Source organism: Daphnia carinata, unplaced genomic scaffold, assembly GCF_022539665.2.
Source record: "Daphnia carinata strain CSIRO-1 unplaced genomic scaffold, CSIRO_AGI_Dcar_HiC_V3 NW_026453148.1, whole genome shotgun sequence".
Classification (NCBI taxonomy): Eukaryota; Metazoa; Arthropoda; class Branchiopoda; order Diplostraca; family Daphniidae; genus Daphnia; species Daphnia carinata.
In genome coordinates, this window is record NW_026712553.1 from 1 (window position 1) to 107987 (window position 107987).

A 107987-nucleotide genomic window follows, 5' to 3' on the forward strand; every position below is an offset into this window, starting at 1 on the left:
CAGGGACATCCCGCGGTACGCAAGAAAGAACAGTGATCGATCAAAATATTACGTAGGTCGTCGGACGCGGTGCACAGAGGGTGTCAAAGACCCGGAAATGTCACCACCAGATCGGCTGTGCATGTTTAAACACGTGAGGTTTGTTATCGGCTACACGATTGATGTCCACTGGGCATCAGGTCGATCCAATTGGCCAACGTTTCGAAGAGAGGACTCGTTGTACGAAGCAAAAAGAACCACAAAAAATGAAACGATTTGTTACCTTCAACAAAAAACAATAGGATTCAAAAATGTGATGTACCTGTTGGCTGTGGGACCAATCGGCGATACATAAAAAGGGCAAAGAGCGACCGATGTGAGTAACAGAAAGTACGAAAGCGTCTGAGAAGGCAGGTTGCTATCTATCACTCATTTTCAGTTTTGAAGTACATTTTGCAGGTGATTATCGTTTAGTTGATCACGACGTTGGTGGTCGATGGACAGCGGACGCCCACCTACACCGAGTCGAGAACAATCAGCACGACAATTGATTTCACAAGTAACGTAAGTTTTTTGCAAAAAAAAAACGAATTGACGAAACAATCATCCGTTGATTGATCATTTTTGTTCATATCCATTCAAGTTGATCTGCGTAAAACTGGTGAACGTAACAGGAAGATGTCGCCAACGGTGAAGATTCGCCATTTAGCAGCACGTCCTCCTGATGATGAATGGGCCACTCTATCCGCTGACAAACGAGTTCTACCATCCGCTTACACAATTCATGCCAACACAAACATTACGGTATAAATGAATTCCAAAACAATTCAGTTGCAATATCAAAATCAACCGACATCGTTGTGTACAGCGTCGAAGCAACGCCTTTGTTTACATCACCTGATTGGCCGAACGATCGTTCATTCCACTTACCCACGCACGACGAGTCATGGATGCCGAGAACATCATCCATCAGGAGGAAACAGCCGGGCTATTTCTCCAAAATAGGCAATGCATTTTTCAATCCAGCGACTTCCGTCAACGTCACCATCACACGTAAACACGTTAATTAACTTCATTTTAATTTCATTCATATTTTTGATTGCGTAACAGACGTTGTGTCTAGGACGGCAGTGACAAGGACGGCCAGTTTCTTCTTAATGGGCTGTACTCGTCAAAAAGTAACGTAGTCCGTTTCCCTACGTGATGTCCACCATCAACGGACGAACGCAAATTGTTCCATTTTCCAGTTCGATGGCACAATAAAAAGAAGAAGAAAGATCCGATCGTGGCCACCGTAACGAGGACATCCATCTCCCCAGTTTTAACGCCGTCACCGTTTCCTTTCGCTGTTTGCGCCCGCTCTAGACGATGATCGTCAAAATTGGGTATACAAATTTAAATTTTATTTATATCGTTTCGCGGCGAACGTTTTTTTTTTTAAATAAAAGAGTATTAATTTAGCCTGAGCCTATCATTGCGCGTTCTCTATAAGAATCATAGCGGAATGTTTATAGAAAATCGGAACAGGCTGTATTTAAATTGAATGTTTTTAGGGGATCAGCTACGTTTGCGTATATGCTGATATGTGAGGGGGGGGGGTGGATCGTCTATTTCGATTGCGCAACAACTACTGTTGGGAGCGGTCAACAGACGAAGAAAAAGACGGGCAAATAATTCTGGCGTTTTTCACTTAACAGAAAGAAACAACATTCGGCATAATATGCGCTAACTGTATACTTAGCGTTTGGGTCAGAATGCGCATATTCAAATGCGACCACCTGGGGTAACGTCGCCTTCTTGTTTAAAAAAAAAAAGAAAACACGCTGGCAAATGTTTGAACGCGTGTCTTTTCTTTAGTTGCTCAGACGCCACGGTAGTTTACAATTGGTTCCAGTTAATAGCGCGTGATTGTCTTCGCATTTGCATATAAGCAAAACGCGCAAAAATGATTGTCATTTGCCACGACGGACAGCGCAACTTTCACAATTAATAACACTTTAGTCGCTCAGTGTAATAGCTGGGAGTGGCGTATGTTGTTGTGTAGTACTCTGGCGCTTTTGTGGTGTAGTATTTGGAGGATTCAGTTTGGTAGTAGGTTGGAGCTGAGTAATACTTCTGTGCCCCGGTGTAGTAGTTAGGACTGGCATAGGTTGTTGTGTAGTATACTGGAGCTTCAGTGTAATAATTTTGTGCAGCACACGTTGTTTTGTAGTACTCGGGAGCCTTCGTAGTGTAGTATTCTGTGGCCTCAGTTTTTTAATACGTGGGGGCCTTAGCGTAGTAAGCTGGAGCTGCGTAAGTGGTAGTGTAATAAGACGGGGCAGCATAAGTTGTGGTGTAGTTAGTAGGTTCCACGCAGTAACTTTGGGCAGCGTAAGACTTCGGGTTTCAGTGTAGTAGGTCGTCTCATCGTAATAATATGGGGAAGCTGTGGCGTAGTATGTTGGAGCTACGTAGTACTTGGGCGCCTCTGTAGTGGTAGTAAGACACAGTTGTTGCGTAACTTGGAGCTGAGTAACATTTTGAGGTCTCAGTGTAGTAAGCCGGGGAAGCATAAGCTGTCGCGTCAGAGGCCAGGTCAGGCATTTGTGGTATAGTGGGTGGGAGTTACGGTGTAGTAACTTGGAGTGGCATATGTTGTTGCGTAATACACTGGCGCTTCTGTGTAATAGCTCGGTGCGGAGTAGTATTTCGAGGCCTCCGTACAGTAAGTTGGAGAAGCATATGTGGTGGTGTAGTATTCAAGTTCCTTGGTGCTGTAATGTTTGGGCGCATCGCTGTAGTAAGTAGGGGCCACATATGTTGTGGTGTAGTACTCGGCCGCCTTTGTAACGTAGTACGGCGCAGCAGTGGTTGTCTGGCATGAATAACTACCGTATCCATAAGATGAAGCCATTGGCACACCTAAGGTCGATCCAGTCATCAGGAAGACGACAGCTGGTAGCAGCATACTGCCATAGTAACCTGACGAAAAACAAAAACATTAATTTTCATAATTCCATTATGACATTGAAGTTCTTAAAACAAAAATAAAGAAGCACTTCGCCTCGTTCAAACATCAATTTTATCAACAATTGCATCATCACATTAACTAAAATCATTAAACAAGTTGAAGTGTGTACATTACTCATGATTGCAGGTCGGAACTGTAACACACTAACTCTGGTATTGGTATTTGAAAGACTGCTAGTAGTACACAGTGTCAGAGCTGCTCACTCGGCTAACCTCTACCGTCGATTTGACCTCGTTTTATACGGTTTCCTATCATCCTGATTCTTCTTTTGAGCCCAAACAATCCATCTGTTCATCCTGACATAACAACCACTATTCCTACCCTACCTGTCACCGCACCTATCGTATGTATTTTCAAATATCGAACAAAAATATAATTATCTTCCCCATCCCAATGAACTATTGTTATTCCATTGAATGAAGCACCAAGCAAAAACTAATGTGGATCCAGATGTCGTACTGGCAATTATGAAATTATTTCATACCTGATCACGATTTTTTCTCCAGATCTTAGAACCAACTGAAAAGAAGGCACCTGTTGTTTAAAAATTTTCAAACGTTTCAACAGTAGAGTCAATATTTCTATTTTATTTCTTACAAAATGAACTTTGTTACGTCCAGCATTGTTGCAAAGGTGTGTATATGTATTTACTAGTACTATTTACTGCTACTTTCAGCTGATGTCACGATGGGGATCATATGGTACAGCAATATGATCCGGGCCAAGATCGTGACAGTTCTGGAGGATACTAGCATGTCAGTCAAGTGCTTTGCGCAACCATTTTTACTATTTTCCTAATAACTAAAATCAAAACTGGCAAACCGAAACTTCTATCTCTGCCGAATATTTGAGCATTACCTTAACATAGGCATTTTCAGATTGAAACTAGGAAATAGCCATTAGCGTTGTAAATGCAAACTGAAAAAAAAATCACATTTCATTCTGCTATATTGAACTACCAACGGAAAGATAAATGGATTTTAACCACATCAACTACACAATGCCGTAGGGCTAACATAACGAATCAATGCGACTCAACTGAATATATAAATTGCGAGCATATCTATAAATACCAATTGTATACTGTGTTCAGCAATTACAATGTTGTACAAACACATACTAAAAACGCCTTCATCCGCTTTATGTAATAAAGACTAAAAACAAATAGATTCGGCAACGACATTATAGCTGTATTCAACATTTTATTTATAAATCACATTCGTTTAGACTAGTTAATGCATAAATACACGGCAGGGAAATATTCATCTTGGAACGAGGACTGCAAATAAAACAAAATCTAATTCTCCTATCATCGAACATGATGGACGACGTTGGAGCTGAATAGTACTCCTGTGCCTCGGTGTAGTAGCTAGGACTGGCATAGGTTGTTGTGTAGTATGCTGGAGCTTCAGTGTAATAAATTGGTGCGGCATACGTTATGGTCTAGTTCTCGGACGCCTTTGTAGTGTAGTATTGAGGGGCCCCAGTCTTGTAATACATGGGGGCCTCAGTGTAGTAAGCTGGAGCTGCGTAAGTGGTTGTACAATACTCAGTTTTCTTCGTGTAATACTCTGGAGCAGCAGTAGTCTAGTATTCAGCGGTCTTTGTGCTGTAGTAGTGTGGAGCTTCGGTGTAGTAAACCGGAGCAGCATAAGTAGTAGAATAGTTCTTGGTGGGCTCGGTATAGTAATTTGGCGAAGCATACGTTGTTCTGTACTCGGTAGCCTTTGTAGCGTAGTACTGCGAAGCCTCAGTGTAATAAGAAGGAGCGGCGTAGGTGGTAGTGTAGTACTTCGGGGCTTCTGCATAGTAGCTTGGTGCAGCATACAATAATAATCTAGGATAATAGTAATACACACATAATCTAGGATTTGAGGAAAATGGAAAAGCGAGAAGGCCTTCTCACTTTTGCAATTTTGGCAAAATTTTAGATTTCGCTTTAAATACGTGGTTTCGATGCAGAATTGAACGGGCATCACGAATATGAGGGTTGTTTTCTCGTGGAACTCATAGTGTTTTAATAAAACGTAAAAAACGGGGAAGTTGGGTTTAAAAAAATAAGCCCGACTTTATCTTTAAATTACGATTATTTCAAAAACGGCTTACTTGAAAATAAAACAAATGGTTTTTTCTGAATCCGCGTTAAAATAGGGTTATACTGTGGGATTTTCATCGCATTCCGAGAGATTTCGATTTTTTCCGATTTTGACAAAAGTGAGAAGGCCTTCTCTCTTAGCAATTTTGACAAAATGTTAGATTTCGCTTTAAATACATGGTTTCGATGCAGAATTGAACGGGGATCACGATTGTGAGGATTGTGTTCTCGTGGGACTCAAAGTTTTTTAATAAAACGTAAAAAACGGTAAAGTTGGGTTAAAAAATAAGCCCGCGCTTATATTGTCGGGCTTAAAATATTTTCCTATTAAAAAATAATAGCATTGAATCTAGATAACTATAGATGATTCTGATTAAAAATTACTCAAGGAACATGAAAATGGAATTTGTCTTTACGTAGAGTTTATACTTTTGGAGTAATCTAAAATATGAAATAAATGTGTGTGCGAAACGAAACCATTACTAGCGCGCCAGTACGCTACAGCGCTAGCGTGAAACATCAAACTTCTTTGATTATTCAACGTTTGCATATGTATTTTATGTATATACTTGCATGCATATGCATATGTATTATACCTGAACATGTAGACTCAATCTTTAACGCATAACCCAAAAGGTAACTAACGTTCAAAAAATCCTTTGTGGAATATTCATGGTGACAACTGAATGGATTGTAATTACGAACAACCATTATCAACTAGACTTGATAAGTCCTGGGAATGTGGCATAAGGTCATTATTTTCCAAAGCGGAAATTTAGAAACCGTGATTGTTAAAGTATTATGGCCCAACAGACGCGATGAGCTGCATGCAGGGCTACTTATACGTTTGGATATGAATGCAAAAAATAAATAATGACAAACCTACATTAGCTTTAACTTACTTTCCCTTCACAACTAGAATAGCACCAAGCCAATGCATGAATGCACTAGTGCCAAAATCGGCCGCAAGGTGATATGGAGTATTCTTGCATGTCATTAACGGTGCGGGATGCCACGCCCTAATTCGTGAGTGCTACATAATAATTGAAAATTTTAAACATTTACTCAAGTGTTTTGTTTATAATTACCTTGGATGTTGTTTATCACTATTTTCTGAATACAGTTCATTTATTACATTGTGCAATAGTTTCACTGAATTTAAATGAGAATTAGTTTAAGACGGAAAATGCCCGCTAGCGTTATCAACATGGTTTGGGGTCGTCATTCACGGTATATAATAGTTGCGTGAACATCTTTAACGTAGCGGCACTTGAACAATGACTGGGTATGGTACCCTCCCAATGTTGGGAACTAGTACCAAGAGTCTGTAAGCAATTACAACTCGAAACGTCAAGCGTTGGTATGATGATGATGGCACCCACAATGATTGGTCCACCAATCATTGGCCCCCCATTCCAATGCAGAACTGAATAGAGATGTAAGAGCTATCAGCTGATGCGAGATGGGGATCATATAGTACAGCAATATGATCTCCATCGGGGCAGGTCTGGAGGATACTAGTATGTCAGTCAAGTGCTTAGCGCAACCTTTTTGGCTATTTTTTCAATAATTAAAATAAAAACTGTCAAACCGAAACTCCTATCTCTGCCGAATATTTAAGCATTTCCTTAACATATAAAAATCTAAGGGCGAAATGAGGAAATAGCCATTATCTGGGCTGCTGCATTGCCTATCTGGTTGTACTTGGCGATCTCGGTCCAGAAATATTAATCAAAATAGGTGTAAATTACTCCTTGCAGTCAGCACGAATACTTATTCTTATGGCAGGTAAGCTCTCTACTGGATGCCAGTGATATTATTTCCATAAGGTTCTAAAATATATAACTTAATCATACAGGAAATGGCATGTTCATCATATAACTCTGTGCCTCTTGAGAGATATTGAAACATTGGATGTAGTGTCAACAGTTTCTGTGGCTATGTAGTACATGTTATTGGTTTTGAAAGCATGTACATGATTCCCTGCCCTTAATTATGTTTTATGCATCCTTCTACATGAAGTATGCTACCAAAATAACAGTGCAGTTATGACAGATTTTTTTTTCTTTTTCAGTCCTTCTTTGAGGCTGGTGTCCAGGGCCTAACCGAAGGAATGTCTTCAAATATTGAAGTATGGAAAATGGGGGGTGTACTCCAATGCGTACCGATATTTTCCATGGCTTTATGGTGCCAAACGTGAGTGGAAATATTTAAATTGACAAGGAGAATGCCAGATTTAATGATCAGCTTTTTAAATGCATAGGCAGGTGTTCGAAGTATACCAGAACCTTCCCTAAAAGCAATGGATCGAGTAATATCGACAGCCATTGATTTGTGCACTTTTATGTACATGGGGGTAGGAATAGCTGGCTACCTAGCCTTTGCGGATACGCATTTTACTGGCAAGTCAACATATTGTAAACTTTTTGCCTAGGAAAATCTGACGAATTTCATTGGGTCATATTTTGTCTCGACTAGGCAATATCCTCATAAGTTTTGAGCCGTCTTTTGTAACTGACCTTATGAAAGTGGGATTCCTGCTATCGATTATCTTGAGCTTTCCGTCGTGTGTTACAGTAGTACGACAGCGAAAGAAGGTGTGTTACGGTCAAGGGTCGTAGTCTTTTAACCATCCAGGGCGTTTTGTCCTTCTCCCTACTCTTGTTATGGTTATGGGCGTAGCTGGCTGGGGCTCTTCTTCCGATTCGGACGTGGAAGGGTTGCTCGAGGAAGACGATGATGACGATTCATCGGCTTCTACGCTGACTGACTCATCCCACTCAGCATCAGTCCTACCGTGAAAGCGGCGCAATTGGCAGCAATGCGCGTTGAAGCTTCTGTAAGTTAGCCTCTTCCTGTTTGCTGGCAGGTCTTCGACGAGATAGGTTGTCTCTGACACTTTGCGGACAACTTGGAAGGGACCAACGAACTTGGGGAGGAATGTCTTCGTTGCATTCTTCTTCCTGGGTTTCCGACGTACGAGGACGAGGTCGCCGCGGCGAAGTTCAGGTTCTGGCCTTCGAGTACGGTCCACTCGTTCTTTCACCTTGCGCTGCTTCTTTAAAATGCGCAGCCTTACCGACGTTCTCAAATCTGAGACACGCGAGCTAAAAACATCGTGTGACTCTTGTTGCTCCACTGGCCACGGAAAAAGGTTTTCAATGGCTAATACAGGGGCGCGATCATTGACCAACTCGAACGGAGTGGTTTCGGTCGTGGCTTGGCGTGCGGTGTTGATGGCATAAGTTGCCGCAGATAGGTGTGAATCCCAGCCGGTATGGTCCTCGTTGACAAAGGCGCAAAAAGCTAGCGTCAGGGTGCGATTTACTCGCTCAACCAACCCATTTGTTTCCGGGTGTTCCGCTGTCGCAAGGATGTGCTTCACGTTCCACCGGGCAACCCATTCAGCAAACATCTGCGACGTGAAGGCCGTCCCTTGGTCACTGATGATGCGACGCGGTGTTCCATGTCGAAAAACGACGTTAGTTTCAAGGAACGAAGTGACAAATTGCGTCGACGTATCGGGAACGGCGGCGACTTCGGCCCACTTGGATAAATAGTCGATCGCGACTATAATGTGACGATGTCCTGAAGCAGTAGGCTTAAACGGACCTAAGTGGTCGATTCCAATCAGCTCGAATGGCGCAGAGGGTGGTTCGATGGGTTGTAGTTTGCCAACCACCTGACCGATCGCATGTTTATGTGTCTGACAGAAAGAACAAGACATAACGAATATTTTAACACTACTTGCCAGCCGTGGCCACCAAAACCTACTCTTAATTTTTGCTAAGGTTCTTTCAATACCCTGGTGCCCAGATGAGGGGAGATCATGACACGCTTCTAAAATCTTTCTATGGAGAATGGAGGGAACAACAAGGAGGAATTTCTTGCCAGAGCGTCTATTTTCCTTAAATAAAACTTTACCGCGAATAACGAATTCTTGCGAAATTTTACAGGGAGTAGGGGTGTCTAAGGCTACAAAAATTTTTCTCAGCTGGCCGTCTTGCTGCTGCAAGAGGGCGAGCTCTCGTGAGGCAAAACCCATTTCGGGCTCTCTAACGGTCGCACAGATTGTCTCGGAATCCTGGGCTGTTGTCAGGACTTCAACCGGATTTCTAGACAGTGTGTCTGCGACGATATTGTCGGTCCCTTTCAGGTGTTCAATCGTGAAATTGAACTCCTGCAGTTCGAGAACCCATCTCACAAACTTCCCCTTCAAATCTTTCTTCCCCATCATCCACTTTACGGCGGAGCTATCCGTCTTGACAAAAAAGTGTCTACCATAGCCATAGGTGCGCAACTTTTTCAGCGCCCACATCACCGCCAAGCACTCCAACTCATTGGCGTGATAGCGCGTTTCAGTATCCGACAGCCCCCTGCTGATGAAAGTCACAGGTCGGTGTCCTTCACCAGCATCTTGTGTCAATACTGCTCCAAGTCCAGTCTGGCTTGCGTCGGTCTGAATGGTGACTTCCAGAGCATCATCGAAATGGGCCAGAACAGGAGCAGTCGTGAGATGCTCAATGATACTGTTCTTTGCGCCTTCATGACGCTCCGTCCACCTCCACTCAGAATTCTTTTTGAGGAGTGCGTGCAAAGGGTGAGCCAATGCCGCAAAATCTGAGACAAAACGCCGATAGTACGACGCGAGTCCCAGAAATCCTCGTAGCGACTTCAAATTCATCACAAGCATACACGTTAAGGCGCGCACCTTCTATCCTTCCGGGCGGATTCCTTCCGCATCGATAATATGTCCTAAATGGGACACCTTGGCGGCTCCGAAAACGCATTTTCCGATGTTGAGGGTCAAATTTGCTCTCTCTAGGGCGGTTAATACCAGCTCTAGGCGTGCCAAGTGCTCCTCGAACGTTCGCCCAAACACTAATATGTCGTCTAGATAAACTAGACACATGTGCCACTTCAACCCGGCCAAAACACGATCCATCAAGCGCTGGAATGTCGCAGGAGCGTTGCACAACCCAAATGGCAAGCGCGTGAACTGGTAGAGACCATCGGGAGTGACAAACGCGGTCTTCTCCCGGTCCTCTAAGGCTACGGGCACCTGCCAATACCCACTCGCGAGGTCCAAACATGAGAAAAATTGAGCGCCGGCGAGTCTGTCCAAGACATCGTCAATCCGAGGCATTGGATAGACGTCGCGCTTAGTCACTGCGTTAAGGCGCCGAAAATCGATACAGAACCGATAATCCCCCGACTTTGCCTTGCGGACTAGGACAACGGGGGAACTCCAAGGGCTAAAAGATCCCTCCACCACCCCGTCTTCTAACATTTCTTCTACTTTGTCGGCAATAACCTGACGCTTAAACGCCGACACTCTATATGGCGCCGATTTAATGGGACGCTCATCTCCCGTGTCAATGTGGTGGACAACCTCTGTGGTGTGACCAATATGCCTTTTAGACGGCGGGAAGCAGGCTCGCTTACGCTCGAGCATTATCAGTAACGCTTTCCGTTGGGAAGGATCTAATCCTTCCCCGACTTTCACTTGCGAATTGAGTTCGACCTCTTGCTCTTCCGGGTGCACGGTGGGACACACCTCCGAGAACCTGTCTGTAATTGTGCACAGTACAGCGTCTTCATCCATCTCAACGGCACAAAAGAAATGCCGTCTTTTCAGGCGTAATTCCACGGGGGAAAAATTAACAAGGGGAATTTCCGTTAGCCCATTATGGACAGAGACAACGCTCGCGGGTATCACCCATTCCTTCCCCGGCTTCGCACAGCAGTTAAATTTGACATATGCTGTCCCCGATATGTCCGACGACAACCTCCCCCTTACGAAAACGAGCGAGTTGGGTGGAACTAGCTGGAGTCCATCCGCTTTTACAGGCATCCAGCCCCGTCGTTTTGATGGCGATTCTTCCGCGAAAGACTCTATGAGCCCATCGCTAACGTCAAGATATTCCTCATTCCTTCGTTCTTCCTCCAAAAAATTTTCCTCCCTCCCCATCTCCTCGTTAATTATATACACTTCTTCCGACCATCGCACCTTCTTTTTCTCCTTCGTCAAAACTTCCTCTCTCTTACTTCCTTCGCCCTCTTCGACTTCCCTGCACCCATGACTTAAATCTCCCTCAATTAATGCTATATCCTCCCTTTTTACATCCTTTTCTTCTACGTTACTTTTCTCCCTTACTAAATCTAAATCCCTATTTTCCTGTGCCACTACCCCCTTATTTTCCTTCACAACTAACCCTTCCCTGACTAATTCAATTCTCTTTCCCCTTACTACAATGTTAGTTTTACTATTTACAATCCAGTCGACACCCAAGATTAGTGCGAAGGGAGCGGTCCTTAGAACGGTTACGGACGGTAGGGTTACACAGCTGTCCTTCCATTTGATGGATAAGGGTAAGGACACCTCTACTCGCACAACCTTGTTGTCGACTCCCCTTAACTTAGTTTTTGTGACTTTACGCAGCGGATCTAAAAACTTACGGACGACGCTTAGCCGCACGGCACTGACGCTAGCACCCGAGTCGACAAGTGCTACTACTTCTCCTACACTTTTTATCCACACCTTGATAAGAGGCAAGGCTGGGCGACTTTCAGTCACAAAAAATCCCTTCAAGGGCGCCATTGCCCTCGACGCACTACCCCGTCGTTTTTTGTCGGACAATCTCTGGCGATATGACCATGCCGATTGCAGGCATAACACAACCTCGGTGGTGGGCCTCTTGGGACAAATCCTCCACCTCCCCCTCGCGGAACGTTAGGGTTCGAATTAACCGTAAGCCGTGATAACGATGTAGAAATTTGGCTCACCAACCTGTCTCCCAAGTTTTGAAAGAGGGCGGTCAAATCTGGCGTCGATGGAGCAACATTCGTCGGAGGCGCTGTTAGAACAGGTTCCGTTGTTAACATTGGGGTGGGTACACTTGGTATTGCGGGAGTTAAACCAAGTTGCTCAAGGTCGCGAAGTCGTGCTAGGAAAGCCGTGAAATCTACTGGTACCGGTGACGTTAGAGCTGCGACGTAGATGGGGTTTGCGAGACCTCGTAACAACAATTTGATGACATCCGCCTCAGGTAGTGCAACGGGACAACGAAGGCAAAGCCGACGCTTGTCCAACGCGTACTCAAGACACGACTCCCCCGACTTTTGCGTTCGCGCTTCCACAAGCGAGCTCCACTCTAAAAACGATAGTGTACGCGCGAAATTGACAACCAACGCGGCCGACCAAAGCGCCCAGGTATCATAAAGATGGCCCGTCTGTACGTGCCATTGGGAGGCGGTCCCTTCAAGACGGGTTACAGCCACCAGGAGACGGTTCTCCACGGTCCAGCCTTCAAGACCGGCTACCCTCTCGACATGGTCGATGAAGCCCTGCACTTCCTCACCTACAGCACCCGAAAAGCGCGGTATCGAACCTACAGCAATTGTTGACGGGTGAGCATTTCGTGCAGCTGGTATCGCGGCAGCAAGGGCTTGGATAGCCTCGTTGTTTTGCTGTTGTTGTGCGTGGATGATGCCGACGAGCTGGGCAACTTGATCTTGCCTCGCCGCACCATCAGCCGCTGCGACTTCCGCGAACCGATTAAGAGCCACAATCAGCTCTGCATTGTCTGCCATGTTTATCGGTGTTGGCTCTGCTCCCGTAATAACAAATTCGGATTTCTGACACCTCGTTTTCGTTGTAGGCGGACGCGGTACTGGGCGGACGATACGAGCCCTTGCGGACGGATTACGAGCAGATTCTCTCGGGGTCCGAAGATAGTATTCGGGTTCGAAACCGTAAAAGGGGTCTGTAATGTCGGTATCCAAATCCGACATGCAGAAACACCGTAAGCGAGAAAAAAAACGAAAAAGAGAAGGGACTAAATGCCACAAAAATCAAAGTAAAAAAAAAACGACTCCAAAGTCCAAGAGAAAAAAACAAAAACAAAACAAGTGCCAACAAAGAGCACTTATTCAACGGGTCTCACTTCAAGACCAAAAGATGGTCAGACCAGCAACAAAAAAAAGATGTTGAGCTCAAAAAAAAAAAAAAAAAAAAATTGCGAGCAAGGCTCAACAAAACAAAACAAAAAAGAAAATTTCAAAAAAATATCCTCTGTACATGAGAGGAACACACAAAAAAAACGATGCCGTCAAAAGCGAGCAACAGGCCGTAAGCAAAAAAAAAAGAGAAAGGCCCTACGTCACGGCTTCGCACCGAAGTTCTTTTCTTGCCCTTAAAAAAAAAGGAGGGCAACCAAGAAGAACTTCTCAAAACGTGATGCGTACTGCCGATATGGTCGCTCAAAAAAAAAGGGACAAAGAGAGAAAAACAAAAACAAAAATGTCTCTCGACCAAAACGTGTGGGCCGTCCCAAAAAGAGAGAAAAAAAGAAGACGGAACGCACCACACAAAGCGGCAAGAGGTATGCCGAAAAGAAAAGAAAAATACACTTCCAACTACACACAGTAAAAAAAAACATGCACTGGAATTGTTTATTTTAATAGCCCTTGGCTATAGGTAACAGGGGTAGAAATACTTACCTGTACCGTTCCTCCACTCTTCAACAAAGACGTCGCGGCGGGATGGGATCCACTCCCCTTCGGCGCCGGTAAAGACAATCCACGATGGCGGCGACCAGGTACGTGAAAATTTCCTTCTCACGTGGGCGGTATGCGGGTCCGATGTAGGCGACTTTGTAAAAGTCGTTCGATGGCCTGTTGAGATCCCTCTTCTGACACCAAATGTTACAGTTTCTTCCTTTATACCAACAAACTGACACATTTATACATACAAAACACATTATTCAAGACACGTACACGACACTATAACACAGACATTCAACAAAGCCATTCAACACAATTCATACACACACATACAACAAGGCATTCAACACAATTATACACACAATACTTACAACACATATACTAATTTACACTCACGTCGCGAAGGGAAGCCAGCAATCCAGCAAAGCTCCTTCTTAAGGACTAACGCGAGGGCGGCCAGCCAACGGCAGAGCCCCCTCTTAACGTCCTGTCGGATCTCGGGCCAAATCCCGAGTCCCAGAGTAAGTGAAAGAGAGGCCTGAGGTCGACTCCCGTTTGACCTGACCTCTATGGAAAAGGAAGTGAAGTAACAAAGTTGGGGACAGATGGCAGCACTTGGAACACATGACAGACAAAAGAGGGCAATAATTGCAACACTGTGTAAATGCAAACTGGAAAAAATATTTACATTTCATTTTGCTATTCAATTAAATAGCGAAAGATAAATACATTTTAAACACAACAACTTGTGGAAGTTAGTCCACAACTCAACAATGCTTGTGGACTAACGCAATGAATAAATGCGACTTTGTGCTAAGCGACTGTATAAATAAATTCATTGCAATTTTACGAAGAACCATGATATATTTCCCACAAAGGTCATAATGCACAAGTCTCAGAAATTACGATGTTGTACGAACACTAATTAAAATCGCCTTCATCCGCTTTATGTAATAAAAACTAAAAACACGTAGATTGAGTAACGACATAATAGCTGTATTCAATATTTCAGGTATAAACCAAATGCGTATGGGGCGACTAGTTATTGCATAAACACAATGCAGGGAAATACTCATTTTGGAACGAGGGCAGCCAATAATAAAACAAGATCTAATTATTTTTAACTATTGAGCTTGACGGACAACGTATTTTTACGATTAATAATACCTGGGACGCTCAGTGTAATAGCTTGGTGCAGCATACGGTGTGGTGTAGTACTCGGGGGCCGTTGTAGTATAGTATTGGGGAGCCTCAGTGAAGTAAGATGGAGCTGCGTAAGTTGTGGTGTAGTATTCTGCTTTCTTGATGTAGTACTCCGAGGCTTTCGTCATGTAGTATTCAACAGCCTTGGTGGTGTAGTATTGCGGAGCCTCGGTGTAATAAGCCGGGGCAGCGTAGGTAGTGGCGTAGTACTTGGGGGTTTCGGAATAGTAGCTCGGAGCAGCATACGTTGTGGTGTAGTATTCCGGCGCCTTGGTGGTGTAGTATTGCGGAGCCTCAGTCTGGTAATACTTGGGAGCTGCAGCGTAGTAAGCCGGGGCAGTGTACGTTGTGGTGTAGTACTCAGCCTTCTGTGTGTAATACTCCGGGGCTTTAGTCGTGTAGTATTCAGGAGCCTTTGTGGTGTAGTATTCAGGAGCTTCGGTGTAATAAACTGGAGCAGCATACGTGGTGGTGTATTGTGGCGCCTCAGTCGGGTAGTAGCTTGGGGCTGAGTAATACTTGGTAGCTTCGGTGTAGTAAGCTGGAGCGGCGTATGTTGTGGTGTAGTACATGGGAGGCTCGGTATAGTAGCTTGGCGCAGCATATGTTGTGTACTCGGGAGCCTTTGTAGTGTAGTACTGAGGAGCCTCACTGTAATAGGCTGGAGCGGCGTAAGTCGTGGTATAGTATTCAGCAGCCTTCGTGGTGTAGTATTGAGGAGCCTCTGTGTGGTAAGACGGGGCAGCATAAGTTGTGGTGTAGTAGCTAGGTTCCACGTAGTACGAAGGAGCAGTCGTTGGGTAGTAACTTAGAGCAGCGTAAGACTTCGGGGCTTCAGCGTAGTATGCAGGCTCAGCATAGTAAGACGGGGCAGCTACGGGGTAGTATGTTGGAGCCACGTAGTACTTGGGCGCCTCTGTCGTGGTGTAGTACGACACAGTTGTTGTGTAGCTCGGAGCTGAGTAATATTTTGAGGCCTCAGTGTAGTAAGACGGAGAAGCGTAGGTTGTGGTGTAATACTCAGGGGCCTTTGTGGTATAGTAGGCGGGAGCTTCGGTGTAGTAGCTTTGAGTGGCGTACGTTGTTGTCTAATAATACACTGGCGCCTCTGTGTAATAGCTCGGTGCAGGGTAGTACTCGGGCTAATCTAGAAACAGGTGTCCAACTTGCCTGGACTGCCGGTTCAAATGCCACCCGATTCGGTATTGGTTGCAAGTACCAGTTAGATAACGACAGTGCAGTCCGCGCCAAGATCAATAACGCTTCCCAGCTTGGCCTTGGCTATCAGCAAAAACTCCGCCAGGGTACGTTGTAACTGAAAGTTAAATCATATTGAGGCTTATTCTTTTTCGTATTCAGGTGTTACCATTACCCTATCGTCAATGGTTGATCTGAAAAACTTCAACCAAGGAGGTCACAAAATTGGTATGGCGCTGGAATTGGAAGCCTAATTCAAGAAACGTGTTTTAGCTTCTCTTGCGCATTGTGCTAGTTTCTCATGTAACTTTAATCATTGGCAATTATAAGAACCCTAGAAATAAAGATCCGTTCCAGTAGTATTCAGTAGGTGATTAATTTGTCTGTCGGCAATGCGAGCTCTTTACAATTGCGCCTAATTTTACTTCTTTGGCGCTGGAGCTGGCTAAGTTGTTGAACAAAGTAAACTGACCTACTTCAATTGTATTTCTTTGGTGAGATTAGTTGGGCATTAGCATTTGAAGAACTAGAAGTGCATCTTTAAATGCCAGTGCCTGATCGAGAATACACAAGTAATGTCGATTGGAACCCATTTAAGTAGCATTCAACTTAATGACCGAACGGTTCGAAAGATGCTTGCTTTATATGCACATATTTTATTCAGCTTTTCATCGAGTTAATATTACACAACTGCAACAGTCAATATTGAATACACTAGTAAAATAAATTCAGATGTTCAAAGATTTTCTTTTTCATATTTCATAGTTCCTAAACTTTTCTAGGATGGAATTGTATGAACAATATTGTGAACCAATTTTAGGTGAAAGCTTACTTTGTTTCAGTTTTATTATCTCTGACTTGCTACTGCTTGATCGTAGCATTTTTTGTTCATGTTTTGGTATGGCCCAGTGGAGAACCTGTGTTAATTTTAATATTTCAATCTATTTTACTTTAAACCTACATAGAAAGACATCCTGATGTTGCACATATAATACTTACGGCAGTAGATCGTTTATTTATGACAATCCATTGCTTGTATGAAATTGTTATTCCACTTGTTTTCCATCTGCCATAATCATTTCGCTTTTCTGGGTCACAGAGCACCTCCTTAGCTTCCTGTTGGAATGACCAGAAATTAACTGTATCTATCACATTACTTGGTTAATGTGCAGAATCTATTTACCTGAAGTTTTTGAAACTGAGTAGTGGACTTGTCATATGGATTCTTATCAGGATGACAACGTAATACTCTGTGTTTGTATTCCGTTAATGTTTCGAGTGGGTCTTCGAAGAATTTTGTCACTCGCAATAACTAAAGAATTCTCCGTGCGTTAGGTACTGTTCGTGTGCGAATTGATTATTCTTCTTTTGGGCACCGCTGCCAATATTTATGCAGAGGAAGAATACTCGGAAACTCGCGCTGAGGTCATCATTCCGCCTAGTTTAAGGGAAATCGAAGCCAAATTTGACCTTCCGTTGCCTCAGTCATCGCCAGCAGTAGTCATGATGGACAACTTCAATAGACTTGGTGATAAATCCTTCAATGAACCTCTTAGCTTCATAGGTCAGCATTCGGTTTGGGATTTCATTCCCAGATTATCGTTTAAGTTGTTGTGTTTTTCGTTTCGCTTTTTTATTCTTATTCAATACTATCATTAGGACAATTTAATCTACTACATAGATCTTTTATTTACTGGTTTTCGTTCATTTTCAGGAGAAAAAAACGAAGAACGAAGAATGATGTAACAGCCGCGATTGAAGAATTAGCAATTTCAAATATTAGTCTGGCGGTTGTGCAATCGGCAGTTCCAGCAGTCCAGATACAAATAAACCGTTGCATTAATCCATAGAGAGAACTACCACAAGCTCCCACAGTGCACGTGTGCTTCCCCTCAACGTGAAGTGAAACAGGTGAAAACCATCGAGATAAAAGTACCAAGATCAGTTTGGTGCTCAACCAATCTGATTGTGTGTGCAAAACTGTGTTATTCCTGTGTGAGCAATTACTGAAGTCAAAAGCGGACTTTCTACGTATAATCTGCGGTATTTACACCATAAGAAAGGAGACTAACAAATAGCATATCGAGATGAGATACATTGACTATATAATAATATTATGACTCAAGCTATAGAAGAGAGAATTCATGTGTGAATTTAGTCCAAGGTTGAGCATCGAACTGGGTTTCAACCTTAGTATGTTGATACCCGCAGCCAGACGCTTTACAAATAAGCTATGATAGTTATACAGTCGCTGATCAGACTGGCAAATAGCATAGCAAGAAGAAAACATTGACTATTGTAAAGAAGCAAATAAATGTTTTTATTCGATATGCCTTCCCGTTTATTCTTTATATATGACTCATGTGTTACGCCATATAAACTGCGCAGTAGTGTATTATATTACATCGGCACCTTGCCGCTTAGCAACATTTGTGATTGGCTGCTTAGGCGTTGATCTGTATTGCACCATCAACTTAATATATCAAATTTCATTAGTTGCGACATGTAATTGCGCAGTTGTTAATTGCTGTGCAATATGCGAGGTTTCGTGGTGAACCAAGATCTGAGTAAGTTTAGTTGTCGATGAGCCTCTGACTCTTACAGGCGGGGTTCAAGTTCAGCTAGTGCTTCCCCATTGATAAATTGGTGCAAGTGAATTGAGCTGTGTCACGTGCTTGTCTGAGTGTTCGGTTCACCCATATTGTTTACCCACGTGCCGACGAACTCCTGTTAACGCTGCCTTCTCTTATATCCTCGCCCGTGCTCCGCTCAAGCCACCGCGGTAAGCTTATACTACAGTATCATATTACACTCCGACTTCTCTTTCTTTAGTCTGACTCCTTTTGTACTATCCCAACTGACTTCTGTACCGCTTAGCCCTACTTGGATAAATATAAATCATCGTGTGGGTAAATCGCCTCCGAGTTCGATTCATTCCAATTTGTCTTAATTCCGTAAAGTACATCTTCTCACAGAGAAGATGCTTTACATAATGGTGGCAGCGATTTCTCGGACTCACCCACAATGACTGATAATATTTTCCACAGTAGGCCTAAACTTTCTCGAACGCCTGTTGCCGCTACTAATATTTCTGTTGAGGCCACTACACCTATTGACGAATCTGTAGCGAGAGCTATCAATTTTGAAGCATTACCCACTGCTAAGTCTGCCGTTGCTGATAAGTTTACGGGGTGTAAGACTTCCAATAGGAAAACAAACGCTATTAAAAAGTCCGCTTCCCCTGTTTTAAAACCAAGGGCGATTCCTGATAGCTCTCAGAAGAGGAAGTTAAGATCAAATTCCGCATACGAGTCGGTACCTGGTCTAGACATATCGAACGCTCGCAAACCTCAGGTCCAGCGCACAGAGAAAACCTCGACTTTTACGAAGTCACCCTCCCTTTTAGACAGAATTGTAGGACATCTTTCGCCAAAACGAAGGTCCGTTTCCCAGCAAACTTCTCCCACCAAATCTTTCTCGATTGCCGTTTCGAATTTCTTTTCGGAAAAGAGAGCAGCCAATGGAAGAACAGCTCAACGTGAGTCTCAAGCATCTTTTGCAAGAAGTCAAAAAGAACGAAAACAACATCTTTCAGTCACCGAAAAGCCAGCTGCCGTTCCTATTACTAACCCTCCAAAGCCTCAAGGAGAGGGAGAAGGATTTTCAGTCAAGCGACCCGAAAATCTGGGATCACCTTGTCCAGTTGATGCTCGACGTCCAGAGGAATTACCACGTGGAACAGCCGACGCAGACGAATTGGAAACAACCGAGGATTCTCCTGAAGTACCTGACATCCATTCTGGAAGTGAAAGTCAGTGGACCGATACCGAAGAAGACGAAGAAGCAGACAGGGGAGGTTGTGACGGAGCTCAAGGGGATTTTCACCCGGCACGCGAGACAGGTTTTGACTTGTCTACACGGTCAAATCTACAATCTCATCGATCTGCAAAAGATCACACCAACGAGAGCGGGAAGAATTTTCGGGTTCGTTCCGAGAAAAGATATCGAAACCACCGACGAGGACGGCAGATACGTGGAGATAATCACCGTAGTGAGCGACATATCAATCCATCTGGAAGAAATCTTAGTGGCATCACAACGAGCATTCTTGAAGGAAGTGAACAACCTAGCGTCGTACTTGGAAAAACTAAACTTAATCAACAATTTGGAGGTGCTGCAACCAGAAATTCAACTTCTCTTGGACAAACTGAACAATTTTCCGGAAGCCAACAACCCAGTCAACGCACAGGAGGCCAACAACATCAAACCACTAATCACGCAAACGGAAATACGATTGAAACAAGCGCTGTTGTGCATACAAACGAACATTACCCAACTACAAGCCACACCGGCCCAACACACATCGCCGCTGTCGGAAACAACCTCGCAAGAACGGCGGACACACAGCAGACGCCAACGTTGCAGACGATCAATCAATCGAATCGTTCCTCACATCCAACCCTCCAGACGACCGGAAGAGATACCAGAGGGCATCAGGCAATTTCGAGTGGCATTCCAGAACTCCCTCCGAATCCACAACGAGGAACAATAAATTTCCCTTCATTTAATCCAAACATGGCTAGTTCTTCATCCCCATCACGGGCAGCCACGGTCAACGACTTGAACGATCTTCAGACTACCCAACATACCTTCGCGCGCTTACAACTGCTTCCTTCTTTTTCAGGGAGTCCAATTTCTCGTTTTGATTCCTGGATCGAATCCTTTGAAAGCGTAGTTGAGGGGTCAGGATGGTCAGAGGAGAAGGTTATTCAGATGTTGCGAGCAAAAATGACTGATAAGGCTTTTTCCGTAGTGCAAAATATTGTCAAAGATCATCCTCATGACTATACGTCTATTAAAGAAGCTTTACTTGATCACTTTCACGGGGACGAAAACGTTGACTTGTATATTAAGAAATTTAATAAGGCTAAACGGAAACCGGGAGAAAAAATAATTGATTATGCTCATCGTCTTCAGGAAATCTTTAAAAAAGCGTATCCTGTAGGCCATATCGAGCGTTCCTTTTCAATTATTCTCATGCAGAAATTTATCGAAGGTTTGGATTCCAAGTTACAGGCGAAAGTTAAGTACAAAGAATTTGGCGACTTTAACGCACTGGTTGCAACGACACGCGTTTATGCTGTTCGCTTGGAAGCACTCGAATCTGACCGTGAAAAACATGAGTTTGTTAGGGCGATCGACGAGTCGAAAGGTGTAGAAAATACAGAATTGCATGAGATTAAGCAGATGTTAATCGATCAGAAAGCAATAGTCAATCAGGCCGTCGCGAATATACGTCAAGGGAACAAGATCGTAGACACTCCGAAATCGGAGAAGGATGAAATTAAAGACGCGCTGCGCGAGCTCAGTCAGGCGGTCAAACAACTCCAAATTAATAAGAAGGATAATGCTCTTCTTCGGCGGGTGCCCCATATAAAAAAAGGGTATCATTTCAAACAGGCAACGGCAATCGGGAAAGGAACTGGAAGACAAACCCTCCACCTTTCCCTAAGAGTAACACCCACCCGTATCAAGGGGATAAGAACCAAAATAGGCCTACAAATTATATGCCATCTTCGCCAAGATCTGGTCATAATCCGAACAATGGGCCTATTGAGAATGTAATAACTTGCAACTATTGTGGGTTTCGGGGTCACACACAATCGGAGTGCCGTAAATTTCAACGGTATATGTTGGAACAAGCACAGCCCTCAATTTGCTATTCTTGCCGTGAGATCGGCCATAAATCAAACAATTGTCCCAAGTATAGGGCCAGTAGGCCTAATATTCCGGGTCCCCCTCAGCATCAGGGAAACCAATAAGTATCAACTGTAACTTCGGGTCAGTTGATAGGGTACCTCAGTTGAAATCCCGACAAGTTGCGAAATTAACAACAATAATAAACGAATCGACCCCCAGAATTCCATTACAAATTTTTCAGATCCCTTTACAGGCATTATTTGACACAGGCGCGTCTAGAAGCATAATTCACGAGAAGATATTTCAAAAGCTTCCCTCGAGAAATCAAGTAACCTGCAGTCAGCTTGATTTCGATTTATACGATGTGGGAGATAACAAGTTGCATACGCTGGGTAAAGTTACATTGCCCGTACGTTACGGAGAGTCCGTTTTACGGCAAGAGTTCATTGTTACAAATGGTGTTTCTGAAGACTGTATCCTTGGATGGGATGCAATCCAGAAACACGGGTTTCGGCTTGACGGAGAAGCCAAACGTATTTACTTAGCCAGGGATGAGCAGGGATCGGCCATCTCTAGGGCACCAGACATGGCAATTACGACGGTCAAAAAGACGACGCTAGTTCGTCAGACGGCGCTCGTAATCGCAGCGCAAATGACAGGTTCATTTCCGTATGTCCCCCCTAATAGCACATTTATTTTTACCCCAGCAGAGGATTTGCCGGCCGGTATTTTTATTGAAGAATTTGTTGGAACTGTATCGGGAGATGGGAAATATCAAATTATGGTCGAAAACCATTCGTTAAGTCAAGTCATACTTCCTAGGAATACAACCTTAGGCCAAATCGAAGTAATTCATAACGTAATTGGTAAGATTGCCTTATGTCAACCAGAGGAAAAGCCTACACAAAAACGGGAGCTAGTTTTAATTTCGGAAGTCGACGCTGAATTTCAAGCTCCGCTCTCAAGTTTATTAAATGACTTTCATGACTTGTTCGCAACAAAAGACTCGGAATTAGGGAGCACTAATCTCATTAAGCATACGATCGATACCCAAGGAAGAGGCCCTATCCGGCAACGACCCTATCGAGTTACGAACCACCAAAGAAAGATACTGGAGGATAAAGTGCAGGAAATGATGGACGCAAATGTAATACGATATTCTCATTCTCCATGGGCGTCACCTGTGGTTTTGGTTGAGAAGAAAGGCGGAGACGTGAGGTTTTGCGTTGATTATCGGAAATTAAATAGCATTACAAAAAAAGATTCATTCCCTATGCCAAGGATTGATGAAACGTTAGATAAATTATATGGGAAGAAATTTTTTACGACCCTCGATTTGGCCTCCGGCTACTGGCAAATTCAAGTGAATGAACCATACATTGAAAAAACGGCTTTTGTAGTAGAAAACAATCTTTACGAGTTTAAAAGGATGGCGTTTGGCTTGTGCAATGCACCCGCCACATTTCAAAGATTAATGAATTATGTACTGAAAGACGTTTTGGGACATAAAGCGTTAGTTTATTTGGATGACGTCATTATATTTTCGGATACTTTTGATAATCATTTGAAAGATATTCGGGAAATTTTTACCTTATTGAAAACTGCCAATTTAAAATTAAAACTTAAGAAATGTCAATTCGTTAAAAGTTCTGTAAATTATTTGGGCCACGTCATTTCGACTGAGGGAATTAAACCTGATCCTGGAAAAATCGACAAAATATTAAATTACAAAACGCCTACTTCTGCCGATGAGGTGAGGTCATTTCTCGGGTTAGCAGGTTATTATAGGAGATTTATTCCCAACTTTGGTTCAATCGCAAAACCTCTGACTAGGTTAACTCACAAAGATCTTAGTAAAAGACCTTTTACCTGGGGAGACGAAGAACAAGTCGCGTTTGTAAAGTTACGGACATCCCTGGTTACACCGCCGGTTCTCGCATATCCAAATTTTAATGAAAAATTTATTCTTTTCACTGACGCCTGCGACTATGGTATTGGGGCCGTCTTATCTCAAATGCAAAACGGCCAAGAGCACCCGATAGCGTACTCCAGTAGGCAGTTAACTAAGGCGGAAATGAAGTATAGTACAACCGAAAAAGAAGCTCTGGCAGTCGTGGATGCCATTAAACATTTCCGTCACTATCTCTTGGATAAACCCTTTGAGATAATTAGTGACCATCGTCCTTTGCAGTGGCTTAAAAATCAGAAGGATAATAATGGAAGGTTAGGGAGGTGGGCCATTTTATTGGCTGCAACAAATTATGAATTAAAATATAGGCCAGGCCGTGTTCACCAGAACGCGGACTGTTTGTCTAGATTAAAAATAGCTAGCATTCAAACTGGGAAGGATATTAAATTGATCTGCGAAAAACAACAGGAGGACGACCTCTGTATAGCCATCAAGAATTATCTGGAAGAAGGAGAGCTGGATGAAATTTTTACATTGTCCAAACCCGAGTGGGTAAAGGAAATTGAATATTTTGAGGTAATTGAAGGAATACTTTATAGACGGGAACTGCCATCTCAGAGTAATAAAAGGAACGACACCCATCATCAATTAGTTTTGCCATTATCCCTACGCCACCTAGTGCTTAAAGAATTACACGACGCACCGATGGGTGGACATTTGGCATTTTATAAGACCTATATGAAAGTCAAAAATAATTATTATTGGCCCAACATGAGAGGCGATGTTAAAGAATATTGCCGGGCTTGTGAAGTTTGCATAGCCAACACTGCTTCACCCTATCGAGCACTTTTGCATCCGCACGAAATTGCGAAGGCTCCTTTTGATGTAATTGGAATGGACTTCCTGGGTCCTATTACACCAGTTTCGCCCAATGGTAATAGTTACATTTTTGTTATTACAGATTATTTTAGCCGTTGGGTTGAGGCTGTTGCTTTAAAAGATCAAACTGCTCAGACAACAGCAGAATGTGTATATAAAACTGTTATTGTTAGACATGGTATGCCTAAGGCAATTATTTCTGATCGTGGGACAAATTTCACGTCCAAGTTATTTCGCTATTTTTGTAAAAAATTGAAGATCGATCAGAGGTTAACCACCGCTTATAACCCTGCTAGTAATGGGGAGACGGAAAGGTTCAATCGAACTTTAACGTCTATGTTAAGAAAAGAATTAAAAGACGGCGAGCATGCCAATTGGGAAGAAATATTAGATGATGTTTTATTTGCGTATCGTAGCTCGGTCCACTCTTCGACATTGGACACTCCATATTATTTACTTCACGGTAGGGACCCAAACATTCCTATTAACGAATTTCTTAATGCATCTCCCAAAACATTCAAATCTTCTTCTGACTATGTTGGGAATCTGACAGAACGTTTGCGTTATAGTTTTCAAAGAGTTAGAGAGGAAAGCGAAAAAGCTAGGAAGCGCCAAAGGGAACAATATAACAAGCGCGCGAAAGAAAAACGATATGTGATAGGCGATCGGGTGTTATTGGATATTCGAGTAGTCAAGGAAGGGGATAGCAAGAAATTTACTTCGAAATATAAAGGGCCTTATAGAATAGTAAACGTTTATTCAAATAATACTGTAGACATTGCTGATAATTCATATATATGTCAGCGTACGCATGTAAATAGATTAAAACCCTTGTATGAAACAATGCTGTGGAAACATGAGCATTGTCCGCCACTTGAAACCCCTTTGGAATTCGAGAGCCGATTCCGGAAGTCTATTGCGACTCAAACTAATGTGCGTGAACACGAGCACGATGTCGAAACCGCAAGGCAACAAAACACCGAGTCCGAAGCCGTATCAGAAGTGGTATCAGACACTTATTCGGCAAATCATCAACTTGTGCGAGAAGACAATGTGATCGGCCCGTCTCATCTGTCGTTCGAAGGACGATTAACCTCGAGTGACAATTGCGATGTGACGAATGATGCTCAGCATCCAATGCCACTTTCCGAAAATACTCCTGTATACGCTGATAGTGATTCCGACCTTCAACAAGTAGAGCCCAAAGATGATGTGACAGCAGCGTTATTGCATCAAGAAGTCACCCGACGCCCTCAGCGAAATCGGAGAAAACCGATTCGTTACAGGGACGAAATGTAGCGTCATCATACATCCTAGTTCGATTGCCGAACCAATACCGAGTGATTACTATATAAACCGTACGTTAAGTGAAGGAAGACACAACTTCTTGTACTCTCTGAGAACAACGACGACAACTGTTCTGTCTGTTTTGCCATTTCTTCACGTACAAAGAAGCGTTAAGAAGCCAACATGGACAACAAGTCTGAACCCATCTCTGAGCCCGTGACCAACGACTGGATACCTATGGTGTCCATCCCACTCCCCGTCGCGGAGGCCCTCTTGGTAGACCTCACGACGTCGTCCGGAGACGCCTCGACGGCCGAACGTGACGCGCTGGATTCACCAGATCCCTCACCAATCGACGACGAGGAGACCGCGGCCCGGAACCCGCCGGGGACGTCCGAGATGGAGGATGCCATCGATTTTAGCCGCGGCAGACCCCGCACCTCGGACTGGCACCTCGATGCAGCCTGGGAGCAGAAGCAGCTGGAAATCAAGACAAATCAGTTGATCGCCCGTCTTCTCATCACCCTGTATGACAAGAAATGGAGTGACGCCGTCTTCACCCTAAAGGCGATCCTCGACCTGGACCCCGAAAGGCGCCATCCACCGCTCTATGGTTGGACATCGTGCCACTGGGACTTGCCCGAGAAGAGACCCAGCACGGACGATCAACAGAAGGACCCCAACGCAAAGAAGCCGAGATACTTCTAAGTCGTACGAGGACAACCGAAGAAATCGAGGAAGGAGGAAGCTTTTTCATTCGACCCTCTTTCAGTCCTCGTTATGTGTTATTCCTGATATTTCTCCTTCAATTTTTATGTTTACATTTACCATACTTTAATATTTACCTTTATTTTGATTTCACATACCAATATTCGCTTTAACTCTCCTTGCTGCTATCCATCGAAATAAACTCATTGGTTGCTTAATCGTTTGTCAAAAAAAAAAAAAAAAAAAAAAAAAAAAAAAAAAAAAAGAGAGAAGAAAAGAAAAAAAATAGAAACAAAACATGATAATAAAACACTTAGTGGCTAACAAACAACAATATCTATGAACGTATTATCCGTTACAACATGTATCTTGTTTTTCATGTCGTGCACTTTAACTTTCTCAATTTACGCCCCGTAGTCATTCCCTTGTTTGACAGCCCATAGTATAAGTCCACATAGATTCTGATAAGTAGAGCCTTTTGAGTAGAGAAAAAAAAATAATAAATAACAAAAAATCTTTTGCTTCAGAAAAAAATTTTTAGCTTGATCATACCTTCATCAAGACCCGTAAATGAGTGTCACAACATATCAATTTAGTAGTCACAAATTAAGTAGCTCCCCTTTGTAGATTCCTATTGCCAAACTAACACGGTAGATGTGGAGACATTACCATACTAACCAAAAAAAACAACACCAAAAAAAAAAAAAAAAAAAAAAAAAAGGGATAAGAAAGAAAAGAAATACCTTTATATATTGTCAAAAACACATATATAACGCACAAATGATTTTCTGAACCGCAATGTCAAATTTCGTTTCCTATTTCCCTTCCTATCTCCTACACGTCACTTTCGTTATTTTTCAACGAATAGGTCCAAATCGTAGCCGTAACTTTTATACTCTCATTCCAATATGCCACGCAATACTGTTCACTTTCCCTTTCGTTCGTACACTACAGCTTGGCCATAGCCAACATCAAGAATACAGTATTAGCGCCGCCTCCCTTTTCCTGGAACTAATACTACTCTTGGACCTTGGACCTTCGCGGCAAAATCCTTTCCCGTCGCAAACTTCTAAACGTTTCTTTTCTCGTTTTCCCTGATCAACTGTCCTGTATTTTCTTAATTTTTCTTTCCGATAATTATGGTCATCTTTTTCTCTTTCCAACGATACTAAATAATATAAAAAACAAGTTGTCCTTCCCCCTTAAAACAAAACTTTATTCTAGTGCCCTCTTTCCTTTCTCTTTTCCGTAGCCTACTAATAAAGCCGACGGGAAAAGCCGTTGACCTTGCGACAGCCGTAGGCTATTTTTCCATTTCCTCACTTCTTCTTGTATGTTTTTGTTTTGTTTTGTGTTACTTAGTTAAGAAGCCCACACGATGACATTTTTCTTTTGTTAAGTCACATATTTTCTTTTGTCTGTATGTACCGGCCGGATATAGAAATGTCCCCCTCTGCATTCCTGCTGCTATTATGCGTGTACGGATTACATTCCCAGGCCTTCGAGACTACCGTATGCAATTGCGCGGAACCAGTGAAGGTGGGAATTCTTCAATTCTCCGATGAGAATTGTCAACCGACATCCACCGATATTAAAGCCACCAAGGTGAAATACGCCGTGTATAGTGAAGAACGCGCCGCGACTAAATTCCCGGGTTACATCTGTGCCCGTTGGAAAAATATCCGACACATCACAATGACCTTCTTCGGGCAACTATTGGTTGTGCCGGATAAAATCCCAATTGATACTACCCCCGCCGACTGCAACGAAATGATTGACAACAAGAGGTGCAATGATAACCGGATGACTTTTGTCGACGGAAAATTTGTGTTCGACAATGAACCAGATATCTCTGGATACTGGTTACAAACAATTGATTCGTCAATCATAAACTGCGTTCTCGAGAAAGTCGAACTTTTCCAGCAAAAGGAGGATGCAGACTTCTTAACACCCATCGGAATTGCTTCTGCTACGTCCGGCAATTTGTCACACAATCACTTAACACTGATTTGGGACAAAACCTACACACAGAAGACCAAAGTAACTACCAGACTCGTCGAAGACGGCATCGGTATGCTGACCCGATTGCCAGGAGAAAAACCACTCCTTAGACTCCAAGATGACAAAAACCAATTGGACTTCCACCTGACACCAGTACTGCGCTGCGTTTCAGTACAACAAAATTGCTCCAATAGAACTTCTTCATATGAAATCGTCGGCCAATCAAAACTCTTCGTCACGACGGCAGCCATAATGGAAAAAGCAACCCCAGTGGAGACCCGAGCGCCACTCGGCGCCGAAAACTTAAATATTCCGGCCAATATCCAATACATCCGTGATCAACTCACCGACCACGAGAATGAATTGGCACGACAGGTTCAACTACTTCAATGTGAAGCTCGTAAAGCCAAACATGAAAGGGCCGTCACAACCGCCCAATATAATGGATGGCTAGCGGCCTCACAATTAAACTTACCCCGGTGCACGAAATTACAAGCATTCGGGAAGACGGTCGTATTAATTCAATGTCAGGCCTTAAATGTCACATTTGAGACTGTATTGACTTCGTGCGGACCGCAACCAAAATTCCAAAATTATACGATTAACCTCGATGGCTGGGAACTCGTAAAATATTCTCCTTGTTATTGGACAAATGGATTTGTCAATTTCAATAACAAACCCTATGCCTTCCGTAATAATACGTGGGAACAACTCGAAGCCACAATTGTATTGCCTGAGCAAACGCTGGCACACTCTTTCCGCTACGAGAACGTCGAATTTTTCGACTACGAACACCAAAGTAACCCGGCATACACCGACAATATGCTTAACCACATGAACATCATGGCCGACATAGCAGCCGTGATCAACGAACATCCATCATCCGAATTTACGTCGCACGGTAAACCCAGCGCCACAAATATTTTCATAACGGCCTCCAGTGTCGGAGCTTACACATCTTGGTGGGAAACAATAAAAAATTACTTCTTCATCGGCATCATGTGCATCCTCGTATTACTCTTCCTACGCATCTGCTACTGTTGCGGTCTCTTCAAGATCTTCTGGGTTATATGCCGTCGCCCTCATAAACGTTCAACATCCTCCGGATCCATCCCCATGCATCAAGTCTGATTACGAGACGTAATCTCACGCCGCCGGGAGTGATGTAAAGAAGCAAATAAATGTTTTTATTCGATATGCCTTCCCGTTTATTCTTTATATATGACTCATGTGTTACGCCATATAAACTGCGCAGTAGTGTATTATATTACATCGGCACCTTGCCGCTTAGCAACATTTGTGATTGGCTACTTAGGCGTTGATCTGTATTGCACCATCAACTTAATATATCAAATTTCATTAGTTGCGACATGTAATTGCGCAGTTGTTAATTGCTGTGCAATATGCGAGGTTTCGTGGTGAACCAAGATCTGAGTAAGTTTAGTTGTCGATGAGCCTCTGACTCTTACAGGCGGGGTTCAAGTTCAGCTAGTGCTTCCCCATTGATAAATTGGTGCAAGTGAATTGAGCTGTGTCACGTGCTTGTCTGAGTGTTCGGTTCACCCATATTGTTTACCCACGTGCCGACGAACTCCTGTTAACGCTGCCTTCTCTTATATCCTCGCCCGTGCTCCGCTCAAGCCACCGCGGTAAGCTTATACTACAGTATCATATTACACTCCGACTTCTCTTTCTTTAGTCTGACTCCTTTTGTACTATCCCAACTGACTTCTGTACCGCTTAGCCCTACTTGGATAAATATAAATCATCGTGTGGGTAAATCGCCTCCGAGTTCGATTCATTCCAATTTGTCTTAATTCCGTAAAGTACATCTTCTCACAGAGAAGATGCTTTACACTATACAAAATGATCGTGCGTTGACTCAAGGTATACGAGACTGAAATTATATGTGACTATAGCTCAATGGTTGAGTATCGGCAAGCTATGCCGAATATTAGGGTTTAATACCCAATAGTTGCAGAAAGTGTAATTGGTGTCATGTGTGTGTGTATGTTTCTGGTGTCAATTATGTAAATGTGTCAGTTGTAATAAAATGTGTGTGATGTATAAATGTTTCCTAATAATTAATAATACAAAAATTACAAAGTAATCATGGGTTGTTAATGCCATTGACAGTCATTTGCCATGATTGTGTAGCTGAAGATAGTTGCGTAAGACGAAGTAGGAAAAAAAATCGCCGTATCGTGATACAGAAAAAAATACAATTAACTCAATGTAACAATCAGGTGTGTAATTAATTTTAAAATAATACCATTCGCAGGACGAGAAAAGATTTTTCGAGCCGCAGAAATAGAGGATAATATTTTCAATGACATTTTTTACTATTCAGTATGTTTAAAAAGATTTTAAGAAAAAAAAAGATTATAGGGTTTTAGTGCAACTGACACGAGTGATGCATCATTACGGGTCAAAATGTTTCTCTTCCCCATGTGACACAAATGTCGGAACTGTTATGATGGCCGTAACGTCACGTCACGTCACGTCACCATCCAATACAGTCTTTAACGTTGGCATTTTTCCAACTATTTGAAGTTTTTCTTTTTCGAACACATTAAATATGAGACTGGTGATTAATGAAGAACCGCGACATCTGTTTGGTCAATACTCACAAGTATACATTCATATGTTTGATGTCAAATCGTTCGGTGGCAAAAGTTCTTCTTCCAGAAGACTCATTTTCTGAAAAAAAAAATGTTTACGATGAGAAAGCTTCATCTAGGCAGACGATGGACAGGTTAAAATATTTGAAACAACAAAAGAAAACACATGTCATAGTTTAGAATGATCGAATAAACGCTCATGAATATTATAGCAGAAACAAATACGATCAACTGAAAGTGTAGCGATCCACGTTCTGATGCAAATGAGAGATTCTTTGGCGCTGTTGCTGTATCGTTAAGACATTGCCATCTTTTCAAAATGGATTTCCTACTAAACACCATGCCTTTTTTCATAGAATATTAGCCAAATCATTTTGAAAAATAAAAAAAATCATGCATTTACCTAGTTGACGAACAACGTACCTATCTTGCCTAACTCCTCGTTCCTCTTAGTATCTTCACATCTACATTGTTCAGACATAGTATGTCCCTTTAATGAACTAAAAGACAAAAAAAAATAATTAACACAATTACGTTTTCAGAAAACATGTACAAGAAACCTATTTACCTTGTTGACAGAAATGACACCAGAATAGTACTTTAAAATATTCAGTTCGGAACCACAAACTAAAAAGCATTAATCAATATCTGTTGGCCATAATTACCATTTAACAATTTCACCCCTTCTGACTTTTCTGTTTAAAAAATATTAGCTTATTATTGAGAACGAAATCTTGGCAATTGCACATACAGTTTTTTGTAAGGAAACAATATAATTTTATCAGCAAATCTGAAATCAATAAAAAAAAAGTTTTTTTTCGTTTCACAAGAAATACCTGTTGCAAATACATTCCGTATTGTTTCTGCAATGAAATTAATGTCAAAATTTCATTCTTACAAGGATTGCTGGTATTCAAAGTCCTAAAATAAATGCTTTATGGCATTAATGTACAGAACGAAAAATTTGCATTTACCTTGTTTGACGAACGTTTCTATCTTGCCTGTAGCATTTTTTGTTCATGTTTTGGTATGGCCCAGTGGAGAACCTGTGTTAATTTTAATATTTCAATCTATTTTACTTTAAACCTACATAGAAAGACATCCTGATGTTGCACATATAATACTTACGGCAGTAGATCGTTTATTTATGACAATCCATTGCTTGTGTGAAATTGTTATTCCACTTGTTTTCCATCTGTCATAATCATTTCGCTTTTCTGGGTCACAGAGCACCTCCTTAGCTTCCTGTTGGAATGACCAGAAATTAACTGTATCTATCACATTACTTGGTTAATGTGCAAAATCTATTTACCTGAAGTTTTTGAAACTGAGTAGTGGACTTCTCAGGATCTTACGGATTCTTATCAGGATGACAACGTAATACTCTGTGTTTGTATTCGGTTAATATTTGGTCAACCTATTTATGTATGAAGTGAATATAAAGAACTAAAAAAAAAAGAACAAACAGCACAAATCTGACCGAAACTTACACTGGAGGAATCATCGCAAACTAATGTGTAGTAGTAGTCATCTTCCAGGCATCGCTCATTGAATGTAATTGCATCCATATCGTTAACCAAAAACAAGAGTACATATGGCAATACGGCAATCCGTTTTACCCAAATAAAAATAAAAAATATTGGGTTTTTTTTTTCTGTTTGACTTCTATCGCCATCTACCGGTCACATTTCTAGTTAATTGTCTATACACTGACCGAAAAAATTTTTAAGCCCCACTAAATATGCCCGACTTAATAAGCCCGACTTTCTGTTTTTTTACGGGTTAATTCAAAAAATAGAAGTCTGATATAAAAACATACCCCATTTTCATGATCGGCGATTAATTTCGCATCGGAATACTGTATTTTTAATGAAATCTAGGATTTGAGGAAAAATGGAAAAGCGAGAAGGCCTTCTCACTTTTGCAATTTTGGCAAAATTTTAGATTTCGCTTTAAATACGTGGTTTCGATGCAGAATTGAACGGGCATCACGAATATTAGGGTTGTTTTTCTCGTGGAACTCATAGTGTTTTAATAAAACGTAAAAAACGGGGAAGTTGGGTTTAAAAAAATAAGCCCGACTTTATCTTTAAATTACGATTATTTCAAAAACGGTTTACTTGAAAATAAAACAAATGGTTTTTTCTGAATCCGCGTTAAAATAGGGTTATACTGTGGGATTTTCATCGCATTCCGTGAGATTTCGATTTTTTCCGATTTTGACAAAAGTGAGAAGGCTATAGCCTTCTCTCTTAGCAATTTTGACAAAATGTTAGATTTCGCTTTAAATACATGGTTTCGATGCAGAATTGAACGGAGATCACGATTGTGAGGATTGTGTTCTCGTGGGACTCAAAGTTTTTTAATAAAACGTAAAAAACGGTAAAGTTGGGTTAAAAAATAAGCCCGCGCTTATATTGTCGGGCTTAAAATTTTTTCCTATTAAAAAATAATAGCATTGAATCTAGATAACTATAGATGATTCTGATTAAAAATTACTCAAGGAACATGAAAATGGAATTTGTCTTTACGTAGAGTTTATACTTTTGGAGTAATCTAAAATATGAAATAAATGTGTGTGCGAAACGAAACCATTACTAGCGCGCCAGTACGCTACAGCGCTAGCGTGAAACATCAAACTTCTTTGATTATTCAACGTTTGCATATGTATTTTATATATATACTTGCATGCATATGCATATGTATTATACCTGAACATGTAGACTCAATCTTTAACGCATAACCCAAAAGGTAACTAACGTTCAAAAAATCCTTTGTGGAATATTCATGGTGACAACTGAATGGATTGTAATTACGAACAACCATTATCAACTAGACTTGATAAGTCCTGGGAATGTGGCATAAGGTCATTATTTTCCAAAGCGGAAATTTAGAAACCGTGATTGTTAAAGTATTATGGCCCAACAGACGCGATGAGCTGCATGCAGGGCTACTTATACGTTTGGATATGAATGCAAAAAATAAATAATGACAAACCTACATTAGCTTTAACTTACTTTCCCTTCACAACTAGAATAGCACCAAGCCAATGCATGAATGCACTAGTGCCAAAATCGGCCGCAAGGTGATATGGAGTATTCTTGCATGTCATTAACGGTGCGTGATGCCACGCCCTAATTCGTGAGTGCTACATAATAATTGAAAATTTTAAACATTTACTCAAGTGTTTTGTTTATAATTACCTTGGATGTTGTTTATCACTATTTTCTGAATACAGTTCATTTATTACATTGTGCAATAGTTTCACTGAATTTAAATGAGAATTAGTTTAAGACGGAAAATGCCCGCTAGCGTTATCAACATGGTTTGGGGTCGTCATTCACGGTATATAATAGTTGCGTGAACATCTTTAACGTAGCGGCACTTGAACAATGACTGGGTATGGTACCCTCCCAATGTTGGGAACTAGTACCAAGAGTCTGTAAGCAATTACAACTCGAAACGTCAAGCGTTGGTATGATGATGATGGCACCCACAATGATTGGTCCACCAATCATTGGCCCCCATTCCAATGCAGAACTGAATAGAGATGTAAGAGCTATCAGCTGATGCGAGATGGGGATCATATAGTACAGCAATATGATCTCCATCGGGGCAGGTCTGGAGGATACTAGTATGTCAGTCAAGTGCTTAGCGCAACCTTTTTGGCTATTTTTTCAATAATTAAAATAAAAACTGTCAAACCGAAACTCCTATCTCTGCCGAATATTTAAGCATTTCCTTAACATATAAAAATCTAAGAGCGAAATGAGGAAATAGCCATTATCTGGGCTGCTGCATTGCCTATCTGGTTGTACTTGGCGATCTCGGTCCAGAAATATTAATCAAAATAGGTGTAAATTACTCCTTGCAGTCAGCACGAATACTTATTCTTATGGCAGGTAAGCTCTCTACTGGATGCCAGTGATATTATTTCCATAAGGTTCTAAAATATATAACTTAATCATACACAGGAAATAGCATGTTCATCATATACCTCTGTGCCTCTTGAGAGATATTGAAACATTGGATGTAGTGTCAACAGTTTCTGTGGCTATGTAGTACATGTTATTGGTTTTGAAAGCATGTACATGATTCCCTGCCCTTAATTATGTTTTATGCATCCTTCTACATGAAGTATGCTACCAAAATAACAGTGCAGTTATGACAGATTTTTTTTTCTTTTTCAGTCCTTCTTTGAGGCTGGTGTCCAGGGCCTAACCGAAGGAATGTCTTCAAATATTGAAGTATGGAAAATGGGGGGTGTACTCCAATGCGTACCGATATTTTCCATGGCTTTATGGTGCCAAACGTGAGTGGAAATATTTAAATTGACAAGGAGAATGCCAGATTTAATGATCAGCTTTTTAAATGCATAGGCAGGTGTTCGAAGTATACCAGAACCTTCCCTAAAAGCAATGGATCGAGTAATATCGACAGCCATTGATTTGTGCACTTTTATGTACATGGGGGTAGGAATAGCTGGCTACCTAGCCTTTGCGGATACGCATTTTACTGGCAAGTCAACATATTGTAAACTTTTTGCCTAGGAAAATCTGATGAATTTCATTGGGTCATATTTTGTCTCGACTAGGCAATATCCTCATAAGTTTTGCGCCGTCTTTTGTAACTGACCTTATGAAAGTGGGATTCCTGCTATCGATTATCTTGAGCTTTCCGTCGTGTGTTTTGCCCTGCAGGACAAGCTTTCATTCATTAGTGTATGGAAAGGTAAAGCGTTAATTCATTGATGATGTAATCGTTATGCCAAAGTGTTTGCTTTTGTTTGTTTTTTAAGTTGAGGAATCCCTTCAGACGTCTGAAACTAGTGGCGGGATGTCAGGAGGAACAACCGGCTCACTTTCGGATTTCCGTTTCAAAATCCTGACATTCATAATCGTCACGGCAACCTTAATAATAGGTAAAGTTTATTGAAATCTAGTACAATAAGATGAAAAAGAAAATATAAATGTCGATTGGTGTCTGTTGGTATCTGCATTCCGAATGTCGAGTTCGTTTTAGGTCTGGTGGGTGCCACTTCAGGAACGGCAGTTTGTTGTGTTGCGCCTGCGTGGATTTATCTGCAAGTTGTCCCATCGACTTCTGGTGAACGCTGGATTGCCAAAGTGGGTCTTCGAAGAATTTTGTCACTCGCAATAACTAAAGAATTCTCCGTGCGTTAGGTACTGTTCGTGTGCGGATTGATTATTCTTCTTTTGGGCACCGCTGCCAATATTTATGCAGAGGAAGAATACTCGGAAACTCACGCTGAGGTCATCATTCCGCCTAGTTTAAGGGAAATCGAAGCCAAATTTGACCTTCCGTTGCCTCAGTCATCGCCAGCAGTAGTCATGATGGACAACTTCAATAGACTTGGTGATAAATCCTTCAATGAACCTTTTAGCTTCAATAGGTCAGCATTCGTTTTGGGATTTCATTCCCAGATTATCGTTTAAGTTGTTGTGTTTTTCGTTTCGCTTTTTTATTCTTATTCAATACTATCATTAGGATTATATTCCAATTCTAACGCGCGAGTGTTCATCCTTATCCTGATGTAGGCATAGGGAATGTAAGCCACTGTCATGTAGGGTCTGGATGTAAGGATCTTTCATATTCGTACTTCGTATTATGTATTGTGCTTATTTGTCTAGTATCTAAAAAAGTAAAAGGATTAATCGTCCAATTGCACTTCGGGAATTCTAAATACAAAATCTGAAACCAAAACATAATAAAACTTAATTTAATTTTTCAATGTTAACCTCACGCCCATGTCCATTATGGCATCAACTTCTAGTTCAACTTTTCAGTGAACTTGGGTTTTTGCGTCAAACGTCCGGTAGATGGTTGACCGTTTTGGCGCCAACTGCAATCCAAAATGCGTCCGCATTACGTGATAGAAGCGTTGGCTTAAAGGCTCCGCTGAACAGTTTGCGAAAGAACAAGATTGTGAGACGATGGATCGGATTTTTCGGTGGATTTGGATCGGCCAAATTCGTTGATCGTTGCGTTACAAAAATGAAAACTTTGATCAATAAGTGAATGCGTAAACACTCGGCTATAGTGACACAGTGAATTGTATCATTTTGTACTTCGTCTTGGAGGGGGGAGGGGATAGAGCAGTCGGTATTAAAAAAAAAATAACTTTGACGAGTGCTACACCGAGTTCGAGTGTCTTTCACTTGTTTCGAACGTCCCAAAGGATTGATTATCATTCAGGCAGCTCTTATCTCTATAACAAACACACTTCCCGCAGCGCACCAGTGAAAATTTGATTGTTTCTTCTGCATCACGTGTTCTCGGTTGTTTGGCTGTTTTCTTTCTTTTTCTTTTAAGCAATGGTTCGACTGGAACTGTCAAGTTCCGACCTAAAAACGGAAATAACAGCCGACTGAAGGAAGAACGAAGAAAAGCGAAAACAAGACGTTTATTGTTTTGAAATAATTACACCGTGTCGTCCTTCATGTTTCTTTGATTTATTGCATGTGCATTATGACCGTGTGCCTTGGTTTTGATGATTTATGTCGATGATAATCACGTGCCTTTGCGGATATAATTCTGCGGCTGCCGTGGGCTGCTGCCATACATTTGATAAACTTCCCTTTGCCGCCGCCAGTGCACCCCACGCATATATATAAATAAATATATATATATATAGTATATATATGTTATTTGATGGTCATACAAGAAAGTGCAGCTCGCTGTATGAATACATTTTCTCCGTTTGGTTATTGTTCAATCGTATATAAATAAATATATATATTTTTTTTCCTTTGATGCCGTCGTGATGAAAAGAGAAAATACACGTCTATTTACTATGCATAAAGGGTGCAGTTTGCAGTTCTATGCAATAAGATATATTCACGATAGCTAAAAGAAATAAAAAATAATACAATAATTATGAGTGAAATAGTCGAATGTTTTAACAGCCATTAGCAAATCGTGTTTGATTTTTTATTTATTTATTTATTTACTTTTTGTTACAAGTAATACCGGCAACGCCGGATACCACTGAAGACCAGTCAAAACGGTCAAGAACAGGTCAAAACCTTTCAGCTCGTGAGCTGAACTCACCTTATATGTTTCTTGCGTTTTGATGGACCAAGTGCTTTTTCTAGCCAAAGAAATTTTGAATAAGAACGATAATTAAGAAATAAGGCTACATTATGGTTAAAGAACAGTATCGGGAAACTGATGTTATCAGGAAGATGTAAGTTACAAATTTTCAACCACCTTTAGTTTCCATAAAATTTTAAACTAGAAGTTGTATTTGAGATCAGGAAAAACTTGATATATATCTAACTTGTTCTTGCAACTGTAGAGCCAAAGTAAGCTTTGGAATTGTGAACCCTCAGCAAATACAACAGCAAGCCCATATGCAAGTTGTAGCACAAAGTTTGTACAATTGTGATTCTTCCCGAACACCTGTGCAATATGGAATGCTCGATAGGCCAATGGTATATTAATACCCCATAAATTCAAATCATGTATGATATTTTACATCACTTTTTTCCTTTATATTAACGGTGAATTATCTGGCATCCCTCTAAACATGCAGCCAAAAAAGGCATCATGTGATATTGTTCAACGTCTTCAAGGCAAACAGGGACGTTTTCGTGGAAATCTTTCAGAAGAGTGGGTCGATTTCTCGGGTAGAACGGTCATTTCACCCGATCCAAATTTGCGGATCGATCAAGTGGGAGTTCCAGAATTGGTTGCCAAAATTTTGACTTTCCCTACTCGTGTGAACGAAGCAAACATTGAGCTCATGAGGAAGTTGGTAAAAAATGGAGCAGACGTCTATCCCGGCGCCAATTATCTTCAAGAGAAAGACTCAGATGTCAAAACGTTCTTGAAAGATGAAAACCGCGATAGAATAGCCCGCAATCTGAAGGTAAACCATATCCTAAAATTTGCCGAATGTATTAGAAAACTTTAAAATAAATTTAAATGAACCATTTCCTTTTTTTTTTCTTAGTTAGGTGATTTGATTGAAAGGCATATGATGGATGAAGATATAGTTCTTTTCAATCGCCAACCATCTTTGCACAAGATATCTATTATGTGCCACAGGGCAAAGGTTTTACCCCATCGTACTTTCCGCTTTAATGAATGCGTCTGTACGCCCTACAATGCACATTTTGATGGAGATGAAATGAAACTCTATTTTCCCCAAACAGAAGAAGCCCGAGCTGAAGCTTGGATACTTATGGGAAATAAGTACAATTTAGTGACACCACGCAATGGCGAATTGTTGATAGCAGCAATTCAGGTAATGATTTCACAATTTTATTCATAACGTGGTATAATGTCATTCCTGTAAATATTAATAGGATTTCATCACCGGGGCGTATCTACTGACTTTAAAGGATGCATTCTTTGATCGAGCCAAAACCTGTCAAATGGTCGCATCAATGCTAACGGGTACTTATTGTACTTAATCCTATACAATTGGTAGATTTCGTTAATATTTTCCTTGCAGCTCATGAGGTGAATATGGTCATCAAGCTTCCTCCTCCTTGCATTCAAAAACCGATGGCTCTATGGTCGGGAAAACAGATCTTTAGCCTGATTCTGCGCCCTAACCCAGGAGATCCAATTAAAGTCAATTTGAAAACCAAAGGAAAGGAATATTCGACAAAAAATGAGGAGTTGTGCACCAACGACGGATTTCTTTTGGTTCGGAATTCCGAGGTGCTAGCCGGTAGCGTCGATAAATCTACAATTGGCTCCGGTTCAAAAATGAACATATTTTACGTGTTACTACGTGACTACGGAGTGGATTTCGCCATCCAGGCTATGTGGAAACTCGGTCGTGTAGCTTCTTATTACATGATGAACCGAGGATTTTCCATCGGCATTGGAGATGTTACACCTGGTAATGGTTTTTCATGGCGTTTGTTTTGTTTTCTAATTTTAATCATTCATTTGTCATGTCAGGCAAAACGTTGCTGAAAGAGAAGCAAGTACTTTTGGACAATGGTTACGCGAAGTGCGACGAATACGTTCGTCTTCTCACCATAGGTCAACTGCCTTGCCTTCCTGGTTGCAATAAAGAAGAGTCATTAGAATCAAAAATATTAAAAGGTATCATCATATTATCCGTTCCTATTAAGACATCTGTTAAAAGTGCCAATTCTTGAGTAGAACTTTCTGGAATTCGTGACCAGGCCGGAGAGGTTTGTAAAAAAGAGTTGCATCCAAGCAATAGCCCGTTAGTCATGTCCAAAAGCGGGTCCAAAGGATCCTTCATTAATATATCCCAAATGATTGCCTGTGTCGGCCAGCAAGCTTTGAATGGCAAACGAGTTCCTAATGGTTTCGAAGATCGTAGTTTGCCACACTTTAAGCGGCATTCCAAGATCCCCGCTGCTAAAGGATTTGTTTCAAACAGTTTCTATTCGGGGTTGACGCCTACAGAATTCTTTTTCCACGCAATGGATGGACATGAGGGTCTAGTAGATACTGCCGTAAAGACTGCCGAGACTGGGTAAACTTTTCACGTTAACGTTTAGTGCCGAAAACATTTACCTTTATGGCTTTTTTTCAAAGGTACATGCAACGACGACTTGTTGAGTTGTTGGAAGATCTGTGTTGCCAATACGATTCGACCGTAAGAAATTCTACCGGTGAGATCATACAGTTTGTTTATGGAGGCGATGGTTTGGACCCCACCTACATGGAAGCCAAAGATCGCCCTGTGGATTTTCAAAGAGCTCTTGTTCACATCAAAGCAGCGTCCCCTTATGCCGATGAAGATCCGTTAGATGACATTGAATTACAACAAGCTTTTGATACTATTATGGAGAAGGATGCCTTCAAATCACTTGGGGTCGACTTCAAACATGAACTTAGGTAACCCAATGCGTTTACAAATCAACAAAACATTTTTAATGCTATTATTTCATGTTCCCAGAATTTTTGTGGAGGATCAAGTCAGACGTATCCGTAAGGTACGGGAGCGTTATAAGATGGAAGGTCGGCCACTATTACCTGTAGAAAAACACTTGGAGCGCATAACCGATGGTCAACTACGAGAGTTCTGCGAATTTTCCAAAGAGAAGTATCATGGTGCAAAAATTGAGCCGGGTACAGTAGCATACGTTTATAGTTCTCTCGTAAATAGATGGCCAAATAATTGTTCTTGGCATACATAGGCACCGCTGTCGGAGCCCTTTGCGCGCAGAGCATTGGCGAACCGGGTACTCAAATGACATTAAAGACTTGTCACTTCGCTGGTGTGGCATCCATGAACATCACACAGGGAGTTCCTAGGTAAGAAAGGATTTTTTTTAAGACATAAAAATTAATAATACTGTCTTCGTTTCCCGGTCATCTTCAGGATTAAGGAAATCATTAACGCCTCAAAGGCCATTAGTACACCAGTTATCTCCACCCAACTCCTAATTGACAACGACCCAGAATATGCGCGACGAGTAAAAGGAAGGATAGAAAAAACCATTCTCGGAGAAGTAAATTTAGAAAAATGTTTTTCCGTTAGTTTTTCACTTTTGTCGTTTTAAGGTGACGGAATATTTCGAAGAAGTATATCTGCCTGATGACTGCTACATGTTGATTAAACTAGACGTGAACCGAATCCGCTTGCTGAAACTTGAGGTGGATGCAAATTCTATCCAGCGGAGGTAAATTAATAATTTTCCGATGTACAAAATTTGAACTAACTTTGGTTTAAAATTTTTTTATTTATTTTCTTTTTGTTTTCAATTTTCAGCCTCTGTACGTGTAAGCTGGGAATAAAACCAGCTTTCATCAAAGTCATCAGTGAAACAATAGTCATTGTTAAGCCCGCTCCATCTGTAAAATCGTCAATGTATCATGTGATGCAGTTCCTCAAGGAACAATTGCCTAAGGTCGTTATAAAGGTACGTTACAATTTCGGTAACCAAAACTGCCTTTCAACTTGCACCCTGCTTCAGGGCTTACCAACTGTTAGCCGAGCTGTTATCAACATCGACGGTACAAGGAAACCGCCCAGGTATTCTTTGCTTGTAGAGGGTGACAATATGCGCGAAGTGATGGCGACCTACGGCGTTCAAGGAACATCAACGACTTCTAACAATATCTTGGAAGTCTTTAGCACCCTAGGAATTGAAGCTGCCAAGTAAGACAGTTTATCTTCCTTAATAATAACAAATTTAGTAACTATTTACAAAATAATTTAGGGCAACAATTGCCAAAGAAATTCAGTATACTATGGAAAGTCATGGCATGAGTGTCGATCGCCGACATGTTGCCTTGCTATCCGATCTAATGAGTTGTCGTGGTGAAATCTTGGGTATCACCAGGGATGGTTTGGGTAAAATGAAGGAGTCCATTTTGATGTTGGCGTCGGTAAAAGCTTGCAATAGGCTTTTTCAGAGTTAATATTCTATTTTTTTTTTTTCCCGTGGTTTTACTCTAGTTTAAGAGAGCTTCTGATCATTTATTCGATGCATCTTATTATGGCCAAGAACACGAAATCACTGGCGTAAGCGAGTGCATCATTATGGGAATACCAATGTCGATTGGAACAGGAGCTTTCAAGCTACTGCATAAAACGGGGAATACTGTTCCGCCAAAACGAATGCCACTCATTTTTGATGTACCAGAATATCACTTACCAGAGGTATAAACTATCAAGTTAACAATCATGGAATCTCAGTGTTAAGTTTAACGAGGAACTGTTGAATTTTAAATTAAACTTTGTTTTCTTAGTACGGGAGTCGCATTTGATTAAGCCACCAATGTAACAGCTGGTAATGAAAATGTGTCCCTGTTGGTGTATTTACGTTTCTTTTTTTTTTTTTTTTTTTTTTTTTTTTTTCTTTTTTCTCTTTTCTAAATTGCGTCCTTAAAATATTTTAAAGCCGAAGCCCTTTTGAAATGGCACGCAATATTTAGGCATCGTGTGGCTGAATGCCGCAAAAAATAGTTAAATTATTTCATTGGCATCTGCAAGATGTTTGAGGAGGATCGAATTCCGAAAAACAATCGGATGAAAAAAAAAAAAAAAAAAAAACAAGCTTTAGATTTCTGTTGTCGTGTAACGTGGCTGTGTATGTTGTGATGCTTGCTTTTCGGCTTAGAAAAAAAAAAAAATGTCCATGTTCCATGATTTTTCCATGTTTGTTTTGTCTTTTTTGTAAAAAATTCAAAAATTCCTGTTTTCTATTTTTGTGTTTTTTACAAATACACAACGTTTTCTGAACTCTATTTTGTACTACGGCAATTGTTTATTTCGACACTAAAAGCGTTATTGCCACCACAGGCAACTTGCAGGTCGGAAAAACGAAAAAGGAAAAAAAAAAAAACGAAAAAGGAAAAAAAACGAAGTCGGTTCTGGTCACCTCTCCATTTTGTAATCCGCTTTTGCTGCAATAACAAAGAAAACACGAACCAAACATCTGCCGAAAATTTTCGTCAAATCGCTTCAGTGGTTGTATCAAAATGATCCGAAACGGCGGTAAGAAAGAAATACAAGACAGCAAAAAAGTTTCCCGTCCTTACGTTAAATACCTGTTTATAACTAGATGAAACTCATACAATCAAGAAATACTCGAGTCAAGCAGCGTTTCTCCGTAAATCATTTTAAACTTAGATATAATTGTTATTACGATTCGTTATTACTGTTATTCAAGTTTTAAAGAATCGAAAAATATTATTTGACAAGACTATTTCCCACTGAAATTGCATATTTTCACTTAAACAGTGACAGCATTTTTTTAAACTTTCAAACAGTTCATCATTCTTTAATTGAAATGTAGTCATTCGGATACCTTGCTTTCTAATTGACCATTTAATTTTAATGAAACATGCAACTCTAATGCACATTGCTTGACTTTTTATTCACTGAGATCCATAGTAAGGTTGGCAAGTCTAGGTGGACCTTCACCAAGGTCACGATTAAAGTTTGGCCCATTGACAGTAAAGGAGTCTATATCACTGTCTTCTGCTTCACGACTTTCGCTGTCATCATCTTCACGACTTTCGCTGTCATCATCTTCATGTTCCTCCTCATCTTCTTCATCTTCATCTTCGTCTACAGGCTGTACATGCCAAAATAAAAACAAATATAAGACTAAAAACAAAAGAAGAATATGATAAATTGATTATAAAAAAGAGAAACCTCTGACGACGTCTTTCCAATAGGCAACATATCACTGTTCTTCGTAGCTACTGAGTTCAGCTGCATGGTATTTTAACATAATAAAGAAAAACAATTATAAAACTAAATTCACTAACCACATATACAGATCTGAAGACAATTTAATGACTATCACGAAATACAAAGGGGAAAGCATCCATACCCACATTTGGTGTTCTTGTTCCAACTGGGTCAATTCGTTTTCCCCATCAACTATTAACAAGGAAACAGTAAAACGCGAATGGTTCCCAGCTTTTTCATGCTGTTTCCAACAAATTCCCAAAGGTAATGGTAAATACTTAAAACTAATGAAATTTGATTATCAATATCAACCGTGCTTAATTGCACACAGAAATTAAATGATAATTTGGAATTTATCTTCAAAGGATTGCAGCCTAGGCGTTTTCATCACTATCGCGCTGATAGGGTTACGTTGTTATCGCTGATGTGAACTCGACTTCAAGCGACCAAGGATCACTCTTATCTCATATATCTCGTATTTCATTGTCTCTTCGACTATAACACAGAGGTTTGAGCAGTCTAACGAGGAAAGAATCGAAGTTCGTATTTATTCCATTGCTTGTACGCCATTTTTTTATTTTTTACCTTAGCCACTAAACGTATTGTTTCACGTTTTATTAGGCATTTTATAACGGCCCCTCGCTTAAGTAGAGAAGGTCAACTAGAATGATCAGATGAAATGAGCCGACGTTCTGATTGAAAGGTTGCTACTTCCCAGCACTTTGTAATTTCATTTCAAATTTTAATAACAGTCAACCTCCATCTCTTTAAAATGTACTTTTGTTTTTTGTCTAGCAATCTATACGGCATCCAGTCCAGCAAATTTGCATAGAACTGCTTTGACACTTCGAAAAATACCTTGGAATGGCACCTCTTCAGGTAACAGAATAAGACGATGGTTCGTTTAAAATTCAAGGGACATTCAACACCACCGAGTACGAGAAGTCAAGCCAAGGTGGGGGGGATTTCATTTCAAACACATTTCGGGAATACTTTCCATTCATCTTTCTCTGGCGTCCGAACAGCCAGGACCATACCGTGCTGAATGCGAAAACCCCCCACCTGGTTTTGAATTTGTGATCCAACTCTCCCTGTCACCGCGTTGCGTTTGCTGCAAGGATAGTTACGGCAAGCGAACTGCTGTTTGGGCCAACGTCAACGCAGGACAGACGTTCGTTTTGAAGCCATGCTCTCCGAGTCGATGGATGGAAGTCCGTTAAAATGCCCGCTACTATCTCCACGTTTGGAATTGGAACAAATGGAAATTCCTTGCACCGTTTGGATCCACTTTTCAAGAACTGCTGGCGAGATTAACGCACAGATCCAATTCACTCATTTCTTCGTCAATCAGTTGAACTGCGATGTTACATTCCATTTCGACACACCCGAACAAGACGAGCAAATCGGCGCCTATTTTGCTAGCTATTTTGTCAGCCAGGAGTCCCGCCATCGATGCCTTGTTCCAGGACAGAATACAATATGCGATCACGAGAGAAGTTTGCATCAAAGATATCGAACCAAACATTTTTAAACAAAGTAACAACAATTATAACACATGTTTAGTGTTATACCAAATGCACAGACACGTCATGGGATCTGGATTTTCTTACGTTTGACGAGGCCCGTCAGTTGCACGGGGCCAGCGGGTGGTGTGCGGGACCGTTCGGACTATATGTCGTTAAAGGTTTCTGTTATCCTTCAGGCTAAATGTGCATGTCCCATCTAAAGAACTCTGTTTTTATTTTCTTGAACGCGGATAACGGGAAATGGTTTGTGAATGGTGAAGTAACAAGGCAGCGTTAGATGGCGCAACGTGTCAAAGACTCACGCTCAGCTCCCGTTGGTTACCTAACGGTACATTCGGTGTAATTGCTCAAAGGGTAAGCTGACCAACAGATGGACAGTTTAAATAAACCAACGGGTATACCGTTTTAACAAACAAATAGTTTTGTTTTGTTTGTTTTTAACTTCCGAAATGGGAAGGATCAGCAAGGGAAATAAAACAGCGGGATTCACGAACGCTGAACAGCTGACTCGCTTGATGCATTTGACCGGCAACGGTACGCTTTAGTAAAATGGAGTCATCTATCAGGCAGAGATAAATCACACGATTTATTCATATTTAGTAATTTATTTATTTAGTTATTTAGAACGAATGAAATGGATTGAATTCCATAGCCTATTGTTCCGCGTAACGTTCAAACGAGTCACGATCCGTGATTGCACCACTTTCAGTTTCTGTTGTAGCAATTTTTTTCTATTAAACTTTTTCCAACATAAATAAAATTGTGTATAATAAGTAAAATAGCAATTTCCGAATACAGTTCATTTTTATAATCGTCAATATCGCACACCGTGTTTGCGAAATTCAACTGCCAAGGTCGATTGACGCCAAAATGAGATGCAGCTGGTTTCGATCATCTATGGGGCACTATAAAAGACTTGATGAAACAGCATATGGTTGTAGATGTAAGTTAGATATTAATTAGATGTAAGTTAGATGTAAGAAAAAAAAAGTCGGGACAGTTGATCGAGTGATAGCAACCAGCAACAGTTGCATTCGAAATTAAGTTCGAATGCAATGTTCCGACTTTTTTTTTTGGGGGGGGGGGGGGGGGCTCTCTCGGCCTATACGGGCAACAAAGGAGCACGGCAATGGCCAGTTCCAGACCACATTTAGCCGTGATTATTTTTTGAAACTGATTATCATTTGAACTTGCTGCGTTGCTTATTATACAAAATCTCATTTATGCTAGAAAAAATTTGCAAAAAATTTAAATACGCTTTGATTCGAGCCGCCTTTGTTCGATTGTTGCATTTCTAGGAATCGCCCAATGCTTGAGGTGCACACGATCGGGAGTTTCAAACAATAGTTAACCATTTCAATAGTCCCACGCAATTTTTTATTTAGCATAACACACCAACGTCTTGGGCTAATATCGAACAGCGCGGCTCCCTTTCTCCAAAACAATTACAGTCCATACACACGTCCCGCACATTCACGCCTGCGTGAAACGGATGTGTGCATAGGGAACTGTGGGTTAAGCAAGCACGTACAGAGGCAGAAAACGTTTGTTCTTTAAATAGCCACTTAAATTACGGGGACACCTGCGTTATGAAAGCGGACAGCGTTGTTGTTTTAACCGCGTGCGTATACACACGTCGTGTTAATCACATACCGACACTTGCTAATGCAGGGACATCCCGCGGTACGCAAGAAAGAACAGTGATCGATCAAAATATTACGTAGGTCGTCGGACGCGGTGCACAGAGGGTGTCAAAGACCCGGAAATGTCACCACCAGATCGGCTGTGCATGTTTAAACACGTGAGGTTTGTTATCGGCTACACGATTGATGTCCACTGGGCATCAGGTCGATCCAATTGGCCAACGTTTCGAAGAGAGGACTCGTTGTACGAAGCAAAAAGAACCACAAAAAATGAAACGATTTGTTACCTTCAACAAAAAACAATAGGATTCAAAAATGTGATGTACCTGTTGGCTGTGGGACCAATCGGCGATACATAAAAAGGGCAAAGAGCGACCGATGTGAGTAACAGAAAGTACGAAAGCGTCTGAGAAGGCAGGTTGCTATCTATCACTCATTTTCAGTTTTGAAGTACATTTTGCAGGTGATTATCGTTTAGTTGATCACGACGTTGGTGGTCGATGGACAGCGGACGCCCACCTACACCGAGTCGAGAACAATCAGCACGACAATTGATTTCACAAGTAACGTAAGTTTTTTGCAAAAAAAAAACGAATTGACGAAACAATCATCCGTTGATTGATCATTTTTGTTCATATCCATTCAAGTTGATCTGCGTAAAACTGGTGAACGTAACAGGAAGATGTCGCCAACGGTGAAGATTCGCCATTTAGCAGCACGTCCTCCTGATGATGAATGGGCCACTCTATCCGCTGACAAACGAGTTCTACCATCCGCTTACACAATTCATGCCAACACAAACATTACGGTATAAATGAATTCCAAAACAATTCAGTTGCAATATCAAAATCAACCGACATCGTTGTGTACAGCGTCGAAGCAACGCCTTTGTTTACATCACCTGATTGGCCGAACGATCGTTCATTCCACTTACCCACGCACGACGAGTCATGGATGCCGAGAACATCATCCATCAGGAGGAAACAGCCGGGCTATTTCTCCAAAATAGGCAATGCATTTTTCAATCCAGCGACTTCCGTCAACGTCACCATCACACGTAAACACGTTAATTAACTTCATTTTAATTTCATTCATATTTTTGATTGCGTAACAGACGTTGTGTCTAGGACGGCAGTGACAAGGACGGCCAGTTTCTTCTTAATGGGCTGTACTCGTCAAAAAGTAACGTAGTCCGTTTCCCTACGTGATGTCCACCATCAACGGACGAACGCAAATTGTTCCATTTTCCAGTTCGATGGCACAATAAAAAGAAGAAGAAAGATCCGATCGTGGCCACCGTAACGAGGACATCCATCTCCCCAGTTTTAACGCCGTCACCGTTTCCTTTCGCTGTTTGCGCCCGCTCTAGACGATGATCGTCAAAATTGGGTATACAAATTTAAATTTTATTTATATCGTTTCGCGGCGAACGTTTTTTTTTTTAAATAAAAGAGTATTAATTTAGCCTGAGCCTATCATTGCGCGTTCTCTATAAGAATCATAGCGGAATGTTTATAGAAAATCGGAACAGGCTGTATTTAAATTGAATGTTTTTAGGGGATCAGCTACGTTTGCGTATATGCTGATATGTGGGGGGGGGGTGGATCGTCTATTTCGATTGCGCAACAACTACTGTTGGGAGCGGTCAACAGACGAAGAAAAAGACGGGCAAATAATTCTGGCGTTTTTCACTTAACAGAAAGAAACAACATTCGGCATAATATGCGCTAACTGTATACTTAGCGTTTGGGTCAGAATGCGCATATTCAAATGCGACCACCTGGGGTAACGTCGTCTTCTTGTTTAAAAAAAAAAAGAAAACACGCTGGCAAATGTTTGAACGCGTGTCTTTTCTTTAGTTGCTCAGACGCCACGGTAGTTTACAATTGGTTCCAGTTAATAGCGCGTGATTGTCTTCGCATTTGCATATAAGCAAAACGCGCAAAAATGATTGTCATTTGCCACGACGGACAGCGCAACTTTCACAATTAATAACACTTTAGTCGCTCAGTGTAATAGCTGGGAGTGGCGTACGTTGTTGTGTAGTACTCTGGCGCTTTTGTGGTGTAGTATTTGGAGGATTCAGTTTGGTAGTAGGTTGGAGCTGAGTAATACTTCTGTGCCCCGGTGTAGTAGTTAGGACTGGCATAGGTTGTTGTGTAGTATACTGGAGCTTCAGTGTAATAATTTTGTGCAGCACACGTTGTTTTGTAGTACTCGGGAGCCTTCGTAGTGTAGTATTCTGTGGCCTCAGTTTTTTAATACGTGGGGGCCTTAGCGTAGTAAGCTGGAGCTGCGTAAGTGGTAGTGTAATAAGACGGGGCAGCATAAGTTGTGGTGTAGTTAGTAGGTTCCACGCAGTAACTTTGGGCAGCGTAAGACTTCGGGTTTCAGTGTAGTAGGTCGTCTCATCGTAATAATATGGGGAAGCTGTGGCGTAGTATGTTGGAGCTACGTAGTACTTGGGCGCCTCTGTAGTGGTAGTAAGACACAGTTGTTGCGTAACTTGGAGCTGAGTAACATTTTGAGGTCTCAGTGTAGTAAGCCGGGGAAGCATAAGCTGTCGCGTCAGAGGCCAGGTCAGGCATTTGTGGTATAGTGGGTGGGAGTTACGGTGTAGTAACTTGGAGTGGCATATGTTGTTGCGTAATACACTGGCGCTTCTGTGTAATAGCTCGGTGCGGAGTAGTATTTCGAGGCCTCCGTACAGTAAGTTGGAGAAGCATATGTGGTGGTGTAGTATTCAAGTTCCTTGGTGCTGTAATGTTTGGGCGCATCGCTGTAGTAAGTAGGGGCCACATATGTTGTGGTGTAGTACTCGGCCGCCTTTGTAACGTAGTACGGCGCAGCAGTGGTTGTCTGGCATGAATAACTACCGTATCCATAAGATGAAGCCATTGGCACACCTAAGGTCGATCCAGTCATCAGGAAGACGACAGCTGGTAGCAGCATACTGCCATAGTAACCTGACGAAAAACAAAAACATTAATTTTCATAATTCCATTATGACATTGAAGTTCTTAAAACAAAAATAAAGAAGCACTTCGCCTCGTTCAAACATCAATTTTATCAACAATTGCATCATCACATTAACTAAAATCATTAAACAAGTTGAAGTGTGTACATTACTCATGATTGCAGGTCGGAACTGTAACACACTAACTCTGGTATTGGTATTTGAAAGACTGCTAGTAGTACACAGTGTCAGAGCTGCTCACTCGGCTAACCTCTACCGTCGATTTGACCTCGTTTTATACGGTTTCCTATCATCCTGATTCTTCTTTTGAGCCCAAACAATCCATCTGTTCATCCTGACATAACAACCACTATTCCTACCCTACCTGTCACCGCACCTATCGTATGTATTTTCAAATATCGAACAAAAATATAATTATCTTCCCCATCCCAATGAACTATTGTTATTCCATTGAATGAAGCACCAAGCAAAAACTAATGTGGATCCAGATGTCGTACTGGCAATTATGAAATTATTTCATACCTGATCACGATTTTTTCTCCAGATCTTAGAACCAACTGAAAAGAAGGCACCTGTTGTTTAAAAATTTTCAAACGTTTCAACAGTAGAGTCAATATTTCTATTTTATTTCTTACAAAATGAACTTTGTTACGTCCAGCATTGTTGCAAAGGTGTGTATATGTATTTACTAGTACTATTTACTGCTACTTTCAGCTGATGTCACGATGGGGATCATATGGTACAGCAATATGATCCGGGCCAAGATCGTGACAGTTCTGGAGGATACTAGCATGTCAGTCAAGTGCTTTGCGCAACCATTTTTACTATTTTCCTAATAACTAAAATCAAAACTGGCAAACCGAAACTTCTATCTCTGCCGAATATTTGAGCATTACCTTAACATAGGCATTTTCAGATTGAAACTAGGAAATAGCCATTAGCGTTGTAAATGCAAACTGAAAAAAAAATCACATTTCATTCTGCTATATTGAACTACCAACGGAAAGATAAATGGATTTTAACCACATCAACTACACAATGCCGTAGGGCTAACATAACGAATCAATGCGACTCAACTGAATATATAAATTGCGAGCATATCTATAAATACCAATTGTATACTGTGTTCAGCAATTACAATGTTGTACAAACACATACTAAAAACGCCTTCATCCGCTTTATGTAATAAAGACTAAAAACAAATAGATTCGGCAACGACATTATAGCTGTATTCAACATTTTATTTATAAATCACATTCGTTTAGACTAGTTAATGCATAAATACACGGCAGGGAAATATTCATCTTGGAACGAGGACTGCAAATAAAACAAAATCTAATTCTCCTATCATCGAACATGATGGACGACGTTGGAGCTGAATAGTACTCCTGTGCCTCGGTGTAGTAGCTAGGACTGGCATAGGTTGTTGTGTAGTATGCTGGAGCTTCAGTGTAATAAATTGGTGCGGCATACGTTATGGTCTAGTTCTCGGACGCCTTTGTAGTGTAGTATTGAGGGGCCCCAGTCTTGTAATACATGGGGGCCTCAGTGTAGTAAGCTGGAGCTGCGTAAGTGGTTGTACAATACTCAGTTTTCTTCGTGTAATACTCTGGAGCAGCAGTAGTCTAGTATTCAGCGGTCTTTGTGCTGTAGTAGTGTGGAGCTTCGGTGTAGTAAACCGGAGCAGCATAAGTAGTAGAATAGTTCTTGGTGGGCTCGGTATAGTAATTTGGCGAAGCATACGTTGTTCTGTACTCGGTAGCCTTTGTAGCGTAGTACTGCGAAGCCTCAGTGTAATAAGAAGGAGCGGCGTAGGTGGTAGTGTAGTACTTCGGGGCTTCTGCATAGTAGCTTGGTGCAGCATACAATAATAATCTAGGATAATAGTAATACACACATAATCTAGGATTTGAGGAAAAATGGAAAAGCGAGAAGGCCTTCTCACTTTTGCAATTTTGGCAAAATTTTAGATTTCGCTTTAAATACGTGGTTTCGATGCAGAATTGAACGGGCATCACGAATATGAGGGTTGTTTTCTCGTGGAACTCATAGTGTTTTAATAAAACGTAAAAAACGAGGAAGTTGGGTTTAAAAAAAATAAGCCCGACTTTATCTTTAAATTACGATTATTTCAAAAACGGCTTACTTGAAAATAAAACAAATGGTTTTTTCTGAATCCGCGTTAAAATAGGGTTATACTGTGGGATTTTCATCGCATTCCGAGAGATTTCGATTTTTTCCGATTTTGACAAAAGTGAGAAGGCCTTCTCTCTTAGCAATTTTGACAAAATGTTAGATTTCGCTTTAAATACATGGTTTCGATGCAGAATTGAACGGGGATCACGATTGTGAGGATTGTGTTCTCGTGGGACTCAAAGTTTTTTAATAAAACGTAAAAAACGGTAAAGTTGGGTTAAAAAATAAGCCCGCGCTTATATTGTCGGGCTTAAAATTTTTTCCTATTAAAAAATAATAGCATTGAATCTAGATAACTATAGATGATTCTGATTAAAAATTACTCAAGGAACATGAAAATGGAATTTGTCTTTACGTAGAGTTTATACTTTTGGAGTAATCTAAAATATGAAATAAATGTGTGTGCGAAACGAAACCATTACTAGCGCGCCAGTACGCTACAGCGCTAGCGTGAAACATCAAACTTCTTTGATTATTCAACGTTTGCATATGTATTTTATATATATACTTGCATGCATATGCATATGTATTATACCTGAACATGTAGACTCAATCTTTAACGCATAACCCAAAAGGTAACTAACGTTCAAAAAATCCTTTGTGGAATATTCATGGTGACAACTGAATGGATTGTAATTACGAACAACCATTATCAACTAGACTTGATAAGTCCTGGGAATGTGGCATAAGGTCATTATTTTCCAAAGCGGAAATTTAGAAACCGTGATTGTTAAAGTATTATGGCCCAACAGACGCGATGAGCTGCATGCAGGGCTACTTATACGTTTGGATATGAATGCAAAAAATAAATAATGACAAACCTACATTAGCTTTAACTTACTTTCCCTTCACAACTAGAATAGCACCAAGCCAATGCATGAATGCACTAGTGCCAAAATCGGCCGCAAGGTGATATGGAGTATTCTTGCATGTCATTAACGGTGCGTGATGCCACGCCCTAATTCGTGAGTGCTACATAATAATTGAAAATTTTAAACATTTACTCAAGTGTTTTGTTTATAATTACCTTGGATGTTGTTTATCACTATTTTCTGAATACAGTTCATTTATTACATTGTGCAATAGTTTCACTGAATTTAAATGAGAATTAGTTTAAGACGGAAAATGCCCGCTAGCGTTATCAACATGGTTTGGGGTCGTCATTCACGGTATATAATAGTTGCGTGAACATCTTTAACGTAGCGGCACTTGAACAATGACTGGGTATGGTACCCTCCCAATGTTGGGAACTAGTACCAAGAGTCTGTAAGCAATTACAACTCGAAACGTCAAGCGTTGGTATGATGATGATGGCACCCACAATGATTGGTCCACCAATCATTGGCCCCCCATTCCAATGCAGAACTGAATAGAGATGTAAGAGCTATCAGCTGATGCGAGATGGGGATCATATAGTACAGCAATATGATCTCCATCGGGGCAGGTCTGGAGGATACTAGTATGTCAGTCAAGTGCTTAGCGCAACCTTTTTGGCTATTTTTTCAATAATTAAAATAAAAACTGTCAAACCGAAACTCCTATCTCTGCCGAATATTTAAGCATTTCCTTAACATATAAAAATCTAAGGGCGAAATGAGGAAATAGCCATTAGCTGTTGTTGTAGTTTGCTTCATTTAGGCACACAATTACACAGGGACATTACACAAAACACCGACATACAAAATATCAAATGACATAATACATACACATAATACTATATACAACAATACAATCGCGAAGGGAAGCCAGCTTTCCAGCAAAGCTCCTTCTTAAGGACTTACACGAGGGCGGCCAGCCAACGGCAGAGCCCCCTCTTTACGTCCTGTCGGACGTCGGGCCAAATCCCGAGTCCCAGACTGAATAAAACAGAGGCCAGAGGTCGACTAGGTTCGACATGACCTCTAGGGGTGGAAGGGTGACAAACATGGTTATGACGTCAAACACAAGATGGCAGCACAAATCAAAATACAACAGACGAAAGAGGGCAATAGTTGTAACAGTCGGCCTTTCCTGACTCGAAGTTTGCCAATGATACAAAAATATAACATTTTGAAAACTTCGAAATCATACACGAAAAATTCGGGAAAAGTGTCCTCTTCAAGGTTCCCAAGGTGATCGCTAACAGGTTCTGTTGTTGAACGTTGCAACTCGATCACCTTCTGGACTTCTTTCGTCCGATGTCAGCAACTACTACTTCCAGACAGCATTCTCAAAGGGGTAGACCAAGATGGCGGCGCCAAGGCAAGTCGAAATTGTCTCCACGCACGCGGCACGCGGGTCCGATGTAGGCGACTTTGTAAAAGTCGTTCGATGGCCTGTTGAGATCCCTCTTCTGACACCAAATGTTACAGTTTCTTCATTTATACCAACAAACTGACACATTTATACATACAAAACACATTATTCAAGACACGTACACGACACTATAACACAGACATTCAACAAAGCCATTCAACACAATTCATACACACACATACAACAAGGCATTCAACACAACTATACACACAATACTTACAACACATATACTAATTTACACTCACGTCGCGAAGGGAAGCCAGCAATCCAGCAAAGCTCCTTCTTAAGGACTAACGCGAGGGCGGCCAGCCAACGGCAGAGCCCCCTCTTAACGTCCTGTCGGATCTCGGGCCAAATCCCGAGTCCCAGAGTAAGTGAAAGAGAGGCCTGAGGTCGACTCCCGTTCGACCTGACCTCTATGGAAAAGGAAGTGAAGTAACAAAGTTGGGGACAGATGGCAGCACTTGGAACACATGACAGACAAAAGAGGGCAATAATTGCAACACTCGGCCTTTCCTGACTCGAAGTTACTCGTGCCAGGGCAGTCAGAGCGAAATAATACCAAACAAAACAAAAAAGACGTCGAGGAACTTCGAAAAACACATACACAGAAAAGAAACAAACTAACAAAAAAAAAAAAAAAAAAAAAAAAAATTCGCATCAACAGACATGGGGAAGCCACACGAAAACTGGGAATGTGGACAATCTTGCGGTTAAATACTAATGTTAATACTAATGCTAATGCTTATTTTTAACCATTGATGTGACCTAGTAATTAACCTCCCTTCCCCCTTTTTATCAAATACTACCCCACCCTCGGCTACCCGGCTCTACTACAAAACAAAACAAAAGAAAACAAAAACAAAGTTATGACCGACTACACGTGGCTCAGAGGAAAAAAAAACAAAAATAAAAAAAAACAAAAACAAAAACAAAACAAAAAAAAATAATGAATGATAGTACGACAGCGAAAGAAGGTGTGTTACGGTCAAGGGTCGTAGTCTTTCAACCATCCAGGGCGTTTTGTCCTTCTCCCTACTCTTGTTGTGGTTATGGGCGTAGCTGGCTGGGGCTCCTCTTCCGATTCGGACGTGGAAGGGTTGCTCGAGGAAGACGATGATGACGATTCATCGGCTTCTACGCTGACTGACTCATCCCACTCAGCATCAGTCCTACCGTGAAAGCGGCGCAATTGGCAGCAATGCGCGTTGAAGCTTCTGTAAGTTAGCCTCTTCCTGTTTGCTGGCAGGTCTTCGACGAGATAGGTTGTCTCTGACACTTTGCGGACAACTTGGAAGGGACCAACGAACTTGGGGAGGAATTTCTTCGTTGCATTCTTCTTCCTGGGTTTCCGACGTACGAGGACGAGGTCGCCGCGGCGAAGTTCAGGTTCTGGCCTTCGAGTACGGTCCACTCGTTCTTTCACCTTGCGCTGCTTCTTTAAAATGCGCAGCCTTACCGACGTTCTCAAATCTGAGACACGCGAGCTAAAAACATCGTGTGACTCTTGTTGCTCCACTGGCCACGGAAAAAGGTTTTCAATGGCTAATACAGGGGCGCGACCATTGACCAACTCGAACGGAGTGGTTTCGGTCGTGGCTTGGCGTGCGGTGTTGATGGCATAAGTTGCCGCAGATAGGTGTGAATCCCAGCCGGTATGGTCCTCGTTGACAAAGGCGCAAAAAGCTAGCGTCAGGGTGCGATTTACTCGCTCAACCAACCCATTTGTTTCCGGGTGTTCCGCTGTCGCAAGGATGTGCTTCACGTTCCACCGGGCAACCCATTCAGCAAACATCTGCGACGTGAAGGCCGTCCCTTGGTCACTGATGATGCGACGCGGTGTTCCATGTCGAAAAACGACGTTAGTTTCAAGGAACGAAGTGACAAATTGCGTCGACGTATCGGGAACGGCGGCGACTTCGACCCACTTGGATAAATAGTCGATCGCGACTATAATGTGACGATGTCCTGAAGCAGTAGGCTTAAACGGACCTAAGTGGTCGATTCCAATCAGCTCGAATGGCGCAGAGGGTGGTTCGATGGGTTGTAGTTTGCCAACCACCTGACCGATCGCATGTTTATGTGTCTGACAGAAAGAACAAGACATAACGAATATTTTAACACTACTTGCCAGCCGTGGCCACCAAAACCTACTCTTAATTTTTGCTAAGGTTCTTTCAATACCCTGGTGCCCAGATGAGGGGAGATCATGACACGCTTCTAAAATCTTTCTATGGAGAATGGAGGGAACAACAAGGAGGAATTTCTTGCCAGAGCGTCTATTTTCCTTAAATAAAACTTAACCGCGAATAACGAATTCTTGCGAAATTTTACAGGGAGTAGGGGTGTCTAAGGCTACAAAAATTTTTCTCAGCTGGCCGTCTTGCTGCTGCAAGAGGGCGAGCTCTCGTGAGGCAAAACCCATTTCGGGCTCTCTAACGGTCGCACAGATTGTCTCGGAATCCTGGGCTGTTGTCAGGACTTCAACCGGATTTCTAGACAGTGTGTCTGCGACGATATTGTCGGTCCCTTTCAGGTGTTCAATCGTGAAATTGAACTCCTGCAGTTCGAGAACCCATCTCACAAACTTCCCCTTCAAATCTTTCTTCCCCATCATCCACTTTACGGCGGAGCTATCCGTCTTGACAAAAAAGTGTCTACCATAGCCATAGGTGCGCAACTTTTTCAGCGCCCACATCACCGCCAAGCACTCCAACTCATTGGCGTGATAGCGCGTTTCAGTATCCGACAGCCCCCTGCTGATGAAAGTCACAGGTCGGTGTCCTTCACCAGCATCTTGTGTCAATACTGCTCCAAGTCCAGTCTGGCTTGCGTCGGTCTGAATGGTGACTTCCAGAGCATCATCGAAATGGGCCAGAACAGGAGCAGTCGTGAGATGCTCAATGATACTGTTCTTTGCGCCTTCATGACGCTCCGTCCACCTCCACTCAGAATTCTTTTTGAGGAGTGCGTGCAAAGGGTGAGCCAATGCCGCAAAATCTGAGACAAAACGCCGATAGTACGACGCGAGTCCCAGAAATCCTCGTAGCGACTTCAAATTCATCACAAGCATACACGTTAAGGCGCGCACCTTCTATCCTTCCGGGCGGATTCCTTCCGCATCGATAATATGTCCTAAATGGGACACCTTGGCGGCTCCGAAAACGCATTTTCCGATGTTGAGGGTCAAATTTGCTCTCTCTAGGGCGGTTAATACCAGCTCTAGGCGTGCCAAGTGCTCCTCGAACGTTCGCCCAAACACTAATATGTCGTCTAGATAAACTAGACACATGTGCCACTTCAACCCGGCCAAAACACGATCCATCAAGCGCTGGAATGTCGCAGGAGCGTTGCACAACCCAAATGGCAAGCGCGTGAACTGGTAGAGACCATCGGGAGTGACAAACGCGGTCTTCTCCCGGTCCTCTAAGGCTACGGGCACCTGCCAATACCCACTCGCGAGGTCCAAACATGAGAAAAATTGAGCGCCGGCGAGTCTGTCCAAGACATCGTCAATCCGAGGCATTGGATAGACGTCGCGCTTAGTCACTGCGTTAAGGCGCCGAAAATCGATACAGAACCGATAATCCCCCGACTTTGCCTTGCGGACTAGGACAACGGGGGAACTCCAAGGGCTAAAAGATCCCTCCACCACCCCGTCTTCTAACATTTCTTCTACTTTGTCGGCAATAACCTGACGCTTAAACGCCGACACTCTATATGGCGCCGATTTAATGGGACGCTCATCTCCCGTGTCAATGTGGTGGACAACCTCTGTGGTGTGACCAATATGCCTTTTAGACGGCGGGAAGCAGGCTCGCTTACGCTCGAGCATTATCAGTAACGCTTTCCGTTGGGAAGGATCTAATCCTTCCCCGACTTTCACTTGCGAATTGAGTTCGACCTCTTGCTCTTCCGGGTGCACGGTGGGACACACCTCCGAGAACCTGTCTGTAATTGTGCACAGTACAGCGTCTTCATCCATCTCAACGGCACAAAAGAAATGCCGTCTTTTCAGGCGTAATTCCACGGGGGAAAAATTAACAAGGGGAATTTCCGTTAGCCCATTATGGACAGAGACAACGCTCGCGGGTATCACCCATTCCTTCCCCGGCTTCGCACAGCAGTTAAATTTGACATATGCTGTCCCCGATATATGTCCGACGACAACCTCCCCCTTACGAAAACGAGCGAGTTGGGTGGAACTAGCTGGAGTCCATCCGCTTTTACAGGCATCCAGCCCCGTCGTTTTGATGGCGATTCTTCCGCGAAAGACTCTATGAGCCCATCGCTAACGTCAAGATATTCCTCATTCCTTCGTTCTTCCTCCAAAAAATTTTCCTCCCTCCCCATCTCCTCGTTAATTATATACACTTCTTCCGACCATCGCACCTTCTTTTTCTCCTTCGTCAAAACTTCCTCTCTCTTACTTCCTTCGCCCTCTTCGACTTCCCTGCACCCCTGACTTAAATCTCCCTCAATTAATGCTATATCCTCCCTTTTTACATCCTTTTCTTCTACGTTACTTTTCTCCCTTACTAAATCTAAATCCCTATTTTCCTGTGCCACTACCCCCTTATTTTCCTTCACAACTAACCCTTCCCTGACTAATTCAATTCTCTTTCCCCTTACTACAATGTTAGTTTTACTATTTACAATCCAGTCGACACCCAAGATTAGTGCGAAGGGAGCGGTCCTTAGAACGGTTACGGACGGTAGGGTTACACAGCTGTCCTTCCATTTGATGGATAAGGGTAAGGACACCTCTACTCGCACAACCTTGTTGTCGACTCCCCTTAACTTAGTTTTTGTGACTTTACGCAGCGGATCTAAAAACTTACGGACGACGCTTAGCCGCACGGCACTGACGCTAGCACCCGAGTCGACAAGTGCTACTACTTCTCCTACACTTTTTATCCACACCTTGATAAGAGGCAAGGCTGGGCGACTTTCAGTCACAAAAAATCCCTTCAAGGGCGCCATTGCCCTCGACGCACTACCCCGTCGTTTTTTGTCGGACAATCTCTGGCGATATGACCATGCCGATTGCAGGCATAACACAACCTCGGTGGTGGGCCTCTTGGGACAAATCCTCCACCTTCCCCTCGCTGAACGTTAGGGTTCGAATTAACCGTAAGCCGTGATAACGATGTAGAAATTTGGCTCACCAACCTGTCTCCCAAGTTTTGAAAGAGGGCGGTCAAATCTGGCGTCGATGGAGCAACATTCGTCGGAGGCGCTGTTAGAACAGGTTCCGTTGTTAACATTGGGGTGGGTACACTTGGTATTGCGGGAGTTAAACCAAGTTGCTCAAGGTCGCGAAGTCGTGCTAGGAAAGCCGTGAAATCTACTGGTACCGGTGACGTTAGAGCTGCGACGTAGATGGGGTTTGCGAGACCTCGTAACAACAATTTGATGACATCCGCCTCAGGTAGTGCAACGGGACAACGAAGGCAAAGCCGACGCTTGTCCAACGCGTACTCAAGACACGACTCCCCCGACTTTTGCGTTCGCGCTTCCACAAGCGAGCTCCACTCTAAAAACGATAGTGTACGCGCGAAATTGACAACCAACGCGGCCGACCAAAGCGCCCAGGTATCATAAAGATGGCCCGTCTGTACGTGCCATTGGGAGGCGGTCCCTTCAAGACGGGTTACAGCCACCAGGAGACGGTTCTCCTCGGTCCAGCCTTCAAGACCGGCTACCCTCTCGACATGGTCGATGAAGCCCTGCACTTCCTCACCTACAGCACCCGAAAAGCGCGGTATCGAACCTACAGCAATTGTTGACGGGTGAGCATTTCGTGCAGCTGGTATCGCGGCAGCAAGGGCTTGGATAGCCTCGTTGTTTTGCTGTTGTTGTGCGTGGATGATGCCGACGAGCTGGGCAACTTGATCTTGCCTCGCCGCACCATCAGCCGCTGCGACTTCCGCGAACCGATTAAGAGCCACAATCAGCTCTGCATTGTCTGCCATGTTTATCGGTGTTGGCTCTGCTCCCGTAATAACAAATTCGGATTTCTGACACCTCGTTTTCGTTGTAGGCGGACGCGGTACTGGGCGGACGATACGAGCCCTTGCGGACGGATTACGAGCAGATTCTCTCGGGGTCCGAAGATAGTATTCGGGTTCGAAACCGTAAAAGGGGTCTGTAATGTCGGTATCCAAATCCGACATGCAGAAACACCGTAAGCGAGAAAAAAAACGAAAAAGAGAAGGGACTAAATGCCACAAAAATCAAAGTAAAAAAAAAACGACTCCAAAGTCCAAGAGAAAAAAACAAAAACAAAACAAGTGCCAACAAAGAGCACTTATTCAACGGGTCTCACTTCAAGACCAAAAGATGGTCAGACCAGCAACAAATAAAAGATGTTGAGCTCAAAAAAAAAAAAAAAAATTGCGAGCAAGGCTCAACAAAACAAAACAAAAAAGAAAATTTCAAAAAAATATCCTCTGTACATGAGAGGAACACACAAAAAAAACGATGCCGTCAAAAGCGAGCAACAGGCCGTAAGCAAAAAAAAAAGAGAAAGGCCCTACGTCACGGCTTCGCACCGAAGTTCTTTTCTTGCCCTTAAAAAAAAAGGAGGGCAACCAAGAAGAACTTCTCAAAACGTGATGCGTACTGCCGATATGGTCGCTCAAAAAAAAAAAGGGACAAGAGAGAAAACAAAAACAAAAATGTCTCTCGACCAAAACGTGTGGGCCGTCCCAAAAAGAGGGAAAAAAAGAAGACGGAACGCACCACACAAAGCGGCAAGAGGTATGCCGAAAAGAAAAGAAAAATACACTTCCAACTACACACAGTAAAAAAAAAACATGCACTGGAATTGTTTATTTTAATAGCCCTTGGCTATAGGTAACAGGGGTAGAAATACTTACCTGTACCGTTCCTCCACTCTTCAACAAAGACGTCGCGGCGGGATGGGATCCACTCCCCTTCGGCGCCGGTAAAGACAATCCACGATGGCGGCGACCAGGTACGTGAAAATTTCCTTCTCACGTGGGCGGTATGCGGGTCCGATGTAGGCGACTTTGTAAAAGTCGTTCGATGGCCTGTTGAGATCCCTCTTCTGACACCAAATGTTACAGTTTCTTGATTTATACCAACAAACTGACACATTTATACATACAAAACACATTATTCAAGACACGTACACGACACTATAACACAGACATTCAACAAAGCCATTCAACACAATTCATACACACACATACAACAAGGCATTCAACACAATTATACACACAATACTTACAACACATATACTAATTTACACTCACGTCGCGAAGGGAAGCCAGCAATCCAGCAAAGCTCCTTCTTAAGGACTAACGCGAGGGCGGCCAGCCAACGGCAGAGCCCCCTCTTAACGTCCTGTCGGATCTCGGGCCAAATCCCGAGTCCCAGAGTAAGTGAAAGAGAGGCCTGAGGTCGACTCCCGTTCGACCTGACCTCTATGGAAAAGGAAGTGAAGTAACAAAGTTGGGGACAGATGGCAGCACTTGGAACACATGACAGACAAAAGAGGGCAATAATTGCAACACTGTGTAAATGCAAACTGGAAAAAATATTTACATTTCATTTTGCTATTCAATTAAATAGCGAAAGATAAATACATTTTAAACACAACAACTTGTGGAAGTTAGTCCACAACTCAACAATGCTTGTGGACTAACGCAATGAATAAATGCGACTTTGTGCTAAGCGACTGTATAAATAAATTCATTGCAATTTTACGAAGAACCATGATATATTTCCCACAAAGGTCATAATGCACAAGTCTGTTCAGAAATTACGATGTTGTACGAACACTAATTAAAATCGCCTTCATCCGCTTTATGTAATAAAAACTAAAAACACGTAGATTGAGTAACGACATAATAGCTGTATTCAATATTTCAGGTATAAACCAAATGCGTATGGGGCGACTAGTTATTGCATAAACACAATGCAGGGAAATACTCATTTTGGAACGAGGGCAGCCAATAATAAAACAAGATCTAATTATTTTTAACTATTGAGCTTGACGGACAACGTATTTTTACGATTAATAATACCTGGGACGCTCAGTGTAATAGCTTGGTGCAGCATACGGTGTGGTGTAGTACTCGGGGGCCGTTGTAGTATAGTATTGGGGAGCCTCAGTGAAGTAAGATGGAGCTGCGTAAGTTGTGGTGTAGTATTCTGCTTTCTTGATGTAGTACTCCGAGGCTTTCGTCATGTAGTATTCAACAGCCTTGGTGGTGTAGTATTGCGGAGCCTCGGTGTAATAAGCCGGGGCAGCGTAGGTAGTGGCGTAGTACTTGGGGGTTTCGGAATAGTAGCTCGGAGCAGCATACGTTGTGGTGTAGTATTCCGGCGCCTTGGTGGTGTAGTATTGCGGAGCCTCAGTCTGGTAATACTTGGGAGCTGCAGTGTAGTAAGCCGGGGCAGTGTACGTTGTGGTGTAGTATTCAGCCTTCTGTGTGTAATACTCCGGGGCTTTAGTCGTGTAGTATTCAGGAGCCTTTGTGGTGTAGTATTCAGGAGCTTCGGTGTAATAAACTGGAGCAGCATACGTGGTGGTGTATTGTGGCGCCTCAGTCGGGTAGTAGCTTGGGGCTGAGTAATACTTGGTAGCTTCGGTGTAGTAAGCTGGAGCGGCGTACGTTGTGGTGTAGTACATGGGAGGCTCGGTATAGTAGCTTGGCGCAGCATATGTTGTGTACTCGGGAGCCTTTGTAGTGTAGTACTGAGGAGCCTCACTGTAATAGGCTGGAGCGGCGTAAGTCGTGGTATAGTATTCAGCAGCCTTCGTGGTGTAGTATTGAGGAGCCTCTGTGTGGTAAGACGGGGCAGCATAAGTTGTGGTGTAGTAGCTAGGTTCCACGTAGTACGAAGGAGCAGTCGTTGGGTAGTAACTTAGAGCAGCGTAAGACTTCGGGGCTTCAGCGTAGTATGCAGGCTCAGCATAGTAAGACGGGGCAGCTACGGGGTAGTATGTTGGAGCCACGTAGTACTTGGGCGCCTCTGTCGTGGTGTAGTACGACACAGTTGTTGTGTAGCTCGGAGCTGAGTAATATTTTGAGGCCTCAGTGTAGTAAGACGGAGAAGCGTAGGTTGTGGTGTAATACTCAGGGGCCTTTGTGGTATAGTAGGCGGGAGCTTCGGTGTAGTAGCTTTGAGTGGCGTACGTTGTTGTCTAATAATACACTGGCGCCTCTGTGTAATAGCTCGGTGCAGGGTAGTACTCGGGCTAATCTAGAAACAGGTGTCCAACTTGCCTGGACTGCCGGTTCAAATGCCACCCGATTCGGTATTGGTTGCAAGTACCAGTTAGATAACGACAGTGCAGTCCGCGCCAAGATCAATAACGCTTCCCAGCTTGGCCTTGGCTATCAGCAAAAACTCCGCCAGGGTACGTTGTAACTGAAAGTTAAATCATATTGAGGCTTATTCTTTTTCGTATTCAGGTGTTACCATTACCCTATCGTCAATGGTTGATCTGAAAAACTTCAACCAAGGAGGTCACAAAATTGGTATGGCGCTGGAATTGGAAGCCTAATTCAAGAAACGTGTTTTAGCTTCTCTTGCGCATTGTGCTAGTTTCTCATGTAACTTTAATCATTGGCAATTATGGCAGAACCTTAGGAAATAAAGATCCGTTCCAGTAGTATTCAGTAGGTGATTAATTTGTCTGTCGGCAATGCGAGCTCTTTACAATTGCGCCTAATTTTACTTCTTTGGCGCTGGAGCTGGCTAAGTTGTTGAACAAAGTAAACTGACCTACTTCAATTGTATTTCTTTGGTGAGATTAGTTGGGCATTAGCATTTGAAGAACTAGAAGTGCATCTTTAAATGCCAGTGCCTGATCGAGAATACACAAGTAATGTCGATTGGAACCCATTTAAGTAGCATTCAACTTAATGACCGAACGGTTCGAAAGATGCTTGCTTTATATGCACATATTTTATTCAGCTTTTCATCGAGTTAATATTACACAACTGCAACAGTCAATATTGAATACACTAGTAAAATAAATTCAGATGTTCAAAGATTTTCTTTTTCATATTTCATAGTTCCTAAACTTTTCTAGGATGGAATTGTATGAACAATATTGTGAACCAATTTTAGGTGAAAGCTTACTTTGTTTCAGTTTTATTATCTCTGACTTGCTACTGCTTGATCGTAGCATTTTTTGTTCATGTTTTGGTATGGCCCAGTGGAGAACCTGTGTTAATTTTAATATTTCAATCTATTTTACTTTAAACCTACATAGAAAGACATCCTGATGTTGCACATATAATACTTACGGCAGTAGATCGTTTATTTATGACAATCCATTGCTTGTATGAAATTGTTATTCCACTTGTTTTCCATCTGCCATAATCATTTCGCTTTTCTGGGTCACAGAGCACCTCCTTAGCTTCCTGTTGGAATGACCAGAAATTAACTGTATCTATCACATTACTTGGTTAATGTGCAGAATCTATTTACCTGAAGTTTTTGAAACTGAGTAGTGGACTTGTCATATGGATTCTTATCAGGATGACAACGTAATACTCTGTGTTTGTATTCCGTTAATATTTGGTCAACCTATTTATGTATGAAGTGAATATAAAGAACTAAAAAAAAAAGAACAAACAGCACAAATCTGACCGAAACTTACACTGGAGGAATCATCGCAAACTAATGTGTAGTAGTAGTCATCTTCCAGGCATCGCTCATTGAATGTAATTGCATCCATATCGTTAACCAAAAACAAGAGTACATATGGCAATACGGCAATCCGTTTTACCCAAATAAAAATAAAAAATATTGGGTTTTTTTTCTGTTTGACTTCTATCGCCATCTACCGGTCACATTTCTAGTTAATTGTCTATACACTGACCGAAAAAATTTTTAAGCCCGACTAAATATGCCCGACTTAATAAGCCCGACTTTCTGTTTTTTTACGGGTTAATTCAAAAAATAGAAGTCTGATATAAAAACATACCCCATTTTCATGATCAGCGATTAATTTCGCATCGGAATACTGTATTTTTAATGAAATCTAGGATTTGAGGAAAAATGGAAAAGCGAGAAGGCCTTCTCACTTTTGCAATTTTGGCAAAATTTTAGATTTCGCTTTAAATACGTGGTTTCGATGCAGAATTGAACGGGCATCACGAATATGAGGGTTGTTTTTCTCGTGGAACTCATAGTGTTTTAATAAAACGTAAAAAACGGGGAAGTTGGGTTTAAAAAAATAAGCCCGACTTTATCTTTAAATTACGATTATTTCAAAAACGGCTTACTTGAAAATAAAACAAATGGTTTTTTCTGAATCCGCGTTAAAATAGGGTTATACTGTGGGATTTTCATCGCATTCCGTGAGATTTCGATTTTTTCCGATTTTGACAAAAGTGAGAAGGCTATAGCCTTCTCTCTTAGCAATTTTGACAAAATGTTAGATTTCGCTTTAAATACATGGTTTCGATGCAGAATTGAACGGAGATCACGATTGTGAGGATTGTGTTCTCGTGGGACTCAAAGTTTTTTAATAAAACGTAAAAAACGATAAAGTTGGGTTAAAAAATAAGCCCGCGCTTATATTGTCGGGCTTAAAATTTTTTCCTATTAAAAAATAATAGCATTAAATCTAGATAACTATAGATGATTCTGATTAAAAATTACTCAAGGAACATGAAAATGGAATTTGTCTTTACGTAGAGTTTATACTTTTGGAGTAATCTAAAATATGAAATAAATGTGTGTGCGAAACGAAACCATTACTAGCGCGCCAGTACGCTACAGCGCTAGCGTGAAACATCAAACTTCTTTGATTATTCAACGTTTGCATATGTATTTTATGTATATACTTGCATGCATATGCATATGTATTATACCTGAACATGTAGACTCAATCTTTAACGCATAACCCAAAAGGTAACTAACGTTCAAAAAATCCTTTGTGGAATATTCATGGTGACAACTGAATGGATTGTAATTACGAACAACCATTATCAACTAGACTTGATAAGTCCTGGGAATGTGGCATAAGGTCATTGTTTTCCAAAGCGGAAATTTAGAAACCGTGATTGTTAAAGTATTATGGCCCAACAGACGCGATGAGCTGCATGCAGGGCTACTTATACGTTTGGATATGAATGCAAAAAATAAATAATGACAAACCTACATTAGCTTTAACTTACTTTCCCTTCACAACTAGAATAGCACCAAGCCAATGCATGAATGCACTAGTGCCAAAATCGGCCGCAAGGTGATATGGAGTATTCTTGCATGTCATTAACGGTGCGTGATGCCACGCCCTAATTCGTGAGTACTACATAATAATTGAAAATTTTAAACATTTACTCAAGTGTTTTGTTTATAATTACCTTGGATGTTGTTTATCACTATTTTCTGAATACAGTTCATTTATTACATTGTGCAATAGTTTCACTGAATTTAAATGAGAATTAGTTTAAGACGGAAAATGCCCGCTAGCGTTATCAACATGGTTGGGGGTCGTCATTCACGGTATATAATAGTTGCGTGAACATCTTTAACGTAGCGGCACTTGAACAATGACTGGGTATGGTACCCTCCCAATGTTGGGAACTAGTACCAAGAGTCTGTAAGCAATTACAACTCGAAACGTCAAGCGTTGGTATGATGATGATGGCACCCACAATGATTGGTCCACCAATCATTGGCCCCCCATTCCAATGCAGAACTGAATAGAGATGTAAGAGCTATCAGCTGATGCGAGATGGGGATCATATAGTACAGCAATATGATCTCCATCGGGGCAGGTCTGGAGGATACTAGTATGTCAGTCAAGTGCTTAGCGCAACCTTTTTGGCTATTTTTTCAATAATTAAAATAAAAACTGTCAAACCGAAACTCCTATCTCTGCCGAATATTTAAGCATTTCCTTAACATATAAAAATCTAAGGGCGAAATGAGGAAATAGCCATTATCTGGGCTGCTGCATTGCCTATCTGGTTGTACTTGGCGATCTCGGTCCAGAAATATTAATCAAAATAGGTGTAAATTACTCCTTGCAGTCAGCACGAATACTTATTCTTATGGCAGGTAAGCTCTCTACTGGATGCCAGTGATATTATTTCCATAAGGTTCTAAAATATATAACTTAATCATACAGGAAATGGCATGTTCATCATATAACTCTGTGCCTCTTGAGAGATATTGAAACATTGGATGTAGTGTCAACAGTTTCTGTGGCTATGTAGTACATGTTATTGGTTTTGAAAGCATGTACATGATTCCCTGCCCTTAATTATGTTTTATGCATCCTTCTACATGAAGTATGCTACCAAAATAACAGTGCAGTTATGACAGATTTTTTTTTCTTTTTCAGTCCTTCTTTGAGGCTGGTGTCCAGGGCCTAACCGAAGGAATGTCTTCAAATATTGAAGTATGGAAAATGGGGGTGTACTCCAATGCGTACCGATATTTTCCATGGCTTTATGATGCCAAACGTGAGTGGAAATATTTAAATTGACAAGGAGAATGCCAGATTTAATGATCAGCTTTTTAAATGCATAGGCAGGTGTTCGAAGTATACCAGAACCTTCCCTAAAAGCAATGGATCGAGTAATATCGACAGCCATTGATTTGTGCACTTTTATGTACATGGGGGTAGGAATAGCTGGCTACCTAGCCTTTGCGGATACGCATTTTACTGGCAAGTCAACATATTGTAAACTTTTTGCCTAGGAAAATCTGACGAATTTCATTGGGTCATATTTTGTCTCGACTAGGCAATATCCTCATAATTTTTGCGCCGTCTTTTGTAACTGACCTTATGAAAGTGGGATTCCTGCTATCGATTATCTTGAGCTTTCCGTCGTGTGTTTTGCCCTGCAGGACAAGCTTTCATTCATTAGTGTATGGAAAGGTAAAGCGTTAATTCATTGATGATGTAATCGTTATGCCAAAGTGTTTGCTTTTGTTTGTTTTTTAAGTTGAGGAATCCCTTCAGACGTCTGAAACTAGTGGCGGGATGTCAGGAGGAACAACCGGCTCACTTTCGGATTTCCGTTTCAAAATCCTGACATTCATAATCGTCACGGCAACCTTAATAATAGGTAAAGTTTATTGAAATCTAGTACAATAAGATGAAAAAGAAAATATAAATGTCGATTGGTGTCTGTTGGTATCTGCATTCCGAATGTCGAGTTCGTTTTAGGTCTGGTGGGTGCCACTTCAGGAACGGCAGTTTGTTGTGTTGCGCCTGCGTGGATTTATCTGCAAGTTGTCCCATCGACTTCTGGTGAACGCTGGATTGCCAAAGTGGGTCTTCGAAGAATTTTGTCACTCGCAATAACTAAAGAATTCTCCGTGCGTTAGGTACTGTTCGTGTGCGGATTGATTATTCTTCTTTTGGGCACCGCTGCCAATATTTATGCAGAGGAAGAATACTCGGAAACTCGCGCTGAGGTCATCATTCCGCCTAGTTTAAGGGAAATCGAAGCCAAATTTGACCTTCCGTTGCCTCAGTCATCGCCAGCAGTAGTCATGATGGACAACTTCAACAGACTTGGTGATAATTCCTTCAATGATCCTCTTAGCTTCAATAGGTCAGCATTCGGTTTGGGATTTCATTCCCAGATTATCGTTTAAGTTGTTGTGTTTTTCGTCTCGCTTTTTTATTCTTATTCAATACTATCATCAGGACAATTTGATCTACTACATAGATCTTTTATTTACTGGTTTTCGTTCATTTTCAGGAGAAAAAAACGAAGAATTGGGATCCAATAATGATGTAACAGCCGCGATTGAAGAATTAGCAATTTCAAATATTAGTCTGGCGGTTGTGCAATCGGCAGTTCCAGCAGTCCAGATACAAATAAACCGTTGCATTAATCCATAGAGAGAACTACCACAAGCTCCCACAGTGCACGTGTGCTTCCCCTCAACGTGAAGTGAAACAGGTGAAAACAATCGAGATAAAAGTACCAAGATCAGTTTGGTGCTCAACCAATCTGATTGTGTGTGCAAAACTGTGTTATTCCTGTGTGAGCAATTACTGAAGTCAAAAGCGGACTTTCTACGTATAATCTGCGGTATTTACACCATAAGAAAGGAGACTAACAAATAGCATATCGAGATGAGATACATTGACTATATAATAATATTATGACTCAAGCTATAGAAGAGAGAATTCATGTGTGAATTTAGTCCAAGGTTGAGCATCGAACTGGGTTTCAACCTTAGTATGTTGATACCCGCAGCCAGACGCTTTACAAATAAGCTATGATAGTTATACAGTCGCTGATCAGACTGGCAAATAGCATAGCAAGAAGAAAACATTGACTATACAAAATGATCGTGCGTTGACTCAAGGTATACGAGACTGAAATTATATGTGACTATAGCTCAATGGTTGAGTATCGGCAAGCTATGCCGAATATTAGGGTTTAATACCCAATAGTTGCAGAAAGTGTAATTGGTGTCATGTGTGTGTGTATGTTTCTGGTGTCAATTATGTAAATGTGTCAGTTGTAATAAAATGTGTGTGATGTATAAATGTTTCCTAATAATTAATAATACAAAAATTACAAAGTAATCATGGGTTGTTAATGCCATTGACAGTCATTTGCCATGATTGTGTAGCTGAAGATAGTTGCGTAAGACGAAGTAGGAAAAAAATCGCCGTATCGTGATACAGAAAAAAATACAATTAACTCAATGTAACAATCAGGTGTGTAATTAATTTTAAAATAATACCATTCGCAGGACGAGAAAAGATTTTTCGAGCCGCAGAAATAGAGGATAATATTTTCAATGACATTTTTTACTATTCAGTATGTTTAAAAAGATTTTAAGAAAAAAAAAAGATTATAGGGTTTTAGTGCAACTGACACGAGTGATGCATCATTACGGGTCAAAATGTTTCTCTTCCCCATGTGACACAAATGTCGGAACTGTTATGATGGCCGTAACGTCACGTCACGTCACGTCACCATCCAATACAGTCTTTAACGTTGGCATTTTTCCAACTATTTGAAGTTTTTCTTTTTCGAACACATTAAATATGAGACTGATGATTAATGAAGAACCGCGACATCTGTTTGGTCAATACTCACAAGTATACATTCATTTGTTTGATGTCAAATCGTTCGGTGGCAAAAGTTCTTCTTCCAGAAGACTCATTTTCTGAAAAAAAAAAATGTTTACGATGAGAAAGCTTCATCTAGGCAGACGATGGACAGGTTAAAATATTTGAAACAACAAAAGAAAACACATGTCATAGTTTAGAATGATCGAATAAACGCTCATGAATATTATAGCAGAAACAAATACGATCAACTGAAAGTGTAGCGATCCACGTTCTGATGCAAATGAGAGATTCTTTGGCGCTGTTGCTGTATCGTTAAGACATTGCCATCTTTTCAAAATGGATTTCCTACTAAACACCATGCCTTTTTTCATAGAATATTAGCCAAATCATTTTGAAAAATAAAAAAAAACATGCATTTACCTAGTTGACGAACAACGTACCTATCTTGCCTAACTCCTCGTTCCTCTTAGTATCTTCACATCTACATTGTTCAGACATAGTATGTCCCTTTAATGAACTAAAAGACAAAAAAAAAAAAATAATTAACACAATTACGTTTTCAGAAAACATGTACAAGAAACCTATTTACCTTGTTGACAGAAATGACACCGGAATAGTACTTTAAAATATTCAGTTCGGAACCACAATCTAAAAAGCATTAATCAATATCTGTTGGCCATAATTACCATTTAACAATTTCACCCCTTCTGACTGGCTTTCTGTTATAAAAAATATTCTCGTGTTGTAAGTTTGCGTTATTGGATATGAACGCATTTCTTATATTATTAATATTGTTTGTCAAGTGTTTACCTTTTGTGTGTGACTTTCTTGAACAGTCTTTGGGACATTTACGCCCTCGGCTCCTTGTTTCGGTCGTCTCATTTCCAGACGTGAACGAAATATAAAGGTTGCAGTAAAAAGTATTGTATAAATAGAAATTGTCATTCAGTTCGGAACCACAATTAATCAATATCTGTTGGCCATAATTACCATTTAACAATTTCACCCCTTCTGACTCTTCTGTTTAAAAAATATTAGCTTATTATTGAGAACGAAATCTTGGCAATTGCACATACAGTTTTTTGTAAGGGAACAATATAATTTTATCAGCAAATCTGAAATCAATAAAAAAAAAGTTTTTTTTCGTTTCACAAGAAATACCTGTTGCAAATACATTCCGTATTGTTTCTGCAATGAAATTAATGTCAAAATTCCATTCTTACAAGGATTGCTGGTATTCAAAGTCCTAAAATAAATGCTTTATGGCATTAATGTACAGAACGAAAAATTTGCATTTACCTTGTTTGACGAACGTTTCTATCTTGCCTGTAGCATTTTTTGTTCATGTTTTGGTATGGCCCAGTGGAGAACCTGTGTTAATTTTAATATTTCAATCTATTTTACTTTAAACCTACATAGAAAGACATCCTGATGTTGCACATATAATACTTACGGCAGTAGATCGTTTATTTATGACAATCCATTGCTTGTGTGAAATTGTTATTCCACTTGTTTTCCATCTGTCATAATCATTTCGCTTTTCTGGGTCACAGAGCACCTCCTTAGCTTCCTGTTGGAATGACCAGAAATTAACTGTATCTATCACATTACTTGGTTAATGTGCAAAATCTATTTACCTGAAGTTTTTGAAACTGAGTAGTGGACTTGTCATATGGATTCTTATCAGGATGACAACGTAATACTCTGTGTTTGTATTAGGTTAATATTTGGTCAACCTATTTATGTATGAAGTGAATATAAAGAACTAAAAAAAAAGAACAAACAGCACAAATCTGACCGAAACTTACACTGGAGGAATCATCGCAACCTAATGTGTAGTAGTAGTCATCTTCCAGGCATCGCTCATTGAATGTAATTGCATCCATATCGTTATCCAAAAACAAGAGTACCTATGGCAATACGGCAATCCGTTTTACCCAAATAAAAATAAAAAATATTGGGTTTTTTTTCTGTTTGACTTCTATCGCCATCTACCGGTCACATTTCTAGTTAATTGTCTATACACTGACCGAAAAATTTTTTTAAGCCCGACTAAATAAGCCCGACTTAATAAGCCCGACTTTCTGTTTTTTTTACGGGTTAATTCAAAAAATAGAAGTCTGATATAAAAACATACCCCATTTTCATGATCAGCGATTAATTTCGCATCGGAATACTGTATTTTTAATGAAATCTAGGATTTGAGGAAAAATGGAAAAGCGAGAAGGCCTTCTCACTTTTGCAATTTTGGCAAAATTTTAGATTTCGCTTTAAATACGTGGTTTCGATGCAGAATTGAACGGGCATCACGAATATGAGGGTTGTTTTCTCGTGGAACTCATAGTGTTTTAATAAAACGTAAAAAACGGGGAAGTTGGGTTTAAAAAAATAAGCCCGAAAAATAAGCCCGACTTTATCTTTAAATTACGATTATTTCAAAAACGGCTTACTTGAAAATAAAACAAATGGTTTTTTCTGAATCCGCGTTAAAATAGGGTTATACTGTGGGATTTTCATCGCATTCCGAGAGATTTCGATTTTTTCCGATTTTGACAAAAGTGAGAAGGCTATAGCCTTCTCTCTTAGCAATTTTGACAAAATGTTAGATTTCGCTTTAAATACATGGTTTCGATGCAGAATTGAACGGAGATCACGATTGTGAGGATTGTGTTCTCGTGGGACTCAAAGTTTTTTAATAAAACGTAAAAAACGGTAAAGTTGGGTTAAAAAATAAGCCCGCGCTTATATTGTCGGGCTTAAAATTTTTTCCTATTAAAAAATAATAGCATTGAATCTAGATAACTATAGATGATTCTGATTAAAAATTACTCAAGGAACATGAAAATGGAATTTGTCTTTACGTAGAGTTTATACTTTTGGAGTAATCTAAAATATGAAATAAATGTGTGTGCGAATCGAAACCATTACTAGCGCGCCAGTACGCTACAGCGCTAGCGTGAAACATCAAACTTCTTTGATTATTCAACGTTTGCATATGTATTTTATGTATATACTTGCATGCATATGCATATGTATTATACCTGAACATGTAGACTCAATCTTTAACGCATAACCCAAAAGGTAACTAACGTTCAAAAAATCCTTTGTGGAATATTCATGGTGACAACTGAATGGATTGTAATTACGAACAACCATTATCAACTAGACTTGATAAGTCCTGGGAATGTGGCATAAGGTCATTGTTTTCCAAAGCGGAAATTTAGAAACCGTGATTGTTAAAGTATTATGGCCCAACAGACGCGATGAGCTGCATGCAGGGCTACTTATACGTTTGGATATGAATGCAAAAAATAAATAATGACAAACCTACATTAGCTTTAACTTACTTTCCCTTCACAACTAGAATAGCACCAAGCCAATGCATGAATGCACTAGTGCCAAAATCGGCCGCAAGGTGATATGGAGTATTCTTGCATGTCATTAACGGTGCGTGATGCCACGCCCTAATTCGTGAGTGCTACATAATAATTGAAAATTTTAAACATTTACTCAAGTGTTTTGTTTATAATTACCTTGGATGTTGTTTATCACTATTTTCTGAATACAGTTCATTTATTACATTGTGCAATAGTTTCACTGAATTTAAATGAGAATTAGTTTAAGACGGAAAATGCCCGCTAGCGTTATCAACATGGTTTGGGGTCGTCATTCACGGTATATAATAGTTGCGTGAACATCTTTAACGTAGCGGCACTTGAACAATGACTGGGTATGGTACCCTCCCAATGTTGGGAACTAGTACCAAGAGTCTGTAAGCAATTACAACTCGAAACGTCAAGCGTTGGTATGATGATGATGGCACCCACAATGATTGGTCCACCAATCATTGGGCCCCCATTCCAATGCAGAACTGAATAGAGATGTAAGAGCTATCAGCTGATGAGAGATGGGGATCATATAGTACAGCAATATGATCTCCATCGGGGCAGGTCTGGAGGATACTAGTATGTCAGTCAAGTGCTTAGCGCAACCTTTTTGGCTATTTTTTCAATAATTAAAATAAAAACTGTCAAACCGAAACTCCTATCTCTGCCGAATATTTAAGCATTTCCTTAACATATAAAAATCTAAGGGCGAAATGAGGAAATAGCCATTATCTGGGCTGCTGCATTGCCTATCTGGTTGTACTTGGCGATCTCGGTCCAGAAATATTAATCAAAATAGGTGTAAATTACTCCTTGCAGTCAGCACGAATACTTATTCTTATGGCAGGTAAGCTCTCTACTGGATGCCAGTGATATTATTTCCATAAGGTTCTAAAATATATAACTTAATCATACAGGAAATGGCATGTTCATCATATACCTCTGTGCCTCTTGAGAGATATTGAAACATTGGATGTAGTGTCAACAGTTTCTGTGTCTATGTATTACATGTTATTGGTTTTGAAAGCATGTACATGATTCCCTGCCCTTAATTATGTTTTATGCATCCTTCTACATGAAGTATGCTACCAAAATAACAGTGCAGTTATGACAGATTTTTTTTTCTTTTTCAGTCCTTCTTTGAGGCTGGTGTCCAGGGCCTAACCGAAGGAATGTCTTCAAATATTGAAGTATGGAAAATGGGGGGTGTACTCCAATGCGTACCGATATTTTCCATGGCTTTATGATGCCAAACGTGAGTGGAAATATTTAAATTGACAAGGAGAATGCCAGATTTAATGATCAGCTTTTTAAATGCATAGGCAGGTGTTCGAAGTATACCAGAACCTTCCCTAAAAGCAATGGATCGAGTAATATCGACAGCCATTGATTTGTGCACTTTTATGTACATGGGGGTAGGAATAGCTGGCTACCTAGCCTTTGCGGATACGCATTTTACTGGCAAGTCAACATATTGTAAACTTTTTGCCTAGGAAAATCTGACGAATTTCATTGGGTCATATTTTGTCTCGACTAGGCAATATCCTCATAAGTTTTGCGCCGTCTTTTGTAACTGACCTTATGAAAGTGGGATTCCTGCTATCGATTATCTTGAGCTTTCCGTCGTGTGTTTTGCCCTGCAGGACAAGCTTTCATTCATTAGTGTATGGAAAGGTAAAGCGTTAATTCATTGATGATGTAATCGTTATGCCAAAGTGTTTGCTTTTGTTTGTTTTTTAAGTTGAGGAATCCCTTCAGACGTCTGAAACTAGTGGCGGGATGTCAGGAGGAACAACCGGCTCACTTTCGGATTTCCGTTTCAAAATCCTGACATTCATAATCGTCACGGCAACCTTAATAATAGGTAAAGTTTATTGAAATCTAGTACAATAAGATGAAAAAGAAAATATAAATGTCGATTGGTGTCTGTTGGTATCTGCATTCCGAATGTCGAGTTCGTTTTAGGTCTGGTGGGTGCCACTTCAGGAACGGCAGTTTGTTGTGTTGCGCCTGCGTGGATTTATCTGCAAGTTGTCCCATCGACTTCTGGTGAACGCTGGATTGCCAAAGTGGGTCTTCGAAGAATTTTGTCACTCGCAATAACTAAAGAATTCTCCGTGCGTTAGGTACTGTTCGTGTGCGGATTGATTATTCTTCTTTTGGGCACCGCTGCCAATATTTATGCAGAGGAAGAATACTCGGAAACTCGCGCTGAGGTCATCATTCCGCCTAGTTTAAGGGAAATCGAAGCCAAATTTGACCTTCCGTTGCCTCAGTCATCGCCAGCAGTAGTCATGATGGACAACTTCAACAGACTTGGTGATAATTCCTTCAATGATCCTCTTAGCTTCAATAGGTCAGCATTCGGTTTGGGATTTCATTCCCAGATTATCGTTTAAGTTGTTGTGTTTTTCGTCTCGCTTTTTTATTCTTATTCAATACTATCATTAGGACAATTTGATCTACTACATAGATCTTTTATTTACTGGTTTTCGTTCATTTTCAGGAGAAAAAAAAACGAAGAATTGGGATCCAATAATGATGTAACAGCCGCGATTGAAGAATTAGCAATTTCAAATATTAGTCTGGCGGTTGTGCAATCGGCAGTTCCAGCAGTCCAGATACAAATAAACCGTTGCATTAATCCATAGAGAGAACTACCACAAGCTCCCACAGTGCACGTGTGCTTCCCCTCAACGTGAAGTGAAACAGGTGAAAACCATCGAGATAAAAGTACCAAGATCAGTTTGGTGCTCAACCAATCTGATTGTGTGTGCAAAACTGTGTTATTCCTGTGTGAGCAATTACTGAAGTCAAAAGCGGACTTTCTACGTATAATCTGCGGTATTTACACCATAAGAAAGGAGACTAACAAATAGCATATCGAGATGAGATACATTGACTATATAATAATATTATGACTCAAGCTATAGAAGAGAGAATTCATGTGTGAATTTAGTCCAAGGTTGAGCATCGAACTGGGTTTCAACCTTAGTATGTTGATACCCGCAGCCAGACGCTTTACAAATAAGCTATGATAGTTATACAGTCGCTGATCAGACTGGCAAATAGCATAGCAAGAAGAAAACATTGACTATACAAAATGATCGTGCGTTGACTCAAGGTATACGAGACTGAAATTATATGTGACTATAGCTCAATGGTTGAGTATCGGCAAGCTATGCCGAATATTAGGGTTTAATACCCAATAGTTGCAGAAAGTGTAATTGGTGTCATGTGTGTGTGTATGTTTCTGGTGTCAATTATGTAAATGTGTCAGTTGTAATAAAATGTGTGTGATGTATAAATGTTTCCTAATAATTAATAATACAAAAATTACAAAGTAATCATGGGTTGTTAATGCCATTGACAGTCATTTGCCATGATTGTGTAGCTGAAGATAGTTGCGTAAGACGAAGTAGGAAAAAAAATCGCCGTATCGTGATACAGAAAAAAAATACAATTAACTCAATGTAACAATCAGGTGTGTAATTAATTTTAAAATAATACCATTCGCAGGACGAGAAAAGATTTTTCGAGCCGCAGAAATAGAGGATAATATTTTCAATGACATTTTTTACTATTCAGTATGTTTAAAAAGATTTTAAGAAAAAAAAAGATTATAGGGTTTTAGTGCAACTGACACGAGTGATGCATCATTACGGGTCAAAATGTTTCTCTTCCCCATGTGACACAAATGTCGGAACTGTTATGATGGCCGTAACGTCACGTCACGTCACGTCACCATCCAATACAGTCTTTAACGTTGGCATTTTTCCAACTATTTGAAGTTTTTCTTTTTCGAACACATTAAATATGAGACTGATGATTAATGAAGAACCGCGACATCTGTTTGGTCAATACTCACAAGTATACATTCATTTGTTTGATGTCAAATCGTTCGGTGGCAAAAGTTCTTCTTCCAGAAGACTCATTTTCTGAAAAAAAAAAATGTTTACGATGAGAAAGCTTCATCTAGGCAGACGATGGACAGGTTAAAATATTTGAAACAACAAAAGAAAACACATGTCATAGTTTAGAATGATCGAATAAACGCTCATGAATATTATAGCAGAAACAAATACGATCAACTGAAAGTGTAGCGATCCACGTTCTGATGCAAATGAGAGATTCTTTGGCGCTGTTGCTGTATCGTTAAGACATTGCCATCTTTTCAAAATGGATTTCCTACTAAACACCATGCCTTTTTTCATAGAATATTAGCCAAATCATTTTGAAAAATAAAAAAAAACATGCATTTACCTAGTTGACGAACAACGTACCTATCTTGCCTAACTCCTCGTTCCTCTTAGTATCTTCACATCTACATTGTTCAGACATAGTATGTCCCTTTAATGAACTAAAAGACTAAAAAAAAAAAAAATAATTAACACAATTACGTTTTCAGAAAACATGTACAAGAAACCTATTTACCTTGTTGACAGAAATGACACCAGAATAGTACTTTAAAATAATGGTGTTTCGTGTCAATCGTACTGATTTTTGTTTTTTTTTGTTTTTTTTTGCTTGTTTTTTTTTTTTTTTTGTGTGGGATAACGATTAAGATTTTCCAATTTTTCTTTTCATTATGGCCAATTAAGTTAGACTTAAGCACTAATCAAAGAAATACAATTGCTTCGACATCTCAAACCTCCGGGGGAGGAGGAGATGGCGTGTAACGATTAGTCCCAAATAGAAATAAGTAGTTCTAAAGTTCAGCACTAGGTGACGTGTTTCCTCTTCTTGTAATGCTCATGTTGTTATTATTGATAAGTTAGAAAAACAGTAGTCTTGATTTCCAGCGCCAGATGGCATCCTATTATTATCTATATACTTTTCTAAATGTTGTTGTAATGAACGCCAGATGGCGCTTGCCGGAAGTGTCAGCTGTCTAAGCTGGCAATCCCTCTCTTTTTCGCGTAGCTTGATCGTGAACGGTTATATTTGACAAGTGCTCTTCACATTTCTTGTGTGGTTTTGTTCTGGATTTATGTAAGGTTATTCTCGTGTTGTAAGTTTGCGTTAAGGGAATTTGGTTGGATTTCGTATGAACGCATTTCTTATATTATTAATATTGTTTGTCAAGTGTTTACCTTTTGTGTGTGACTTTCTTGAACAGTCTTTGGGACATTTACGCCCTCGGCTCCTTGTTTCGGTCGTCTCATTTCCAGACGTGAACGAAATATAAAGGTTGCAGTAAAAAGTATTGTATAAATAGAAATTGTCATTCAGTTCGGAACCACAAACTAAAAAGCATTAATCAATATCTGTTGGCCATAATTACCATTTAACAATTTCACCCCTTCTGACTCTTCTGTTTAAAAAATATTAGCTTATTATTGAGAACGAAATCTTGGCAATTGCACATACAGTTTTTTGTAAGGGAACAATATAATTTTATCAGCAAATCTGAAATCAATAAAAAAAAAGTTTTTTTTCGTTTCACAAGAAATACCTGTTGCAAATACATTCCGTATTGTTTCTGCAATGAAATTAATGTCAAAATTCCATTCTTACAAGGATTGCTGGTATTCAAAGTCCTAAAATAAATGCTTTATGGCATTAATGTACAGAACGAAAAATTTGCATTTACCTTGTTTGACGAACGTTTCTATCTTGCCTGTAGCATTTTTTGTTCATGTTTTGGTATGGCCCAGTGGAGAACCTGTGTTAATTTTAATATTTCAATCTATTTTACTTTAAACCTACATAGAAAGACATCCTGATGTTGCACATATAATACTTACGGCAGTAGATCGTTTATTTATGACAATCCATTGCTTGTGTGAAATTGTTATTCCACTTGTTTTCCATCTGTCATAATCATTTCGCTTTTCTGGGTCACAGAGCACCTCCTTAGCTTCCTGTTGGAATGACCAGAAATTAACTGTATCTATCACATTACTTGGTTAATGTGCAAAATCTATTTACCTGAAGTTTTTGAAACTGAGTAGTGGACTTGTCATATGGATTCTTATCAGGATGACAACGTAATACTCTGTGTTTGTATTAGGTTAATATTTGGTCAACCTATTTATGTATGAAGTGAATATAAAGAACTAAAAAAAAAGAACAAACAGCACAAATCTGACCGAAACTTACACTGGAGGAATCATCGCAACCTAATGTGTAGTAGTAGTCATCTTCCAGGCATCGCTCATTGAATGTAATTGCATCCATATCGTTAACCAAAAACAAGAGTACATATGGCAATACGGCAATCCGTTTTACCCAAATAAAAATATAAAATATTGGTTTTTTTTTCTGTTTGACTTCTATCGCCATCTACCGGTCACATTTCTAGTTAATTGTCTATACACTGACCGAAAAAATTTTTAAGCCCGACTAAATAAGCCCGACTTAATAAGCCCGACTTTCTGTTTTTTTTACGGGTTAATTCAAAAAATAGAAGTCTGATATAAAAACATACCCCATTTTCATGATCAGCGATCAATTTCGCATCGGAATACTGTATTTTTAATGAAATCTAGGATTTGAGGAAAAGTGGAAAGCGAGAAGGCCTTCTCACTTTTGCAATTTTGGCAAAATTTTAGATTTCGCTTTAAATACGTGGTTTCGATGCAGAATTGAACGGGCATCACGAATATGAGGGTTGTTTTCTCGTGGAACTCATAGTGTTTTAATAAAACGTAAAAAACGGGGAAGTTGGGTTTAAAAAAATAAGCCCGATTAAAAAAATAAGCCCGACTTTATCTTTAAATTACGATTATTTCAAAAACGGCTTACTTGAAAATAAAACAAATGGTTTTTTCTGAATCCGCGTTAAAATAGGGTTATACTGTGGGATTTTCATCGCATTCCGAGAGATTTCGATTTTTTCCGATTTTGACAAAAGTGAGAAGGCTATAGCCTTCTCTCTTAGCAATTTTGACAAAATGTTAGATTTCGCTTTAAATACATGGTTTCGATGCAGAATTGAACGGAGATCACGATTGTGAGGATTGTGTTCTCGTGGGACTCAAAGTTTTTTAATAAAACGTAAAAAACGGTAAAGTTGGGTTAAAAAATAAGCCCGCGCTTATATTGTCGGGCTTAAAATTTTTTCCTATTAAAAAATAATAGCATTGAATCTAGATAACTATAGATGATTCTGATTAAAAATTACTCAAGGAACATGAAAATGGAATTTGTCTTTACGTAGAGTTTATACTTTTGGAGTAATCTAAAATATGAAATAAATGTGTGTGCGAATCGAAACCATTACTAGCGCGCCAGTACGCTACAGCGCTAGCGTGAAACATCAAACTTCTTTGATTATTCAACGTTTGCATATGTATTTTATGTATATACTTGCATGCATATGCATATGTATTATACCTGAACATGTAGACTCAATCTTTAACGCATAACCCAAAAGGTAACTAACGTTCAAAAAATCCTTTGTGGAATATTCATGGTGACAACTGAATGGATTGTAATTACGAACAACCATTATCAACTAGACTTGATAAGTCCTGGGAATGTGGCATAAGGTCATTGTTTTCCAAAGCGAAAATTTAGAAACCGTGATTGTTAAAGTATTATGGCCCAACAGACGCGATGAGCTGCATGCAGGGCTACTTATACGTTTGGATATGAATGCAAAAAATAAATAATGACAAACCTACATTAGCTTTAACTTACTTTCCCTTCACAACTAGAATAGCACCAAGCCAATGCATGAATGCACTAGTGCCAAAATCGGCCGCAAGGTGATATGGAGTATTCTTGCATGTCATTAACGGTGCGTGATGCCACGCCCTAATTCGTGAGTGCTACATAATAATTGAAAATTTTAAACATTTACTCAAGTGTTTTGTTTATAATTACCTTGGATGTTGTTTATCACTATTTTCTGAATACAGTTCATTTATTACATTGTGCAATAGTTTCACTGAATTTAAATGAGAATTAGTTTAAGACGGAAAATGCCCGCTAGCGTTATCAACATGGTTTGGGGTCGTCATTCACGGTATATAATAGTTGCGTGAACATCTTTAACGTAGCGGCACTTGAACAATGACTGGGTATGGTACCCTCCCAATGTTGGGAACTAGTACCAAGAGTCTGTAAGCAATTACAACTCGAAACGTCAAGCGTTGGTATGATGATGATGGCACCCACAATGATTGGTCCACCAATCATTGGCCCCCCATTCCAATGCAGAACTGAATAGAGATGTAAGAGCTATCAGCTGATGCGAGATGGGGATCATATAGTACAGCAATATGATCTCCATCGGGGCAGGTCTGGAGGATACTAGTATGTCAGTCAAGTGCTTAGCGCAACCTTTTTGGCTATTTTTTCAATAATTAAAATAAAAACTGTCAAACCGAAACTCCTATCTCTGCCGAATATTTAAGCATTTCCTTAACATATAAAAATCTAAGGGCGAAATGAGGAAATAGCCATTATCTGGGCTGCTGCATTGCCTATCTGGTTGTACTTGGCGATCTCGGTCCAGAAATATTAATCAAAATAGGTGTAAATTACTCCTTGCAGTCAGCACGAATACTTATTCTTATGGCAGGTAAGCTCTCTACTGGATGCCAGTGATATTATTTCCATAAGGTTCTAAAATATATAACTTAATCATACACAGGAAATAGCATGTTCATCATATACCTCTGTGCCTCTTGAGAGATATTGAAACATTGGATGTAGTGTCAACAGTTTCTGTGGCTATGTAGTACATGTTATTGGTTTTGAAAGCATGTACATGATTCCCTGCCCTTAATTATGTTTTATGCATCCTTCTACATGAAGTATGCTACCAAAATAACAGTGCAGTTATGACAGATTTTTTTTTCTTTTTCAGTCCTTCTTTGAGGCTGGTGTCCAGGGCCTAACCGAAGGAATGTCTTCAAATATTGAAGTATGGAAAATAGGGGGTGTACTCCAATGCGTACCGATATTTTCCATGGCTTTATGATGCCAAACGTGAGTGGAAATATTTAAATTGACAAGGAGAATGCCAGATTTAATGATCAGCTTTTTAAATGCATAGGCAGGTGTCGAAGTATACCAGAACCTTCCCTAAAAGCAATGGATCGAGTAATATCGACAGCCATTGATTTGTGCACTTTTATGTACATGGGGGTAGGAATAGCTGGCTACCTAGCCTTTGCGGATACGCATTTTACTGGCAAGTCAACATATTGTAAACTTTTTGCCTAGGAAAATCTGACGAATTTCATTGGGTCATATTTTGTCTCGACTAGGCAATATCCTCATAAGTTTTGCGCCGTCTTTTGTAACTGACCTTATGAAAGTGGGATTCCTGCTATCGATTATCTTGAGCTTTCCGTCGTGTGTTTTGCCCTGCAGGACAAGCTTTCATTCATTAGTGTATGGAAAGGTAAAGCGTTAATTCATTGATGATGTAATCGTTATGCCAAAGTGTTTGCTTTTGTTTGTTTTTTAAGTTGAGGAATCCCTTCAGACGTCTGAAACTAGTGGCGGGATGTCAGGAGGAACAACCGGCTCACTTTCGGATTTCCGTTTCAAAATCCTGACATTCATAATCGTCACGGCAACCTTAATAATAGGTAAAGTTTATTGAAATCTAGTACAATAAGATGAAAAAGAAAATATAAATGTCGATTGGTGTCTGTTGGTATCTGCATTCCGAATGTCGAGTTCGTTTTAGGTCTGGTGGGTGCCACTTCAGGAACGGCAGTTTGTTGTGTTGCGCCTGCGTGGATTTATCTGCAAGTTGTCCCATCGACTTCTGGTGAACGCTGGATTGCCAAAGTGGGTCTTCGAAGAATTTTGTCACTCGCAATAACTAAAGAATTCTCCGTGCGTTAGGTACTGTTCGTGTGCGGATTGATTATTCTTCTTTTGGGCACCGCTGCCAATATTTATGCAGAGGAAGAATACTCGGAAACTCACGCTGAGGTCATCATTCCGCCTAGTTTAAGGGAAATCGAAGCCAAATTTGACCTTCCGTTGCCTCAGTCATCGCCAGCAGTAGTCATGATGGACAACTTCAATAGACTTGGTGATAAATCATTCAATGAACCTTTTAGCTTCAATAGGTCAGCATTCGTTTTGGGATTTCATTCCCAGATTATCGTTTAAGTTGTTGTGTTTTTCGTTTCGCTTTTTTATTCTTATTCAATACTATCATTAGGATTATATTCCAATTCTAACGCGCGAGTGTTCATCCTTATCCTGATGTAGGCATAGGGAATGTAAGCCACTGTCATGTAGGGTCTGGATGTAAGGATCTTTCATATTCGTACTTCGTATTATGTATTGTGCTTATTTGTCTAGTATCTAAAAAAGTAAAAGGATTAATCGTCCAATTGCACTTCGGGAATTCTAAATACAAAATCTGAAACCAAAACATAATAAAACTTAATTTAATTTTTCAATGTTAACCTCACGCCCATGTCCATTATGGCATCAACTTCTAGTTCAACTTTTCAGTGAACTTGGGTTTTTGCGTCAAACGTCCGGTAGATGGTTGACCGTTTTGGCGCCAACTGCAATCCAAAATGCGTCCGCATTACGTGATAGAAGCGTTGGCTTAAAGGCTCCGCTGAACAGTTTGCGAAAGAACAAGATTGTGAGACGATGGATCGGATTTTTCGGTGGATTTGGATCGGCCAAATTCGTTGATCGTTGCGTTACAAAAATGAAAACTTTGATCAATAAGTGAATGCGTAAACACTCGGCTATAGTGACACAGTGAATTGTATCATTTTGTACTTCGTCTTGGAGGGGGGAGGGGATAGAGCAGTCGGTATTAAAAAAAAAATAACTTTGACGAGTGCTACACCGAGTTCGAGTGTCTTTCACTTGTTTCGAACGTCCCAAAGGATTGATTATCATTCAGGCAGCTCTTATCTCTATAACAAACACACTTCCCGCAGCGCACCAGTGAAAATTTGATTGTTTCTTCTGCATCACGTGTTCTCGGTTGTTTGGCTGTTTTCTTTCTTTTTCTTTTAAGCAATGGTTCGACTGGAACTGTCAAGTTCCGACCTAAAAACGGAAATAACAGCCGACTGAAGGAAGAACGAAGAAAAGCGAAAACAAGACGTTTATTGTTTTGAAATAATTACACCGTGTCGTCCTTCATGTTTCTTTGATTTATTGCATGTGCATTATGACCGTGTGCCTTGGTTTTGATGATTTATGTCGATGATAATCACGTGCCTTTGCGGATATAATTCTGCGGCTGCCGTGGGCTGCTGCCATACATTTGATAAACTTCCCTTTGCCGCCGCCAGTGCACCCCACGCATATATATAAATAAATATATATATATATAGTATATATATGTTATTTGATGGTCATACAAGAAAGTGCAGCTCGCTATATGAATACATCTTCTCCGTTTGGTTATTGTTCAATCGTTTTTTTTCCTTTGATGCCGTCGTGATGAAAAGAGAAAATACACGTCTATTTACTATGCATAAAGGGTGCAGTTTGCAGTTCTATGCAATAAGATATATTCACGATAGCTAAAAGAAATAAAAAATAATACAATAATTATAAGTGAAATAGTCGAATGTTTTAACAGCCATTAGCAAATCGTGTTTGATTTTTTATTTATTTATTTATTTACTTTTTGTTACAAGTAATACCGGCAACGCCGGATACCACTGAAGACCAGTCAAAACGGTCAAGAACAGGTCAAAACCTTTCAGCTCGTGAGCTGAACTCACCTTATATGTTTCTTGCGTTTTGATGGACCAAGTGCTTTTTCTAGCCAAAGAAATTTTGAATAAGAACGATAATTAAGAAATAAGGCTACATTATGGTTAAAGAACAGTATCGGGAAACTGATGTTATCAGGAAGATGTAAGTTACAAATTTTCAACCACCTTTAGTTTCCATAAAATTTTAAACTAGAAGTTGTATTTGAGATCAGGAAAAACTTGATATATATCTAACTTGTTCTTGCAACTGTAGAGCCAAAGTAAGCTTTGGAATTGTGAACCCTCAGCAAATACAACAGCAAGCCCATATGCAAGTTGTAGCACAAAGTTTGTACAATTGTGATTCTTCCCGAACACCTGTGCAATATGGAATGCTCGATAGGCCAATGGTATATTAATACCCCATAAATTCAAATCATGTATGATATTTTACATCACTTTTTTCCTTTATATTAACGGTGAATTATCTGGCATCCCTCTAAACATGCAGCCAAAAAAGGCATCATGTGATATTGTTCAACGTCTTCAAGGCAAACAGGGACGTTTTCGTGGAAATCTTTCAGAAGAGTGGGTCGATTTCTCGGGTAGAACGGTCATTTCACCCGATCCAAATTTGCGGATCGATCAAGTGGGAGTTCCAGAATTGGTTGCCAAAATTTTGACTTTCCCTACTCGTGTGAACGAAGCAAACATTGAGCTCATGAGGAAGTTGGTAAAAAATGGAGCAGACGTCTATCCCGGCGCCAATTATCTTCAAGAGAAAGACTCAGATGTCAAAACGTTCTTGAAAGATGAAAACCGCGATAGAATAGCCCGCAATCTGAAGGTAAACCATATCCTAAAATTTGCCGAATGTATTAGAAAACTTTAAAATAAATTTAAATGAACCATTTCCTTTTTTTTTTCTTAGTTAGGTGATTTGATTGAAAGGCATATGATGGATGAAGATATAGTTCTTTTCAATCGCCAACCATCTTTGCACAAGATATCTATTATGTGCCACAGGGCAAAGGTTTTACCCCATCGTACTTTCCGCTTTAATGAATGCGTCTGTACGCCCTACAATGCACATTTTGATGGAGATGAAATGAATCTCTATTTTCCCCAAACAGAAGAAGCACGCGCTGAAGCTTTGATACTTATGGGAAATAAGTCCAATTTAGTATCACCACGCAATGGCGAATTGTTGATCGCACCAACTCAGGTAATTATTTTACAATTTTATTCATAACGTGGTATAATGTCATTCCTGTAAATATTAATAGGATTTCATCACCGGGGCGTATCTACTGACTTTAAAGGATGCATTCTTTGATCGAGCCAAAACCTGTCAAATGGTCGCATCAATGCTAACGGGTACTTATTGTACTTAATCCTATACAATTGGTAGATTTCGTTAATATTTTCCTTGCAGCTCATGAGGTGAATATGGTCATCAAGCTTCCTCCTCCTTGCATTCAAAAACCTGCAGCTCTTTGGTCAGGAAAACAGATTTTTAGCCTTATTCTACGACCTAACCCTGGAGATCGCATTAAAGTCAATTTGAAAACCAAAGGAAAAGATTATTCGACAAAAAATGAGGAGTTGTGCACCAACGACGGATTTCTTTTGGTTCGGAATTCCGAGGTGCTAGCCGGTAGCGTCGATAAATCTACAATTGGCTCCGGTTCAAAAATGAACATATTTTACGTGTTACTACGTGACTACGGAGTGGATTTCGCCATCCAGGCTATGTGGAAACTCGGTCGTGTAGCTTCTTATTACATGATGAACCGAGGATTTTCCATCGGCATTGGAGATGTTACACCTGGTAATGGTTTTTCATGGCGTTTGTTTTGTTTTCTAATTTTAATCATTCATTTGTCATGTCAGGCAAAACGTTGCTGAAAGAGAAGCAAGTACTTTTGGACAATGGTTACGCGAAGTGCGACGAATACGTTCGTCTTCTCACCATAGGTCAACTGCCTTGCCTTCCTGGTTGCAATAAAGAAGAGTCATTAGAATCAAAAATATTAAAAGGTATCATCATATTATCCGTTCCTATTAAGACATCTGTTAAAAGTGCCAATTCTTGAGTAGAACTTTCTGGAATTCGTGACCAGGCCGGAGAGGTTTGTAAAAAAGAGTTGCATCCAAGCAATAGCCCGTTAGTCATGTCCAAAAGCGGGTCCAAAGGATCCTTCATTAATATATCCCAAATGATTGCCTGTGTCGGCCAGCAAGCTTTGAATGGCAAACGAGTTCCTAATGGTTTCGAAGATCGTAGTTTGCCACACTTTAAGCGGCATTCCAAGATCCCCGCTGCTAAAGGATTTGTTTCAAACAGTTTCTATTCGGGGTTGACGCCTACAGAATTCTTTTTCCACGCAATGGATGGACATGAGGGTCTAGTAGATACTGCCGTAAAGACTGCCGAGACTGGGTAAACTTTTCACGTTAACGTTTAGTGCCGAAAACATTTACCTTTATGGCTTTTTTTCAAAGGTACATGCAACGACGACTTGTTGAGTTGTTGGAAGATCTGTGTTGCCAATACGATTCGACCGTAAGAAATTCTACCGGTGAGATCATACAGTTTGTTTATGGAGGCGATGGTTTGGACCCCACCTACATGGAAGCCAAAGATCGCCCTGTGGATTTTCAAAGAGCTCTTGTTCACATCAAAGCAGCGTCCCCTTATGCCGATGAAGATCCGTTAGATGACATTGAATTACAACAAGCTTTTGATACTATTATGGAGAAGGATGCCTTCAAATCACTTGGGGTCGACTTCAAACATGAACTTAGGTAACCCAATGCGTTTACAAATCAACAAAACATTTTTAATGCTATTATTTCATGTTCCCAGAATTTTTGTGGAGGATCAAGTCAGACGTATCCGTAAGGTACGGGAGCGTTATAAGATGGAAGGTCGGCCACTATTACCTGTAGAAAAACACTTGGAGCGCATAACCGATGGTCAACTACGAGAGTTCTGCGAATTTTCCAAAGAGAAGTATCATGGTGCAAAAATTGAGCCGGGTACAGTAGCATACGTTTATAGTTCTCTCGTAAATAGATGGCCAAATAATTGTTCTTGGCATACATAGGCACCGCTGTCGGAGCCCTTTGCGCGCAGAGCATTGGCGAACCGGGTACTCAAATGACATTAAAGACTTGTCACTTCGCTGGTGTGGCATCCATGAACATCACACAGGGAGTTCCTAGGTAAGAAAGGATTTTTTTTAAGACATAAAAATTAATAATACTGTCTTCGTTTCCCGGTCATCTTCAGGATTAAGGAAATCATTAACGCCTCAAAGGCCATTAGTACACCAGTTATCTCCACCCAACTCCTAATTGACAACGACCCAGAATATGCGCGACGAGTAAAAGGAAGGATAGAAAAAACCATTCTCGGAGAAGTAAATTTAGAAAAATGTTTTTCCGTTAGTTTTTCACTTTTGTCGTTTTAAGGTGACGGAATATTTCGAAGAAGTATATCTGCCTGATGACTGCTACATGTTGATTAAACTAGACGTGAACCGAATCCGCTTGCTGAAACTTGAGGTGGATGCAAATTCTATCCAGCGGAGGTAAATTAATAATTTTCCGATGTACAAAATTTGAACTAACTTTGGTTTAAAATTTTTTTATTTATTTTCTTTTTGTTTTCAATTTTCAGCCTCTGTACGTGTAAGCTGGGAATAAAACCAGCTTTCATCAAAGTCATCAGTGAAACAATAGTCATTGTTAAGCCCGCTCCATCTGTAAAATCGTCAATGTATCATGTGATGCAGTTCCTCAAGGAACAATTGCCTAAGGTCGTTATAAAGGTACGTTACAATTTCGGTAACCAAAACTGCCTTTCAACTTGCACCCTGCTTCAGGGCTTACCAACTGTTAGCCGAGCTGTTATCAACATCGACGGTACAAGGAAACCGCCCAGGTATTCTTTGCTTGTAGAGGGTGACAATATGCGCGAAGTGATGGCGACCTACGGCGTTCAAGGAACATCAACGACTTCTAACAATATCTTGGAAGTCTTTAGCACCCTAGGAATTGAAGCTGCCAAGTAAGACAGTTTATCTTCCTTAATAATAACAAATTTAGTAACTATTTACAAAATAATTTAGGGCAACAATTGCCAAAGAAATTCAGTATACTATGGAAAGTCATGGCATGAGTGTCGATCGCCGACATGTTGCCTTGCTATCCGATCTAATGAGTTGTCGTGGTGAAATCTTGGGTATCACCAGGGATGGTTTGGGTAAAATGAAGGAGTCCATTTTGATGTTGGCGTCGGTAAAAGCTTGCAATAGGCTTTTTCAGAGTTAATATTCTATTTTTTTTTTCCCGTGGTTTTACTCTAGTTTAAGAGAGCTTCTGATCATTTATTCGATGCGTCTTACTATGGCCAGGAGGACGAAATTACTGGAGTATCAGAATGCATCATCATGGGCATACCTATGTCAATCGGAACAGGAGCTTTCAAGCTGCTGCATAAAACGGGGAATACTGTTCCGCCAAAACGAATGCCACTCATTTTTGATGTACCAGAATATCACTTACCAGAGGTATAAACTATCAAGTTAACAATCATGGAATCTCAGTGTTAAGTTTAACGAGGAACTGTTGAATTTTAAATTAAACTTTGTTTTCTTAGTACGGGAGTCGCATTTGATTAAGCCACCAATGTAACAGCTGGTAATGAAAATGTGTCCCTGTTGGTGTATTTACGTTTCTTTTTTTTGTGTTTTTTTTTGTTTTTTTTTTTTTTTTTCTTTTTCCTCTTTTCTAAATTGCGTCCTTAAAATATTTTAAAGCCGAAGCCCTTTTGAAATGGCACGCAATATTTAGGCAATTTTTCGTGTGGCTGAATGCCGCAAAAAATAGTTAAATTATTTCATTGGCATCTGCAAGATGTTTGAGGAGGATCGAATTCCGAAAAACAATCGAATGAAAAAAAAAAAAAAAAAAAAAACAAGCTTTAGATTTCTGTTGTCGTGTAACGTGGCTGTGTATGTTGTGATGCTTGCTTTTCGGCTTAGAAAAAAATGTCCATGTTCCATGATTTTTCCATGTTTGTTTTGTCTTTTTTGTAAAAAATTCAAAAATTCCTGTTTTCTATTTTTGTGTTTTTTACAAATACACAACGTTTTCTGAACTCTATTTTGTACTACGGCAATTGTTTATTTCGACACTAAAAGCGTTATTGCCACCACAGGCAACTTGCAGGTCGGAAAAACGAAAAAGGAAAAAAAAAAACGAAAAAGGAAAAAAAACGAAGTCGGTTCTGGTCACCTCTCCATTTTGTAATCCGCTTTTGCTGCAATAACAAAGAAAACACGAACCAAATCGTCAAGCAAATCGCTTCAGTGGTTGTATCAAAATGATCCGAAACGGCGGTAAGAAAGAAATACAAGACAGCAAAAAAGTTTCCCGTCCTTACGTTAAATACCTGTTTATAACTAGATGAAACTCATACAATCAAGAAATACTCGAGTCAAGCAGCGTTTCTCCGTAAATCATTTTAAACTTAGATATAATTGTTATTACGATTCGTTATTACTGTTATTCAAGTTTTAAAGAATCGAAAAATATTATTTGACAAGACTATTTCCCACTGAAATTGCATATTTTCACTTAAACAGTGACAGCATTTTTTTAAACTTTCAAACAGTTCATCATTCTTTAATTGAAATGTAGTCATTCGGATACCTTGCTTTCTAATTGACCATTTAATTTTAATGAAACATGCAACTCTAATGCACATTGCTTGACTTTTTATTCACTGAGATCCATAGTAAGGTTGGCAAGTCTAGGTGGACCTTCACCAAGGTCACGATTAAAGTTTGGCCCATTGACAGTAAAGGAGTCTATATCACTGTCTTCTGCTTCACGACTTTCGCTGTCATCATCTTCATGTTCCTCCTCATCTTCTTCATCTTCATCTTCGTCTACAGGCTGTACATGCCAAAATAAAAACAAATATAAGACTAAAAACAAAAGAAGAATATGATAAATTGATTATAAAAAAGAGAAACCTCTGACGACGTCTTTCCAATAGGCAACATATCACTGTTCTTCGTAGCTACTGAGTTCAGCTGCATGGTATTTTAACATAATAAAGAAAAACAATTATAAAACTAAATTCACTAACCACATATACAGATCTGAAGACAATTTAATGACTATCACGAAATACAAAGGGGAAAGCATCCATACCCACATTTGGTGTTCTTGTTCCAACTGGGTCAATTCGTTTTCCCCATCAACTATTAACAAGGAAACAGTAAAACGCGAATGGTTCCCAGCTTTTTCATGCTGTTTCCAACAAATTCCCAAAGGTAATGGTAAATACTTAAAACTAATGAAATTTGATTATCAATATCAACCGTGCTTAATTGCACACAGAAATTAAATGATAATTTGGAATTTATCTTCAAAGGATTGCAGCCTAGGCGTTTTCATCACTATCGCGCTGATAGGGTTACGTTGTTATCGCTGATGTGAACTCGACTTCAAGCGACCAAGGATAACTCTTATCTCATATATCTCGTATTTCATTGTCTCTTCGACTATAACACAGAGGTTTGAGCAGTCTAACGAGGAAAGAATCGAAGTTCGTATTTATTCCATTGCTTGTACGCCATTTTTTTATTTTTTACCTTAGCCACTAAACGTATTGTTTCACGTTTTATTAGGCATTTTATAACGGCCCCTCGCTTAAGTAGAGAAGGTCAACTAGAATGATCAGACGAAATGAGCCGACGTTCTGATTGAAAGGTTGCTACTTCCCAGCACTTTGTAATTTCATTTCAAATTTTAATAACAGTCAACCTCCATCTCTTTAAAATGTACTTTTGTTTTTTGTCTAGCAATCTATACGGCATCCAGTCCAGCAAATTTGCATAGAACTGCTTTGACACTTCGAAAAATACCTTGGAATGGCACCTCTTCAGGTAACAGAATAAGACGATGGTTCGTTTAAAATTCAAGGGACATTCAACACCACCGAGTACGAGAAGTCAAGCCAAGGTGGGGGGGATTTCATTTCAAACACATTTCGGGAATACTTTCCATTCATCTTTCTCTGGCGTCCGAACAGCCAGGACCATACCGTGCTGAATGCGAAAACCCCCCACCTGGTTTTGAATTTGTGATCCAACTCTCCCTGTCACCGCGTTGCGTTTGCTGCAAGGATAGTTACGGCAAGCGAACTGCTGTTTGGGCCAACGTCAACGCAGGACAGACGTTCGTTTTGAAGCCATGCTCTCCGAGTCGATGGATGGAAGTCCGTTAAAATGCCCGCTACTATCTCCACGTTTGGAATTGGAACAAATGGAAATTCCTTGCACCGTTTGGATCCACTTTTCAAGAACTGCTGGCGAGATTAACGCACAGATCCAATTCACTCATTTCTTCGTCAATCAGTTGAACTGCGATGTTACATTCCATTTCGACACACCCGAACAAGACGAGCAAATCGGCGCCTATTTTGCTAGCTATTTTGTCAGCCAGGAGTCCCGCCATCGATGCCTTGTTCCAGGACAGAATACAATATGCGATCACGAGAGAAGTTTGCATCAAAGATATCGAACCAAACATTTTTAAACAAAGTTACAACAATTATAACACATGTTTAGTGTTATACCAAATGCACAGACACGTCATGGGATCTGGATTTTCTTACGTTTGACGAGGCCCGTCAGTTGCACGGGGCCAGCGGGTGGTGTGCGGGACCGTTCGGACTATATGTCGTTAAAGGTTTCTGTTATCCTTCAGGCTAAATGTGCATGTCCCATCTAAAGAACTCTGTTTTTATTTTCTTGAACGCGGATAACGGGAAATGGTTTGTGAATGGTGAAGTAACAAGGCAGCGTTAGATGGCGCAACGTGTCAAAGACTCACGCTCAGCTCCCGTTGGTTACCTAACGGTACATTCGGTGTAATTGCTCAAAGGGTAAGCTGACCAACAGATGGACACTTTAAATAAACCAACGGGTATACCGTTTTAACAAACAAATAGTTTTGTTTTGTTTGTTTTTAACTTCCGAAATGGGAAGGATCAGCAAGGGAAATAAAACAGCGGGATTCACGAACGCTGAACAGCTGACTCGCTTGATGCATTTGACCGGCAACGGTACGCTTTAGTAAAATGGAGTCATCTATCAGGCAGAGATAAATCACACGATTTATTCATATTTAGTAATTTATTTATTTAGTTATTTAGAACGAATGAAATGGATTGAATTCCATAGCCTATTGTTCCGCGTAACGTTCAAACGAGTCACGATCCGTGATTGCACCACTTTCAGTTTCTGTTGTAGCAATTTTTTTCTATTAAATTTTTTCCAACATAAATAAAATTGTGTATAATAAGTAAAATAGCAATTTCCGAATACAGTTCATTTTTATAATCGTCAATATCGCACACCGTGTTTGCGAAATTCAACTGCCAAGGTCGATTGACGCCAAAATGAGATGCAGCTGGTTTCGATCATCTATGGGGCACTATAAAAGACTTGATGAAACAGCATATGGTTGTAGATGTAAGTTAGATATTAATTAGATGTAAGTTAGATGTAAGAAAAAAAAAGTCGGGACAGTTGATCGAGTGATAGCAACCAGCAACAGTTGCATTCGAAATTAAGTTCGAATGCAATGTTCCGACTTTTTTTTTTTGGGGGGGGGGGGGGGGCTCTCTCGGCCTATACGGGCAACAAAGGAGCACGGCAATGGCCAGTTCCAGACCACATTTAGCCGTGATTATTTTTTGAAACTGATTATCATTTGAACTTGCTGCGTTGCTTATTATACAAAATCTCATTTATGCTAGAAAAAATTTGCAAAAAATTTAAATACGCTTTGATTCGAGCCGCCTTTGTTCGATTGTTGCATTTCTAGGAATCGCCCAATGCTTGAGGTGCACACGATCGGGAGTTTCAAACAATAGTTAACCATTTCAATAGTCCCACGCAATTTTTTATTTAGCATAACACACCAACGTCTTGGGCTAATATCGAACAGCGCGGCTCCCTTTCTCCAAAACAATTACAGTCCATACACACGTCCCGCACATTCACGCCTGCGTGAAACGGATGTGTGCATAGGGAACTGTGGGTTAAGCAAGCACGTACAGAGGCAGAAAACGTTTGTTCTTTAAATAGCCACTTAAATTACGGGGACACCTGCGTTATGAAAGCGGACAGCGTTGTTGTTTTAACCGCGTGCGTATACACACGTCGTGTTAATCACATACCGACACTTGCTAATGCAGGGACATCCCGCGGTACGCAAGAAAGAACAGTGATCGATCAAAATATTACGTAGGTCGTCGGACGCGGTGCACAGAGGGTGTCAAAGACCCGGAAATGTCACCACCAGATCGGCTGTGCATGTTTAAACACGTGAGGTTTGTTATCGGCTACACGATTGATGTCCACTGGGCATCAGGTCGATCCAATTGGCCAACGTTTCGAAGAGAGGACTCGTTGTACGAAGCAAAAAGAACCACAAAAAATGAAACGATTTGTTACCTTCAACAAAAAACAATAGGATTCAAAAATGTGATGTACCTGTTGGCTGTGGGACCAATCGGCGATACATAAAAAGGGCAAAGAGCGACCGATGTGAGTAACAGAAAGTACGAAAGCGTCTGAGAAGGCAGGTTGCTATCTATCACTCATTTTCAGTTTTGAAGTACATTTTGCAGGTGATTATCGTTTAGTTGATCACGACGTTGGTGGTCGATGGACAGCGGACGCCCACCTACACCGAGTCGAGAACAATCAGCACGACAATTGATTTCACAAGTAACGTAAGTTTTTTGCAAAAAAAAAACGAATTGACGAAACAATCATCCGTTGATTGATCATTTTTGTTCATATCCATTCAAGTTGATCTGCGTAAAACTGGTGAACGTAACAGGAAGATGTCGCCAACGGTGAAGATTCGCCATTTAGCAGCACGTCCTCCTGATGATGAATGGGCCACTCTATCCGCTGACAAACGAGTTCTACCATCCGCTTACACAATTCATGCCAACACAAACATTACGGTATAAATGAATTCCAAAACAATTCAGTTGCAATATCAAAATCAACCGACATCGTTGTGTACAGCGTCGAAGCAACGCCTTTGTTTACATCACCTGATTGGCCGAACGATCGTTCATTCCACTTACCCACGCACGACGAGTCATGGATGCCGAGAACATCATCCATCAGGAGGAAACAGCCGGGCTATTTCTCCAAAATAGGCAATGCATTTTTCAATCCAGCGACTTCCGTCAACGTCACCATCACACGTAAACACGTTAATTAACTTCATTTTAATTTCATTCATATTTTTGATTGCGTAACAGACGTTGTGTCTAGGACGGCAGTGACAAGGACGGCCAGTTTCTTCTTAATGGGCTGTACTCGTCAAAAAGTAACGTAGTCCGTTTCCCTACGTGATGTCCACCATCAACGGACGAACGCAAATTGTTCCATTTTCCAGTTCGATGGCACAATAAAAAGAAGAAGAAAGATCCGATCGTGGCCACCGTAACGAGGACATCCATCTCCCCAGTTTTAACGCCGTCACCGTTTCCTTTCGCTGTTTGCGCCCGCTCTAGACGATGATCGTCAAAATTGGGTATACAAATTTAAATTTTATTTATATCGTTTCGCGGCGAACGTTTTTTTTTTTAAATAAAAGAGTATTAATTTAGCCTGAGCCTATCATTGCGCGTTCTCTATAAGAATCATAGCGGAATGTTTATAGAAAATCGGAACAGGCTGTATTTAAATTGAATGTTTTTAGGGGATCAGCTACGTTTGCGTATATGCTGATATGTGGGGGGGGGGTGGATCGTCTATTTCGATTGCGCAACAACTACTGTTGGGAGCGGTCAACAGACGAAGAAAAAGACGGGCAAATAATTCTGGCGTTTTTCACTTAACAGAAAGAAACAACATTCGGCATAATATGCGCTAACTGTATACTGAGCGTTTGGGTCAGAATGCGCATATTCAAATGCGACCACCTGGGGTAACGTCGTCTTCTTGTTTAAAAAAAAAAAGAAAACACGCTGGCAAATGTTTGAACGCGTGTCTTTTCTTTAGTTGCTCAGACGCCACGGTAGTTTACAATTGGTTCCAGTTAATAGCGCGTGATTGTCTTCGCATTTGCATATAAGCAAAACGCGCAAAAATGATTGTCATTTGCCACGACGGACAGCGCAACTTTCACAATTAATAACACTTTAGTCGCTCAGTGTAATAGCTGGGAGTGGCGTACGTTGTTGTGTAGTACTCTGGCGCTTTTGTGGTGTAGTATTTGGAGGATTCAGTTTGGTAGTAGGTTGGAGCTGAGTAATACTTCTGTGCCCCGGTGTAGTAGTTAGGACTGGCATAGGTTGTTGTGTAGTATACTGGAGCTTCAGTGTAATAATTTTGTGCAGCACACGTTGTTTTGTAGTACTCGGGAGCCTTCGTAGTGTAGTATTCTGTGGCCTCAGTTTTTTAATACGTGGGGGCCTTAGCGTAGTAAGCTGGAGCTGCGTAAGTGGTAGTGTAATAAGACGGGGCAGCATAAGTTGTGGTGTAGTTAGTAGGTTCCACGCAGTAACTTTGGGCAGCGTAAGACTTCGGGTTTCAGTGTAGTAGGTCGTCTCATCGTAATAATATGGGGAAGCTGTGGCGTAGTATGTTGGAGCTACGTAGTACTTGGGCGCCTCTGTAGTGGTAGTAAGACACAGTTGTTGCGTAACTTGGAGCTGAGTAACATTTTGAGGTCTCAGTGTAGTAAGCCGGGGAAGCATAAGCTGTCGCGTCAGAGGCCAGGTCAGGCATTTGTGGTATAGTGGGTGGGAGTTACGGTGTAGTAACTTGGAGTGGCATATGTTGTTGCGTAATACACTGGCGCTTCTGTGTAATAGCTCGGTGCGGAGTAGTATTTCGAGGCCTCCGTACAGTAAGTTGGAGAAGCATATGTGGTGGTGTAGTATTCAAGTTCCTTGGTGCTGTAATGTTTGGGCGCATCGCTGTAGTAAGTAGGGGCCACATATGTTGTGGTGTAGTACTCGGCCGCCTTTGTAACGTAGTACGGCGCAGCAGTGGTTGTCTGGCATGAATAACTACCGTATCCATAAGATGAAGCCATTGGCACACCTAAGGTCGATCCAGTCATCAGGAAGACGACAGCTGGTAGCAGCATACTGCCATAGTAACCTGACGAAAAACAAAAACATTAATTTTCATAATTCCATTATGACATTGAAGTTCTTAAAACAAAAATAAAGAAGCACTTCGCCTCGTTCAAACATCAATTTTATCAACAATTGCATCATCACATTAACTAAAATCATTAAACAAGTTGAAGTGTGTACATTACTCATGATTGCAGGTCGGAACTGTAACACACTAACTCTGGTATTGGTATTTGAAAGACTGCTAGTAGTACACAGTGTCAGAGCTGCTCACTCGGCTAACCTCTACCGTCGATTTGACCTCGTTTTATACGGTTTCCTATCATCCTGATTCTTCTTTTGAGCCCAAACAATCCATCTGTTCATCCTGACATAACAACCACTATTCCTACCCTACCTGTCACCGCACCTATCGTATGTATTTTCAAATATCGAACAAAAATATAATTATCTTCCCCATCCCAATGAACTATTGTTATTCCATTGAATGAAGCACCAAGCAAAAACTAATGTGGATCCAGATGTCGTACTGGCAATTATGAAATTATTTCATACCTGATCACGATTTTTTCTCCAGATCTTAGAACCAACTGAAAAGAAGGCACCTGTTGTTTAAAAATTTTCAAACGTTTCAACAGTAGAGTCAATATTTCTATTTTATTTCTTACAAAATGAACTTTGTTACGTCCAGCATTGTTGCAAAGGTGTGTATATGTATTTACTAGTACTATTTACTGCTACTTTCAGCTGATGTCACGATGGGGATCATATGGTACAGCAATATGATCCGGGCCAAGATCGTGACAGTTCTGGAGGATACTAGCATGTCAGTCAAGTGCTTTGCGCAACCATTTTTACTATTTTCCTAATAACTAAAATCAAAACTGGCAAACCGAAACTTCTATCTCTGCCGAATATTTGAGCATTACCTTAACATAGGCATTTTCAGATTGAAACTAGGAAATAGCCATTAGCGTTGTAAATGCAAACTGAAAAAAAAATCACATTTCATTCTGCTATATTGAACTACCAACGGAAAGATAAATGGATTTTAACCACATCAACTACACAATGCCGTAGGGCTAACATAACGAATCAATGCGACTCAACTGAATATATAAATTGCGAGCATATCTATAAATACCAATTGTATACTGTGTTCAGCAATTACAATGTTGTACAAACACATACTAAAAACGCCTTCATCCGCTTTATGTAATAAAGACTAAAAACAAATAGATTCGGCAACGACATTATAGCTGTATTCAACATTTTATTTATAAATCACATTCGTTTAGACTAGTTAATGCATAAATACACGGCAGGGAAATATTCATCTTGGAACGAGGACTGCAAATAAAACAAAATCTAATTCTCCTATCATCGAACATGATGGACGACGTTGGAGCTGAATAGTACTCCTGTGCCTCGGTGTAGTAGCTAGGACTGGCATAGGTTGTTGTGTAGTATGCTGGAGCTTCAGTGTAATAAATTGGTGCGGCATACGTTATGGTCTAGTTCTCGGACGCCTTTGTAGTGTAGTATTGAGGGGCCCCAGTCTTGTAATACATGGGGGCCTCAGTGTAGTAAGCTGGAGCTGCGTAAGTGGTTGTACAATACTCAGTTTTCTTCGTGTAATACTCTGGAGCAGCAGTAGTCTAGTATTCAGCGGTCTTTGTGCTGTAGTAGTGTGGAGCTTCGGTGTAGTAAACCGGAGCAGCATAAGTAGTAGAATAGTTCTTGGTGGGCTCGGTATAGTAATTTGGCGAAGCATACGTTGTTCTGTACTCGGTAGCCTTTGTAGCGTAGTACTGCGAAGCCTCAGTGTAATAAGAAGGAGCGGCGTAGGTGGTAGTGTAGTACTTCGGGGCTTCTGCATAGTAGCTTGGTGCAGCATACAATAATAATCTAGGATAATAGTAATACACACATAATCTAGGATTTGAGGAAAAATGGAAAAGCGAGAAGGCCTTCTCACTTTTGCAATTTTGGCAAAATTTTAGATTTCGCTTTAAATACGTGGTTTCGATGCAGAATTGAACGGGCATCACGAATATGAGGGTTGTTTTCTCGTGGAACTCATAGTGTTTTAATAAAACGTAAAAAACGGGGAAGTTGGGTTTAAAAAAATAAGCCCGACTTTATCTTTAAATTACGATTATTTCAAAAACGGCTTACTTGAAAATAAAACAAATGGTTTTTTCTGAATCCGCGTTAAAATAGGGTTATACTGTGGGATTTTCATCGCATTCCGAGAGATTTCGATTTTTTCCGATTTTGACAAAAGTGAGAAGGCCTTCTCTCTTAGCAATTTTGACAAAATGTTAGATTTCGCTTTAAATACATGGTTTCGATGCAGAATTGAACGGGGATCACGATTGTGAGGATTGTGTTCTCGTGGGACTCAAAGTTTTTTAATAAAACGTAAAAAACGGTAAAGTTGGGTTAAAAAATAAGCCCGCGCTTATATTGTCGGGCTTAAAATTTTTTCCTATTAAAAAATAATAGCATTGAATCTAGATAACTATAGATGATTCTGATTAAAAATTACTCAAGGAACATGAAAATGGAATTTGTCTTTACGTAGAGTTTATACTTTTGGAGTAATCTAAAATATGAAATAAATGTGTGTGCGAAACGAAACCATTACTAGCGCGCCAGTACGCTACAGCGCTAGCGTGAAACATCAAACTTCTTTGATTATTCAACGTTTGCATATGTATTTTATATATATACTTGCATGCATATGCATATGTATTATACCTGAACATGTAGACTCAATCTTTAACGCATAACCCAAAAGGTAACTAACGTTCAAAAAATCCTTTGTGGAATATTCATGGTGACAACTGAATGGATTGTAATTACGAACAACCATTATCAACTAGACTTGATAAGTCCTGGGAATGTGGCATAAGGTCATTATTTTCCAAAGCGGAAATTTAGAAACCGTGATTGTTAAAGTATTATGGCCCAACAGACGCGATGAGCTGCATGCAGGGCTACTTATACGTTTGGATATGAATGCAAAAAATAAATAATGACAAACCTACATTAGCTTTAACTTACTTTCCCTTCACAACTAGAATAGCACCAAGCCAATGCATGAATGCACTAGTGCCAAAATCGGCCGCAAGGTGATATGGAGTATTCTTGCATGTCATTAACGGTGCGTGATGCCACGCCCTAATTCGTGAGTGCTACATAATAATTGAAAATTTTAAACATTTACTCAAGTGTTTTGTTTATAATTACCTTGGATGTTGTTTATCACTATTTTCTGAATACAGTTCATTTATTACATTGTGCAATAGTTTCACTGAATTTAAATGAGAATTAGTTTAAGACGGAAAATGCCCGCTAGCGTTATCAACATGGTTTGGGGTCGTCATTCACGGTATATAATAGTTGCGTGAACATCTTTAACGTAGCGGCACTTGAACAATGACTGGGTATGGTACCCTCCCAATGTTGGGAACTAGTACCAAGAGTCTGTAAGCAATTACAACTCGAAACGTCAAGCGTTGGTATGATGATGATGGCACCCACAATGATTGGTCCACCAATCATTGGCCCCCATTCCAATGCAGAACTGAATAGAGATGTAAGAGCTATCAGCTGATGCGAGATGGGGATCATATAGTACAGCAATATGATCTCCATCGGGGCAGGTCTGGAGGATACTAGTATGTCAGTCAAGTGCTTAGCGCAACCTTTTTGGCTATTTTTTCAATAATTAAAATAAAAACTGTCAAACCGAAACTCCTATCTCTGCCGAATATTTAAGCATTTCCTTAACATATAAAAATCTAAGGGCGAAATGAGGAAATAGCCATTATCTGTAGGCTTCATTTGCACACAATTACACAGGGACATTGACATACAAAATATCAAATGACATAATACATCTGGTATATACAATTGCCAGCTTTCCGATCTCTTAAGGTCCAGAAATATTAATCAAAATAGGTGTAAATTAGGCCAGAGGTCGACTTGCAGTCAGCACGAATACTTATTCTTATGGCAGTTAAGATATATACTTTATGACAGTGATATTATTTCCATAAGGTTCAATGATACAAATATATAACTTAATCAAATCATACAGAAAAATGGAAAATGTTCATCATATAACTCTGTTGCCTGAACGTTGAGAGATCATTGAAACATTGGATGTCAGTGTCAACAGCATTCTCAAAGGGGTAGACCAAGATGGCTCGAAATGTAGTACATGTTATTGGACTTTTGAAAGTCGTTCGATGGCCTGTTGAGATTCCTTCTGACACCAAATGTTACAGTTTCTTCATTTATACCAACAAATGACACATTTATCTACAAAACACATTATTGACACGTATGACACTATAACACAGAAATAACAGCCATTCAACACAATTCATACACACACATGACAGATTCAACACAACTTTTTTTCTTTTACAGTCCTTCTTTGAGCCAGCAATGGTGTCCAGGGCGGCCAGCCAACGGCAGAAGGAATGTCTTCAAATATTGAAGTATGGAAAATGGGGGGTGTACTCCAATGCGTACACGATATTTTCCATGGCTTTATGGCCTTTCCTGACCAAACGTGCCAGGGAGTGGAAATATTTAAACAAAACAAAAAAGACGTCGAGAATGAAAAACACATACACAGAAAAGATTTAATGATCAGACATTTTTAAATGCATGTGGACAATCTTGCGGTTAAATACTAATGTTAATACTAATGCTAATGCTTATTTTTAACCATTGATGTGACCTAGTAATTAACCTTCCCCCTTTTTATCAAATACTAACCCTGGATCGGCTCTACTAAAAACAAAACAAAAGAAAACAAAAACAAAGTTATGACCGACTACACGTGGCTCAGAGGTAAAAAAAACAAAAACAAAAACAAAACAAAAAAAAATAATGAATGATAGTACGACAGCGAAAGAAGGTGTGTTACGGTCAAGGGTCGTAGTCTTTCAACCATCCAGGGCGTTTTGTCCTTCTCCCTACTCTTGTTGTGGTTATGGGCGTAGCTGGCTGGGGCTCCTCTTCCGATTCGGACGTGGAAGGGTTGCTCGAGGAAGACGATGATGACGATTCATCGGCTTCTTTGACTCATCCCACTCAGCATCAGTCCTACCGTGAAAGCGGCGCAATTGGCAGCAATGCGCGTTGAAGCTTCTGTAAGTTAGCCTCTTCCTGTTTGCTGGCAGGTCTTCGACGAGATAGGTTGTCTCTGACACTTTGCGGACAACTTGGAAGGGACCAACGAACTTGGGGAGGAATTTATTCGTTGCATTCTTCTTCCTGGGTTTCCGACGTACGAGGACGAGGTCGCCGCGGCGAAGTTCAGGTTCTGGCCTTCGAGTACGGTCCACTCGTTCTTTCACCTTGCGCTGCTTCTTTAAAATGCGCAGCCTTACCGACGTTCTCAAATCTGAGACACGCGAGCTAAAAACATCGTGTGACTCTTGTTGCTCCACTGGCCACGGAAAAAGGTTTTCAATGGCTAATACAGGGGCGCGACCATTGACCAACTCGAACGGAGTGGTTTCGGTCGTGGCTTGGCGTGCGGTGTTGATGGCATAAGTTGCCGCAGATAGGTGTGAATCCCAGCCGGTATGGTCCTCGTTGACAAAGGCGCAAAAAGCTAGCGTCAGGGTGCGATTTACTCGCTCAACCAACCCATTTGTTTCCGGGTGTTCCGCTGTCGCAAGGATGTGCTTCACGTTCCACCGGGCAACCCATTCAGCAAACATCTGCGACGTGAAGGCCGTCCCTTGGTCACTGATGATGCGACGCGGTGTTCCATGTCGAAAAACGACGTTAGTTTCAAGGAACGAAGTGACAAATTGCGTCGACGTATCGGGAACGGCGGCGACTTCGACCCACTTGGATAAATAGTCGATCGCGACTATAATGTGACGATGTCCTGAAGCAGTAGGCTTAAACGGACCTAAGTGGTCGATTCCAATCAGCTCGAATGGCGCAGAGGGTGGTTCGATGGGTTGTAGTTTGCCAACCACCTGACCGATCGCATGTTTATGTGTCTGACAGAAAGAACAAGACATAACGAATATTTTAACACTACTTGCCAGCCGTGGCCACCAAAACCTACTCTTAATTTTTGCTAAGGTTCTTTCAATACCCTGGTGCCCAGATGAGGGGAGATCATGACACGCTTCTAAAATCTTTCTATGGAGAATGGAGGGAACAACAAGGAGGAATTTCTTGCCAGAGCGTCTATTTTCCTTAAATAAAACTTAACCGCGAATAACGAATTCTTGCGAAATTTTACAGGGAGTAGGGGTGTCTAAGGCTACAAAAATTTTTCTCAGCTGGCCGTCTTGCTGCTGCAAGAGGGCGAGCTCTCGTGAGGCAAAACCCATTTCGGGCTCTCTAACGGTCGCACAGATTGTCTCGGAATCCTGGGCTGTTGTCAGGACTTCAACCGGATTTCTAGACAGTGTGTCTGCGACGATATTGTCGGTCCCTTTCAGGTGTTCAATCGTGAAATTGAACTCCTGCAGTTCGAGAACCCATCTCACAAACTTCCCCTTCAAATCTTTCTTCCCCATCATCCACTTTACGGCGGAGCTATCCGTCTTGACAAAAAAGTGTCTACCATAGCCATAGGTGCGCAACTTTTTCAGCGCCCACATCACCGCCAAGCACTCCAACTCATTGGCGTGATAGCGCGTTTCAGTATCCGACAGCCCCCTGCTGATGAAAGTCACAGGTCGGTGTCCTTCACCAGCATCTTGTGTCAATACTGCTCCAAGTCCAGTCTGGCTTGCGTCGGTCTGAATGGTGACTTCCAGAGCATCATCGAAATGGGCCAGAACAGGAGCAGTCGTGAGATGCTCAATGATACTGTTCTTTGCGCCTTCATGACGCTCCGTCCACCTCCACTCAGAATTCTTTTTGAGGAGTGCGTGCAAAGGGTGAGCCAATGCCGCAAAATCTGAGACAAAACGCCGATAGTACGACGCGAGTCCCAGAAATCCTCGTAGCGACTTCAAATTCATCACAAGCATACACGTTAAGGCGCGCACCTTCTATCCTTCCGGGCGGATTCCTTCCGCATCGATAATATGTCCTAAATGGGACACCTTGGCGGCTCCGAAAACGCATTTTCCGATGTTGAGGGTCAAACTTGCTCTCTCTAGGGCGGTTAATACCAGCTCTAGGCGTGCCAAGTGCTCCTCGAACGTTCGCCCAAACACTAATATGTCGTCTAGATAAACTAGACACATGTGCCACTTCAACCCGGCCAAAACACGATCCATCAAGCGCTGGAATGTCGCAGGAGCGTTGCACAACCCAAATGGCAAGCGCGTGAACTGGTAGAGACCATCGGGAGTGACAAACGCGGTCTTCTCCCGGTCCTCTAAGGCTACGGGCACCTGCCAATACCCACTCGCGAGGTCCAAACATGAGAAAAATTGAGCGCCGGCGAGTCTGTCCAAGACATCGTCAATCCGAGGCATTGGATAGACGTCGCGCTTAGTCACTGCGTTAAGGCGCCGAAAATCGATACAGAACCGATAATCCCCCGACTTTGCCTTGCGGACTAGGACAACGGGGGAACTCCAAGGGCTAAAAGATCCCTCCACCACCCCGTCTTCTAACATTTCTTCTACTTTGTCGGCAATAACCTGACGCTTAAACGCCGACACTCTATATGGCGCCGATTTAATGGGACGCTCATCTCCCGTGTCAATGTGGTGGACAACCTCTGTGGTGTGACCAATATGCCTTTTAGACGGCGGGAAGCAGGCTCGCTTACGCTCGAGCATTATCAGTAACGCTTTCCGTTGGGAAGGATCTAATCCTTCCCCGACTTTCACTTGCGAATTGAGTTCGACCTCTTGCTCTTCCGGGTGCACGGTGGGACACACCTCCGAGAACCTGTCTGTAATTGTGCACAGTACAGCGTCTTCATCCATCTCAACGGCACAAAAGAAATGCCGTCTTTTCAGGCGTAATTCCCCGGGGGAAAAATTAACAAGGGGAATTTCCGTTAGCCCATTATGGACAGAGACAACGCTCGCGGGTATCACCCATTCCTTCCCCGGCTTCGCACAGCAGTTAAATTTGACATATGCTGTCCCCGATATGTCCGACGACAACCTCCCCCTTACGAAAACGAGCGAGTTGGGTGGAACTAGCTGGAGTCCATCCGCTTTTACAGGCATCCAGCCCCGTCGTTTTGATGGCGATTCTTCCGCGAAAGACTCTATGAGCCCATCGCTAACGTCAAGATATTCCTCATTCCTTCGTTCTTCCTCCAAAAAATTTTCCTCCCTCCCCATCTCCTCGTTAATTATATACACTTCTTCCGACCATCGCACCTTCTTTTTCTCCTTCGTCAAAACTTCCTCTCTCTTACTTCCTTCGCCCTCTTCGACTTCCCTGCACCCCTGACTTAAATCTCCCTCAATTAATGCTATATCCTCCCTTTTTACATCCTTTTCTTCTACGTTACTTTTCTCCCTTACTAAATCTAAATCCCTATTTTCCTGTGCCACTACCCCCTTATTTTCCTTCACAACTAACCCTTCCCTGACTAATTCAATTCTCTTTCCCCTTACTACAATGTTAGTTTTACTATTTACAATCCAGTCGACACCCAAGATTAGTGCGAAGGGAGCGGTCCTTAGAACGGTTACGGACGGTAGGGTTACACAGCTGTCCTTCCATTTGATGGATAAGGGTAAGGACACCTCTACTCGCACAACCTTGTTGTCGACTCCCCTTAACTTAGTTTTTGTGACTTTACGCAGCGGATCTAAAAACTTACGGACGACGCTTAGCCGCACGGCACTGACGCTAGCACCCGAGTCGACAAGTGCTACTACTTCTCCTACACTTTTTATCCACACCTTGATAAGAGGCAAGGCTGGGCGACTTTCAGTCACAAAAAATCCCTTCAAGGGCGCCATTGCCCTCGACGCACTACCCCGTCGTTTTTTGTCGGACAATCTCTGGCGATATGACCATGCCGATTGCAGGCATAACACAACCTCGGTGGTGGGCCTCTTGGGACAAATCCTCCACACCTCCCCCTCGCGGAACGTTAGGGTTCGAATTAACCGTAAGCCGTGATAACGATGTAGAAATTTGGCTCACCAACCTGTCTCCCAAGTTTTGAAAGAGGGCGGTCAAATCTGGCGTCGATGGAGCAACATTCGTCGGAGGCGCTGTTAGAACAGGTTCCGTTGTTAACATTGGGGTGGGTACACTTGGTATTGCGGGGAGTTAAACCAAGTTGCTCAAGGTCGCGAAGTCGTGCTAGGAAAGCCGTGAAATCTACTGGTACCGGTGACGTTAGAGCTGCGACGTAGATGGGGTTTGCGAGACCTCGTAACAACAATTTGATGACATCCGCCTCAGGTAGTGCAACGGGACAACGAAGGCAAAGCCGACGCTTGTCCAACGCGTACTCAAGACACGACTCCCCCGACTTTTGCGTTCGCGCTTCCACAAGCGAGCTCCACTCTAAAAACGATAGTGTACGCGCGAAATTGACAACCAACGCGGCCGACCAAAGCGCCCAGGTATCATAAAGATGGCCCGTCTGTACGTGCCATTGGGAGGCGGTCCCTTCAAGACGGGTTACAGCCACCAGGAGACGGTTCTCCTCGGTCCAGCCTTCAAGACCGGCTACCCTCTCGACATGGTCGATGAAGCCCTGCACTTCCTCACCTACAGCACCCGAAAAGCGCGGTATCGAACCTACAGCAATTGTTGACGGGTGAGCATTTCGTGCAGCTGGTATCGCGGCAGCAAGGGCTTGGATAGCCTCGTTGTTTT

The 107987-nt window shown here is 41.0% G+C and overlaps 9 protein-coding genes, 2 long non-coding RNA genes and 4 pseudogenes across 13 annotated transcripts; 8 read left to right on the forward strand and 7 right to left on the reverse strand.

Annotated features, from left to right (window-relative positions):
• Window positions 1–7695: 7695 nt before the first annotated feature.
• On the reverse strand, window positions 7696–9771 carry LOC130702681 (uncharacterized). Its single transcript, XM_057524309.1, has 2 exons — window positions 9007–9771; window positions 7696–8793 (listed from the first exon to the last, which is right to left on the reverse strand). Exons 1-2 carry the CDS (start codon window positions 9769–9771, stop codon window positions 7696–7698), a joined length of 1863 nt encoding a protein of 620 aa, XP_057380292.1.
• Window positions 9772–14734: 4963 nt separating this feature from the next.
• LOC130702682 (adhesive plaque matrix protein-like) lies at window positions 14735–50016 on the reverse strand. Its single transcript, XM_059497473.1, is given in 4 exon segments — window positions 14735–15937; window positions 49459–49545; window positions 49597–49677; window positions 49891–50016. Coding segments are annotated over 4 exon segments (1482 nt in total). The 3' UTR covers window positions 14735–14749.
• LOC130702691 (DNA-directed RNA polymerase III subunit RPC1-like) lies at window positions 38131–42960 on the forward strand. The gene is made up of 18 exons (XM_057524315.2): window positions 38131–38304; window positions 38416–38551; window positions 38653–38988; window positions 39073–39366; window positions 39428–39518; window positions 39577–39972; window positions 40035–40181; window positions 40242–40584; window positions 40647–40949; window positions 41011–41183; window positions 41252–41369; window positions 41437–41566; window positions 41619–41737; window positions 41827–41977; window positions 42032–42216; window positions 42278–42446; window positions 42517–42720; window positions 42810–42960. The coding sequence occupies exons 1-18, from the start codon at window positions 38261–38263 to the stop codon at window positions 42825–42827; spliced, it is 3357 nt and encodes a 1118-aa protein (XP_057380298.1). The 5' UTR covers window positions 38131–38260; the 3' UTR covers window positions 42828–42960.
• On the reverse strand, window positions 43616–44692 carry LOC130702685 (anaphase-promoting complex subunit 15B-like). The gene is made up of 3 exons (XM_057524313.2): window positions 44402–44692; window positions 44221–44280; window positions 43616–44140 (listed from the first exon to the last, which is right to left on the reverse strand). Exons 1-3 carry the CDS (start codon window positions 44405–44407, stop codon window positions 43937–43939), a joined length of 270 nt encoding a protein of 89 aa, XP_057380296.2. The 5' UTR covers window positions 44408–44692; the 3' UTR covers window positions 43616–43936.
• On the forward strand, window positions 44080–46202 carry LOC130702698 (uncharacterized). Of its 2 annotated transcripts, none has more exons than XR_009422038.1 (5): window positions 44080–44287; window positions 44348–44523; window positions 44625–44820; window positions 44881–44983; window positions 45055–46202. It is a non-coding gene; the product is annotated as an uncharacterized LOC130702698 (long non-coding RNA). The 2 variants fall into 2 exon arrangements; XR_009004397.2 differs by having other exon boundaries at window positions 44625–44798.
• Window positions 50017–62925: 12909 nt separating the features above from the next.
• On the reverse strand, window positions 62926–64102 carry LOC130702686 (uncharacterized). Its single transcript, XM_059497472.1, has one exon. The coding sequence runs from the start codon at window positions 63556–63558 to the stop codon at window positions 62941–62943; it is 618 nt and encodes a 205-aa protein (XP_059353455.1). The 5' UTR covers window positions 63559–64102; the 3' UTR covers window positions 62926–62940.
• On the forward strand, window positions 63557–64548 carry LOC132088558 (voltage-dependent anion-selective channel-like). The gene is made up of 3 exons (XM_059497474.1): window positions 63557–63568; window positions 64116–64290; window positions 64346–64548. Exons 1-3 carry the CDS (start codon window positions 63557–63559, stop codon window positions 64435–64437), a joined length of 279 nt encoding a protein of 92 aa, XP_059353457.1. The 3' UTR covers window positions 64438–64548.
• Window positions 64549–64835: 287 nt separating this feature from the next.
• Window positions 64836–65678, reverse strand: LOC130702693 (J domain-containing protein-like). Its single transcript, XM_057524317.1, has 4 exons — window positions 65542–65678; window positions 65370–65468; window positions 65186–65302; window positions 64836–65103 (listed from the first exon to the last, which is right to left on the reverse strand). Exons 1-4 carry the CDS (start codon window positions 65617–65619, stop codon window positions 64939–64941), a joined length of 459 nt encoding a protein of 152 aa, XP_057380300.1. The 5' UTR covers window positions 65620–65678; the 3' UTR covers window positions 64836–64938.
• Window positions 65679–67831: 2153 nt separating this feature from the next.
• On the forward strand, window positions 67832–69813 carry LOC130702687 (putative sodium-coupled neutral amino acid transporter 10; annotated as a pseudogene).
• Window positions 69814–70933: 1120 nt separating this feature from the next.
• LOC130702689 (putative sodium-coupled neutral amino acid transporter 10) lies at window positions 70934–77036 on the forward strand (annotated as a pseudogene).
• Window positions 77037–80107: 3071 nt separating this feature from the next.
• On the reverse strand, window positions 80108–80510 carry LOC130702694 (J domain-containing protein-like; annotated as a pseudogene).
• Window positions 80511–80536: 26 nt separating this feature from the next.
• LOC130702690 (putative sodium-coupled neutral amino acid transporter 10) lies at window positions 80537–84996 on the forward strand (annotated as a pseudogene).
• Window positions 84997–86453: 1457 nt separating this feature from the next.
• LOC130702692 (DNA-directed RNA polymerase III subunit RPC1-like) lies at window positions 86454–91037 on the forward strand. Its single transcript, XM_057524316.2, has 16 exons — window positions 86454–86828; window positions 86913–87206; window positions 87268–87358; window positions 87417–87812; window positions 87875–88021; window positions 88082–88424; window positions 88487–88789; window positions 88851–89023; window positions 89092–89209; window positions 89277–89406; window positions 89459–89577; window positions 89667–89817; window positions 89872–90056; window positions 90118–90286; window positions 90355–90558; window positions 90648–91037. Exons 1-16 carry the CDS (start codon window positions 86487–86489, stop codon window positions 90663–90665), a joined length of 3183 nt encoding a protein of 1060 aa, XP_057380299.2. The 5' UTR covers window positions 86454–86486; the 3' UTR covers window positions 90666–91037.
• A 314-nt stretch (window positions 91038–91351) lies between these two features.
• Window positions 91352–92505, reverse strand: LOC130702695 (anaphase-promoting complex subunit 15B-like). Its single transcript, XM_057524318.2, has 3 exons — window positions 92210–92505; window positions 92029–92088; window positions 91352–91948 (listed from the first exon to the last, which is right to left on the reverse strand). Exons 1-3 carry the CDS (start codon window positions 92213–92215, stop codon window positions 91769–91771), a joined length of 246 nt encoding a protein of 81 aa, XP_057380301.1. The 5' UTR covers window positions 92216–92505; the 3' UTR covers window positions 91352–91768.
• Window positions 91944–93563, forward strand: LOC130702696 (uncharacterized). Of its 2 annotated transcripts, none has more exons than XR_009004396.1 (5): window positions 91944–92095; window positions 92156–92331; window positions 92433–92628; window positions 92689–92791; window positions 92863–93563. It is a non-coding gene; the product is annotated as an uncharacterized LOC130702696 (long non-coding RNA). The 2 variants fall into 2 exon arrangements; XR_009004395.2 differs by having other exon boundaries at window positions 92433–92606.
• The last annotated feature ends 14424 nt before the right edge of the window (window positions 93564–107987 follow it).

Bases quoted from the DNA above. Each gene is read 5' to 3' on its own strand.
- LOC130702686 (XM_059497472.1), bottom strand. From the start codon at position 63,558: ATGTACTACACCACAACGTACGCCGCTCCAGCTTACTACACCGAAGCT.
- LOC130702695 (XM_057524318.2), bottom strand. The intron at 91,949-92,028 runs GTTTCTCTTTTT...TGGCATGTACAG, and splicing joins TTGGAAAGACGTCGTCAGAG to CCTGTAGACGAAGATGAAGA.
- LOC130702681 (XM_057524309.1), bottom strand. From the start codon at position 9,771: ATGAATTTGAAGTCGCTACGAGGATTTCTGGGACTCGCGTCGTACTAT. The intron at 8,794-9,006 runs GTTTTATTTAAG...TCTTTCTGTCAG, and splicing joins AATTCGTTATTCGCGGTAAA to ACACATAAACATGCGATCGG.
- LOC132088558 (XM_059497474.1), top strand. The intron at 64,291-64,345 runs GTACGTTGTAAC...TTTCGTATTCAG, and splicing joins TCAGCAAAAACTCCGCCAGG to GTGTTACCATTACCCTATCG.
- LOC130702692 (XM_057524316.2), top strand. From the start codon at position 86,487: ATGCAGCCAAAAAAGGCATCATGTGATATTGTTCAACGTCTTCAAGGC. The intron at 87,359-87,416 runs GTACTTATTGTA...TTTTCCTTGCAG, and splicing joins GGTCGCATCAATGCTAACGG to CTCATGAGGTGAATATGGTC. The intron at 90,057-90,117 runs GTAAGACAGTTT...AAAATAATTTAG, and splicing joins CTAGGAATTGAAGCTGCCAA to GGCAACAATTGCCAAAGAAA.
- LOC130702691 (XM_057524315.2), top strand. From the start codon at position 38,261: ATGGTTAAAGAACAGTATCGGGAAACTGATGTTATCAGGAAGAT. The intron at 40,585-40,646 runs GTAAACTTTTCA...TTTTTTTCAAAG, and splicing joins GTAAAGACTGCCGAGACTGG to GTACATGCAACGACGACTTG. The intron at 41,567-41,618 runs GTAAATTTAGAA...TGTCGTTTTAAG, and splicing joins AAAAAACCATTCTCGGAGAA to GTGACGGAATATTTCGAAGA.
- LOC130702685 (XM_057524313.2), bottom strand. The intron at 44,141-44,220 runs GTTTCTCTTTTT...TGGCATGTACAG, and splicing joins TTGGAAAGACGTCGTCAGAG to CCTGTAGACGAAGATGAAGA.
- LOC130702693 (XM_057524317.1), bottom strand. From the start codon at position 65,619: ATGGATGCAATTACATTCAATGAGCGATGCCTGGAAGATGACTACTAC. The intron at 65,469-65,541 runs GTAAGTTTCGGT...ATACATAAATAG, and splicing joins TTTGCGATGATTCCTCCAGT to GTTGACCAAATATTAACGGA. The intron at 65,303-65,369 runs GTAAATAGATTC...TCATTCCAACAG, and splicing joins CTCAGTTTCAAAAACTTCAG to GAAGCTAAGGAGGTGCTCTG.